Source organism: Cyprinus carpio, chromosome A14, assembly GCF_018340385.1.
Source record: "Cyprinus carpio isolate SPL01 chromosome A14, ASM1834038v1, whole genome shotgun sequence".
Taxonomy (NCBI): domain Eukaryota; kingdom Metazoa; phylum Chordata; class Actinopteri; order Cypriniformes; family Cyprinidae; genus Cyprinus; species Cyprinus carpio.
The window spans coordinates 15,540,904-15,685,082 of NC_056585.1; the positions used below are offsets into that span (position 1 = coordinate 15,540,904).

Sequence of the window (144,179 nt, forward strand, 5' to 3'; positions counted from 1 at the left end):
TCATGTTGTTGGTCCGCCTTTGGTGCCGCATCCCATTGCGATTGCTGCTTGTTCCACAATTGCCAAAAACGAAGCCCGCCCAAAGGGGGACACGAACTGCCTGGTAGATTCAAGCACACACCGACCTAAATGAGGCAGGTGTGAAAGCCACCCATAAAAGTTGTTGGGTCCTTAGAGTCAGAAAGGGCACGATTTGACAGAAACGTCAGTCTGGAAGACAGCAGCACGCCAAGTCAATACAGGATTTCGGAGTAGGCGGGACAATAGACAATACGGATAAAACAGCAAGACAATCATGAAATTGGAGCTTGCTGCCCCCGTAGACGTGGAGTCATACCTGTTGTAATGGACTGAGGAAACGTAGGGGGCCGCACCCCATCCCTCGTGATGCCTTACTACTATACACACACCCTTAAAGGTTTGGTACTATTTTGTGAAGGAGAAGGATCAAAAGTATACACTTTTACAATGGTTAGCTAGCAGTAGAGCAAGCAAGGAAATAGTGAAGTGAACATGTGGGCCAAGTAATGTGACCACATATCCATCGGAAATTGTTGTCGTACTGGCTTACACTCCTCCAGAAAAAGTGCACACACACGAACAGGAGCAGTGGGCAAGCAGATTGCGTCCATAAGTCTGCACCGGGAAAACAGTTGGGGGGTTCGGCTCGCCTTGCTCAAGGGTCTCATCCTACAGATACCATGCGAACGATAGACTTTGAGGGAGGCGGATAGAGAGCCCGACTGGTCATTACTCACCCCACCGACAAATTCCTGCGTGGACCTGAGAGCGGAGAACAATCCTCAACCTTTGGTTACAAGCCTCCCGACTCATCTCAACCAGTTGGCCACGACTGACAGGAACCAAGATTTGGAGACATACTCAATCAACACTAAAAATTGCGTTCTTAATGTGGACAGTCTCTTCTGCATAGTTAAACCGCACCCTGTCACGGTATACGCGCCTGTACAATCCCTCCTGTCACAGTCCATATCCTTCACCTTAAATTCAGGGTAATTTCCTACCATATTACATGGAAAAAAGAAGTAGCACGTTGATCTGCTAAGCAGTGGAGTCTTTATCTGGAGAAATCTGCCCTCCATATTTTTGTCAGGGATGGATGGCTGAAAACACCAGTGACATGCCCAAAACTGGAAGGTTTGCCGTGTTGCAGATAAGAAATATTTACAATAGATAACATTAAACAAAAGAGTCATTTTTACCAGGTTACATGTTGATTATTGAGTAACTTATAAATACCCTTCATAATATAACCATCTCCATATACACCGTTGGTCTGTGGCCCAGCACTTTTTCCACTCCTTCGTTTGTAGTTTTTAACAACTGTTATTATTCGTGTATTTAGTCAAAAATCTTGTTGTGTGCAAAGCGCAATGGATTGGTGGCGAAGGTGTTAGCCCATTAGCATGTGCACGGTATCCGAACATTTTTAAACATGGACGTGAAATTGGTAGACCATCCATCAGGACCTATTTGCGCACGTGACTCCTGTTATAAAAAATACTGATGCTTTGGGTCACACTCTTATCTCATAATGTCCACATCCTATATTTAAGATGGATAGTAGGAACATTGAGATGCAGGGGCTGTTTGCGGAAAGGGCTGGCAACTCGCGCGGTGTATTTAGATCTGATGACAGGCATGCAGAGACGATCTGACGGCATGTGTGAAAGACTGCACAGGACTCACTGGTTTTTGTTATTGTACCTCGGCAGCTGTGTTTACGTGTGTACAACATCACATCTTTTTTGTGACTCAAAGTTTTGTAGCGAATTTGCACCCGTTTTCTTACCGGTGTTCATATTACCATTGCAAAGCTTTACAGACTGTGCGAAAAGGTACAGTACATTTGCTGCGCACTGTGGCACACACGTGCTCTGGTTTTGCCCAAGTTTGAGTGCCAAAATCAGTGGTACCGACATTTTTAGGGACCCGATATGAACCCTTTTAACCCGAAGTGCCCCTGCCAGGATTTCTATATTTGATCTAAAGATGACTCCAAGTTGATGGCCTGTAGAGCACACAGGCTGGTCGCAGATCGATACGTTGATATAGAACAATTACTGTTCACGAGAGCTACAGCGATTAGAGCAGGACGGCTCTATTCAAGGCTTTCAAAAAATCCCTCTTGCGCGCAGACAGGTACGTTTCAGGTACAATGTGCAATCCTCGTGGGCCTCAGCTTACAGAGTTTGAAAGAGATTGTAACAACAGAAAACAGGCTGGCAGTGTATTGTGCTATCCGCTTTGTATCACAATATCAACATTCTAGCACGGTGTCGTCGCGTCCAACGTTGGTCAAATATTATGTTCAAATACCTGCATGCATTATTGGTCGGAACTACTCTTGGGAGTTTTCATCGCAATATAGAACTTATGATCCAAGGATGTAGTCCTGTATAAAACATGTCTACATATGGCCACCGCTACACCATAATTAATATTGAGAGACCTGAAAATCCTAGTGATTAACGATCGATGCAGATGTGCCTGGTTTCTTTTACGTGGGTGATAATGACCAGGTACTTTCGCTCTCAATGTGTGTTTTGCTTCATGGTTCTTGTGCATCCATCTTACACAGGTTATACAGTATGAAAGTCCCCTAGCTAGGTTAAAAGGCGATAAGATGTTCACTCTTCAAATTACAATAATATCCTGATAATTTAGTCCATCACCGCTCATAGTCATCACAAAATGTTTGTGTATTTACTTTATTCATGTCAGTCGTAGAGAAATTAAGGTTTTTTGATGAAACACACATTCTCAGAGCATAAGTTAGACGTTCATGGAAATTCAACGCGGTGCAAGGTCAAAGTTTTAACCAGTTTCAACCGTCTTCAAAGGGCTCGGAATGATACCAGTAACGATGTATAGTGGGGCTTAGCTAGGAAAAACGATTCTGGTCTTTTAAAAAGGGATTTCATAAGTAGGAAAACCGCAGAATGTTTTTGAGAAGGTGATTTCAATCCGTAAGCCGCAAGAGTGATAGACTGGTTTTCCTTTCGCGAATAAGTAAACGGAAAATGTTTGTTTCCTATGTGCGCATGATGCGGACCACATCACGTAGCTACGTCCACTCCGATGGAACAGTTATTCCATGGTTTGAACAAGGTGGCCAGATAGTGAGAGAAAAGTGGTTATAAAGCATTAATATAGTTTTTTTTTAAATGCACCAGTCTTTTCACTAGAATAAGACCCTATCTCTTTGGTGTCGTAATGGTTTACAGCCATTTTTGAAGCCCGCAACTGAAACCTGTAATTTTGCACCTTCAACGTTTGGGTCCATTGAAGTCCACTAGTATTGTAAAAAATCCTGAATGTTTTCATCAGAACCCTAATTCTTTTCAACTGAATGAAAGCAATATTATGAAACATCTTTGATGACCTGGGAGTGAGTAATTGTAGTCAGGAAATTTTAAGTTGAAAGTGACCTGACTCCTTTAAAACGGTTAAATATATTTTAACATTGACTGTTCTCACCTTTTTACCTCTATGTTACACCAGCATGTTATTTGCAAAGACATAAGATCATCTCAACTACAAAAAACAAACAACAAAAAAAACAAAAAACCAAACACATCATGACAATAGCATACTCAAAAAAAGGGCCTGAAGTGCTACTTTTACACGAGTACCACGAAAGTGTACCGGTTAGTAAAGTTATGACTTAGGTTTTATCTTATCAACGGCGCATGCATGGCCTACCTCCAGTCAATATCACATCAACAGCACATGCCTGGTCAGATCCATCAAAGAAGTAGAGTGCCGTGCCCTAAACAATAGGGATCACTGTGACCCTTATAAGCCCCTGCTGTGATAGTATGTGGCAAGTACACGATCTGGATCGCCAAACAGTCATCTTTACTCATTATACTTCTCATGTATAGTCAATACGCACTTTGGTTATATCCAAAAAAGTTTGTGAAACCAAATTGCAAACTCTTTAGTTTAATGTTATTTGTTCATTATTTTTATTAGGCGTCTGCTCGTTTTACATCCACATCGCGGCCCACGGCCATCACCGGGAAAAGGGCAACATCATAGTCACCGTGATGCAAGGTCCTTGGTCATAGTTGTGGGTAGGTTGGACAAATCTATCTATCAACAACTAGAATACTACAGAAATTGCTGTTGATTGTTTGTTACAACACATAGGATCTGTTTAGGATAGCAGTGTCAAAAAGTAAGTAGAAACCAGGTGCATGGAAGAGTGTGTGTGTGGTGTGTGTTTGTGTGAGGGTGGACAGAAATCACCCCATGGATCCTATCGGTGGTTCAGTTTACGTTGGACTCTGTTGATTTATATTACAGTGATTTTGCTCAGCAACATTAACATAGAGCAGAATCGTGCACAAGCACAGCATTTCCCGTATAAATTGCCAGCAGCAACTATCAATGAACGAGTCGCATATTGAAAACTGGAATCCTCTCAGTCCTCTCAGTTCTCTGAAATGAGCCATTTAATTTCAATCAGAGCTTATCGTTTACACATCTTGAACGTTTATGCCTCATTATGAACTAAATGGAAGATGACAGTTATTCTTTACATTTAATTGTTGATGTGGTATCTAAATTCCTCTTAAAAACACACAGCACTGATTAAAAGTGCTGCCTCAGCTTTTTCTGATGTATCCTGGAGAGTGGTGTAAAAAAAAAACGCACCCGTCATAGCCACATACACTATACACAGTGGCACACCTCATTTAGGTGTTTCATAATTGCAAACTTGTGCATTGCATCTTCATACTTACAAAAAATTAACATTTTGATGTCTCAGGAGAACAATGAATAAAATAATAATGATTTATTTTGGATTTGTTGGGGACCTGGTGTGGTGTATTATTAGTGATTTACCCTTATCCGAACTTATCGATCCATAAATGTGATAGTCCACTCAAAAATGAAAATTACCCAATGATTTACTCACCCTCAAGGCAAATACATAGGTGTATATTATTTTCTTCTTTTTAGTACAAAATTAAATTGAGTTATATTATAAAAATGTTCTGCTCTCTTTCAAGCTTGTTAATAATGGCAGTGAATGGGTGTATATTTTTCAGTAGCCCAAAGAAGTCCAATAAACCACATCCATCCATCGTAAAAAGTTGTCCCACGTGGCCTCTTGAAAGCAAATCAGTGTTTTTGCTGTTGAAAAAAATATCCATATTTTTAAAAACTTTATAAACAGTTATCCCCTAGCTTCCGTTAATTGTTGTACGCGCATTGCACAATAGAACGCCATTCTGGCAGATGAATGTCAGCGACATAGGCATAAAGGTAAATTCTATTGTCACAAATTAGAAGTATAAAAATGAGAATTTGTATAGAAAAAATGTTGGAAAATTTTTGATATAAGCCCAGATACGTGTCTTTCCTTTGCTAAAACAATGGAAACTTTGCTTTCCTTTTGCTCTGTAAAACAAAACTTGGTTCCCGCTTTAGACTCAGCATATTTTTACTTGAGCTTACGCTTACGCCTGTGTCCGACACGCCATCCACTGGAACATGACTCTCTCGTGTTAGCGAAGCTAGAGATTACAGTTTATATAAAGTTTTAAATATACACTTTTTTTTGACTTACAAAATGCATCAATTTGCTTCTCAAGAGGCCTTTATTCAACCCCCGGAGTCATGTGGAACACTTCTTTTATGATGGATGGATGCGCTTTTATTAGACTTCTTTTTTTGGACTTCTTTCTTGAAAAAAATAACACCCATTCACTGCTATTATAAACTTGGTTAGAGACAGGGCATTTTTTTTATTATAACTCTGACTGCATTTGTTCCCTGAAAGCAATGAATCATATACAATCCGAGGATGCCTTGAGGGTGAGTAGATGGTGAATCTATCCCTTTAAAGGATGCTTGACAGTGCCTTAATATACTAAATTGCACTCTATATGAGTAGAACAAGGTACATAAGTTCCTTTTAAGTTTGTCACTAGAGCAAAGTTTTTTCTTGTACTTTTTCCCTCACTGTGCAAAAGCACATGAATTTCTATGTTGGTTCTATGTTTAAAGGCCGGTAGTACTAGCTTAATCATGCTTTTCACCAGGTGATAAACTTTGCTGATCAGTATGGTATGTCTTTCTTAACTCTGTTTGGCAAAAAAGTCTTGCTATTTGTTATTTAGAAAATCGGTTAAGAAGCCTTGTGCCGACTTCCCTGAAGGAATAATACTCCCACAAATGAAAATTCAGTCGTTATTTACTCAGCCCCAAATGTGTGAGCTATTTCTTTTTGCTGTGAAACAGAATTTTTGAAGAATATTCACACAGTTATAGTAAATAAAGTGATTTTACCATTCTCATAATGTTCTTAAGATAGAAGTTCATGATGTGCAAAACTGAAAACATTACATTCATTGTTATATAACTGCAATTGTGGCCCAGTGAGTAGGTCTTTGCAAGCAGAGTGATATACCGGTTTGGAAATAACTTTATATTTATTTATCATTATGTAACACCATCTCGTTAACCATTTTCAGTAAGAATTTTATTTTGTGTATAAAAGTATATATATATAGTTATATATTATATATACGTTATATATATATATATAGAATATAAAGATATATAGATAGATATATATATAGATGATATATATATAGTTGATAGTATATATATATAATACAACTATATACAACCATGTCATTGTCTACAGTATATATATATATATTTAGCTTATCATCTGGTTTATATAAAAATCAAATTTGTGCACAATGTGAATGCTTGAACAGTCTGCAGAGTTGATTTATACATTCCATCATTAACTAGAAGCACCCATCATTACTGGACTGTCCTCCAGTTATTTCTTCATTTTAGCCAATTGCATGAGTGGCTGCTGTACATTTTGAGGGCTGTGCGGTCAACCACAGGCATTGGTAGTTTTCAGCCTGATTATAGACAAACACACCCAGATCATGTGACCACATCCCCCCCGTGCCCCTTTCATCTCTGATTAAGCCTGAGGGACGAAGCACGGAATATATTACGGAGGACTAAAGGCGGTGCCTTGCCAACTGTAGGCTCGTGCGTGGGTTCACCACTCTTGGACTTCTTTTCCACCAACATACCAACATTTCGTCTACTTTACCAATTCGATTTGACTGGTATACATAGCTTTATACAGGGTTATATAACACCCACAGCTGCATTTATATGTAACATATATTTAATAGAAGCTGGTATCCGGATATCTAAATACCTGAACAGTTTCTAGGCGTGTAAAGTATACACAACACTGGTTGTCTCTCTTGTTCTCCGTGTTTATTGCTGAAGCAGGGCCCAGTAGCAGCAGGCGAGGGTCGCTACGCAGGGCCTTTGCAATTGACATATCTGTACAACCACTTGTCAGCGATTTATAATGTACAGGCTGTGGCATTCTGGCTGAGGCTTCAGAGTACACAGCGGGTGCAGAGCACAAGCCACAGTCGCTAATCAGAGATCTCGACTTCTCCAAACAACACTAGAAACTGTAACATTCTGTCTCACGCGGTTTGGGTCTTATTTTAGTCATATATGTGTTTTTGAGAATCAACCAAAGCTCTAAATTCAAATTTAAATCTGTCTATTAAGTAGTTCATTGAATAATGATATTAATCCTGATGCGGAAGTGTTCAGGGAGAAGAGTATTTCCAGTTCCTGGTCCTCTCTTGACGCCCCTAGCGCTTGTTCATCTATGCTCTTCCTCCCCGTCTCCTTCTCCGCGTTCTTCTGGCGCAGGTGCGGGGTCAGCGTCTGTCGCTGCCCGGGTGCGGCGCAGTCAGCTCGCGCCGCTGGCGGCACCCGGCATTGGCACGCTAGCGATGGTCCTGCACGGCCATGCCACATTGTACAAAACGCCGGAGCGGAGTTGGCACATAAGCAGACGCGGATTGGGGACGGGAATGAGAGAGCAGGCTGGCAGAGGAGGTTTTAATCCGCGTCCCTGCCACGGCGTATCGGCCTGCTAGATGCCGCTCATGGGTCCGACGGCAGATGCCAGGCCATTGGGCAGACAGGTGCCAGAGGACGGTTATGGATACGGCCCCTGGGGTTGCGAGTTTTGGGGCTGCGTGAAGCTAGCTGTGTCCCGAGTCGCTCGAGCTTGGTTGGGCAGAATAGAATTACTGTTTTATCGGATGGGGAGATTGGGTATAGTACTTTGAACATCAAGGAGGCTGGCAAGCCATCAAGGCGATTTAGTGCAACACGTACAATAGTAACTCTGTCCTAAGATAAACAAATCTGTATGCAGTGTTCATAATGCTTTTTCAGTTATTCGCTGATAACATTACAATCTTGTATGACAATATTTAATTCTGATCTATACACATTTTTGTGAATCTTGGCCAAGAGGTCTTTGTGTACGCACAAAGAGAAGAGAATCACTATTCATCCCTTTCACTTCTTTGCCAAGAGGTCTTTGTGTACGCACAAAGAGAAGAGAACTATCTATCAGATGATCTATCGTCTGTCCCCGGTTCTGTCGTCGTTCTGTCCCCTGTCATGTGTTCTGTCTGTTACTCGTGTCTGATCGGAATATATATGTCTTTTGTTCTTGCGGAATTCTGTTTTTGCAAACACTGGTCGCATTGTACTCACAGGTGTGAGTAATTTTATACCTGTTCCGTCGCTTTCTGAATACCTATTTCTTATAGCATTAAACACCCAGGATCATGTTCTTACCCTAAGGAGGCCGTCATCCATGTTTCATTGTGAAATGTGAAAATGTCTTTGTGACCCGCATAAATAACTATCCATTATCCAAGCGCCAGTCTGCTGTGCCTCGCACATATGCCCATTGTTGGTACACGCATTTTTTGGGGGTGTGTTTCGAGATGTTCCATGAAGATGTCTTTGATGCACGCATGCCTTAGGCTGTACTGTTTACACATGCATATAATTTGGTGGAAAACGGAAGTGCAACTAAGATGGGCTTGTGCGGCGTAGTCAAAATCGTCTGTGCATCCCACACTGGTTGATTTCATTACACCTGTTACTTGTGTTAAACAATGAACACACCGGTCACGTGAATTAAACATGCCTTTTATTTGAAGTTTATAACTCTTATTCTGCACGTACAATCCTTTTACATGTAATGCAGGTGTAATTTCTTGCATTTTCAGCTAGTTTTGCTGTTATTATTTTCACTCATATTCTAGCTAATTTGCTTAGGTTTATGAAATTAATATATATTTTTCAATGCATTTTTTCTTAACACCTTGCAGATAATTTTCACATTCTAATTTGAATATCCAAGCGGCTTTCTAATGTATTTGCAAGGGCCTCAAATAAACGTTTCAAGCAGAGTGGGCCCATAATATAATAAACTAACTAATAATAATATAATAATAATAAACAATAAATCCATCATTTTTCTAAGTATGGGAATGTTCCAATGTGCTTCTTGAATGAAGGAGCGATCTGCAGTCCTGCTTTTTGCTCTACTCTATTTGCCCCAAACATACATCGCGTGTTGATGTCAGAAAATGGCATTCTCCTCTAGCACGGTTTCCTGTTCTTTTTTTTTTCCCTAAGTGTGAGAGATAAAATTCTGTTTCTTAGATTAAATTAGCAAGGGGAAACAACAAGGTGGCAATGGCAACTGCGGGCCTGGATAGAGTATTATGCCCAGAGAATACGAATGTTCCATGTTTTTGCTCAATACACATGTGGAATTGGATTACCAGAAGGATTAGATTAAAAGGAAAAGGCTAACTAGAGTTTTCACTTTGCCTTAAGGGTCCGTCACAGCTTGGGGCGGTAGTGGCAGAGCCCAGGTTATTAAGGAAGAGCCCACCAAATGTCATAATTGTGAATCTCTGTATGACTCAAAAGGCATCGAATGGATATGTCACTGGAGATACCATGCTGGTACAATCACAGTAATAGGAGTCAATGAGGCTTTCCAATAATTTTAGATCTTGCAATGAGCATTTGAGAGAGATACAGCCAAACAAAAAGAAATAGATACAAAGCAGAGATGCCACAGATGATGAAACGGGAACATACCATCAGGGGGATGAACCTGGGTGTGTTAAATCAGCAAGGCTTCCTTATAGTTCAACAGAGCATTGATCCAGGAAAAAAATGCCTCGCTTGATTGAACAAGCATCAAACGCAGCACTGGAATTCCTGATGGTCTTTCAAGCAGTGTATTTTAGTTCTTATCTCCTTGAAAAAATTTACCAATGTCTCTTATTACTTTTAGAAATTGCGGTTTGTGAGTGTTGTCTGATTAAAATAGGGTAGATGTGTATGCAATGAATTGTTAGAGTAAATTAAGTCATGGATTGACTGTGTGTGCATTGGTTGCCACACAATGGAAACGGGTTGTCTCTAACATTGATGGTAAACTCTAAATTACATTAGGTTCAGATGAAACTGAGCTGAAGAACTGAACTGAGTATAGACACAAATAAAATTGCCCATATAAAAAACAAATAGAAACGACATGTCAACGTAAATGCTGAATCTTTAGCTGTTCAATTACTAGGTACAACTCTCCATAAAAAATGCACAAAAGCTGTCACTGGGTTGGTACCCTTTTCAATAAGGTACACTTTTTTTAATTCCTAAAGGGTGCATATAAGCTACCCAGTACCTACATGTACATAGGAGTACTTTTTGAAAGTGGGGTAATTGCACAGGGACCGTTTTTATACATTTTTTTTTGAGTGTTGTAAACAAGAGTTGTCATTAGTGGTACTTGATCAGGCTCTTTTTAAAATATATCACTGAACAAAATTCTAAATTCAACCGTTTTGTTGTTGCCTCCCTTTTTCATGCGCTGACCTCAAAGATCTAAAACTTCTTTCTAACGTACACACAAAGGCCGATTTCTTCTCCAATATTGTTTCACAAATCTGTCTAAATCTCTGTTCAGTGAAGTAGTGAGCACTTCTCCTTTTTGCGAAGATAATCCTTCACACATCACAGGTGTGGCATATCACGAGCTGACGTAGCCAGCATGATTATGGCCAGGTCTCTCGTGCCTTCGGCTGGCCACAATTCACCCGGCCACTCTCAAAACCTGGCAGTTACTGTATTTGGGGGGGGGGGGGGTCTCGGGACGGGAAACACCCGCAGTATCTGGTCGTGACCACCCTTTGCCTCACGCCGGAACACCTCGCTTTCCGCTATAGACGTTGATCCGGTTGTGATGGTGGCCGTGTGGACTGTTGGTCCCCTGTCACATTGGTGTGCGAAGGTTGTGGATCAGTGGGCTAGGCAACTGGGAACCGCTGTCGTATGTACCGCCGAGTCCGGGCATCCCAAACATGATCAGGGCGTGACGCCGCGAGAGTTTATGCGCCGGCCCATGAATAGGAATGGGGGTTGTCAGCTATTCAGGATTTGTGGACAGATCCTGCGCAAACCTGGCGGCCATGCATTACATGCTGCACAATGAGGTGATGGTCGGTGAATGAACAAGGGCACCACCAATGGGCCTCAGGCTCTCGGGGTCATCCCGGTTATTCTCCCTGTTTGCATTCACAATTCCATCAATAAAATTGACCCGTGTTTGTTTGTCCATTAACATACGCAGGCCCTACCCATAACCACACCGCCCCCAGGGGCCCACTCGCTCCACCAACGGTTAGACATCAGCAAACCCGCTTAACCACCCACGAACTACATCTACGCTGTCTTCCATCTGCCTTGTACAGTGAAAACCCGGATTCATCCATGAAGACGAACCACCTCTCCAAGTGATAGGACGCCATCAAATATGAGAATCTAGCCGACTCAAGTTCGGTTTACGACGCCTTCGAACCTGCAGTTTTTTTTTCCCACAGCAGGTTGAGACGCCCGATGAGGACGCTAGGCTGGCAGATGAGTTTGTTTTCCTGAGACGGTTTCTGTCCAGTTTGTGCAGAAATTTTATTTGGCTCTTTTGCAAACCAGATTGTCTGCAAGCAGCGTCAGATGTGGGGTGGTCTCAGACGATACTGGAGGTGAAGATTGCATGGACTCCTGTGGATGTCAACTGGCGCTCCAGTCCTTGTGGTATTAACGAGTGCTTGTGTTATCACCTTTCACTACCGATAAACGCTCTTTCACAGCCCCACCTCTCCCCCCCTCTACCTCCCCCCCCTCGCCACCCCGCCCCCCCCCCTCCCCCCCCCCCCCCCCCCCCCCTATGCAGGCATCGGTGGGCTGTTTACTTGGCCATTCTCTAGAACCGCCTTGCGAGGTCGGCATCCCTCCTATCCCGGCCTAGAGAAATGAACATTCAATTCACCGCCCCGGAAACAGCTCTGGTGGACATCCCCTCTGCAGTCCTAGCATGCCAATTGCATTCTCCCTACCAAAACACGCGAGATCTGTCCCCCCTCCCCGGCATGGTGCTTGTGTGATATTTAACACCCCCCCAGCGCACAATTTGAGAAGTTATGTTTGGCTTTTCTTGTGGCCAGCTCAAGGCACAACCCTGTGCAAAATAATCATTGCTGTCTAATAAGCATTCTTGATTGTAGCCACACCTGGGAGGTGGGTGGATTATGTTGGCAAAGAGAGAAGTTGATCACTACACACCAGATTTTTTAAAAAGATTTGTTGAACAATACTTGGAGAGCAATAGGCCTTCTGATGTACATAGAAAACGTCTGAGAGCTTTTGGAGTTAAGCTAATGGAAAAAGGGGGGCCAAAACCCCATTAAACAACCCCATTCTGTCAGAGTATTGGGACCAACAATACAAGTCAATTAAATAAAACATTATAGTAAATAACCAACCCTAGCATAATGTAACCTTTGCGTGAAGATGTTTTCCCCTTTAAAAGACACAATAAATTCTCCATCCCAACCAAGGCCATTGTATGTTGCCTGTTAAGGTTATTGGAAATAACCCCCCCCCGCCGTTATTTAGTATAAAGTGAAATGGATTAATAATACTTCTATTTTACAAGTTTGACTTACATTGAATTAGCTTGTTTTAATTGAGTAAAATTGAGCAAAGGCAGCAACAAAGTGCCTCTCTTGAGTGTGTAAGAGAAGTGATGTGTTCATGAGTAATGTGAGCTAGAGAGCCCCTTATGACCTGTTGATGCTGAGTTACCAGGGCAACATTGTTTTGTTGGAATCTGAGGAGATGCACACAGTAGACTTGAGACAAACCGTCCTTGCAGTGACAGTCATCACGCACACTCTCAAATAAAGCGCTTTTTTTGAAACACTATATCACTGGAAAATATTTTGCAAACTGCAGACTACAAATTGAAAACAAATAAATAAATTAAAAATATTCTGTATTAATCTGTGCTTTGTATATAAATGTTTTCTCACACATTCTGTAGTATCAAATAAAAAAAAATACTGATTAAGAATTTTTTTTTTTTTTTTTGCTGTGTCAGGACATCATCCATTCATGTTTCGTGAGAGAGGCTAAAGAGCACCTTTATATATTACGATTTTTCCTGTGTGCCCACTGCCAGTTTGTCAATGAAGTTCTTTCATATGAAAAACACCCAGCTCACTAGAAAGTGGCCCTCTTCTATTCAGCAAGGCCTTTGATGCCATTCATGTCAACATAAGGTATAAAAAGCCAAACAAGTACCAAGAAGCACACTTAGCTAACTGCGTGGCTCCTCTCGTTCGCTTTTGCTGAGACACACAGTGTTGGTGGAGCTCTTGAGCTTTTGATGTATCGGGTGCTAAGCTATTCTTGCAGCATGCTGCAGATAGAGGTATCTGGGCTTTTTACCCCCCCAGGTGGAGGGGGTTGAATAGTGTGTGAGAAGACAGCATGGAAGAGAAACAATGGGAAAGGATGAGTCCAATGGTTTATCAGATCATCTTCTACTCTTTTTCAACCATGTCTCCATAATTTTCTTTTTGTGAGTAGTTTTTAGTGCATAAAATAATTAAATAGAATTTTTAATTGCATGATGTGCTTATTAATTAATTAAATTGCTTTCAATGAATCACATATGGTTGAATAGAAAGATCTCCAAGTACGATTCAACACATCAAATAAGGTTATTTTGGCAGATGCATTTTATGAATGAAAATATGTTACAAAAATGCCTTTATAAGTCTATATTATTTATTTCCATACATATTGATTTAATTAAGTTGATAGCCATGGTTTTAGACATTGGTTTTCACACATTGGTTGGTGATTTAGTAAAACAGTTAAAAAGACCATTTCAAAGCATGCAGAGTGACACAAAACAGATACTCACATACTGTAGGTTCATCCACAAAATACACAAGATGGAATAAATAAAAGAACAGACCACAGACAGACAGATGGAGACAGAGAATGATCAGTGGAGAGACTGTTCATAAACCTTCGTCCCTCTCTGTCTGGCCTCTGGAGGAGACAGCAGGTAATTAAAAAAAGCAAAATGGGGGGTTGTGGGATGGGCGCTGGGGGTGTTGGTAAGGCATTAATGGGCTGTGGAGAAACAGTGATGTGAACTGTAAGATCAATTTACAGTACCCAGTCTGGTTTCGATTCTTCCTAACTATTTCTTTACGAAAAAAAAAGATTTTTTTAGTAGCTACTTTTAAACAAAAAGAAATATTTGGGGGGAAAAGAAATGCACTTCTTCTTGTGATGCATTACATTCCCTCATAAGTCTATTGCAAAATTGTGAGATTTAGAATCGAGTAATTGGTCTAGTAAAATAAATAATGAATGACGACAATATAATTCAAAAAGGTGTGTTTTAATTACTTTTCACTGACTTTCTGAAAGTGGCATAAATGCATTCCAATAGCTGCCCTATATATTCAGTTTAGGTATAGTACCATCCAAACAATTGGGGTCGTTCTTATTTATTTATTTTTTTAATAAAATGAGTACTTTTATTCCGCAAGGACGCATTACATTAATCAACATCATCAATCAAAAGTGGTAGTAAAGACATTTCAAATATTATAAAATATTTTGATTTCAAATAAATTCTGTTCTTTTAACTTCTGTTTCATCAAAGAATCCTGAAAAAAAGGCATCACAATTTGTTACCACAATGATAAGCACCAAAAACTTTTTTCAGTATTGATAATGAAATTAACTTGTCCCTTCTTGAGCAACAAAACAAAACCACAAAAAAAACAAAAAACAATTCAGTAGGTATTAGATTGCACCTTGTCTGTAGGATCATGTGACACTTGAAGACATGGAGTAAAAGCTCGCTAAAAAATTCAGCTTTGCCATCACAGGATAAGTTTTAAAAATACCATTAAAATAGATGTTACGTTAGAAGTCCTTTTTTTTTTTTTTTTTGCTTCTGCTATAATTTTATCAAATAAAATGCAGCCTTGGTGTGCATAAGAGTCTTAGGAAATCCTTACCAAATCCAAACATCCTTGAATGGTATATAAAAATACAAAGACAAAGGTAACATTTATTCCATCTTAGTTTTTGATTCAGAAAAGTAAAGATTTTTGGTAGCGCTTTTTGATTCACTAACAAGAAGTAGTTTATTTAGCTAGTACTGTGTACAGCTGTTCAAGCTTTATTGTCCCAATGTTATGCCCATGGAGGTTTTACATCTCACATGTTATACATGTTTTATCTAAAAATTGACTTGCAATTCAACCGTACTTGACATATATAGCCTGGAGAACCACCGCATATCCTCCACCGCCGCACCCCACCCCCATCCCTCATTCTTCTTCATTGGCAGTTACTCAGCTAGTGCAAAGCTCCTAAATGTGTAAACCGTAATTTGAAATCTTTCTTTTTAGAACCAGAAAACTAAATGTGCCATGTGACTAATTTCATGTCATGATAGCCCCATAACTTCATAACCTCGTGGAGAGAAGAAAGAATAGCATATGGGGGAAAACCACCAAATGGTGCTCCTGCAAACAGCCTTGCTTATTGAAAGAAATATGGCCACAGCAGACTGACTCTATTTAAAAAAATAGCAGAGGTCGAGAAGAAAAGCCATTAGCGAAGACTTCAGTGGAGTGTAGAGCTAATCACTATTAGAGGTCCCCTCACTTACAGAAAATGTGTTTGTTTACTCTTCCGCCACTAACAAAAAAACTATGGGCTTGTTTGCTGTCTCTGTGGGCCTTTGGCCCCGTGGCTTTTTATTGTTTGCTCATTTGCATCTGGAAAATCTTCTGGTAGAGGCAATTCTGGTGCTGATCATGAGTATGCCTGTCAGGCCAAACAGCACCTTAATGGCCAGTTATCAAACTATACTTTTAAACTAATGAGGGCGGAACAGACCCCCCTAAGGAAAGTAAGTAACCTAGAAAGTGAGTACATTATACGGTCTAGATCTTAGAGTACGTATAGGAGAATATATATATGTATAAGTATATATCTTCGTTATAGGGAAGGAAGGAAGAAAACCTCTCCGTTCGTTCCTGGTACGTTTGCATAGGTTGGTTAAAAATATGTATATTGAATCCATTGAGTATATGTGCGTCCTACAGGAATAGTTCCCCCCACAAAATCACCATGTCAAGCAACCGGTAAGACTTTTTTTTGTCCTCGGAAAGACAAACGGAAGATTTTTTTTATGGTCCCGTTTAATTACTCGCATAGGGTTTTTAAGTCTGTTTGGGACCCTACGTGATTTCCAGTGCATAGACGTTTAAAACACGGCTTAACCAGACATTTTACTTCTGTTCATTATGCAGTCACCCTCAGTGCTGTTTCAAACCTCTATGCGGTGAAAGTTTTTCTCTAAAAATTACCATTTTTTGACATTTGCAGCTTAACTCATCTTCTCGTCGTGTTGTTTCGATTGGTATAATGTAGCTGTTAGACTATTTGGCTTTATGTATGTATGAAAATTATGGTCCAAATATTTTGCATAGCAATCCGCACTAGCAATAGATTTAGTCGTGAAAAGCAACCTTTATATCTGCGTTAGTATGTTGCAGTATTCGTCGCTGTTTTTCAGATGTCGAAGTGGTCCCTGTGTTCCTAAGGTGAGAGAGGGAGGGCATTGTGGGCTAGTGGCTGGTTAGGCTGCGCAGGTGAAGTGGCCTCCCGCATTTTAAAGATTTTAGGAAGTTTTTTTTCTATTCGTGTCAGGCTGGCCTCGAGAAGGGACTTAGCTTCAAAGGCCACATTTGTGGCCGCAGGAAAAAATTAAGTTCGGGGAGAGCCAAAAGTGGGAATCATGACAAAAAATTCTCGATAAGAAATTTGGGGAGCATAGAACCAAAGATAGAACTAGGACAACGAGGAAAAATCAATGGACTTGAGTTCGCTTAAGAATTTCCCTGGGTATACAATAAAAATGAAGACTTTGACATCAAAAATAAAAAAAATAAAAAGTTTTTTGGGGGATTCGCTTCTACTCTTCGTGTCTTCCGACTGTGTAAAAAAAGTCGCACATAAACTCCATCCCCCTCGAGCTCTCATACGTGTGTCTGCTATATTTATATATATATATATATGGATATCTAACCTTTTAATAATGCACATACATAGAATATACAGATAATATTATATTATAATATGTCCTATTACTATGAATATTTTATATATGTAATCTCTTAGTCTAGTGTGCTTTGTAGTATCCTAGTATCATGCGCTTACAAGTGATACAGCCTACAGCAGCACAACAACAAATGAATAACATAAGGCGACTCTCAGACCGCATACGACCGTCGGATCGTAGATGAATTTCCTAAGCCCAATGTCCATCTGGTCCCCGTCCCCCTCTCGGCTGTCAGGAACAAAGCGCTTCACACGGTCCCTGCCTCGTGCATGACAAACGAATCCAATTTTTGGATGATGCGGCAACTTATTTGTGGTATTGTCTTGCTATGGACAAAGGAATGACATCCAACTTTTAAGCAAACCGGGGCCTCTGCAGTATCTGGGTGGCTCTGTGAACTTGTCTGTGCCAGGGTGTTTGCATCCCCCTTCTGGAGGTTTACAAGTGTCACTGTCAGGTTGCAGAAGAGTCATCCCTCTTCAATTAATATCGAAAACGGGCGTTTCTATGACCCCTCTCACTTGGTGCATGAGCTAAACTGGGGAAAATAGATTTGTCCTCTGTAACTAATATTTGACAAGGTTTGTAGCGAAAGGACCAGGTTGACTCCCCCTTTTTCCCCCCCCCGCCCCTGTTTTTGTTTGTGTGAATGGATTTCGTTTTTGCGTTTGAATAAAAACAAAGAAAAAGGAAAAAAGTTGCTCACAAATAAAAAGAATAACAATGCACAAAGGAACAATAAATTTTTTCATCACGGTTACATTTTAATGTGTGTTGTGGAAAGCTAAAGGCCATGTCATACTACTCTGTTCTCAGCAAAATATTCCGTAATCTGGACAGAACAACAAGGCCTGGACAATCAACAATCTGGATTACATTGGCAGTCATCACAAATCTGTCAGTTCTCATGATGCTAGATCTATCTGCGGCGTTTCGGACCACTGTTAATTCGCAGTCACTTGTCCACCTCTGCATCGCTGGCCTATCGCAGGAACTGCACTCCCACTCTCGGTTTGAGTTTACTTACCTCCACAGGTAGGTTCCGTTCAGGGTGTCTTGGAGAGGAGAGGTATACACATCCCACATCAGTCCTGGTCACTGATTGTTCCTCAGGGATCACGTTCTTGGGGGGCCCCTCCTTTCTCTCACATACATTAAATCACTGGGACCCACATCATTCAGGACACATGGTTTTTCCTACCATTGCTATTGCTTGATGACACACAGTTCTAGCTTCTCATTTCAACCAGATGATCAAAACTTGTACTGCTCAGCTATCAGCAGAATGCATGATGGACATTACTCAGCATGATGACTGAAAAAAAATCATCCTGCAGTGTAAACCTGGCCAAGCCAGAGCTTCTCTCTTTCAAGGTTACCACCATCCGTACAGATCAGAATCTTAGGCAACAGAATATCCCGCACAGGTTCTCATCAAGCGTCCTTTGTCATTTCTAGGCTGGACTATTGCAATGCCCCCCCCCTCCCCCCCCCCCCTTCCCTTTCCGTCCCTCCCCCCCCACTTCTTCTGGCTGACACATTCCAACACCTCCTTGTGCTATCAGACCGTCTGCAAATGATTCAAAATTGCAGCAGAAATCTTGTTTTCCATAAGACAGAGAAAAGCCATGTTCACACAAATTTTCATCTCTGCTTGCACTGGCTTCCAGTCGTGGCTAGCATCAAGTTAAGACATTGGTGCTTGATAAAGAAACAAGCCACCGACTCCGGACCCCCACCTCCTGTACTCCGCCGCTTCTCTATGTGCCTAAATCCCTCCAAAAGTCTGCACGGCGTCCAAGGAGCGGCCCCCGCAATTTCGTGGTCCATTGCAGAGAGGGACAAAATCTTCGGCCAAGCAAAGCATACTTATAAAAAAATACAAAAACGGGCATGAGCTGATTTAATTACACTAACGTACAGATTTAGCTGCCTCCTCTCGCAAAAACCTTGGTGAAAAACTGGAGATCTAACTCTGGTGTTTCCGTTTTTAGCTGCTGTATGCTCTTATACGTTGTGTGTATTCTTGCCCATGCTCTTATGGTGGAGCAAATAGACTAAGTGGCCCCCAGTTCTCATTTTCCTTTCATGCATCATGTAGATCTAGCACGTACAAGCTATGGTAAAATTCAGCGCAGCCGCGGGGGATGCCGTAATGTGTCCACGCGCATCCCCACACCCCATCTCATCCGACCGTACTAACACCTGAACCTTAACCTCCTATTCCCCTCGCCTGTTCTGACTCCTACATCCTTTTCCTGTTCATGCCTTCGTCTCTCCCCCTGCATCCCTTCATCTTCAAGGATCGTTCCCTAAAGTGTTACTTCCATTTCATCGATCCTCCATGGTGTGACCGCACCCCAGTGATGTTTGTCTTATCTATTGGAGACAACTGTGGACCCCTGTTGACTCCGTAGCAAACACATCTACATGTTTACCCTTGTGTGAGCTCGCGATGTTCATTGACCCTCGCTGTCCACCACTGCACGCCTCGGATGAGAGGATCCCCTCCCCCCTCCAGCATCATTCACCCCCCTCTTAATGCCTGTCTTCTCCCACGCGTTGAACAAAGCTACTGTTTACAAATCGCTCTTCTCACTGACGATTGCTCCGATTCCAGTTTTGCACTCGACAGCTCTTCCCACTAGGCCGTTAAGGGACAGGGTCAAAACTCTGTACCAACTGATCCCCTTATCTAATCTCGCTTTGCCTGAGACAGACAGAGAAAAAAAAAGAATCACAGTGAATGAAGGGTGTTGGGTGCGTTGGAGTTTGTAGAGATGGGGCCTCAGTGTGTCAATCGCCCATTACTTTGTAGTACATCCTCTTCACGCTTCACAACCTGTGGCCCTAAGTAGCCCCGCGCTCACGTCCACTCGTGGAGGTCTTTTCAGACTGTTATGTATAGGTCGTGTGCACTTTGTGTTGGCATGCTTCACGCAGCAGTAGGACCAGGTGTAATCTGTTGGGTTGGCACACGGACACGCCGCCCTACCTGTTGGAGGCGGTTGTTCGCGCGTCTTCCTCCTCCCGTCGCGAATCGCGTCGTGTAAGGTAGCCGGACTTTTTTGGGGAGGTTTCTGCACCCTTGATATAGATTCATAACCCTCGAGGTTCAAAAGATTGTTTTGTAATTTTGTAAAAACTAGTCTTCATTTCCAAAATGCAAACGTAAAAAAGACGCGATTGGATAGGGAACGGAACTGTTTCTTTATCTACACATCTAGTATCTCCCTACGCCCTCTGAACACATGTCCGCTAAGAACTGTGAACTGCTTCACCAGTCCGCTTCCCTGTCAACTACATCTGACGTTACTAACCATCTTCACCCTAAATCACCCACATTAGTGTGACCCGTGCACCACATCTGTAATCCTAGTGACCTTGTATTGTCTACTGGACTATGCCTGTGGAGCACACCCATACCTCACATCTCCTGTTGGTTAAGACGCTGCGCATCTTCCATCTCATTCTACGAGTAATTGTTGCATTTCGCACAGGTGTATACAATTGTCGGCTTTTCAACTACAATGTGTTAAAGAATACCATTGTTTTCCCTTGGGTGTCTGCTTTTCTGTTGTTATCACGTGTTGTGGGCTCTTGATTGTACTTTTTTTGGAATTACAGTTAAAACTGTGTCGACACATTTCAAAATATGTCACCAATTAATCGTATGGTCAAAACTTTACAGTGTGTCTGTGGCTTGTTGCCAGTGTGATCTGCAATGTCCAGTTTTGTTTTGTGTTCCTGCAGGCCAGATTCTGCAGACTGCAGCTGTGTTTAAAAATGCAGTCTGTTTAACTACAGCTAATTAAAGCTGCATTATTGATAGATCATTGAATTATTCAGTACTTATAATAAAAGAGATCCCAATGATAAGCATGGTGTTAAAAGTTTAGGGCCTTTATAATGGAAAAAAGTCTCTGCTTTGTGTTGTCACCCTGTTTTAATTGTCTGTCGGTTGTTTTTTCTCTTTTCTTTTAAATCTCTTACCATAACCGTGACACCCACGGACCTGTAGTGAGACAGATGGTATGTAAAAAAATTGTGAATGATCGGGTGTTGTGGTACATTTAGTCCTGTCCGTAATGTGTCGTTAAAAGCAAACCCACATTTGCAGCTTATTTTGGACAAGAACTACCTACTTGTGGTGGGACATGTAAAGTGACCAAAGTCGGAGACCACAAGTTTACAGACAAAGCACAGATCATTTTGTATCGGGAAATAGATTGTTTACAATAATAGACTACGACAATAATAGATTGGGGGAAAATGAATAATTGCGCTGCAGTCTCTGCAAACTGTACAGAAAACGAATATTGCATAACATATGTATAAATGTTCTTTTCAACATGGCAAAACCAAAACATGCAAAAACACAAACCCAAAAAAAAAAAACTAAAAGTTGTTTAAAGCTAGCCAATCAGTATTTACAACACGCAGATTGAGAAAGTGTTTTCCAGTTTTTGAGAAAAATGCATCAGACGGTCAGGAATGGTCTGTGGGCGGTATGTGGGTGTGCCGTCTGAGACTAGGCTATCTGACCTGAATTTAAGGTCATCTTAAGGTTGTTGTATCTAAGACATGCAGGCCTTTAATAACTGTTTCATTACATCTGACTGCAGGATTATTTTTGTCATTAAGTGCTTATCAATACATAAATCGATTGATATCATCACACATTGTCAAGTCTATCTAGGATGAGATTTAAAACACAGCACAGTCTACAAAAGTAAAACCAATACTATCGCTCTTATTGACCACAGGTGTTTCTTAACAGTGCTGCATGTGCTTGAGTGTGTGTGTGGGTGTGTGTGTGTGTGTGTAGTCAGCTATATGCTGTGTCAGTTGACCTTTATTGAACTTGTGTTATAGTGAGTTGGCTCACATAAAGAGCGGTGGGGCAGCAGCAGGCATCTGTTTAGCTGGGTAATGAGGAACCTTCCCTGTCCTGTGGCCCCACGTCTACAGATCAAATCTCCATTAAAGACCCCTTATTCAGCCTCCCACCAAACAGGTTGTCATTGATTCGCTGCGTACTTATTGTGTTAGTTTGCTGAAAGCACAGGTCAGTATGTCTCTCGATACATTTCATCCATCGATCCATCCATCAGTCTATCCATCCATGTGGGCATTTATCCATTCCATCCAGGCCCTTCCGCTTTTTTGAGGACCAATAACTGTAATGTAATTTACCATTTATTAATAACATTGAAAATATTTTTTGCAAAGGAGAAGTCTTTTGAGTATACAAGGCTGCAGTTTTTTGTTTTAAATCAAATATACAGTATAAAACAGTAATATTGCAAAAAATTAAGTACAATTATTACACAACTGTTTTTATCTTTTAATACACTGTTAAAAATGTACTTATTTCTGAATTTCTTCACATATTCAGCAGCCATTACTCCAGTCGTTTTCCAGTCTTCAGTTCCTAAAATGCTGTTTTGGTGCCTAAGAAAAACTTTCTTTATTATCACTTTGATACAGGATATTATTATTAATATATATTATTAGTAGTAAGTTAGTAGGTAGTAGTTTAAGTGCACAATGTAAGTCTTTATTGTCACTTCTTGATTAAAATTTAATGCATCCTCATGTTTTTGTTTTTTTCATGGGAACTCATTCAAGTGAGCCAGAACTTTGATTTTTTTTTCTTCTTTCTCTCTCCATCCATCCATTTTATTCAGACTGATTTCTGTTAATAATTTTTTTTTTTTTAACAATTTTTACAAATCTTTTGTTTTCTGTCTTAATAGCATAATTCAGCATTGTTTTGTGTTTTTTCATATTACAATGCTTTGAATTATCTAAAGTATATATCGACAGTAGATTATTGCTTGTTTGAGGAGAAAACATTGAGGACTGATCTGATTCACCGCACTTCATGTTGAGTTTTGCTGAAAGTACTGTTTTAAAAGCAACTGAGGCAGAGGCTCAAGTAGATTTAGAAAACAAACACTGAAACAGATGTGAAGAGGAATTTTAAAACCATTAAAACCATTTGACACAATTTTAAAATAATTAATAAATGCACTGCTAAAAAAAGTTCTATCCTTTCTAAGCAGGCCTGAATAGGAAGCATTTTCTTAGTTCCATGGGCACTTGACAGAATGGGTTTAGCTCAGTTTTTGACTTGTTTTTTATGGTGTTCTGACGGCTCTATCAGCTCCATGTGTTTGCACACTGCAGTAGCTCAGAAATAGGTTCATCTGGGTATTGTTCACTTTACTTATACAGTGTCATGAATACATTTTTAATTATACTGTGTAAAACAGAGGAAGAACGTTCTTTCTTAAGAAAAAAAAAAAAAAAAACTTTTATACAGGGGAAAGAAGTTATATTGTACCAAGCAAATGGGAAGCATACTACCGTTATGATGGTGGTTTGTCTTTACTAACTGATGTATTCATGTTATTGATTACTAATAATCAGCTGACTCTTGTTGCCCCAAGAACTGTGGCTGTTTTTAACACAAATCAGTTTTTCCACCTTCTTAGTCAGTTCCAAAAATAAACCAGTCTTGTCAGTGCCAGGACATTTGAAAAAAATTACCGTAAAATAAAGTGTTCATTTGTAACCTCCCAGTCCCAATCAGATGTCCCAATCAGCAAAATTTTTCCCATCCATTTCCTCTGGCGTAACACTTATTATTGTTCATTAATGTCAAAATCTCATAGTGACATTCACATACACATTTGTCAATTCATTTACATACTCAAATGTTGTTCCAAACCTGTATGTCTTTTCTTTGTTCTGAGGAATAAAAAATGAAGATATTTTGAAGATGTTTTGGTCCCATGTGATGAAGACATAACACTATTAATATATATATATATATATATATATATATATAATATATATATATATATATATATTTATATATATATATATTTTTTTTTTTTTTTTTTTTTTCACAGAATAAAGAAAATTAATACAAGTTTGGAATGACATGAGGGAGGAATTTCATGTTTGTGAACAATACCTTTAAAAATGTTTTGGTGTATGGTCCAGCCCATCCTATGTCTTCTTACTCAGGGTGGGTCAAAAGGAGGATGGTCACAATGGCTTGATTTCTAGTGCAAAATGCTAATCATATTTATATATGACTGGGTTTCCTGTGCTATGAGTGAGCTTATATTAAAGAGGAAATAGCTTGTCCTACAGCCGGCACTGCACGGGGGTAAGGTTAATCTTGGCTTTGAATGGGGATGGAGGGGAGGAGAGGGATTGCACGATAATGAACCAGCATTAGGAGGCATGACTGACCATAATATCAGGGTGATTCTGGACAATTTGGCGGGGCGAGATATGCCACAATGTGTGTTGTACAATGAAGCTAAATGCCTTGTGCCTTTTGAGTTTAAATGCCTGTTTAAACTGATGGAGAACATAATGGTTTTCATGTCAGGTTCACTTGTTTGGTTCTGGAGGGATTCTTATGGTTCTGTCCTAAAAAGGGTGTTGGTGGTGGATTTGATGTATTTGGCAGTGCAAATCTTCTATGTGAATGACAGGGCGTATATTGTGTATAATTGTATGCCACATAGTGGCTGATCTTGCGTTCATCACTTTGAGTTTTTTTTTTTTCATCTTCCTAGGGTGGGGCGCACCAGTGGTCTGGTCCTTGTGAGGTAGGTATGCATCTCAACAGGTCCTGTAAAAACTCTCTGATTGGTCCGTTGCAGTGCCCTGGGAGATGCAGTCTTTTGTGCCATATGGGCTGACAAGTGAAGCTTGTCACTGTGCGAGAAGGTGGAGGGCGGGACAATGTCTTCCACTGTTGCGTAGGTTACAGGTATACCTAAACAGTCGAGAGAGATTAGAAATAGAGACAGAGATATAGAAAGATAACAGGAAAGAGAAGTGACGAAATGGAGCGATTGGCATTTTTTCTGCAAACTTTCAGCTAGTTAGCATTGATTTTTACGCATCTCAGAACGGCCAAAACAGTTGGCATGTGTAAACTTTTGCTATCATTTTAAAACTCCCTGTGTGCAATTATCTGATGATTAAATGCCATTAGCCATCATTGTAACAAGGTCTGAGTGCAGACAGTATTATTTGTCATTTTGGAACACAGGGCACTTTACAAAATCCCATTGTGACACTTATTACTGGAATATTGGCTGGAGGTTGTTGACCTGAACACAATCTGCTTGTAAAGGAATAAGCGAGTGCTTAAACATTTATCATGGCACTGTATAAATATAGCCACCACCAAGCTTTTTGTTCCTCTATTCTCATAGATTACTGCTCCGAACCAGGTCCGTCTGGCCTAATTGAGGGGTAATCTATCACCATCCCCCACTCTGAAGTTGAAGAGGAAGTGATGAATAGACAATGTACCGCTCTCATGTTTCACTGTTGAAATAACGCGGCCGATGAGTCGGGGGAGCAACATCAGAAGTGTGGGACAGTGCTGTATCAGTTAATCTTGAATCGCTAACAAGAGTCCATTTAGAACTGCCAGGACTGCCAACAAGTTGAGCTCCCCAACACACACCAATCAATACACTCCTGTCAGCCATGGCAAGGGCTCTGCAGGAACATGCTGTTAGTGCTGCCCAAGAAATGCTATACAGTTACGACATGAGAAAGTGGAAGAGAAGGAAAATGAGAATAGTATGGCAGCGGAGAGAAGGGTTTTGATACAGTAATCTATGGATGACAGTGGTTCTCAACTTGCTTCGCAGCACAGGTGGGATGTCATAGTAGCAACCCATCACTGAACCCAGAATGTTTAACACACAAAAAGGTCTTTAAAATGATTGAACATTAAATCAAAATGTATGTATGTACATATTTATAATATAATAATTAATAATATTAACAATAATATTATTTAAATGATAATATAAATTATATTAATATTTTAATTAATATTAAATTGGTAATATCATATTATATAATATAATATAATATAATTTTTTGAACTTTTTACACTTGTTCTGATGCTGCTGAATCTGGATTGTATATTATTTTTCATATATATATTATATATATATATATATATATTATATATATATATATATATATATATATATATATATATATATATAGATATATATATATATATATTATTTGATTTGCATGTGTGGTTTGAGTTTATTCTAAATGAGTTATGAATCTTACATTAAGAAAAAACAGGTTTAACACACATATTTGCATATACAATGTGAATATTTTTGAGTAATTAAATATATGTTACTGATGATTACTATACATTCGCACACACACACACGCACACACACACACACACACACACACACACAAACACACACACACACACAAACACACACACACACACACACACCACACACACACACACACACACAATCAATGTGTATAGTAAATACTATACACACTATATATACTATTACTGTTCATCTGGTGTAAGTGTAAGATGGAAAGAAAAAAAAAATTTTGTCTAGTGAGGTTCTGATCTATTAAAGATTAAAAGATTTTTCCTTTTCATAATAGCTTACTTAATTTTTTTTTGCATCAAAACAGTTGTAGATCAGTCTCTACAAACGTTGGCTGTTCTCTCTTCCCTTCATTCTCCTTTTCCCTCTTTCAGTTTTATGTTCATCTTGCTGTCACTAAGCAGTTATAGCAGTTCCATAGTCATATAATTATAAATATTGTATAGCTAAATAGCCAGGTTGACCTTTAGCAAAGAGATTTATTTTTTTTGTGCACAGAATCTAGCAATTAATCAGCTTGTTTCTTATATGGAAAAAGACCCCTTGAGTATAGCTGTCTTTTAAAGCAGCCTGTTCTAGTTGTGTGACTCTCACTGAACTGGGTTCAATTTAACATAATTAAATTAGAATGGTTTAGAAGCGGAGAGGCCGGATCCCAGGGCAAGCCCCAAGTGCTGAAAATCTGACCATAATTTTGCCTGCTAATAAGCTAGCTTCATTTATGATCTGTGACTGACTGTGAAGATGTTAGCAGTATAATACACCATATCATGTGAATGAATAATTTAAGGCAAGCTGTTTAAAGTCAACATAGAAACTACTTCTGTAATTTGATGTGCTTCTGACTGAAGAAAAAAAAAAGGAACTGAAGAAGGATGTTCAATAAGAAAAAATGTAGAACAAGACACCTGCCATTAACTGGATCGTTAAGTGTTGTTTTTTGTTTGTGTTTTTTTTTTAATGTTTTGTTTGAATTTTTGGTTAACATTATATTATTGTCTGTGTGTCAGCATTAAAGGGATAGTTTTTATTTTGATTACAGAGACTAGAATAACATGCACCGATGAATCATTTGCGTGCAATCAGAAACATGATTTAAGAAGAATAAGTGGTCAGTTTGATTTCATGTGACTTGAAGTACTCAATTGGACTCATAAGTACATACAAAATGACTCATAATTCTTGCTCTGTAGAGTCTGAATGAGCGGAGAGAACCACGGAAGAATCATTACTTTCTTTACTTAAGATCATTTCTTATTTTTGAATACTTTGCCCTCGATTCTCTCAGTTGGAAACGTGACATTTATAGCATTTCTCTGCTCTCTGTTAGGCTGGATCAAAAACCTCCACCCCTCCAGCACCCTTTAAAAACTCTCAAAACATCCACCCCGTTCCCTTCTTCTCTCTTGCTATCATTCTCTCTCTCTCTCTCTCTCTCTCTCTCTTTCTCTCATACCCCCTAGTCATTCACGTTCTTGTCACACCCTCGTTGCAGCTAGGCCCCTGATATGACACCAATCTAATTCATACTGGAGCACACAGCTCAAACCTATTCTTTTTCTGCTAAAAAATGACACTAAACACAATGCACAACACTATGTACCTGTTCCTATAATATTTGTTTTATTCTTATGCAATTTTGTGACTTTTTCTACCACAATTCTAAGCTTACATTCTCAATTGAGGACCGTTTCCCCATAATTAATAAAACAAAATAAATAAATAAACTTAAAAATCAGAATTGTATTTTGTGGCAGCAAACAAACTCCATAGTTCATTAAAATCACAGTTGGACAGTAAGCATGTTAAAAATTAGGTACAATGTGGTTAACGTGTGAAAGTCTCTCTCTTGGGTACAGTATGTCTGTTTTACTTTTAACCCCTGCTGATATGAATACCCACATTACAAATGTTCTACCATTTCTTTTCATTGATTAGTCCTAAACTACAATATTTTTACAGTTTTTTTTTTTTGGCATGTTTTCAATTAAAATTTCTAAAACTCTTAAAAAACATGATGAATTTACTGAGTCAGCTGAAATGGAAATTCGTCTATTACTAAAGGCATGCTCTGGTGAAGTTTGCCATAATTTTTCAATCACTTTGTCTCCATAAACCCCTGCCACTTTTTTTGCAGTCAACGTACTTTTTTGCAAACTGCTAACATCCAGTCGCAACCGATGGTTAGAACCAAGTCCACACCCTACACTTTTTTTCGTTACTTTCAGAGGTTGTCACAATGTGAAAGAAAAGATCTCTTGCTACGGTATCTATGTTACATCACAGCTTTAGTACTAGACACCAACCACCCCACTGCAAATAAGATATTATACTATGAGACACTGGTTTTAGATTGTCGATTAGAAGTTTTTTTTTTTGTTTTGACAATAGCCACTGGCAGATGTTTTTTAAAAACTTGTTTTAAACATGTTATCAACTTTGATCAAGAGAAAAAACTTTCAGTGCAAGAAACAAAATTACTCGGATTGAAGGTGTGGGAAGGTTGAAGGTGTCTTTTTAAAGGATAAATGCGTTTGCTTCCTTAGACCTTGACCTTGACCACAATAAACAAACAGCCTATGTGTCTCGAAAGCACATGTATGCTTTAAAGGTCCCCTGAAGTGCTTTGAAAATATGCAGTATTATTCAATGTGGTGAACGTAATTTCAACTGAAACAGAAAGAGAGAGGGCGGGACAGGAGCCAAAGTCCGAATCAGACAGTGTGGCTGCCGCAGTTCGTGTGAAACAACGTGAAACCAGACCTCATTTGCACCAATCGAAATCAATTGTTCCCTATCACCTACATTGTGCACTACAAGTCATTCACTGTACTGGAAATACTACACTGTGAACAAGACAAGTTACCGATCTCAGCCGGCGCTTCAGCATCTATTTATAGTGCAGGGGGCAGGCAATTCAGATTCTAGAGAGTATTTGATTGGTCAGAAATTTGATAAGAAGATGAAGTACGATGTGATGTCAAAAAATTGCCTTTTTGGCAGAAGTGACAAACTGCAAGCTTTGAAGGCTGCTTGTTTTGGAACAGTACCAATGGTCATATTGTTCTCATCCAGCATAATTTCCATGTGATTATGGTAGATTTGTTCTCAAAACAACATTAATAAGACCAGTAACATTATAAACCCCTAGCTGAGTTGCATGTGTGGTTATGAGGTGTTGTGGTTGACGGAAGGTTTCAGCTCAGCGAGAATCTGTCCCAGAGGAAGCACCATAAGTTCAGTGTGTGTGGAGTCTTAATGGGCTAAAGGGGGGATAGGGAGGTAACGGCTAGGCTAATGATTCAGCTGAAAGGTTTAAACAGAACTACTGTAGCTCATAAGCGTGCACAAACATAGACAAACTTTGATGAAAACACGCATACAGGGGTGCCGGAACAATGAGGGAGCTGGCATTTGACTCAACACTTTGCAAACTGCTGGAGTGATACAATTTATGATTAGCTTTGGGTGGAAGTTTATTTTTTTGGAAATTATTTCTTGAACTCGTTGGAGCTGTAGTCTGGTGTTTAATGTAGTTCTTTGACAATGTTGAGGCGTGGTGCAAATACAAATGATATGAGTTACGATTTCTGCTTCATTGTTTATCTATTTAATATAATTTAATTTAAATTATTTATTTATTTATTTGTTAGTAAATTGCTGAAAATTCAGCTTTTCCAATTATATAAATTACATTTAAAAATGTACGTTTAATTTAAATTGTATTAATATTTCACAATATCACTTTATTATAAAATAAATGCAGCTTTGGGGAGCATAAAAGACTTCTTTCTGAGCCATTAAAAATCTTTTCAACCCCAAACCTCTGAATGGTAACGTATTTCTTTAAATTTGCACACATATCCCTTAGTGACATGGCCTGGACCATTTTTTTCCCCTTCTGAATTCTTGATGACACTTTCGTGAGTGTCTTTTTATGCAGCTCTCATTCTGACTGTCCTTCTCTTACCTTTGTTTTTTTTTCTTTTTGTATTAGTGTCTCACGCATATACATCTCTGTCAGCACCATCTGAGCCTGTCAAAAAGTTCTCCAGCCCTCACAAAACTGTCAGTTGGTTATGCACATACTCTCTTTTGCTTTCTTTTACACTCTCACCTTTCAAAGCCAACTGAACTCATCCGAGGGACATAGTCTCTTGCCGCAATAAGAACTGCCTCTTGTAGCTGAGGTTCCTGTGCGATGCCGATGAATTCTGCCAAGGGACAGAACTGATGTGTGTGTTTGTATGTGTTTAGTCACTTGAATCATTAATCTAAGCAGATAATTCAACTATGTGCATTGGAAGCTTTCAGTGAGAATTTCATTTATGTACACATAGCCAGACATAAAGCAAGGCCTGTCTGGCTTTTAAAGGTAACAGAAGCAGAAACAGCACTTTTAGAGTAACACACATGCATCTACTCTGCAATTGTTTGACATACAGTATGAAGTGGAATGTGTATTCATTTTCATATGTAATTTGGTGTGAGGGCTCAGATCTGAGGACAGTGCATCTCTCCGTGAATACTCAGTGTAATGAGAGGGATGCTGGGCTACGCACGAGGTTGCATCACTAAGTCTCTTATGGTGTAACTTGACCTGACATCTGCCATCCCTTGTGGGAATTTATGAGTTTGTGTGAATAAAAAAAGACTGGATAAGCGTGTGTTTGCGTTGGCAAAACTAGGGCAGACATGTAAAGAGACACACACATTCACTTACTAACCTTAAGACAGATATGGAGCAGACACACTATCACGTTGTTACATCTTCCTGAATTCACGTGATTACACTGCAAATGGAGTTACTTAGGGACAGCAGCTGAAAAGACCAGCTTATACCAGCATGTTCTTTCTGGTAACGCTAGTTGACTTGCTGGTCAAGCTACTTAAAAAGCTTGTTGAAGACACCAGCATCACATTTTTTTGGCACCCAAAACACAACATGTTTGTCCTTAACATAAGTATTATATTAAACTTTGTTGAGAAGCATAACTGTGTAAGCTATTCACTTTTTAATATATATATATATATATATATAGATATATATATATATATATATATATATATATATATATACATATCTACATTTTTAAATCAGATTAATCACACTCTTTTTCTGTGATTAATTGTGATTAATCGCACACTTCATGAAATTAAGCATAGACCGTTTATCTTGTTTCAAATGGTTATTTTGTCATCATTTGCTATATTCAGCAAAGTAAACCAAAAGACTGAAGGGTGATTCTTAAAAATCTGTATTTTCTGCAAGATAAATGTAGATATCTTTCCAAAAAAGGACTCCAAAAGAACTCCGAAACTCCAAAAGGATACTCCAAAAGGAAACCAAAAAAACCAAAAGATATAAGGAGCCCATATAAGCACATATGAAAGAAAATTATATATATATATATATATATATAGATCTATATATATGATATATATACAGTGCCTTGCAAAAGTATTCATACCCCTTCATTTTTTTCCACGTTTTGTTATGTTGCTGCCTTATGTTAAACAGCTTTAAATGAATTTTTTCCCACAATCTACACTCCATACACCATAATGGTAAAGCAAAAAAACATTTTTTAAAAATACAACACTTAAATGATTCCATTGCATAAGTATTTATACCCTTATCTAGGACAGTTGAAATTTAGCTCAGGAGCATTCATACTGCTTATAATTGTTATTACACTTTGAGTGCAGTTAACCTGTGGCAAATTCAATTGGAAGAAGTTTGAAACAACCAACATCATAAAGCTGGCCTCCTAGCCAAACTGAGCAATTTATGGAGAAGGGCTTTGGTTTGAGTGGTGACCAAGAACCTGATGTTCACTCTAGTTGATCTCCATGTGGAGATAGGAGAAATCTACAGAAGGACAAACACCACTGCAGCACTCCACCGATTTGGGCTTTATGGCAGTGTGGCCAAACTCAATCCTCTCTTCAGTGAAGACACATGAAAACACACTTAGAATTTGCAAAAAAGCACCTTAAAGACCCACAGACTGTGAGAAACAAGATTCTCTGGTCTGATTTACCTCAATTCCAAGCATTGTGTTTGAAGGAAAACATCTCTGCTCAACACCTGCAGAGTAACATCCCAAAAGTAAAGTGTGCTGGTAGCAGCCTGTGGGGCTGGTTTTCAGTGGCAGGGACTGAGGGAGACATCAGAGTAGAAGAAACACTCAATGCACCAAAATATTGAGATGTAAAGATGCTGTAAAGGTGCTTCAGCTAAATATTTAGCTAAGGGTATGAATACTTATGCAATGTACTTATTTCAGTTTTTATCATTTTAATACATTTACGAAGTTGTGACAATTCTTTTTCTGCAGAATATATATATATATATATATATATATATATATATACAGTATATATATAAATTGTATAGTATGTGTACAGTGCAAAAGCAAATAGCTTTTTTACATTTTAAAGAAGTCAAATTGCGATACCGAACAGGACCACATGGTGGTGCTAAAAAACCTAAACCAACTGCCTGCTGACTGCATATGTCTACTACAGTACATGGATCCATTCAGAATAACTAACACAAGACACAGCAAAATAAACATGACAAATCAAAACATTATCACGAATCTGTGTGGAAACAATGTGAATGTATGGAAATGTCTGAGTCTGTGCATAAATACAAAGTGCACAGAGCACAGATCAGTGTGTCAAGAACACTCATACACGCATTAATATAACAGACTCACGCGTACTTACTGTACGACTTCTGTACGCCACCGCAATCGCCTTAATCTTGATTGCAGTCTTTATCCATCAAAACTTTAATAGCGAGACTGGTCGAGAAAATGTAGTTTGCGTATCATCTGGCCATATAGCAGTGGAATGTTGACAATCCATACTTCACACAGCGCATGTGACGTGTGAGGGCTAGTGCTCTTCCGAGACAATCACAGAATATGACAGAGCTTGTGTTTAAAAGCAAAACACACTGGAATTAATAATTCATTGAAAACGCAATGCGAGTCTCTGTTCTCTCTGCAATCTCTGAGTCTGATGTAATCAGCCTGGTTTCCTTTATATTAGCGCTGTTTTTGACAGATTGTTTGAATGCATTCTCTTACTGGATCAATGGACTACAGTAAGCAGTAAACAGTAAACAGTTATTTCTCGTTAACTGCATTCACTTAATTTAATATATATATGTCTTAAAAAGTAAAAGTAATAGTAATGTGTATTTATATTATACATTATTAGATTTAGGCAGACATTTAGTTTGATATATTTTTAGAGAATATGTATATACAATGTATAAAAATATATAATATAATAAAACAAACATGTAAAAAAAAATTATATATATATATTCTCTGTTGACACACACACACACACACACAAACACACACACACACACACACACACACACACACACACTTACACAAATATATATAATCTCTAAACACATTCATGTGCTAAATTTTGCTTTTTTTTCTTGTTAAATTTTGTTTCTCAATAAAATTAAAATATTGCAGTTTGATTGCAATTTTACATTTAGCTTAGAAGGAATTTGGTCCGAAAATTCCCTGAAGAACTTAAGGCTGCCCCCCCACCCAAATTGCAGCTCATCTGTTATTTAACCTCATTGTTTTTATTGTGTCTGAAAATCAAGATGCATCAGTCTGCACCTACTGAATTACTTTATTCCCCTGTGTGTGTGTGTGTGTGTGTGTGTGTGTGTGTGTGTGTGTGTGTGTGTGTGTGTGTGTGTGTGTGAGAGAGAGAGAGAGAGAGAGAGAGAGAGAGAGAGAAATAGATATTTATGCCACGCCTTATTCAGTCAGAGAGACAATTTCTCCTCCATTGTTTTCTGAATGCACAAAGCATCATTCTCTGACAGAAGATAATTACTGCAGTCACAACATAACAGTATTCAAGCCTCTAAATTAATTCTTAGTCTTCCATGGTGCTTCCTTCTCTCCCCTTATGCTGTCGCCATAAGGTCAGGGACAGTCTTAAATCAGATTGTCTCTGACAGGCTGAGAGAGATATGATAGAACAGGATTAAACCTTAAAGCTGAACACAACATTTTCCAGTTGATTGCTATTGAATCCCAGGTCACGGTATCTTAACAACATTTAGTATAGAGCCTCTGTAAGCTCTTATAAAAGGCATGAGATGGGATTTAAGGGCTGGAATGATTTGTGGCACATTAGACCACGTTGTAAAGATAAGTTACAGTTAGAAAAGTTAAGGTTAAAATTTCAAAATGTATTATAAAACTTGAAAATCTGAGCAGATAGGTCATGTTCAAAGTGGTCCATCAAGGGTTCAAAGTTTGTCTCTGCACCTTATGAGTACAGTGACTTTCAGAGGGGTTTTTAGGGGTTCACTTTGCAGCTTGCAACCATGGTAAAATCCCTGCAATGCAAAGTCTCATGTGGCTTACTGCTTTATGATTTTTCGTTTTGCCAGTTTTTTGTATTTCTGAGATCGCAGTGTAAAGAGTGCAATATGTATCCCCTTTCATTTCATTTTGATGTGCCACTAACTGGCAGCCTCCCCACTGCTCAAAGTCACGGTTAGTCTTTTTTTAGGTCCTGCTCACCTTGAAATCCATAGGCGGTGCCATGGAAACCATCGTGTTACATCTTTCAAAAAGATTTTACACCTTGTGCAAATGCTAACTGCCTATTTCATTAAGGAGAAACAAGTTTCTAACAAATAAGGCATCAAGTGAGCAGCTGTTGTGCTGTAGACCACAAGATATAAATCTAATAACAGTTTATGTCACAAAGCTAGTTTATGTGCTTACTGCATACTGTACTATATTTGCACATATTGCTCAGGACATTTTTCACAGTCAGTATGCAGCATAAGATTTGGTGAAATAGACATTTTCACTTTGCTTTCTGAGAAATGTCATTGTATGACACAGCTGTAATACAGCTGAATGAATACAGCGGCAAGAGTATAATGCTAACTAAGATGATGCACATACCCCGCATCATCCATTTAATAACAACCAAGGACAGAATATGAACCAGGCCAGTAGGGTAAGTGCCTTAGGGTCATCATGGTCTGAGATCTAGCAAAGAAGATAATTCCATGAACCTTGCCTGACGTAAGTGTCTCTTGTATATATCATACACTGCACTAAATATGCTTATACAAGATTCACCAAAAAATGAAAATTATCCCATGTTTTACTCACCCTCAAGCCATCCTATGTGTATATAACTTTCTTCTTTCAGACAAATGTAATCAGAGTTATATAAAAAAATTGTCCTGGCTCTTCCAAGCTTTATAATGACAATGAATGGTGGTCAAGAATTTGAAGTGCAAAAAAGTGCATCCATCCATCGTAAAAAGTGCTCCACTTGGCTCCGGGGGGTTAATAAAGGCCTTCTGAAGTGGAGTGGTGCATTTGTGTAAGAAAAATATCCATATTTAAAACTTTATAAATTGTAATCTCTAGCTTTCACTAACTGTCATACGCATGTTTACGAGAGAGTGGTATTCCAGTGGATGACACAGGATGTAGGCATATCATAAGCTCTGGTAAGAATATGCTAGTCTTGTTAGAACCAAATTTTGTTTACAGCAAAGGAAAACCAGTCTCCTCTTGGCTTATATTGAAATACTCTAACATTTTTCTTTCCTCGTTTTGTACTTCTAATTCGTGAGCGGTCACTTTTCACTGGAACTTATGCAACGCCTACATCCTACATCATCCGCTGTAACGCGACTGTCTCATAAACGTGTTTATGAAGTTCTAAATATGGATATTTTTCTTACACAAACACATCGATTAAAATGTTACTTTAGCAGCTTTGTCGTCCCAGGAATAAATTATATTTTAATTTATATATTAAAAAAGAAAAAATTTACTTTAAATAGTAATAATATACTTGGCTATAACAATTGCAGCAAGAAGGGGCTGGTGACCATAATCTGTCCCTGAACAACACAGCTGATCATTTGCCTTGCAGGGTGAGCACAAAGTTTTCTCGTATCACAAGTCATGAACCAAGCTAAAAGGCTTGACTTTAGGTTTGACTGTTTTTGGCTTCTAGGGTTTGGCTCTCTATCCATCCTGACAGACCTATTTGGCTCTCTTCTAAATTGCTTTGCCCTCATCCACTGAACTTAAAGAAGTGAGCAAACTGGAAAGACCCAAGACGAGGAGCCATTTTAGCCCTTGCTCTGTTTCTACCTGCCCGCTCTGTCTTCGTCTCCTAAATCCTGTCTTGGAAGTGAACACACTGTTCTTTTGGCTGAAGCAGGCCTCTGATGTATTATTCAGCATCTCCTCTGAGAGTTGAAGGGACAGCACAGACTTGTCCGGTCCCCTCTCCCTTCCTTGCCTCTCCCTTCAACGATCGATACGTCCGTGTCTCAGAGTCCCTCACGTCATCTTTCCTCTCTCACAGTGTGCTCTGCACTTCCTCTGTTTGGTATTCTAGAGCAGGAGCCACAGTGTAGATCCATCAGCAAGGCCTAGAGATGAAGGGATGAACCGAGAGAGACACACAAACAGAGAAAGTAAGCCTTCTCTCAAGAGTTTCTCAGAAATGCAGCTGAATTACAGACTCTGTTTCACAAAACTGGCATTACTTTTGAACTCTTTTTTTTAATAGCCAGTTTGTCTCTCTGAATTTTGACAGTTTCTGTGAGCTGCATCACCTGTGTTTCTAAATAAGCAGATGAAAACTTGATTTATAACATAAATGAAGTAAATCACAGCCAGTCCATCTGTAGGCCTTCATTATACTTTGCACAGAATCTCAGTCATAACTCTGTGATTGTTTGCATATGTTGCCCTAGCCTTGTTTAATTCCTATTTTTTTTCAGGCACATTATTTTTAAGTGTAATATGTACAGTATTAAATATGGCCAGAGAATGTTATTTAAAATGGAGAATTTTTTACTTTTTTTTTTTTCGCACATAAAATATGATTCAGTTTAGGGACCCTCTCCTAAAATATAAAGGTGACAGCTGCATATTTTGATGCACAAATACCAATTTATACAATGTGAGAATATTAAGCATGATATTATAAAGATATTAAAGGAATAAATTAAATTATGATATGTATTAGAATAGAAAACATTTATTTTAAATTATAATACTATTTCACAATACTACTGTTTTTACTGTATTTATGATCAAATAAACGCAATTTTAATGATTCCAAACTTCTGACAAGTAGTGACTTTATGTGTGTGCATATATAATACACATGGTTATCACGTCTAATTTTATTCAGGAGCCACAGAAGTTACTAAAATGATCATGTAATTCTCAGTGCATGCTCATTCACCCATTCCTGTCTAAGACGTCAACGTGAGAGGACAGACAACGACAGTGTGCATGTGGAGCATGTCTGGGGCATGAATTTATGCTTGTGTGTGTGAGATTTCCCTTATGGATGCTGCATAGATGCAGTCAGCAAGACTGGTAATTACCAGTTGTCTAAACAGACAGATGGAATTAAGGAGAGTGAAGGCAATTTTCCGAACGCTTGTTTTGGAGCAAGGACCTAGAGAGCGCAAGAGCGAGCGAGAGAGAGAAAGATTACCTGACACTGCGTGTTAGCACCTCCGCTTGACGTTTTTATCTTTCACTCTCCTGTCACTAGCATCAGGCGATACACTTTCACCCTCCTGAAAGGATACATCTCGCCCTCTGGCCTTTTTTCTTTTACCTTCCACCTTTCCTTCCTCTTCTTTCCTTTTTCTCTCTCTATCTGTTTCTGTGTTCTCTTCTTCCTCTCATTGAAGAGAAGGTCATCCAGAGTAGATGCCCTTCTGAGATAGCTTACATAACTCAGGCTGACATATGGATCTTTTAGCACATTTTTGCTCAGCAAACTCCAGCTGTGCTCAGCTTGGGAGGTGATGGCTCCCTCCTCAGTCTCCTTTCGGTGTAAATCATGTCAAGAAACCATCATTTGCAGTGAACCGTGTAAAAGCTACAGCTGACATGCACTTATCCTAAGCCACTGATGCTTGGGTGGTTTACGCACACTGGCCAATTAGCTATCAAGGGATTACAACTTGTGTTGTGTGGTAGGCAGAATTGTCGCACAGCAGCTTCTTATCGAAATGAGTAGTAGGGTAACTCCAGCCTAGACCAATAAATGAGAACTGGCAAACAATGACTTTTTTATAAGATATTTGCCCACCGGTCTCTAAAGTTGTTGTATTTATGTAAAAAATAATAAGAATTGCAGCATTACACAGTATGTTCAAATGAAAGAAGGCACATTTGTGGGAAAAATCTGGTCTTTAATGGGCTAATATTTTAATGACAGGTGTTTGCAAGCGTCAGCCGAACCCACTGCTACTTACCTGTAGAGTCACACAGTGGTCTACGCATGCATATCTGCAATGGTACTCCAGCCATGAGAAAAGACAGACGATCTGTCTCCTCTGGGAATCATTGTGGCGTATCACTCTCTGGGGTGCTTCTGAAATCCACTTTCTGTCTCATATGTGCCACATCTGATTCAGAGCCACTCCTGTTATAAACGTCCATGTGTTTAAGATGCAACTGGTGTTAAAAGAACTGATCCTAAATCAGGTGTGGAAATAAAATTGAGATTTGACTGACTTAGGGAGGATATCGGTGGGAGTAATGTGTCTCAGAGCAGGTGAAACGGGGCCTAAGGGTACACTAAACCTTTTAGAGTCTGAAAGCTAGAAAGAGGATTTCAGTGCTATGTGTTAAAGTTTGCCCAGAGGAGGGTTCTGCATTGTGCAGGGGCCCTTATTAGGAATAAAAAGGTGCTAAAATGGAAATTGTGGCGTAAAATTATCTAGAATCAAGATTGAACACACCGAAGAACAGAGAGGCCTAATGATTTCATTGGTTCACTAAGTGTAGCTTGTTTCCTTTTAGCCATGATTTTTTCTTGTTTAATTCTTTTAAATGTACAAACATTTTCTGTCATGCATTTCATACGTCTTTGTGAGCAGTGGTGTGATGTTGATTTTAATTAAAATCTTTCATTACGGATTACATTTCCAAACAACCCAAACATATGGATATCCCCATGTTTACCAGCTTGACCGGAAAATATGAACAGTGACCTGTTTTTTCAAGGAAGTAAATTAAATAGTGTAGATGAATTAAGTTGCTTTCTCATGGCCAGGAAGAAGGACTGAAAACGTCTTCCTATCTTCATCAGTAAGGGTTTCAGCCCAGTGAACACCTGGCATTGGTCCTTTATTCTCTGTGTCACTCAGTTTATCACAAGATGTCTGGAGTATATCAGTTATTAGTTTGAAGAACGTCTTTGTTTATCCTGTGGTGTGGCATTGTAACATTTGTATAAGTTTGGCACACTGTATTGATGTCTTTTTTCTTCTTCTCACAGGCAGGGATGATCAGAACTGAGCAGGAGGAGTTTTTCATTGAGCCCGTGGAAACGGGAAATCATGTGACTGAGCAGGAGGAAGAGGATGGTGGCCGTTCTCACATTGTGTACCGTTCTGCTGCCGTGAAGAAGCCTCCTGTTAGCCCACAAGCTGCAGATTTTCACTCCAAAGGTTAGTCCTGTTCAGCAGCTGTTCAGTGTTTATGTTAACCTGCATATTTTTTTTGTATGTACATACTTAATAAAATTTTCTTGTGTTTTTAGAGAAAATTTTATATCTCTTTTGTTTTGTGTTTTTGCAATTTTTTTGCTGTGTATTATATTTCAGCATATCTAAAGCATTTAGATTCTAAAGCACTTCATTTCAAAATAGTTGCACTGACATTTACTGTCAGTGTGGTTATAACTAATGGTTCATGTGGTGGACATGCATTGTTAACCCAAAGAGTCAAAGGAGGCCTCTGGTCAGCTTGGGTTGCACTGTTTGGATCTTCGTCCACTGACTGCCAGTCGAACATCATGCGTTATATTATTTGTAATGAAGTGCCACGTTGAAGAAAGAGAGTGTTGTCAACCTGTAATTGTGAGTCATGTAATTGAACAGAAATTTGGGTTGTGAAATCGGTTATGAGCAGTGTTGGGGAAAGTTACTTTTAAAAGTAATGCCTTACAATATTGCGTTACTCCCTAAAAAAGTAACTAAATACGTTACTTAGTTACTTTTTATGGAAAGTAATGTGTGTTACATTAGCTTTTTGCAAATTAATTTCACGTTACTTTTTAAATATGAAGCAGGGCTTGATTGTTTTTAATATAAGAAGTTCTATTTATAGCAAATGTAAAAAAAGCCCTTTCACACCAAAAAGTGTAATGAATAAACCTCAGGCTGAAGGAAAAGTAAATTCACGTCTGTACAGTAGAACACAGGAGAAGAAGGTTCAACACTCTTCAGCAATAAAAAAAAAAAACAATGAAGCACAATTGTTAGATTATCTAAAGTCATTTTTTGATTATTAGTATGGTTGAACTGGATCATTAAAGGTCAGCAGCAAAGACACTGTTAATAAAATGGGAATAGATACATTTGTGTTATTTAATATATTTAGTTATTGCAGGTTTGCGTCATATTCTGAGTTTGCATTTCACTTGATTAATTTTGATGAATACTAAATCTGTTTTGTTTTTTGTTTTTTTTTGTGAGTGGGATGAATTAACGCACATTCACATTTAGTCTAGAAACTACAGTAACATCATGTTCACAGAGCGCACACAACGCCTCCATACTTCCGATTTCTCCCAATATGGGAACAGGAGGCTTGTCAGTCAAAAAATGGGAATACAAAGTAACTGGCGTTACTTTTTTTAAAAAGTTTCTTTTTTTTTTTTTTAAATAATAAAAAAGTAATGGGTTTGTTTGCTAGTTACTTGAAAAAAGTAATCTGATTACGTAACTCGCGTTACTTGTAATGCATTACCCCCAACACTGGTTATGAGACAGCCACTCAGTAAAATGTACTGTATTGTTTAAACAGTTTTCAGCTTTGTGTAAAAGGTGTTTATTTGACCAAAAATAACTTCCAATATACATGAAACACAACTGGATATGATATGAGATTTTGACCTATTTATGTGATATGTGATAACCCCTAATGATGATAGTGAATAATTTACAGAGAAATAAAATGACTTTTCAGATAAAAGCCTTGATGTACTATGAACACAAACTTTCAGAGCTCAAAATTTCCTCCCTCTTACGTTCTTAATGGCAAATTTTAGTTTTAGGTAGCTTTTGAGCATTTAAACATGCTGTCGATTGAATGCTTACAAGTGACATTTTGTAGCTCTGCCAAGCAGCTGTTGAGATGTTGTTAGCACCATTTGGTCATGTACTTATTCAGGAGGTAGAAAATCAATTCAAAACCATGCGGCATGTCAGTACATCTGTTGTGTAAAGCCCTCTGAAACTGACTATTGGCACTTTAAAAATGTTGTTTTTGTTTTAAGGATATGTTTAATGAAAAAAATAAATAAATGTGCAAGTGGTAATGGTCCAAGTAGTCTAAGCATTCATATGTGTCATATGTTTTTATTTATTGATTTTTTACATTTTGAACTTTCTGTACAGTTTTTATACTCATTCGATTTGTGGGGGGAAAAAACGAAAAAATGAAAAAACAAAACAAAAACAAAAACAACATTTGGTTCCATTTCTTGTCAGAGGAGTGGCAGCCATATGGGAAAAAAATAACTGTTGTACATGCAAATAAACAATTATGCAATTAATAATTGGTTTCGCCTTTCTAACAAACTTACAGTAGCTGTTCACTAAACACATCAAAATTAAAAGGGATGGATAAATAATATTGATTATGAAATGAATACAGAATCAGATAACACATTTTCATTAATTAAAATGAAAATAAATATTTATCTGGTCTTCACTTTCTGGCTATTTATAGGAAACAAATATTTTTACCTTTATTTAAATAAAGCATAGTATGAATTAATTAGTGCTTCAAATAAATAATTGCATTATATTTTGCTCTGTTACAATGTTTTGTGATGTTTTGTGTGTGTGCGTGTGTGTTTTTGTGACATATAAGGACACAATTGGTATAATGACATGGGTATGACACAGGTATTACAAGGAGAGGGTGACTTATGAGGACATAACCCATGTCCCCATTTTTCAAAATGCTTTTTTTTGAGAAAGTAAAAATGCACAAAGTTTCCTGTAAGGGGTAGGGTTAGGTGTAGGTTTGGTGTAGGGCGATAGAATATACAGTTTGTACAGTATAAAAACCATTACGCCTATGGTATGTCCCCACTTTTCACAAAAACAAACATGTGTGTGTGTGTGTGATAAGTAATAAATATTTTATTTTTATGTGTGTGTTTTTTTTTTGAATTTTTTTAAATTGTAATCCTGTTTCAGTTGTTTTTGGAAACAATTTACAGTGATGTTCCATTTGTTAACATGAGTTAACTATATTACATAACATAAACTAACAATGAAAAATACTTCTCAAGCATTTATGTTGATTCCAACACATACTTATAATAAATCAAAAGTTGTTTCTATTAATGTTATTTAATTGACCTGAGCTAAAATGAACTGACAATGAACAGTTGTATTTTATTAACTAACGTGAAAAAAATGAATAAATACTATAACAAATGCATTGCTCATTGTTAATGTAAGTTAATGCATTAAATAAAGTTAACAAATGGAACCTTATTGCAAAGTGCTATTAAGTTTTGTTTTGTTTTGTTTTAACAAAAATGAAAAAAATAAAAGCTTGCCTGTGTTTTTGTCCAATTGATCACCTAAAGGTCAATCAATCATGACCTTTAGCACTAGAGGCGTAGACGCGACGGTGCTCTGGTATGAGGAGCATCATAACTTTCAGTCGTTGCTGCATTGTGTGTAGCTGTGCATTGAACGGGTCCTGGAGTGTTCAGTGAATATGGGGGATTATGAAGGTCTATTCTGAGCGCTCGCGCCTGACACCAGAGCCGCCTATAATAAAGGAATAAAAGCTGTGGAGAGGAAAAATTTGTTTCCATAAGAGTGCATCACAGAAGGATCTGGAAGGAGACAGATCTTAGCAAAGTGTAGACTGGTGTTAATGCTTTGTCATTGACACCTGCTTCTCAGCTGATTCCACTTCTGGAGTGTTATGGTGTGTGTGTGTGTGTGTGTGTTTGCATGCTTTTCTTTCTGTGTAACACCCTGTTATGATAATATTATCCATACTGAGCCACACACCCTGTTGTATATGCATTTAATAAATGCATCTCTGTACACATGTACAAAGTAATCTCTGTGTTGCTTGGTGAGCTGCAGTGTGCGCCTTTGAAGCACTAGGGTGAGTCTGGATGGCGTGGGAAGCGACGCTTGGGAGGTGGTCGTGCTGCACTCTACTGTGAAGAAGTTTTTCATGGCCAGATGGTCATGTGACACAAAGACAACATAACTGAGTTGTGTTCCTGCTATGTTGCATTTCACCTTCCCAGATTTCATACCAGGTGCTATACAATATCAGCTTAATGGTTGTTCTTGAGGTGAACTAAGAGGTCTACCAGTCTGTTACAATTTAATGTCTGCCATAGTAAAATTTGTTGAACATGAGCATTATGTATTGTAAATCATAAATCAAACTGTGAGTTCCTGAAACATTTCTTTCATGGTGAATTATTGCAACAAGAACTGGGTGACTTTAGAGAATTTACTATATGTGCATAATGATTTTGCTGGTTCTATAAAATAATGCAGCATTGTGAATATTAAGATTATTCAATTAGGTTTTAAAAAAGAGCCATTATATTAATTTTGCATGGTACTGCATTTTTTTTTTTAATGATGATAACATTTGATTAGTAGAGAATGGGAGGCCAAGGAGCCCCAATTTCATAGATATAATTAAAATCCTGTGCAACGGATTTAAATAGTGTACATCACTTTTCTATTTTCTAAAAGAATAAAATTGGTTTCCCATAAAACATATTTATTTTTAATTAAATTAAAACCAATTCATTAACTTCATGAAAAACAGTTCATTTGGATTTTACAACAGAAAGCATATTTCGGTTTATTTATTTGATGCACCAATACTGAATTTCACTGCCGATACCGATAGCGATTATTCAGAATGATATCTGCAATACCAATGCCATTACCGATTTTGATTTTCTTAAGGAAAAAAATTCTCCTCCTAACCAATGCTGTTAACCACACCGGTTAGCCCTGTCATTTTGCACATTGCTATCAATATTAAAGGTTAAAATTAACCACAGAGATATTATATTCAACTGTTATTTATTTTCAGATAGTATAATTATACTCAAATAAAAATTTTAAGGGGTCCCATTATGCTTTTATGCTTTTTCACTTTTTGAATTATAGTCTGTGTGTAGTGTGTATGTTTGGGCATAAAAAAATCTACAAATTATAAATCTCAAAGTCCACTCTAAAGGGAGATATTTCATTTAAAAAAAAAAAAAAAAAAAAAAAAAAAAAAAAAAAACCTTTTCAAGAACTACAGCAAATGTCTTGTTTGGACTACAGCATTGTTTTCCGGGTTTTGTGATGTCCAAAGCAGTCCATTAGAATATCATTAAAATAATTCCCTCCTACTGAAAATCAGACAAGACGATGACGAAAAAGAAGTGCTTCATGTTTTGTAATATGTAAAGTAATTCATAAATAACTATTAAAATTAACAGCAATGCATATTTAAAGTACCTTTTGAATTTCTGAATTTTTGAAAATAAACATAATACATATTACCATTGCACTTATCTGTACATAATAAATGCAGTTATTTTTCAGTGGGTGGGGGTGTGCCCGAAGCCTGAATCCATATCCAGAAAGGCATGGAAAACAAATAACGTTTGCTAACAGTTGCCTGTTACATTACAGTACATAAAACGAAAACGGTATTGGATGTGGCGGATTGCGGGGGGTATGGGGGGGGGGGGGTGTCACGATGCTGGCTCAACATTGTGATGTCTATCAGCCATCGGCGAAGGACGATGCCATCGTCTATCAGCCCAACCCTAGTTACCATTCTTATATGTCTTGCAAAGGTTCTGTGTGCAATCCTCTTGTTTAATATTCTTGGGCTCTGAAACCGCTCAATTTGATAATGGCAATATTGATCCCATTCTTAACTGGAGCAGACACAACTTACTGCTTTGGCAAGGGGCGGGGCAGTACTGATACACCGTCTAAGCTGTTCGCCAATCACAACACACTGGGACAGCTAACCAATAACACATTTCATTTTTCGGAAGGCGGGCCTTCATCAAACCTGGAACTAATCAGGCTTTTTTTTTTCTCCAGGCTGGGGAGAAAGGTATTGTAATAATGTAAAAAATTTGAAAAATAATGCGTTTTTTCGTTTTTCGAACCACTAAGTATGAGAGCATGTTGTAGTACACCAAAATAATATAATGAATAATAGAGGATAATAGGACAGCTTTAAATGTCTGTTTACAACTCATTTGCACATAGTCTTCATAAATACATGAAGTCTTCAAGCCAGATTTATTCAAAACATGCATATATAATTATAAGTAAAAAAAAAACTCCACTTTAGTGTTGTTTTATAGCTAACTAATGAAATTGTTGAACATTGGATAACTTTGCTGAGGTACATGCTACGTTAAATGACATACTGTTCACAATCTGTTTTATTGCCATCTTTCCGCGGTTGAAACACTGATTGAGCGATTACATTAGACATGATACATTTTGGTAAGCTGTACTGTATCTTTCAATATACCTTCTGATGTTTTATTTCGTGTTAATTTGTGCTATAACTCATTAAAGTGGAAGAGACTCACGCGCTGCGCTGCTGCTTGAACTGAGGTGCTACAGCGATCTGTCACAACACATTTAAAAGCATCAAAATGGCATTCATTGTTTGTATTTCATGATAGAATGTACAGGATTTGAAAGCCAAGACTTTGTTTCTTATCAGAAGTAAGAAAGCACAGAGCTCTTTGTGATTATTGGATGGGAGGCGCGCTACAAATAATGGTTGGTATAGAGAAAAACTGCAGATCTGGCAACCCTGGCTTGAACTACGGGTGATTCATAGGGTCAGATAGAGCCTGCTTTAATGTCGCTATTTTTAACTGTTAATGTATTATTGTCATGTCAATTTTGACAGCCCAAAATTCAACATATATATTTATCTTAATTCAGATAATACAGATAATAGAATATTCCAGATTTTTAAATAGTGTATTGTTATCTTCTTTTTTTTTAACTTAAGACAATATTCAATATACATACATATATTTTTGCCTAAAGATGAAAATATTGTAACGTTTTTAGCTCTATCACCCAACAATAATAGAGGCACTTTGTTTCCAAAAATCTGAGTCTATGTGGATTTCATGTCCCTTCCCTTCTTCTCTTTATCAAGAGAATATTTTTTGGTCAGTGGACTGAGACATGCACAGACAGATGGACCCCCATGAGGCGTATCCTACAATGCATCACCTGCTTCGACTGCTGCCTCACCCTCAGGATGTTCTTCAACCAAATACAGTTTGTCTGAATAATAGTTGAACTCTGTTTGGGTCACAGATAGATGGTTCATTTGGTAGACCAGAAGTAGACAGCTGTCAAGAGGGTTTAATTTTACACTGATTTTGTCTGGAAAAATAGGGTGAAGCATCCAACAAATTAGTGTAGTAGCACTTTAATTGTCACATTGTTATTCTGTCCATATTGGCAAATCCCCTCTGAGATGATGTGCACCACCCACATGAACAGGATAAAATAGTGACTCACCGAATCTCATGTGTCATATTTGGCGAGTGGTTTTTATTGTTTCTTATGCTGTTTTATTATGTAAAAGCAATTTCCATATCACTATTTCCATTGCAAAAAAGGGGAAGAATAAAGAATGTTTTGAATGTCACACAGGATTTTAATAAATTGCATCCTTAATAACATTATTCCAACATCTATTTGGCTATCTGCCGAATATCATTATCTTATTTTTAAAACAGTAAAGAAAAAAAAAATGCAGTAAAGAACTTAATTCTTCTTTTATTATACATTTGCCAATTGCCCAGGCCCAGCAGAATTTCTTTCCATAAACTTAAGGTGCTGCCACCTTACAAAGGCACCATTAGATCAATACTGGAATGATCCCTCCAGAATAACTTTTGTGTCTTGTAGGAATTGAACCGCAACCTTCCAGTTTATAAGTCCAGAGTCATAACCACTGCACCAAATCTCCTGCTGAATCAATTTAACTGGCCTTTCCCACATTGTGACTGTTTTTCAAGCAAAGCTGCAGGCCAAATAAGCAGCCATTTAATCCCAGTTCTAAAGTGCAGCCTCCTACCACAGTGACTGTCCAGGCCCATTACACTCATGTCTTTGGAGAATCACACACATAATGGACAGAAGTGAGGAAAATAAACTGAAATAAATAAAATCCCGTTTCTTTTTTTTTTTGGTTTGAGTGTTACCCAATGGGTCACTGAGAGGTCAGTTATTGTCCATCATTTTTACTCTATATGCATTGATTGTTTTAAATGTGTTGTGGCAGAATTTGCTGCATTAAGCACTAAAGAGGTCATATGATGTTGCTAAAAAAAAACATATTTTGTGTATTTGGTGTAATAAAATGTGTTTGTGCAGCTTAAGTTTTAAAAAAAAACATTATTTTTCCACATACTGTACATTACTGTTTCTCCTCTATGCCCCCCGCCTTTCTAAAACGCATAATTTTTTTACAAAGCTCATTGGTCTGAAAAGCGAGGTGTGCTCTGATTGGCAAGCTATCCAGTACGTTGTGATTGGCTGAATGCCTCAAGAGCCCCTTACTATACTGTGATGCGTGTCCTGGTCAGAACACCGGCGCGACAAGACAAAAACAATAAAAACCATTATAAATGAGCCATTTGTTGCATCCAGTGGGCACATAATTATGGATTATAATGACTTATACTGTGTTTTTACGCATTGCTTTGCATCACGTCATGTACTGTAAGCAAAAACATGTCTGCATTTGTGATTGGAAGAAACGACAAACAGCAAGTGCTACTCTACAACCAGCTCATAATAATCAGCTCATTAGAAAAAGAGCTTTGTGCATTATCTGTGTTCCCATTGACATGGTCCCTACACAGTGTTCATTGCTCCCTACTCCCTGAGCAGGGGAAATTTGTTGAAGTTTACCTCACTTCGGAACATTCTTTCACAGATTTGTGCTGCACAACGTCTTCAAACACAGACAAGTGTGACATCATATACCTCCGTAAATAAATACAATTTAAATTCACGTCTGGCACACTTCAATGCACTCTGAATGGAACATATACGTTCACTTCGAACTGGAATCATGCCGGAATATCCTGTGATGTCCAGTTCGTAGGGCACTTATGCTTGAAAAGAACAAAACGTCTGAGCGATAAGAGAAACATACAAAATGTGCAGAGCAGAGGGACACGAGAACTGGAATTGAAAACTGCTGCTCTACACTGCTCAGAAACTCGTGTTTGAATCATCAGTGGCAAATCCTTTACATATGTAAATGTACTTACAGACTGTGAGGTCAGAACAGCCGGGCATTGTAGTCTTCTCTCCCCATGGATCAGGAAACAGTCCTCCATAAAATGTGCTGCACACATCTGAATATTTGTGTTGAACTGTTCTGGAACAGTGTTGTAAATACAATTTAACCACTGATTTCTAGTCGTGTCCTCTTTTGGAAGATCAAAAGTATTTTCGGTTTTGCAACGAAACACACAGCATCTTCACAACATGGCGGTGGCGGTGGCAGCAACAATAAAGTTACACCTTCTTTCTTTGCATGAACATTTGGGTGGTGTTAAGCAAATCTTCCCACATTGTGACGTAGACATGTGGGGGGTGTGTTTTAAACAAGCCGTTTAAGAAGGATGTGGACAAGTCTTAACTTTTATAAATAAAAGAATATCTCTTTGGGTTTGAGACTTTTAGTCTTTGCAACTTTAGGGATCTTGATCTATTCACGAACATCTTGTAACACTCATCCAAAGAGAAAGGAAAACTTGAAACTGCATTATATGAGCCCCTTTAATGAAGTGTAGAGGAAATGCTTGGTGAATGGGTCACACATACGCACAATCACACAACCAGTTTAAATGTTTATCTGTCTCACTCAGTTAATAGTTGTAGACTGTCACACACATGCACAGATGGCATCCTGCAAAACTCACTGGAAGTCAGAGAGAAAGCAAGCTCCTCAAATAAGTAGGATGGTACTTCTTGAGGATACACAGTATGTGTGTAAGGCTCTTTTTGGCCAGGCCTGTTCTTTTCCAAAACATTTTCCTATTTGAAAACTAATCACATCGTTTCAAAAAGTGCTTTTATGTCCCATCCTGACAGACTTGGGTTTCTGTAACATTCTTCAGAATTTCTGCTTATGTGCTCTATGTGTAAAATAAAGTCATGCAGGTTCAGAATGTAAATGATGGTAGAAATTGAGTTTCACATCCAGTAGTTTTACCAAGCTGTACCACAGATGTGCAAAAGGTGGTTTTCAACATCAGGTCTCATGCACCTGTTGAATGCATGAGTCTTCATTTTGGGGGTTTGTTCCTGTCTCCCTCCTATCTGTAGCGACTCACAAATGTATAAATTTTCAGTTCAGCAGAGCTGTTGAATTTCATTGGTCACGAACAGGAACTGTGAGGACAACCATATGGCCTTTGAACTGCGTCCATGTAAAACAAAAATGTTTGGGTTGGACAATCGAGAAGAGGCTTTTGAATGTTTTCAATTTCATTAGCTTACACCCAGACTAGAACACGATGAAGTCTTCACCCAGAAAGAATACTGAAACACAAAGGGAGAATTTTTGAAAGAATCATATTATGCATTAAAGTTATTGTAACTGCATGTAACATCACATGTCTCATACACACACAGACACCCAAACAAACTTTATTATTATTGTTAATATTATATTTATTTCCTTATATATTTCATTTTGTGGGATTGGTTTTCTCCCTTCACCACAGGTGGTCAGCCAGTATTCAAGCTACACCTATATAATTATTTCAGTCTTGCCATTTCCATCTGTATGTTCTTTAAGTAGTTCACTGGATTTGTTTGAACTGGACAGATTACAGGGCAGCACCAAAGCCAGTTTTAGTGGTCTTTTTATGGGATCTTGACTCCAGAACATCTGTTCTGAAAGGCCTAATATTACAAAATAATAACACACCCAGTATTCCCAGAGATAGACCTAATAGACTTGAACACTAGAGGAAGCAGCTGGTTGTAGGAACACTTCCTTCACTGAAACTCTATAATTTCCTCACACACTCTCTCTTTGTGGTCTCCTTTTCTGTTTCTCTGTCTCTTGCTACATTTTATGTTTCCGTTCATGTGTAACACCTGGAAAGGGGACATATCGATTATCAAAACAAAAGTGCTTTATTCCTTTTGCAGTATGAGCGCTGAGTTGTTGCAGTGTATAGTGTATACCTGTTTTATTTATGCTGCTAAAATCCTATATAAAAGAACGTTTAAGAAATATAAACATGTATAATATAATGAAATTGCATGCTATCTGAATACCCAAAAGGCATGTTAACGCCAGGTTTTAAAAGGGAGTTTTTGTTTTTAAATACAAGCAGCCAGTATTGTACAATGACTTTTTAAGTTCCCTGTCACAGTTTGATATGCTTGCTTTTTTGTCCAGAAAGTACTTGGCATAACATATGTACGCTGAGTTATTTTGCTTTCTCTTATCTTTATTGCCCTACACAATATTAGCATTTAGTTTTCCCATCCTCACAGTTTAAAGCTACAACAAAGCATATTCTTTGGCAGTTTATCACACCGTATAAACCAGAATACCTCTCCACTGCACTCAAAATAAACTGTTGCTCGGGAGCCATGTGCTGTCAGATGCTTGAGATAATTCTTAAGACTGTTTCATGTGAGAGTGATTCAACCTCAGAGTGCCGTTCTCTGTAGGTCTGTTATTGAGCCAGCACTTCAGTGCCACACCACTATTATTACTGAGAGGGGTTACAGTGAGGGAAATAGCAGGGTGTGTATCCGCTGTGAGCATTTGGGATACACATTACGAAAACTGGTGTGATTCCATCCACCATGTCTGTAAAGCAGTACACATGACTCACTAGTGCTATCAGTTTAGTTAAAATGTAATTTAGTTAACTAATTATATATAAATCATAATATGATAATGTAATTTTTTGATCTGTATGTAAGCTTCATAATAAGGACTCTGTTAGATAAAAAATAGCACAGCCTGCATACATTTAAAATTGTGATAATCTATGGTCTAAAATGTTAGTTCTTTTAAGTGTTATAAGGAATTAGTTTCCCCATGTTGTTGTTTTAAAAAAGGAGGAAATACAAAACATTTGGAAAAGTTTGTATGACATAGCTCATAACAATTTTGTAACCATATTAATATTAATAGTTTTACTGTAAAAATAATGGACTATCTTTCATTGTGTGTTTTTTTTCCCTTGTATAAACAGAAATAAGTATTTGAGAAATTTGAAATTTCCTCATCATTTGGATATTTTCTAAGCAACTATTTCTTATATGTGATTTATTGTGAATTATTTGGTTTATTTATTTAGTTTATCAATAAATTAATTGGTTAAATTTTAGTTTTTTTTTGTAACCCTGACAGCTGTAGTACAGAAGCACACGGTAATACAATATTTGTAACTGTTTTTACCTTTTGATAAATCATTTAGAGAACCTATCCTGCTTTTTATTGCTGCACTTTTTGTAACTAATAAATGGGAAATAAGTGAGCATAACCGTAACAAAATGTCTCAGACTTTTTTTTTTTTGTTGAAAATTGTGAACAAAAGTTACCATGATCATTGCAGGCGAATTGGGTAAATGATTAGCAACTGTTCAGAATTAGCCCACATGGTGACATGTTTTTTGGAAGATTTTTTTCCACCACCGTCTGGTTTAAAACCAGCGCGCTTACATGATTCTCAAATTGTTTTGACAGTTTTTGTTTTGAAGGCCCTTTTTTAGCTGTCCACACTTCTGCGTTTCGTTGTGTGATACATATGTCAGTGTTGTTTCATTAAAGTTCCACTCCAGAGTGGCCGGGAACATGTGCGTATACTTTAATAGATATTCACATGCCCTTAATTAGAGATACTCTGGGGGTAATTGAATGCCCAAATGAACACCTCTGGCCTATTAGAATTCATTAATGTGTTGTGAATTAGGCATTCACAGTGCTCCCCAGAGGCATTTGAGGAGAGATCATTTTGAAGCAGGAGGTCTTGATCACACAACTCAAAGATACTACTGCCAAAGTCTTGATTATAAGTGTCAAAACTGCACACACAGCCTCTTTGAAGGCTATTAACCACTGTGTTTTTAAAGCGGGTATAATGTTTTATAATCTCCTGAACACTGTATAATTATATTTGAGGTCAAGATTTTTTTTTTAGATGATGGTTTGAACTGGTTGGTTGTTGGTTCAGAGTGGTTTCCTCAGTTTCAGATGGTTTACTCTGTGTGAGATGGAGCATGTTAGTTTTGAGCATGAGTGGTTTGTTTATTGGCAGAGGGGGAAGGGTTTTTGATGCGATAGTTGCTCATGAAAAGCATCTAAATGGTTTGAATGTGTAGCTGGCAGCTGAAACACACCAATAATGTTCTAGTGGCTTTGATTCATGGTGGCGTCTGGCGTGTCACTCCTCAATTTGGACAAATTTAGCATATTCATGTGCACCCATTAATCTACATATAAAAATGCCCTGCAACTTACACTCATATGCAAGCATCATTTTTCATTCATGTACAGTGTAGTGGAGTATAATTTATAATCAGAATAGTAATATGCGAACTATCATGTTAAGCAGGTCTGGTTGAACAGGGTACAAATGCAAACACTTAGCAGAGCATAAGGGGGAGAATCAAACACAGTGTATCAGTGGGATAGCGGTTTTCTTATTCACCTATCAGATTAAAGATACTGCCAGCCACTTGGAAGTTTATTTAGCAATAATGACCAACTGGCTCTGTACATTCTACTGCTCATTAAATTTATCAAACATATTAATAAATAGACATGAATACTGATTTGAATGTACTGTTTTATGTGTGAAAAAAGATTGTTTTTGAATGATATGACACATGAATCTGGCATGTAAAAAAGGTTGCCTGGAAAAATGCAATTGTATAATTGTCAATTTATGCTATTCACTGATCATTTTCGCAAATAATATTTCATCACAGAATGCAGTGATCAGCCAATCAGATTCAGGTATTCCACAGAGCTTTGAGCTTTAGAAACTTTAATTTACTATGACTTTCTTTTGCAGAACATACAAAAGAAGATATTTTGAAGAGTTTTGGCAACCAAACAAGTTTTGGTTAACATTGACATTAGAACATTGAGACATTTCTCAAAATATCTTCTTTAATGTTCCACAGATGAAAAAAAGTCATACAGGTTTGGAAGAATATGAAGGTGAGTAAATGATGAAAAATTTTTGGGCAAATTATCCATTTGATATTTGCTGTAAACAGTGTTTTCTCAGGCAATAATATATCTTCCTTTTGATAGTTTTGTCCTTTTGAAATTTTCTCCATTCTTTTAAGTGTTTGGATAAAGAAAAATAGGCTCCTTTCAAGAACAAAACTGATTGATTTCTGCAAAAGAGTATTGATGATGGTCTAATTAGAGTTTTGACACAAACATTTGTGCTCATTAGGGAAAGCGATATAATCACAAAATGATTGCAGCATCCGACATCAAATAGAACTACCAAATTAAGTCAAGTGTGATCTTGCCAGCATTTGTCCGCATTCAGTTTTGAAACTGATTTATATCATTATTTATGCACTCCATGTCATTCCAAGTCCTTTCTTTATTTTCATTATTTTTATTTACTTTCATTGTAAGCATGAAAAAAAGTGACCAAGTACATAATTTCAAAATGTCTCCTTTTTGTTTCACACAAAAGACAAAGTCAAATAGCTTTTTGAAACAAACGTGAGTAAACGATGACAGAATTATTTACTCTAAAGTAAACCATGTGTTTATTGAACATTATCTAATTACACATTGGCTCCCATAGACTTGCTGAACATGCAATCTGAAGTTTCTGCTTGGTGTATTCTCTCAGAGCCTTGGATGCCTACTTTTTCTCTGGGCTGTTGATTATTTTATCAATATCCACAATGACTCAGACAAGTGGTCAAACTACTTTAGCGATTCTGCAGTGTAGACATGAGTGTAAGGAGAGAAATAGTGTCGAAAGTGATGTATGAATACATATACTACTGCTTTTAATCACTGTATATGTGGCCTTCACTTAAAAGAGTGGGCAAATGTGTATACAGTAAGCCTGATTAAAAAGATGATCTCCAGTAATTTATGAGGAGCTGATTTTATCTGTCGCTTGAGGCATGGGGCTTAATTTGAATGAACACTTCTTTTTTCTGGTTTTACCCACAGTCAATAGGCCTGGGTGGGCCCTTCTGACCCTTGGTAAAAACATGCTGATCAAGTAGTGTAAGAAATTTGCATATGGCACTGCATCTATTGGAAAGCAAATTTCCAGGAAAATATGCATGCAATAATCTTCCATTTGCACATGTGCTCAGCCTGCCTCTACTCTCTCCAATAGAAACTATGTCTTTGTACATTAGGTTTATCCAGAGGGATTGAAGCGAAATAAAAGCAGTCCAGGTGGCCACACAGCAAATGGTTAAGGCAAAGAACCGATACCTCCACTGGCTTATGGAGTAATTGTGTGCTGGGAAACCGTAGGACTACCTAATACAGCCACACGCTTTTACTCAAGCGACTATCTTATGCCTGCAGTACCCAAATCAATTTTACCCAACGATGGACATGATTTATTTCCACTAGTCTGAGCACCTTGCTGTATTGACATTCTTTAGGTTTCATTATGTTGCAATTTGTAGGGATTTTTTTAGGAAGGAAATAATGAAATTGCTTGGAATTTTCACTACTTTCATTCTTGATTTAAAGGTAATATTCTATTGATTGATGAATTCAACATCTTCTTCATACACTACCGTTCAAAAATTTTGCGGTCTCTTTTACTCACAAAGGCCTGCATTTATTTGATGACGGAGAAATAAACTATAAAATAGTAATACAGTGAAATATTATTACAAATTAAAACTTAATATTTAGCAGAAGAAAGAAAACCATGCAAAAAAAAAAAAAAAAAAAAAAATCCCACTAAGACCTAAAAAACAGAAAAAATGCTTTGGTGATTGTAAATGTGATTTCCTTACTTTTTTATAATGATCGCAGATTCTACGATCAATTTGATTTCACAAGCTATTTACACCTACTTCAGTAATATTTTGTCAGGTTGTAAGGACATTTTGTGCATTTAAAATTAATAATGCATAAAAGCTGGCAACACTTCAGAAGCCTTCAAAGAAAAAAAAAAACAACACACCCTCACTTTTACTCCATCACTGGTTACTAAGTTCAGAATTTAATTTTACATCTTAAACCTTGTACTTCCTTTTCTTACTAGCATTGTTAGTCAGGGGACGCTTTTTTTTTTTTCCAGCAGAATATGTTTGTTTTGTCAGTTTTGTCTAGGCAGAACAAGGACACAAACTTCACAATTTGTCACCGTTATTATAGTTTGAAGTCCAGTACTGATTGTCACAAAATCAACATTAGCTTAATATCATGTTCCATTCATGTCGTGATTCTGTGGATTTCTATGTCATGCCTGTTTTGTGTGAGTAATTTGTAGCATTTTAAATTTCAGACCTTCAATCACTGCTATCATCTCCCCCCTGAAGAATCTCTGAAATGTCAGTTTTGATCACAATGCATAAGGAAAATTAGTTTCGTTTTGAGTTCTGATGATGAATGTATTAAATGTCCACTTGAAAATGTAATCAAAATCCAGTCATTACACATTTGCTCCAGATCACCTTGCCCCAAACGAAGTAACCCAGTGTTTATATTCCCTTTGGAAGTTTTTATTCTCTGTCGCAGTTTTTGCCCCAAGAAGACAAAGGACGTCCTGAGGGTTGTCAGTTAGGCTGGAAGAGTGTAATGGGGTTATAATAGGGACTCCTCCCCTCAGTATATCCGGTTATGAAGAGAAAAAGAGAGACGGCTGTCTCCTTTAAGTGTTTTTGGCAGCTTAACTGATAGTAATGAAAACATAACAGCCTGCCATAATAACTGTCACTATTACTTAGTGGGCCACTGAAGGGAATAAAAAAGGCTCAGACTGAAACTCCAGTCTGTGCTGTACTCTATACTTGCACATATGACCATAATTCTGTCTAAGGTTGTCTGTGCAAGGGAAAGAAGTCAAAACTTGACATGATGTAATAGCTTAGTAATGCAAAGCCTGTTGTACTATGTCTGTAAGCTAGTGCTTTGGGCAATGGTAGAAAAAATGTTATAGCTGGATGTGATTCTGTCAATGGATGAATATCTTGAACAGGATAACAGACACAGAATGGAGACATACTTGGCAATGCTATCACCTTCACCTTCAGCTTCCTCAGCAAGGCAGTTTTCATCTTGCCGGTGTTTGGGGTCATTATCATGTTGGAAAACTGCCGTTCTGCCCAGTTTCTGAAGGGAAGGCATGATGTTCTGCTTCAGAATGTCACAGTACATGTTGTAATCCATGTTTCCCTCAATGAAGCGCAGCTTCTCAGCACCAACAGCACTCATGCAGGCCCAGATCATGATGCTGCTACCACCACCATGTTTGACAGTAGGCAAGACACAATTGTCTTGGTACTCATCACCAAGGTGTTGCCACACATGCTGGACACCATCTGAGCCAAACAAGTTTATCTTAGTCTCATCAGACCACAGGACATGGTTCCTGTAATTCATGCTCTTGGACAGGTTGTCTTCAGCAAACTGTTTGCAGGCTTTCTTGTGAGCCAGCTTTAGAAGATGCTTCCTTCTCGGGACGACACCGCCGTGGCAAAATTGACAGTTAGTGGCCTATGGTTTGAGCACTGACATCTGACCTCCCAATTCTGCAACCCTAAAGCAATGCCGGCAGCTCTCATGCGTCTGTTTTTTTGAAGCCAGCTTCTGCACCTGATCCACAGCACAAGGACTCAACTTTCTTTGATTGACCTTTGCGTGGCCTGTTCCAATTGGAACCCATCTTTGGAAAACGTCTGTATGACCTTGGCCACTGTACTGTAACTCAGTGCAAAGTTTTCAGGGTGTTACAGATCTTCTTATAGCCTAGGCCATCTTTGTGGAGAACAAACAATTCTAATTTTTAAATCCTCAGAGAGTTCTTTGCCATGAGGTTGCCATACTGAGCATCCAGTGGTCCGTACTGAGAGAATTTTACTCCAAGCACCAAATTTTGCTCTTATACAAGATACACACATTTGTATGGTCCTGTCAAGCAGACAAAATCATGAACATGATGAATAGGACATGCGGCTTTGTTGTCACTTAGGGTGTACTCACTTTTGTTGCCAGCTATTTTGACAAGGATGGCTTTAAGTTAAGTTATTTTCAGAGGATAGTAAATCTACACTGCTATACAAGCTGCACATTGACTACTCTAAAATATATCCAAGTTTCATTTCTATAGGATTGTCCCTTGAGAAGATATACTAAATGTATGCATATTGATTCTGAACCTTTGAATACTGACAAAACGGCTCCTGAAGATGGAGTGTGCATCGCTGATGTCTCTTTCTTGAGCTGACAAAAAATCCCGAATCCCAGATACTGCTTTCAGGCAACAGCACCACTTTCCTGTCCAACTGCTGTTGTTGCTTGTGCCAAAGAGGTCTTGGAATGAATCTAGTCTTTTGGCTGAAGTTGTGTGTGGTAAACAAAGTCCAGTAAGTAAGTGTTATGCTTGAAGCTGAATAAATGCTGTTTTCATAAATACCCTCTACAGCATTTTAAGTCTAGAAGTCTGGTTGATTACACGTTTTGTTTTGAACAACAGGATGACTTTGTAATATCTGATGTAAACTACAGCTTGTACAGATGGCGGTGTTGTTTTCTGGGGTGTCACAATGACTCCTTCAAAAATTGCAGTTTTGGCATCTTTTTTGGCATGTGTCTGCGCTCACTGAAGGAGCCATAAGCCTTGTAGTGCTGCCTCGTGCTCCAAACCCCTTGCTCAGTGACTTTGAGGCCTGCTGGGCAATAGACCACTGTGCTGGCATCAAATATGGCTGAGATGTGACTTCCAGGAATTTGCAACAATAGTTCTGCTCACTGCACAGATAGCTTCTGCTCTATAGCTCATTGGTCCAATATTTTATCTGCATCCATCTTCTATTCTATTGTTCTGTCAATTTGTCATTTATCAACGTTGGTCGGTTGTTCGAGCCCTGTTCGCCTGTATGCCCATCTGTTCAACTTTCTATCCATCTGCCTTTAGGTGTTCATTCCTGAAAAAGCAGCAATGAACAATTCTTTCAATATCAGCTTAGAGAGTTTAAATGGCAAAAAGCATTAGGAGTAGAAAGCCCTTGATTGATACTGTTGTGTGGAGGTTGGTTGCATTTACAATTGTAATGATTATTTTGAGAAAACCATAGACCTGTGAACTAAGTGAAGATGAACCTGCTTTTAAACAAATCCACTCAGGTGACTAGGTTTCTACAATGCTTTTCAATCTGTGCCAAAGTTAATTAATAATGGAGTAATGCCTACCTCAAAGATAAATTAATGACCCGGCAAAGGCCAGCATCTTATTTGCTGATAAAATTATTAAACATATGCAAACTCACACACAAACATTCACACAGCTGTGTATGTTCTGTTTAGTGTCTGCACAGTTTTCCCTGACATTGGCCATAAAACGGATGGTCTTCGTTCATGTTTATGCTGGAAGATTTGTGTCAGATTTGCCGAGCCAAGGGATATAAAAGAACAACTATTTGGCAAATAAAGTTAAAAATCACTCACAGGGTCTCTCTCTCTCTCTCTCTCTCTCTCTCTCTCTCTCTCTCAGCCACGTGTTGTCTTAAACACTGCCAAGTGCAGTTTACCTGATGCTCAGAGAGGAGTTGAAATGAGGACCTCAGCTATGTGTTTTGTGTCTGTTGCTTGTGAACATTATGTGGGGGATGTCAACAGACATTTCCTTTAGGCAATTAGGATGAGGTTTTGATGCCGTATATAGAAGGGCACGGATAAAGAAAACCCTGCAATGCTCACATAGTTTGGTCTGGAACACTGAATAAAATATATAAAATAAACAGTGGTGGAAAGAGTACAGAAAAATATACTGAAGTAAAAGTACCATTACATTCCAAAAAATGTAGTGTGAGTAGAATAAAAAGTGCTTATCCAAAAAACTACTTAAGCAAGAGTAAAAGAGTAGCTTATTTAAAAGTACTCATCGTGAGTAGTGAGTACTGAGCTGTGGATTCTACCCCTTATAATAAACACTGAACACTGCAATTTAAATGTTTAGAAAACATTGTATATACTGTAATTCACATTATCTTTTGTTGTTTGCCAGAAAGAATTAAGAATATCTATCATTCCAGCAGTTTGTAGAAATTTTGACTGCACAATTCTGTTCCCGTTCTCTACATCGAAAACAGCACGGAATACAACTATAAAAGTGATGAAAAGATGAACGTATATTCTCAGTACACTCATCACCATTTAAATCATAAAGTCTGAAAAAAATAGATTTAAAATAGGTGTAAGGCCACTGAGCCAGAGCATGCTATTGTTGTGCACATAATATATTAATATTAAGAACAGCGCAAAGAATACAAAAACCATTATAAACTTCCAGGAGATTTCAGCATCACACACACCATGAGATGGGTTAGAAAGAGACATTAAAAAGAGGCAATTTCTCTCCAAACAATGGTGGCCAGTTTAGGTTAGTGTTTTGTGATGAAAGAAATGAGAATCACTAAAACATGATAATTTATGTTAAAATTAAAAACATAAATAAATCACATTGTTCTAGAAGGGCAAAATCCCCCACCTTTAAACACACATGCTCAAATTGTTATGCTGATAAAAAAATTGTAAGGAAAAAATTGCATTAAATAGTATTTCGCGGGAATTTTTTTTTTTTTTTAAGAAAATACAAAAACACACAAACACAAGTCTCTTTGTGGGCCATGGTGGTCTCTGTGGGATAAGCTGCTCTATCAGCAGCATTCACAACTGAATGGAACAAAAATTTTTGAACTGGAATTTTTTCTTTTTTATTTTTTTTGTGAGTGCACTTGCTAATTAAAGGCAGATTGTATTTGGATCAAACAAAAAACATTGTTTATAAACGGGCTGCAGTTTAAATTACATGCACGCACTGACAGAGATGGCACTAATAATGCCACGGGTCATCAATAAGGTGCATACTGAATCTGGTCCTCCAATTTCAGTACATTATTTCCAAGTATTTTAGCCAGAGTTCCCCAAAACACTTTTTCACAATGCATGATCATGTGCTCAAAGGGACAGTGCAAATTGTGCGTTTACGTACTTAAGTAAATGGGAGTGGGAATTTACCGCATTATGATTGTGGCACTTGCAGGAGTTATTAACCATTGTGTGTGCAATACCCGCAAACCTCACACCAATTAACAGCAGTTTGGTGGTTAAAGTTTTCTATGCAATTTGATTTGACGAGAGTCACAAGACCGATTACTCTCTCTATCCCATCACATCATGTTGATGGATAAAAATAAAATTAAAACAAGCATGTAATGACCACACACGGAGGGAAAATAGCCAGAGTAAATGTACAGATACATCACTTAAAATGTCCTTAAGCAAAAATGAAAGTTACACAATTTTTAAAACTAAAAAAAGTACACTCTTTCTGATATAAACTACGTCGTAATTACAGTAATGTGAGTATTTATAATTCATTGCTTCAGTCACACCCCTGAAAATAAAGTATTGATCATTCCACTTAGGGAGCTTTTTCAGTTTGAAGTACTATTGGCATAACATGTTTAACGTTTCAGTCATATTCGGGTCTGGTATTAATGCTGAATACGTCTAAAACTGAGAGATGCAGGTCAACTTATAAATGAGCTTGTGACTGATCAAGTTGTACAGTCTCATTTGGTCTATTAGTGCAATTAATTTATGTGCAGAATCACATGATCATATCCAGAATCTGCAAAACAGACAAATAAGAGAGAGGTGCCAGTGCATCTGAAAACGGTGACGTGTTGTCACATTTGAATAAATTAAAATTGATGCATCAGTCGATTCAAATTCACCATCGGGGATCTTGGGAACACTTTAGAGCGTTGCTAATAAGATCATTTCCATTAAATATGCCATCACTCAAAAGAACAAGGGCACGGTTTGGTCTCTTGTGATTGGATTTTAGAGCGGGGGTAGGACAGTGGGCAGTTACTGTGCAACCAATTTGAGCATATTCTTCGCAAATAGGGCTATGTTGTTAATGGTGAAACAAGTGGCAGATATGTACGATTTTGGTGATGGTATCGGAATATTTCATCCAGTCTTGACATTGATTCAGGGACATACAAACTTTCAAAATAAACTCACAATCTTGTTTTCTTGAAAAGAGATTATGCCACAAGTCATAACACTTTTTGTGCAATTTCTCTCAGGTCTCACACCAGGGGCATGTCTACGTTGTGCCCCCTATCGCCCCGTCTGGCGATAGGCTTGTTTTTAGTAAATTTCTAACTGCATCTGGCAGTGGCGGATCCTGGCATGTGCAGCTGCCTATAGGGCCACTTTCTTCTCCTCTTTATATTTAATTTTAGGCGCGCATAATATTACGTGATGATACATGTAATGCGCGGGATTACCTTCACTAACACAAAACTGAATGTGTGCTTTAAAATATAACATTGTTCTTTTATGAATGGTCTCTGCTCTCACTCAGATATTGCGTGTACACGCTCAAACGTTGTCTTCGCATCAATGAAGACTAGAAGAGTTTTTTTTTTTAATTCAGGTGAAGAGTAGGCTTATCTCAGGCAATGTAAGCAAGCTGATTATAGTCAGCTTTCTCTAGTTATTTATTTTACTAATAGCCTTATTTAGTTAAGTGCTTAAATTGTAAATATGGCATTTATTCAATTATTTTATTTAGATGCATTTGTATTTTGTTGTTTTTTGTATATAGTTTTGCAAATAAAAGCGTTTATCAGTCAGTTTACAGAAATAATTGAGGGTGCTTCTGAAATTAGCAAGGGTGTCGTTAATGCACATTTTCACACATATTGTTTGACCACGTCTATGCTATGGTTATCACTGTGTCAATAACTGCTACTTTGAGAGCCAATCCCGCATAAAATATGTAGACGTCTTTCACGAAACTTTGCAACGTGTGTGTGGCAAAAAAAAACAAAGTTCTACATTTTAAATGGATTATAGATCTAGAAAGTTTGCTAAGAATGTTCATCGAAACCACTAAAAAGCTGTCACTCTTTGTTTAGTTAGTGTATACACAGTGTATTATAACATAGGCTATCATAGGCTATTATTAACATATAACAAACAAAACCAACTTGCAACACATGTTTAATGTTAAGAACTCTTATGGAGGACAAAGAGACAGTATATGACAGAGGAACAAGAGCATATTTTTATGCAAGGAGCTGAGTGCAAAGTGCACCGTGACCCTGAAACAACATTAAACTGGGCAACTCCATGCTGATTACCTCCCTTCCTCGCTGTCTCAAACACACAAGCAACAATAAATCACCCCCCTCAGCAGCCAAGGCTAGTCAGAGCCACCCAGGCTCTGTCTCTACAGCAATATTAGCCCAATGGTAATTGAAGCACTTCTACTGAATTCACTACATTACTTTCTGGGGTTTTTTTTTTTTTTAGCCACCCATCTGTTTGGCAGTGGTTTTATTGAGTGAAGCCATGGGCTTGTTAGCACTATTAGCAAGAAGGTGATTTCTAGTTAGCCAAGTGAACGTTTTTTGCAGCTTTTCTAATTACTGTGAAAATTACTCAGGCTTTGATGTGAAAGGCAGCAGGACAGGGAAAAATAAAATCCATTTCATGCATTAAGGAGTCCCTCCAGAAAAAAAAAAAGATAATCAGCAAAACATCTACTATAATATAATTAAATATTTTTGATTTATACACTTGCAGAGTTTTTGTTTCTTCTGATTACAAACAATGACGAATGACCATTAATACAGGGCCATCAGTAGAGGTAAAAATCTTTTTGGGGTCCCAAAGGTGTAGTTCAGCCAGCAGCTTTTTACTGGTAACATTGTTTTACTTGGCATACAGGTTAGTTCCCTTTCAGTCGGTCACAATCTCAACGTCACGTCGGATGATCGACGAAATTGGGATCTTGCCAGAGGAGACCCAATCCACTTTGAGTGTAACTAAATGAGCCAATGCACATTGGCATGCGATTATTGCATCCAGCTGCCGCTTGATGACAGTGAATACCCACAGCATGCCTGGATACCAGATACCGGATGCCTGTTTGATCGCCTTAGTCTGCTTCTGTGCCGCCAGAGACACAGTGTGAGTATAAGAGACAGCAGGTGAATTCATCCTTTCGCTTCAGAGCCGAGCAGTAGTGGCATCACTACTTGCTCTCGTACGAACAAAAAAACGAGTGTTGCAAGGAGAGAGCAACGGAGTGCGGGCATTATGGCACGGTAGCAGCGGGGGTTCACGGTATGGAATCCTCCACTGATCCTTCGAGGCTAGATGTAAGGTTTCACGGTGGAGGTTGCTCTGGTTCGCAGTGCCCCCCCTCTGGTGCATTCTTCCGGAGGTGCATGAGGAGATCACAAGAATCATGGAAGGCACCTTTTACCTTTTTGCCCAAAACAAATCTTTGTAAGCTCCTTCGCTCTGTCCACCTCGATTGGTGGAGCCGTTTGGGGGTACACAGGCATTCCCTCGGTGGAGAGGTCGGTCGGCCATGCAACTGTGTCCGACCGTCACTACCACTATGCGGGGAGGTGGCTTCTGCCCTCCCACGCTCACGCCATGGCGTTACTGCAGGTCCACCAGGCCAAAGCCCGAAAAAAGACCTGCATGAGGACCAGGCAGTACAACATGAACTGCGTGCTGGGACAGACCTCATGCTTCGAGAGACGAGGGGACCGCGCACAGTCATGCGATGTTGCACATTGGTGGTCCAGGAATGCCATCTCGGGCTGTGTTGGCCAACATGAAGGACGCACAACAAGGTACAGTTCCTGAATGCTCCCGTGTCCCAGAGCGGCCTTTTCGACAATGTTGTCGAGAGCTCGCCCTTGCAGTTCTCGGCGGCACAGAAGCAGACTAGGCGATCAAACAGGCATCGTATCTGGTATCAAGCATGCTGTGGTATTCACGGATGCCTCTGCCACAGCTGGGGCACCACGTGCCATGGGCACGCAGTGTTGGGGGGTTGGACGGGTCCCCAACTGCATGGCATATCAATTGCCTCGAGTTGCTAGCAGTGCGCCTTACCTGAGCGCCTCAGAATGAAGCCCTTTGGGGGGAGGGACATTATGAGTACACACGGACAAACAACATTGCGACCAATTGCGGTATATCAACCAGCAAGGTGGTTTACTCTCCCATCGCATGTCGCAAACTCGCCCGCTACCTCTCCTGGTGGACGTCAGAAGATCCTGAGGTCCCTTCATGCCATCCACATCCGGGGAGTGTTTAATCGGGCAGCCAACGAGTTGTCTCGAGCAGCCACTACCAGGAGAGTGGAGACTCCACCCTGGTGGTTCAGCTGATCTGGGGATGTTTCGGAGTTGCTCAGGTAGACATGTTTGCATCTCAGAAATCACCCAAGTGCCAGTGGTTCTACTCCCTAACCGAGGCAATGCTCGGCACGGACACATGGCCACACAGCTGGCCCCAGGGCTTGTGCAAAATATGTGTTCCCCAGTGAGCCTGCTCGCACAGACACTGTGTAAGATCATGGAGGACGAGGAGTAGGTCTTGTTAGTGGCTCCATATTGGACCAACAGGACCTGGTTCCCGAAAATAATGATCCTAGCGACCAACAGCCCCTCCCTGGCAGATTCCTCTGAGGAAAGGTCTGCTTATCAGAGATGGAGATTCCCATTGGTACCCACGTCCAGACCTGTGGAACTCCATGTTTGGTCCTGGACTGGGACATGGAGGTTCTAAGTGAACTACCCCAGGAGGTAGCCTCCCACTATCGCTTCAATGCATGATCAGTCCATGAGACAGGCCTATGCGCCTGAAGTGGAACCCTGTTTGTCAAATGGTGTTCCTTCAACCAGGAGGACCCCCCGGAGATGTTCGATCCGAGCAGTGCTTTCCTTCTTGCAGCAAGGGATGGAGGTAGACTGTGCCACTCAACCCTTAAGGTATACGTTGCTGCTATCTTGGCCAACATGACCCCAGAGAGGGGGAGGTCGGTTGGGAAGCACGATCGGTCATCAGGTTTCTTAGACGGGACCAGAAAGAGGTTAAATCTTCCTAGGCCGCCCTCCCTACCCTCATGGGATTTGGCATTGGTGCTAAGAGCCTACAAACTGCCCCTTCGAGCCTTTCCAGTCCGTCGAGTTGAAGTTTCTTCTCCATCAAAAACCTACTCCTGACTGCATTGGTCTCAGTCTGAGAGGGGAGGGGGACCTGCAGGCATTTTCAGTCTGCGAATCGTGCCATTCAGTTTGGGCCGGCTGATTCACGGTTGCAACAATGAGACCCCGGCCCGGCTACATGACCCAAGGTTCCTACCACTACCTTCAGGGGATCAGGTGGTGAACCTGCAAGCACTTCCCCTGGAGGAGGCAGACCCAGCCCTAGCTTTGCTATGTCCTGTAAGCGCACTCCACTCCACTAGGGGGTTGTCGCATCGTCCTGGGCGCTGGCTCGTGGTGGTGCCTCGCTAGCAGACATTTGGTAGAGCTGTGCGACTCCTAACACGGTCGCTAGGTTCTATAGCCTGAGTGTTGAACCGGTTTCCTACGCTGTATTCTCAACTCGAATGAGTAGTGGCACTGAGAGGCTCCCGTTCAGAGTTGGCTTGCGGCGTCCTAGATGCCTAGCTCTCCAGAGAGTCCCCTAACCGGGCAGACCCTGTGAGTCCTCCAGCACTCGGTGGCCAGACGTGGCAGAGCATCCCCCCCCCAGTGCTGCAGGTCCTTTCAGCAATGAATTCCTGAAATCTGGTGGTGAAAGCTAGTTGACATATGAGTGACGCAGGTGGGATCCCAATGACGTATTTCCACAGTTACACCTACATAAGGGCCATGATTTCCCCTGGCAGACCACGTTCTGCTGTCTCGTAAATGATGCAGTCATGAGCACCATATCAGAGACTTCATGTGCAGTAGGGCCCACTCGGGGTTACGTCCACGTCAGTAAATGCCACTTAACACTCCACTGGGAGGAGGTGACTCCGCAGTGTGGTCCTCTTCCAAATGGTACAGGGCAGCTTCCCAGTGTTATCCCAAGTCCTACTATTAGGTTGCGAGTAACAACTGTAGGCAACCTTCTCGGTGTAGAGGCTGGCTCCTATCGTCTGCCTCATAGAAAGGATCAGGTGGCCTACACAGGGCAATAGAAGGGGCAGGCAGCACCTGTGTGTGTGTTAGTAGGGATCCCAATTTCGTTGGTCATCCAACGTGACATCGAGAGTGACCGACTGAAAGGGAAGGTCTCGGTACGTATGTAACCCCTCGTTCCCAGAAAGGATGGAACGGGAGACGTCACGTCTGTTGCCACAGTTGCTGTACCCACCGCTGAGCTGCTTGGGTCACCGGTTTTCATCCCCCCAGCGAAAGATGAATGAATGTGGTGCACCTGCTGTCTCTTATACCTACACTGTGATCAGCAGCAGCTGGATGCAGTAATCGCATGCAGTAATGTGCATTGGCCGTTAAGTTACACTCAAAGTGGACTTGGTCTCTCTGGTGAGATCCCAGTTTCGTCGCTCATCCAACGTTATACATCTCCATTCCTTCTTCAGGGAGCAAGGGGTTACCCTACGTAACCAAGACGATACTGTAATTTAGTGATATTGAATTTATTCTAATGTGCTTAATTGCATATGTGGCCTTTGGGGTTATATGCATTGTCAGAACTGAACAAGAATGTTCAGAATGCTTTTTTTTAAAGAAAAAATCTGAATCAATTCCTGGAGTTTGAATGGTAACATTGAGGTAACAAAGATTAATTTGTTAATTACCCTAAATCGTTACCATTCAAACACTTAATTTCCAGGAATTTTTGTCTGTGTTTAATTTGTTTGAATTGCCAATTCAGTAAATACCTCAGATTCCAGCTCATGAATTGACCTGAAGCCTATTTCTTCAGTTCTGAATTTTTTGTCCTGTGCTGGTGGCCTCTAAAAGTACCTAAAGGTAGTACAATGACTATTTTCATAGTGTGGTATTTGGGGATTTGCTTATTTGTGACATGTTTAGTACATAATAATAATATGTACTAGAAAACCCCTCCCATTTCTGAAATGTAATCGAGGATATCAAGAATCACAACCTGAAGACTTTTGTATTAACAGCGAGGATTGTTAACAATCAGGCATCTATCACATCTGACTGGACCAGTGTTTGCCACTTTAGTGCCTGTGCATTTTAAGTGGATGAACAAATGGCCTTGTGTCTTTCTGTAGTAAATCAGCTCAGGTAAAAGTTTTAAATCCAACCTGGAATTCTGTGTCTATTCAAAATTGAGCATATGGACAGTTGGAATTTATGATTTTACATTAACATGATTTATACGAAGCTAGGTACTTGAAAAGAAAGTGAATATATTCATCTAGACAGCCAAGATACCTGTTTGCGCAAGATGCATTTTTGCTCTTTGAACATCAGATCAGTCGGTCGCACTGTAGCTGTCGGTGTTGCTCATGGTCTTTTTGGTGCACAGGTTATGTTATTCAACATACGAGATTGCCAGCTGTGAACATCAGAGAGCCATCAACACTTAATGTGAGTCACAATGTTATTTTAAGATATCTAGTTTTCATGTCTGTAACCACAGCACAGTTTCACCCACGGCATGGCGTTGAATCCATTAGCGTCAGTTACAACTGCTAGGTGTGGACGTTGACAATGTTGAATGGCTGTTTGTGAGTCTCTGTTTTGGCATTTCACACTGGTGGCAACGGTTCGAGCAACCCTTTCAAACAAAAAACTAGAGTTACAGCCGCTTGTGAATCAATGTAAAAGACTAGCTCATGGTCAAAACAAAACCAGTGTTTTTCTCACTGACGTCTTTGCCATGGTTCTTGCCTGTCTCAGTTAGTGTCACCCTTTTCTTCCCAGTGACCTAACAGCATCAATGTCTTGGCACATAAGTCGTGACTGCATGTATGTCCATTTGGCTCCTACCGATTGGTTTTGCAGACCAATCCAGTAACCCTGTCATAGTATAATGAGAGAAAATGATGGCTAAACTTTTTTAAGCAGTATCACTTGCCAAGATGGCACACAAGGTCCTCTTCTAACTAGTGAGGTCTGGTGTGTTTGTTTGAAAGGTGCATACCCTATTGAAATTCATATAATTTTTTTTAAAATTTAATTTATAACTTTTCTACAACAGTTCTATCTGGTTCTTGTGAATCTGATTGGCTGCTGATAAGAGTGTCGATATTCTAGTGATAACAGAACTCCAACCACTTCACCGTTGTTATCACTCTGCTTGTGGTCATTCAATCAACTCATGAACCGCCAAGAGAGCAGCCTCTACCTCGAACAAGATCTTCTGGGAATTTGCCACGGACTCTGATTTCTCTCTTAGTGGATTTAACGTCAGAATAATTAGTTTTTGGGTACCCCCAGTAGCAATTGGCGGGTTTTGTTTTGTGACAAAACTGGCAACCGGGCTTTCTACAACAGCTATATAAGACGCAGGACAACAAATGACACTGAGCAGCAGCGCTGTTGTAAATTAGCCCTTCAGGGGTCCTATTAGGCTTTTTACCTTTAAATTTTCGTCGTGTTTCGTGTGTTATGTTTGGAGGCATTAAAACAGATATACAAGTTAAAATTCAAAGCCACTCCAAACGGGAGTATTTAATAAAACACCAAAAAAAATCCTTTTCAAGAACTCAACCGAACGGCTCGTTTGGACTACGCAATTGTTTTCCTGTTTTGTGATGTACAAATCAGCATTAGAATATATTAAATAATCTCCGCTATGGAAATTGAAATGATTGTGGGGGGGAGGGCCAAGGTCGTGGTTTTAGGAACGCGTGGTTGAGTGCATCAGCCAAGACGGACAATGAAGAAGACGTGTACTGCAGAGTTAGGCATCAGAAAAACAAAAAAGAAGAAGAGTTGCCGTAGCAAGGTTTTCGCCATAGCAATCAATCATCCAAGCGTTTAACGGTTCTGCGCCAGTCACTCTTGTGTTCAGGAATTCACTCAGGGGTCGCAGAAATCGAAGCTCCAAAGTGATCTGAGCAATATTGGCGCCATCCTTGACCGAACGAGCCGAACTGGCTGCTTTGTGACGTGCTGAGGCCGGTACGCAGGTGAAACACGTAAAGTACGAACACTGGACAATAACACACTGGGCCCAGCTGACAAATTTGCCCATTTTTTTTGTTGGCAGACAGACCTGCCTCAACCAAAAACCATACTGGAATGTCGAGCTGTTTGTGCCGGGCTGGGGGAAGTATTTAATGTGAAGTATGGCGAAAATGTGTTTGAACGGTTCAAGCATGAGGATGAAGTTCCTGAAAGTACGGTGTATTAAAACAAAATCAAGACTTTGTGAACTCAGGATGGACCTGTAGATGAAGGATGGTATGACAAAGATATCGCTTCCTCAGCGGACATGATGTTTTCTTGTGAAATATGAGATTGACGCTGAAGAATGCAACGCAGTATCAGATGCAGGTAATCACATTTGCTCCCAGTCAATCTGTCTCTTATAATAATCTAATAATGACAGTGAGCTTTTTTTAATACAGTGATACAATAAGCTTTCATTGAAGCAACTCAACATTCCTTCTTTACTATTTCTAAAGTTTATGTTTTCAAATTAGTAACAGAGGTCTACTGTTAAGCTGGCATACTGAGATTTTAATCCATCGGGCGGAAGGAAAATAGTTTTCTGCACAAAAAGAGGGTTTTTTAAAAGACACTTCATTGCTGTTTCATTATATATTTACAAACTGTGCAGTCGAACTGTTGTATAAATGCAATATCACACTCTTAGCCGTGTGGGATATGGCTGTTAATGTGATATTGCTCATTTAAATAAGCAAAGTGTTCAGTATCATATTAGTTTTTGCTTTGGTATTTAGACTAATTATTTAAATTATAGTATTTTTGGCATTGGTAGTGTCATGGATTGTGGAATTTGGAAGCCAAAAAGGAAAGGATAAGAATGATGGAATAATTTGTTGCGGTTCATTAATGATTCTTTTTTATCAGAGGGATTAAAGTTCAAATCGCACCTAATTTTTTTATGAAGTAAAGGAGTTGGTGACAAAAAGGTAAAAGGAGTGGACTTTGATGGGGACTTGCAGTATTGGCGTGAATCCTTGTTGCGATTTCGATATCAGGATGGCGTATTGACAACGACAAAACAATAGAGAAACTATAAAAACAAGAAAAACAAATTACGCTCAATTACACCTTATTACTGCTGTATTTTAATCGGATTGACAGCCGCAGGAATAAATGCGGTTTTAGAATCTGACCAGTCTGCAAATGAGGCACTCTCAGGAAAAGACACTCCTCATTGGCAGCAATGTAAATGAATAAAAGAAACCATGGGATGGGACCGGGGACAATCTTATTAACTTATGTATAGTAAGCCCGTTCATAAATAGTCATCAATGATATCCGTTCAATGACGGCAATAATTTGCCAAGCAGTGGGAGTGATCCGGAACGGTTAGGCTTAGTGCACAGACAGTTCTATTAAAAACCAGGCTGACTGATGCTGTTGTAATTAAGCTATCAGACTGCTTACGATAGAGAAAGGTGAACAAACTTTGCTGTTGATCCGGCAAACATGATTGCCGTCGGGCGGGACACGTAAAAAGTGCGAATGGTGTGTTGTAACGCTGCGCTGGCGAATCAGCCGAAATACTTTCGCGGATGGTCCGTGGTTCAGGAATTATCAAAAGAGACACCAAAATGGTTATATGATGGGACCTATATGCTGGTTTTGATTTGGATGATCAAGGCTGTGCATCCAAAGACGCGAGTGAACAGACACAATTCCGGTGCCGTTTCGAGCTGGTAGTTGTCCTCCGCAATTCACCAAAACCTTCAATCTCACGAAAAAGAATATTCCAGACAAGTCCCCGTTCTTGCGGCGTGCCAGCAAACCTTTATCCAAAAATTGCGAGGAGATCAATGGGAATTTGTGATGTAGTGAGAATAACGCGGCTGCAGGTATCGAGTTGTAGCAGGCGGTGGCAGGATGAACAATAACTGCAGTAATGGCGGATAACAGCATTAAACGGAGTAACCGAATCAGTGAAGCACAGATCAAATATCAGGTAAATCCTGATTCTTTGAATCCATTCAAGATCAAATCCAACTTTAATGAAAATGGTTCAACGCTGATTCAATTCAGCTTATGTTGCAGCTTGCTATAAATGGCTTGAGAGAAGCCAGTAGTGTAGCTATTCAGCTCGGTTCCTGTTATAAATGTGAAAATTGTCGCTTTGGGAAGTCAAAATCTATCTTGATTTTTTAAAAACCCCTATTGATGTGACAAATGTAAAAAGAGAATCGCGTACTTTAATACTTTAGGTATTATTATTATGGACCATTATTATTATTTGCAATGAGTGTTCCATTTCCAAGTGATGAGATTAAGTAAATAAATAAGTGCAAAGACTTTTAAACAACTTCAATCTTTTGTTGGGTGGGGTACTGTGAAACGCAGTGCAGTAATTGCATTAATTCCATTATTATATATATTTATTGGTATAAAATACTACAGACAAAATTAAAGGAAATGTTAATATCTTGAACTACACGCTGGTTATGACCAATATGAGGAATTAGGAGATAAGCGAAAGTAAGGTCTTGAAAGACGTTTGGAATAACAAACAGTCTGTTTCATGCTGTTTGCACCGCTGAATAAGGCGGCGACTGCTGTAGTTTTATTTATTGGCCTAATAGTTTGGCGCATTAAAGGACCCTGGTTCCTTTCAATTGGTCACTGACCGCCACGCCGGTGACTGATGAATTGAATATCAATCGTGGGAGACCGATCTACTTTGAGTGTAAACTAAACAAAGGCAATGCGCATTGGTTAGCAATGGTGGCGCTCAGATGCCACTGATCACAGTGTGACCATGACACAGACGGTGAAATGCAGGATGCACGCCTTGCGGCATTGTTTCAGGTGCGACATATTGGAGCCAAAGGCACTGAAGAAGGCGATCCCGCACAAAGAGGCGGTCATGATCTGGAAGTTCTTAAAAGACGAAACCTCAATTCTAAGCGTTGCAAAGTAATAGCAGAGATCTCTTGAGTGGATTCGAACGCTAAACACTGGATATCGCGTATTCCATCCTCCATCCAGCAAAGCGGTGGCAGAGGATCTGTATGATCGGGTATGGAGTCGATTCGGTTAAACAGAAAGCACGCCTCCACAGAGAAAGGACCGTTGGTAAGCCACCGCTGCCAGACCCGCGTGAAAATGTTCTAGGAGCAATTTCGGTTCGACTGAAACTATTCAGAGGCTCTCAGGGGGCATATGGCGTTTGGCTGTTGTCGGCTCTTGTTGAAAACGCGGGGGTCACTGAGGGTGAGGTGGAAGGCGCTCTTTGGGTCCGGTTGCCGGCGTGTGGTTAACCTTCGCCCTGGCCTTTATCTCCGGGCAGGAGTGCCCCAAGAACAGATCTCCAGGCATACTGTGGTTTACACGGATGCCTCCACCACCGGCTGGGGGCCACATACAACGGGCATGCAGTCTCAGTCTCAAGCCTGCAACTGCATTGGCACATCAATTGCCTAGAGTTGTTAACAGTGTGCCTTGCCTTGAACCGTCTCAAAGGACGCTTACGAGGCAAGCACGTTCTGGTCCGAACAGACAACACAACGACCATTGTGAACATCAACCGACAAGGTGGTCTGAGCTCCAGTCGCTTGTCGCAACTCGCCTGCCACCACCTCCTTTGAAGTCGGAAGGTTCTGAGGTCACTTTGTGCTGTTCACATTCTGGGCCTGCTCAACCGTACAGCCAACGACCTGTCTCAAGCAATGCTCCCTGGAGAATGTTGACTCCATCCCCGGAACGGTCCAGCTGATTTGGAGACGTTTCGGAGTCGTTCAGATGGACCTGTTTGCTTCTCTAGAGACCTCTCACTGCCAGTTGTTCTACCTCCTGACCGAGGGAACACTCGTCATGGATGCACTGGCACAAAAGCTGGACACGGGGCATACACAAATATGTGTTTCCCCCAGTGAGGCTACTCGCACAGACACTGTGCAAAGTCTGGGAGGACGAGGAGCAAGTTTTGCCAGTGGTGCCGTATTGGCCCACTCGGACCTGGTTCCCCGAGCTTGTGCTTCTCGCGACAGCTCCTCTTTGGCCGATTCCTCTGAGGAAGGATCTAGTGACTCAGAGAAGCGGCTCCGTTTGGCACCCCGCATCCAGACCTTTGGAAACTCCATGTCTGGTCTCTGGATGGGATGCGGAGGTTCTAGGTGACCTACCCCAGGAGGTAGCGAACACCATCACTTCAGTGAGAGCACCATCTACGAGACACGCTTACGCCTTGAAGTGGAACCTGTTCACTGAGTGGTGTTCTTCTTCTACAAGACACGTTTACGAGATGCCCGATTGCGGTTGTGCTTTCTTTTCTGCAGACAGGGAACTGGGCGAAGGCTATCTCACCCAGCACCCTCAAAAGTCCAGGTTTAACTGCTTGGTTGGGTGCCAGAACCCCATGTGAATGGGAAGCCTGTGGGTTGGCATGATCGTCATCTGGGCAAGGTGCCGTAGAGTGGCCAAGTGGGATATGGTTGCCAGTGTGCCTGGCTACCTCTGCTCTTGGGACCGGACTCGCTGGGTGCTGGAAATCACTACGAAACGGAGGAGACCTTGTTGACGCGTGCGTGAACAGCACGTGGTAAACTGGGTTGGCTGGTGACCGCGTCGCTCCTGCTTGCGCTGGCCGCTCCATCTCCAAAGAGGGTAGGGGAATATTGCAGCATTTTCCTGGTCGAGATCTGGCTAGAGTTTGAGACGGATGAAACTCAAGATGATCATGAGTGCCCTGGCCGAAATTCAGTGCTTTGCGATGCCAAGGTTCGTAATAATACCAAAAGTGGTATGCCTGAAGTGCTGCTCATGGAGATGGCAGACCCTGGCCTGCTTGATCTGTCCCGGCAAAGCATTAAGGTGCTCGACAGACCGGACGCAAAGGTTGGGATATCAGTTCACTCTTTGTCTGTTACAGAGGCAGCAGAGGGCATTTTCATCTATATGCAAAGGATGACTGAAACTGGCGGATGGAAGTGGCTGTACGTTGACAGTGGTGGCAAATCAGTTTACGGGGTGTTGCCCTGTCCGGATAGGTTGCTGAGCTCTCTCAGCTGGAAACATTATATTGTCCTGAGGCTGGCTGGAAGTGAAGAAACGGCTGGCCAGATATGTGAAGAGCCGCGGCCTGGCGGACCCAGCTGCTGGATGGCTAGGTTCTATAGCCAGCTATGCGTGTAGGCGGTATAATCCATTGTTCTCGCCTCGAAAGGGTGATGGCGCTATGGTGAGGCTGACGTTGCCCGAGTGTCGGCCTTCAAAAATTGCCTCCAGAGTGTCCGCCACTGTAGACCTGGTTGTGCGATCCTCCATCCGGCCTGCGACGCGAGGGAGGAAGGAGGGACGGTACGGCGTAGTTCTGTGATGCGTCGCGGAGAGGCTGGGGCGCATGGTGAATCAGGTAGGCCGTGAAGGACTGGGTTCGGCGCGTGGTAGGGGGCGCGCAGCCAGTGAAGATGGTCATTTTGATGAAAAACCAGCGCAGGGCCGATGTTTTCCTGTGAACCTCGCCAGATGGTTGATGTGTTCTCCATAATGCCTGGCGGATGTGTGGTGCGTACCTGCTGAAGGATGGGGCCAGCCAATGGTGGTTGGTTTATGAAGTAGGTTAGTCGTGATATCGAATTCAGTGTTGCGGTCGTGTTAATGTGACGTCGTTCAGAGGCCGAGGTTGCGTATCGTCGGCAGGGTTGCTCAAAGAACAATTAAAGGCGGTGGCTATGCACATTGTTAGTATTGAATTGGTTCAAGGACCAGTGTGCTGTGTCCGGGGTCTTGTGATGCGGAGATGTGTTTGATGTTTTAATGATGATGCCAAGAGCATGGTATGCTCCATACATCGCACGTTATACGCTGAACACGAATATTTACACCACACACTTTTACACACACAGATTGACACACAACACACACACCTCTGTTGGGGACCACGCTCACACATTTAACGATTAAAAGGCCTCAAGGGCTCAGGGCCCACTCTTTACACACACTATGTTCACATGCAGAGACCAAAAGTTCAATTTCACAGCGAATCGTAGTTGAGACCCCCTTCATGTAAAAAGTGGATAGTAGACGTAGTGGCCAGACCCAGCAGATTCAGAACACGATGGGAGGGACGAAGGTGCAGGAAAATAGGCGGAGCTTAGAGGAAAGCGGAATCTGATTTCCCAGCCTCCTCTTTCTTTACCTCCCATGCATCGGCTGCGTTCTGTCCAAGAATAGCTGGGAAAAAAAAAAAGGAAAGCTTATCTCACTAATTGATGTTTCTAGGGTATGCAGCTATTGGTTCTGGGTTGGAAAGCTAGTTCAGAATAAGCTTTGAATTAGCACATGCTCAGCTGCATGGTGGTTTAATTCGATAGCTTTGTGGCAACAGAGGAAACGTGCCGTATTGTCACGAATAAACGGCCGGGCCGTGTGTTTTGCGTTGTCACCGGAGATCTGCACTTGCGTGACATTGATGCATTTTGCTTCGTGCGGTGATACTAGAAGTGAAACTCATTTTGGGCTTGCAGACATGTACCACCTTCACAAACGGCTTGTTAGTTGCTTGACCGGGACTGTGTGCTTTATGTAAAGACAGAGAGGAATTGGCGCATTTTAAAGGTGACGTCTCAGTCTGTGATTGACAGTGGTGGGACGTCGTGAGATTATTCTCTCAAAACGATGAAAGAAGCAACTTTAGTGTTTGAAAGAAGAAAGGCATAATGGGAGCTCTCTTAATACCTGTAGTAGGAAATGTGCCAAGTACAGAGGTTAAGTAATAGTGTTTGTTTTGTTTCTACAAGAAAAATGAGTTCACCCACAAATGGAAAATTCATTATGTACCCAGCCTTTCTGTTCAAAACCATATTGATGTTAGATATATGTATATATTTGTATTGTTTTTGTGATAAAAAAAAGATTCTATATGCCCACCAACGGTTGACATTTATATTTGATCGTTAACAAAATTAAGTATAAAACATTAATGTTTTTGAAATATCATTACAATACAGTTTTCTGTTGTTAAAAGATTTTAAAAATGCAAAGATTCCTCTATGGATGGCTAGTGGTGGAATTTTCAGCACTCATTTACTCTAGGTCTTCAGGTTGATCACATGGAGATCACCTTACATTTAAATTATGGTTTGTTTTGGTGCGTCAAGTAATATTTCATATTAAGTTGTGCCTAATATGTTTGGCTATAAATAAAATGCGTACTAAAAAGAAATAAAAGGAAACCAGCTTTTGAGGTATTGTTTATGCCTCTTTGCTCTTGTATACTTTTTATTTTTTGATTATTTGAAAATTAATAATACTTTAATATTGTTATTTACTGTTATGATATATCAGTGTGTATCGATCATCCTATCTATCTCTCCTAGTCTATCTTATATAGTACGGACCAACACTTCAAAGAGAGATTTAATCCAAAGCAAAACTCAGAGTACCTTTGCTTTATAACATTACGAGGCAACATAATACATGCTTTACAAAGGCAGTGTATGTAGTTGCCGCACACGCACAAGCTTTGTAAGAATGAACCTTCATTGATGGAGTGATGATTCACTCTCACTCACACTACGCTCTATCCTCTGGGAATATTCCAAACTAGGTTACAGAGGCGAGGAGAGGAGAGTCACCACTATCTCAGATATTATAGGTGACTTGGGACAGTCAGGAACCGGCCATGTAGTTTTTCTTGACAGGAAGTGGTTTGATTTGTTTATGTCCTTTCTAATGACAGTGTGCACGGCATTGATTCTCTTTACTTATCTTTCAAGGTTTTAAAGTTAAAAAAATGTTCCTCTCTCCCTTGTTTTCTCGCTGAGTGTACAAGGTGCCACCGTTGGATTTAACGGACATTACCTGTGCAGTGAAGCTGGACAAGAGTCATTAAATCAACAACTCAGTGTTTGGGTTCAGATTGGACACACGGGAATGGAAAGAGGCTGAAAAAAAGAATCCTCTTTGAAAGGTGCGCTGGTTGTGGAATTTCATTCAGAGAAAGATAAAGCACCAAATTTCCTTGTGTAATAGTTCAGTTTCACTTTGTCAATAACTTCAGTGTGGCTTCTGTACAACGAAGTATGTACTGTCCTGTTTGTAAGCATTTTATCTTTTGTTGCTTCGTGCACTTAATGCACAGCACTATTATGGATTCCGAGGGAAATCGTGCATTGCATTATAGGAGTTATCACTTGTTGCTACCCTATGGTACATGTTAAGCATGATGTTTTTATTGATCGGGATATGATTTAGTTTTTATCGATATGTTGTGTCATTGTTTTTATTGAATGAAATCATCTTTAAGATAGAAGTCAATCAGTTAGAGAATCAGGCTGTGTTGATGCCCAAGTTTTGGTTTGAGATTTATTGACGGATTCGCACTTGGACATGTGTAAATCGATGTGTTGTTAACAATTAGCAACCAATTCCTCTATGAAATATGCAGTTCAGCACAATGTCTACTGAGTGAAATCCAAAATTCTAACATAGAAACTAATCATCATGTTTGTGCTGGAATAATGAAACAGCATTTGTAGTGTTCTGCTTAAGAGGAAGCACATTGAATTTCGGGTTTTTAATGAATAAAATAAATCAAACTGTGATTTGTTGCCTTTTGTGTTGTCAATGTTGCATTCATATTGTAGGTGACCAATTGCGCAGTTGCAGCATTGAATTAGCACAGTTATCAGCGAGATGAAGTTAAACATTGTGCCTTGAAAATCAATTCTCTCCAAGGATTCATTGAGGAGAATTGGCAGTTGGTCAGATTTATTTCGAGGATTGGTGTGCATGGGAAATTGACGACACGACTGGACATTCTGCTGTTCTGGTGTGGCAGTCGGCGCCGTTTACAGATAATCCATTAAAATCGCAGTCTTATTACAATGGGGAAAACACAAGAAGGGATACTTTGTTGCTGCTGGCTGGCAAGAAGATATAGTGTTACCAGGAGAGGTATGAGTGTATTGATTAATGCTGAAAGGATGAGGAGTTAGGTTCCAGTAAAGAGAGAGGACGCAGATCCCATGGAAAGGTTTCGAATATGTATTGCACACTGAAATGGTGAGACAAGTGTTTATGCTAAAAAAAATGAGCAAATTTATTAAAAATTGATAAAGAGTGATATTATGCAGTCAAACATGTAATTCCATACCAGTGGAGATTGTTTTTGCTGAATATTGGAGTTTGTGTTGCTAGATTCGTAGACTTGAATTGCGTTACCGTGGGAATGATTTATTATGAGAGAAGGTATGGCTTTATAATTCTTGCTGTAGATGATGGTTTATCGAAAGATTTTTTTCTTTAATTGAAGTGTGGTGGAAAACCAATCTGTGTCATAACTGTGCGAGAGCCAGATTTAAGAAAGACATGTTGAATCGTCTTTATTTAGAAATAATTGCCGTGTAGCAATTTTCTGCTGTATGTTTGCTCAAAATTAAAAGGACTAGAACCTGCGATCCGAATTTCCATAAAATCGTAACTGAATATATATACCCTTCGCCCATGGGGAAACTTTCTGTACCAGGATCTCACATTTACGCCATAAATTATTGTCTCATTTTTTACATTTTGTTTTCTCCATTTTACTCATGCCCTGTACTCAGACCGTTGACGCATTCTACAATCTTTTACAGTGGAGATGGCTGTAACTGACGACAGGCCTTGTGAAATAAGTCTCATCTACTGAATCAGAAACTGCTGAAGTATATCATCGTAAATCGTATATTGCATCAGTCAGTATCTGATGTATTGAAGCTTGCTCTGCGGTTAAGGGAAAAACAAACTAATGCATCTAAATTAAGTTTTAGTGCAGAACGTTTTAGTATGTAACATGTATTTTTTGGTGCTAGTCTCAGAAAGAAACGCTGCTTACTGAAAATAGCCAATTGTATGATTTTTTTGTCTATTTCTTTTCTGTAGTATATGATCTTTTTCCTGTGCTTTGTAAGAAGGCAGAGAGTGCTGTAGTAAAATCCTTATCCACTATAACATGATAGGATATAGTGCCATTTCTCACCTGCTGTTCTTATGGACATTGATCCCTGCTTCCTCTAATGGAAACGAATAGTCTGCTGAAGGAATAACTGGAAAGCTTTGAGAAATAGTTTTTTTACCGTTCGCCTAGAGAGGTGTAAAGGGTCAGGGAAAAAAAGAGCATAACCACATAAATCGATGTAGAAATCAGTTAGAAGGTTCAACAACTGTTAAACACTGCCTAGTAGAAAATCTTGAAAGTTTGTGTAAATGGTGTTGCTAAAATACCATTTTCTGAGGCAAAAGGGTTGCTGACGGTAAGATTTTTTTTAACCCAAAAGTAGTGTTGTTATGGTCATTGACATTTTCTTTCTTTCAAGTGATTGGAAGTCTTTTGAAAGGAACTTGAGTATATTTGAGTGCGTATCTTTGGGTTTGGAAACCTTTAGGAACCAGTGATCAAAATGTTATGCTAATGTGTTTTTCGGATCCGAGAGGAAAACCAAAATTGGAAACAAGTTTGGCTCGTTAGTGTGTAAGACATGGTAATCAGTACCCTGGTACTTTATAATCAAAATATCATGTTGCATGTTATACCTCATATTCATCACTTTAGTTATAATTTAATAAGATTTATTTTTCAGGAGTTTCAAGGGAGGCAAGCCATTGCTGATTGGCCATGTGTTTCTAGCTGATAACAGGAGCAGCCGTCCTTTCAGGATTTTTGCGTGCGCCAGCCGGAATAAGTTTGTAAGAGGCACCTGTTACAGTTCCAGCACTGTCCTATTCTTGCAGAAAATCTCCTGTTGCTAATCTGTGGAGAGAGAGAGTGTAGACAGTTGCCATGTCACAAACACCTTTGGAGGTCAGATGTGGCTTGTCTGTTGCTTTCTACTCATCTGTCAACTGTTCGGGTGTTCATCCACTGACCTCTGTGGCCCACATGCAACGGAGAGTGACATGGCCAGGTCGAGTGTTTTACTATTGAGAGAAAGTAAAGGGATCAGTTCACCAGAGAAATTAACACCCTGTCAAAATTTTCTCACCAGCATTGCCATTCCAAGCCTGTGTGACTCTTTCCAATGTGAAGGTTGAATTAAAAATGGTTCTTCAAAATATATTGTAGATGTTTCCACAGAATAAAGACAAATCATACTGGTTTTGAATGCACACACAAAGGTGAATAAATATGAAGATAGAGAAATTTCAATTTGTATCCTTTTAGAGAAATGGCAATTTTTATTTAGGAGATGGCCACATGTTAGGATCATGATTTAGAGATTTTCAAATTAGACAATTGTAGTATTGTATTAAATTTGAAGTAGTTTAATATTACTGTAAGTAATAGTAATCAGTGTTCTGTATAAGCCATATGATTTTCACTGCCGTATAGCAATACAATCTTGAATACAATGAATGGTGTTTTTTTTTTCATTAGACTTAGTGTACATACCCTAGTAAAAAGAAAATCACATTAAATTTAAATCTCTTTTAATAGAATATCTCAGTTTGTTTCTATATCTCCTAGATCGCAGTGTTATCTGCTGCCAGTGAAATTAGGGGGTGATCAAATGGTTTTCTCTTTGCTTCAAGTCTCCTGCTTTCAAATTAATTATTAATTTATTATTTATTTATTTTATTTAATTTTTTAAGAAATGCATGGACCCTAGTATTCTCATGTATTTTTTTTGAGAGATCTCATTAGCTTAGACTTACCCCTAGCCTTCAATTAGCCTCCAAATGGTTTTTAGATGTGGAGTGTCAGTCATGACCTACAAACATTTCCTCATTAAATTCACGGCTAAGTTAGTTCAGCTATGACCACGACTAATTGAAATATAAAGCACTACTAACGACTTACTGCACTAGCTTAAACAATTGTCTTATTTTATTGAAATGTCTGTTTAAATGTTTCAATGGAATTTTAGGGAGACAGAATTTGAGACAAAATATATACTTGATACAAAATGTGCTACATTAAAAGCCTCCTGAAACTATGAAAGAAACAATAAAAAATCTCTCATTGGGTATGGCGCTAATCAGGCATATAGTTCTTGCTTAGATTTAGACCAAAGAATACTTGTAGACATTGCTACATATATTCATGTAGGTTTTTTTAAGTGTTGCATTTTTTTTTGTTATACCCCCATTTTCTGGAGGGACATCCAATCCCACAGTCACATTTTGGGTTCTGTGTGTGTAAACAAACTATGCCCAAAAGCTCAGTATCCCAGCATTCAGCATATCTAGCCACTGAAAGTAGGCCGGCAGAGGAGAGAGGGTGGGGGAAACTGAAGAATGTAAAGCTGACCTGTGAGAGAGCAGGCGCCTGGTGCAGAGATGCTAAGGAGGAGGTGGAGGAGGCCCACCTCCACATCTTGGCATGAGGGGTGATTTCTCTGTTTAATCTTTCAAGGATCTGGCAGTGACAAAAAGGATGAATACTGTCTTCTTTACTCTTTCTTATATATTTCATAGAGCTCTCTTATTGGCATCTTAGGAAAATTCATCTCTTCATGTAGATATCCAGAGTTTAATGTGTGAACTTGCTGGATGGGGCCTGATATAACCAGTGGAGCATTACTACCATGGTTGCTTTGTGTTGTTACCATGTCTGACTTTGAGGGGACAGACAGCGTATTAAGAGTATGGAACACTTAAAAAAAAAGATTATTGCCAACGTTTGACATGAATCAAAGGACTTCCTGTTTGATTTAAACCTTGCCTAAGTACCGTGGTTATATTTTACCAGTATATATATATATATAAGCTATTATATAATATATATCCATACTATATATTAAATATATGTATTCGGCTGTATATATGTAAAGTTAAAATGTCAGGACAAAGTACAATTTCCAATCAGGCAAATAAATCGACTGAGGATGACGTCGAGGAACACTTGTCCCGTCTGGTTAGGTGAGACAACATCTGGCGGTTAAGACAAGGGGCTGACTCTTGAGAAGGTCAGCATGTGGTTAAGGGGGGGTGGCCCGGGGGCCGAACGCTTATCCATGGTTTCCATTGCGATGTTGTTGTTTCGTATTCTTTTGATATGGATCTATATATATAAGTGAAGAGATGCATAATATATATATATGTTTCTCTTACCCAAGCTGTCTAGATGTTCTCGAGTTCAGCCTAGCCTCCTTATGTGGAGGTGGTTGTCCCTGACAGGTGTAGTTGACACTATACATGACAGTACACGAGTTATATACAGTAATTCCTCATATTTTACTTTCTGAAACACATTCTATTACTGTTTAATTTTACGAGCTTGTTTTAATCAAAAAAGGTCACGAGCTGGGACTCGCTTGTGCACCGAACCGAGTGCCCGCTACCATGATGGTCGGGGTACAATACCATGTATGTTCCAACCCAATATATATACAGTATTAAACCCCCCATGTTTTTCTTTTATTACATGGGGGTAGGTATGAATATGACACTATGTTACATTTATTAGATTATCAAATGGCACAAAGGTGCGTGACCTCTATTCTACAGTAACCATTGCCCAATATTTTCCTTACAATAGTAAAACATTAGTGCATGTTGGCATGAATATAGGAGCTTACTCAAATGGCATACTTTATTACCTCACTTTAGGGGTCTTCTGCTGATGATGATTAAGGTACTGATATTCATTACCGGCTCTCAATGCCGTGGTCCCTAGCATGCCGTAATTTTGAGGCTTTGGCTTTTTAAAAACCCACCCCATTAAAGGATTAAAAGGCACAAAGAGCATTGGTTGAGCACTGGCTGTTAGAAAGTTTGTGTAGCTGGATGGCAGATTTCCCTAAGGGTTGCGAAAAACCCTTCCTCACTGGTACATTTGATGCATTAAAAACACTTTTCCCACACTTAAACTTAAAAAACACTGTCTGACATTACAGGCGCGCCGCCATGCGCAATCTGTTTGTCATGCAGCCTGTCTTACAGAAATTGAATCTACACTGTTCATTTGATGCTTATGGGACGATATTATGTGCTGAAAAAACTTCTAAATGGAACATACACCGATGAATGTACTCACTGGACCCTGTTTCTCTCAATCTCTCATCTGTTCATTTGGTGTTGGGCTTATATTATATCAGAATAAAACTATTTTTGTATATTAATATTTAATATTTCGACCATTTTGATTACACTGGCGTCTCACTATGATTTAAGTTTGAGCGTTTGTATTTATTATTTGTGACTAGATTTTATTATACTATTTTTGAGGATTAGTTTTTGACTATTTTGGGTATTTACGAGATATTTCTTGAATGGTATTTATTATACGCATAATTGAGATATTTTTTGAGTATCTGACAAATTCCAGTAAGCATACCGTGGGGTTTCAATCAATCGAAGGGCTTCATTAAGGAACTGTAAACTACCATACCCTTACACACATCTCTGTTACAGCTAACGCAGCCATATGACTATAATTCACATATTTTATGCCGCACAGCACAGGCTCTCAACGCCAAGGACAGCTGATCAACAATTTCCAAAACAATAGGCTAGATGGGGGTGGGTTAAATTCAGAGTAATTTTTACCTACATGGATCAGTAAAAGTAATCCACTCTAAAATGACGACGCGCCCACAGCAGCAGAACGTTGACATATGCTGGACATTCCACACACCACAGCATTGTATTTCCAACCATCACATACACCACCTCCAGAACAATGTGCATGAATCAATACTCGTCAAAAAGAATATAAAGCAACTCACCTGTCACTTGTCATATAAAGTCTGTGCGTCTGTCATTCCATTTTCCCTTCACTCGATAAAAAAAAAGTAATCAACCATAGCCTAAATAAACTTGTGCTCAGTGCTAGGCTGTTAGCCACTCATAGTGCAATCTTTGTGAAATGACGCACAAAACTTGTGTTATTAGCGAATTCAAAGTTTAAGTAGTTTTATCCTTCGTATCTCCCGTCTTTTGTTTGAAAGAGCGCATTTGAAAAAGTGCAAAAAGTGTGCACCTTGCTCAAGGGTACCCTCAGTCGTGGTATTGCCGGCCTGAGACTCAAACCCCACAACCTTAGGGTTCAGCAGAGTCAAAACTCGTCTAACCACTAGTGCCACGACTTCCCCAGCCAAAAGGCAGATCGGCAACAAGGTCTGATGTAGAGGGCGCCGGCGGGACAACGGCTTGGAAAGTCCCAACTAAACGCTGGGGGGGCAGCGCAGTGTTGCCAAATTGGGGCTACTTTAACAATGTTTGCCGCGGGTTGTTTTTTCATGTCCTCTTGTTTAACGAACGACCTCATTGATGTGATATTTAGCCCCTGGAATGTGAATTTTACCAGAGAAACCCCGCCAAAAAACGTGTATTTAACTCATTGAACGCGGTTTTTAACAGTGGACGACCTCGAAAACACGATTGAGTGGGTTTTGTCAAGAAAACCTTGCAACCCTGGCCTGGGTGGGGAACGGCAACTGGACACGTAGCTGGGACCCAGAGGCGTGCGCTGTCATGGAACGTCAAAATTTGAGATGGCTGATGATTCTGTCACTAATGCTCATTACCAAATCAGATTTATGACGTCTTTTGAACAAAGGGAAGCCACTATCTGTAGTGCTGGCCCTGTGTATTCCAGTCTATGTGGCTGGGTGGCAGACTGTTTTTTTTTTTATGTAGGATATTCCAGTTCACCCTCACACGAAACTAATCATAGGCCACTTCTGGTGTGGACATTACACAAATGGAAAATGAGTACCTAAAAATAATTAATAATAATAAAAAAAAACAATAAAAACGCATGTTTTTTCCACAAGTTTATTTTTTATAGGGCGCAGCAGAGAAGGCCCTACTGGCCTTGACGGGCCACCACTGGACAAAGTCCTGAATTTGATTAAAAATCAGGACTACGTTTATTAATGTTAGTCATTTAAATATTTTTTTAAATAGATTTATTAATACTTTATTGATATGTGTTTTAAACTCTTTGTATTTAATTATTTTGACATAGAGTTTAGTATACTATCTAATCAATTCTTCAAGCTATATTTGGCTCATATTCTTCTGCAACTTTAAGACCAACACGCTGTAAAAAATGTATGTGAAAAATAGGGCACAATGTACGGTTTTTAATAGGTAGGAATTTTTCTGTAGTTGAATGTTTTGTGGGTTGTTTTACTTATCTTCACTGACAAGATTTTCCACTTCATGTGTGGGTTGTTTTTAGGTTAAAACATAAATGTGCATGGATTGTTGTCTGTCGCTGAACTGGACAGTATTAACTATGAAAATTTTTTGCACTTAAACAAAGTTACCAACATCAGGGCATTTTCAGTAATCAGAACCGAATATTTGCAACATTGTAAAAGGTTCTCAGATTCAGAATCTACAAGTTTTTGCAAAAACCACTTTTCCCTCTATGACAAAATCCTTGTTTGTTGGCTGTGTGACAATATTATCGGCATGTTGTGCAGCGTGAAAAACAACATCCGTGATGCACCAATCTCTCAGTTCCGTCTCAGTGCGTTTGTAGGTTTCGGTGGCCCGCATGAACCATAAACTGTAGCCCATTAAGCTGGAGATGAAACATATGTGAAGGTTTGACGTGTGTCGTAAACCAAGTTGACAAATGCGCTACTCAGTAATAAGTACATAACAACTGTTGGTACATGATATCAATCTTTTCAAATGTCCCCCTCCACCCCCTGCGTGAGACTCCCACCCCCCCCCCACCCGGCCCACAACCCTCCTACCAGTCTTAAAAGTGTCACACTAGCCGTCTTTCATTTTCTTCCATCTTTCGCATTCCCAGTGCATAGGCTTCTCTGGGACATTTGCAAAAGGGTTGAAAGACAACAGTAGGCTTTGTGTCCTGGATAAGGCGGGGGGACTCCTTCAGCCAGAATGTGAAGTTTCCTCTCGATTAGATCAGAACGGAGGATGGGTTTTATTTGAGACAAACAGGGAGTGGGGGTGGGCCAGGTTTTGGATAGATCACGAGGATAGCCAATGAACTGAATCGCAGAAAAATGACAGATGTATAATTAGGCGGTTACGTCCTCACCCGTCGGGTCATAAACCGGGGGGAAAAACTTGTTATTTTTCTTTTTCCAAAAATCTTCCCACTCTTACTTTTTTTAACTAAAGGTGTGCAGTTGTGAGTAGATTTTCGTTCAAAAGATTCTTTGCAAATATTTAACTCATTGTTTTTCTTAGCTTCTGAAAACATTGGCATTAACAGGTTCTGAGGTGTACGCTCTAAGATTCATCTTCAGCCATGGAACCGAGTTATGCTATAATATCAGCCTGGTGCAGGTATTGCAGGTACGTTTTGATTAAATTTGGCATAAAATATATATAACATTAAATTTATCCTCAGGAGAAAATGGAATAAATAAATAAATCAAATGGTATGTCTATACAGAAAACTGTGCATAATAAAAAAGACAAGACGCGCCAAAGAGCATGTTAATTGCTTTTGTTGTACTGTAGAAGCTCGGTTCTATCCAAATTTTGTGTGGAAATCTTGCTGACACTGGCTCAAGAGACGTTGATATATTTGAACACCTGCTGGTGAGAGGAAGTTTACAACCCCTTACAAAATGCTTTTACATAATGATAAACAGGGGCCGACACCAATGAAAAAAAAAAAAAAAAAACACTTGACACCTTTTTTTTGGTTTATATGGGAATTTTCTGTGCTTGTTGTCTTGCCTCTGTAGCCCTGTAATAATATGTTACTGACTCTCAGGCATATTTAGATGATGAATATTGTTCTTACTACTCGGATTATCATCCAAAAAAAAAAAAAAAAAAAAAAAAATGACTGGTGAGCTAATATTGTCTGCACGAAGCGTTGGTTTACCCATGAGTAGGTTGCCTAGGAAACGTTACAATAATTGGAGCATAGAAAGATGCCCCCAGCTGATTGGTGTGATAGAGTCAATGTGATAGATCTCCCTCAATGTGTTCTCTCCTCCATGTGTCCATCTATCCGCCTGGAGAGGAAATTACCTCATGACAACCCACGTACAGTGGCTAGTAGTTTGATTGGGTTTCTCATTATACACTATAGTTTCCTTTCATGTCTACACAAACATGTCACTCAAAAAAAAAGAAAGTACTAATTCTGCGAATTGACTGTTAATGGGTTTTAGTAGTTTACGCTAAAAAATAATGAAAATGTTGTTCATGGAAGTTCACACAAACCTTGACCAGTTTCTGTGTTCTCTTTAATAAGGTGCTGATTTTGTGGCAGACTGTTGGACCTTGAGACTCTGTATCATCGGGTGTTGAACGCAGTATTAACCAGAGCCGACGAGCCCGCAGACAGCTGCACCGAACGAAAGCATACTACATTGAGGTACCTTTCTTGCTGGGGGGGTGGATGACCTCCGTGGGTGCAGTTTCAACGGGCAGCCAGAAGACTGTGGAGAAGTGACCTCACTTCACTTCTTATGAACATCGTAAGTGTGCTTGAGCCACCCACGCTGCCCTGTTGTGTGTTGGGTACCCTTGAGAAAAAATCAAAAAGAATGATAGAAACTACTCTGTCAAACAGCGCCAAAGTTTGTATACAGGCGTAAGAACAGCTACTTGTAATTCGCAAAAAAACTGAGATGAAGGTGGGATGGTGGTGTTTGAAGCATTAGAGACATGGTGTTGACACCAGAGGTAGTAAGGTTTATAGCATTTTATTCAATCCTGACGTGTGTGAAAATCTGAAGTGTTGTGAAAACATTTTCAGTACGGCTAGTCTGTCTGTTTTCCTCTGTCTGTCTTGTTCTGTTTGTCTGTTGTCTTTGTCTGTCTGTCTATCTATCTATCTGTCTGTTTATCTGTCTACCTTTCTGTCTGTCCATCTGTCTGTCTGTCTGTCTGTCTCTATCTATCTATCTATCTATCTATCTATCTATCTATCTATCTATCTATCTATCTATCTTATCTATCTATCTATCTATCTGTCTATCTGTCTATCTGTCTATCTATCTAGCTATCTGTCTATCGATCTATCGATCTGTCTACAATGGTCTGTCTGTCTGTCTTCTATCTATCATATTTAGCATTGTCTGTCTTGCATTCTGTTTGTTGTTCTGTTGTGCTATTTAGATAGCCTAATAAACAGGGTGGTCGGCAAACAGGCGGCCCGCGGGCCCAAAATGTTTTATAACTCTTCGTGGTGCCGTTGCAGATAAAAAAACACATCGGCTTTGCAATTCAAAAAACCTAGGTAGGACTGAAACATGTAGTTGTCTCTATCTTTGTATGCCCTATTCTTTTGCAGTGTCAACGTTCCTCTTTAAACTCTTTGATAGTGTAATTTTCTTCTCACCAGCTAGGCTTAAATGTATATATCTCTTTGCACACAATAATTATATATATAAAAAAAAAACTACAATTTAGTTTGTGAGGATGCCAAGGCATAATTCTGAGTGTAAAATGATGCACATGTCCAAATAATTAGTACAATAAGTTAGGCTCCATTGTTGTAACAAGCAAATTATATGATACACATTTATTATTCACAATATGAAAGAGGAGAACTAAAACAGATTCGTTTAAGAGTATGACTGTCAAAAAAAAATTTTCAGTCACTTTGGTGCATTTTCTCAAATCAGAAATGAAATTCTTTTGAACAAGTTCTTGTGATTGCTTTTGTAACACTCATTGCAATTGATTATGCACAATTTATCTGCAGTTTCCTACATTATCAGTTGCTAATGCTATGTTGCTCAAAATGTATTGTATAGTTTTCTGTGCAATAGTCTTACCCCTCAAAACATTCTTAGAGGTTCATCGTAAGTAATTAAATGCAAAAACATGGGTTCCTCTATCTAGTTTGTGTCATAAATTACCGAAGCCCCATTTTTTTGTTACACCATTATGACTCGAACTGTTTGTAAATATTAGCGTGAATTGTGCAAGGGGAATCTTGATTAAATGACGCGAATGAAGATCAACCAATGATAAAAACCATTGTCTCGCTGAAATAGCTGCCTGCAAAGAGTTTCAATAACTCATGACTCTTGCAGTTTGAAAAGAATATTACTGTCTAGACAGAGGACCACAACAAAGAGGTTACAAATAGACGTGGGAACTTTTTTTTTATTTTTTCAACATCTTTGTCCAAAAAGAAATACTTTCCTTTTTTCCTTTTCTCTATCACCATGACATTGTCTACCGGTGGTGTAGCGCGTGTAGTTTTTATTATTTGATTTTCTTTTTTTATGTTGTTTTGTCAGTTGGGTGTCACCTAGGATCAGCCACACTCAGTACAAAATGTGGTAAGCTAGGATTCCGTAGTCCAGTCTCTTTCAAAATCAATTATCACGAGCATACAGTGGAATGTGCAAACCTTGTACTTTTTGACATGGGATATATGGCATTTGCCGATACAGCATATGGCATTACTTGTTCAACTACAGTATCCTGTGAATCCAATACCTGTTGCCCTCTTTTACATTCAGAAACCTCCTCCCGAGGTACGCTGTTTATCTTTGGGCAATGAAGACCCCCATGACTAACGGAGGATTGCCTGGTCTTTGTGAATTCCTTACAACCGACGATCGGCGCGAGCGCAAGGGAATTGTCATTCTGAATGGCACTAATAACAATCGTGTACTTGCACACCTCAGTCTTCTATTGTCTGTGAGAGGTAGTGAAACTAAGGCTTTTGAATCAGAAGATTGCTTTTTTTCATCGGTTTTAATTTCATTCCATGGCTGTTTCTTTTGGTTTGCTAATTTGTAACGTCACCTTCGTTGGGTTTTGAGAAATGCCATCTTACTGCTTTGTCCAAACTGTCCAAAGGATGGGCTCGAGCCTATATTTTCTGTTTTTTACTAGATAGCGTGATTATGAGAGAAAAAAAAACTGGTCATGGGGCGTATTCGAAGTCATCATTAATTTTTGTAGTGTATTTTTAATCACGAAGAATCTCTCCACACATCATGTGTGTTTTGCAAGGCTGTTTTTGTTCACCGTGGTGAAATGGGAGACGATACTTGCCAGGTTTACATGTTCAAGTCACTGTCTGCTTTAAGGTTACACACGGATCGCGTCCTGGACACCCCGCCACCACACAAATGTGGCCGTTTTGTTCACAAATGGACTGTCACTAATTACACTTACTTAATTCTAACTACAGAGTAACACGGCTCACATTTACCAGTTACAAAAATTGACCATGTGTAACAGTCTGTCACAGTTGCAATCTCTAGTATCACTATTATCTCATCAAATTAATTTCTTAACTTATCCTTTGACTATGTTTGTATCTGGCCCGAGCCATCTCGTGGGCAGGCAATTTTTTTTGTCCCTGATTGCTCCAAACTTACGTTGTTTATAAAACCATCAAACATATTGGCTTTATAAACTTTTTTTTCTTAAACGTTTTGATTATTGGCTTTGACAGTCCAACATTAAAATATATGTGTTTTGGGAGCTCGAGTTTTTGCGCACAACTATGTTTTTTTAATTAGTCCAATTAGATAAGTTCGAAGTATCGTAAAATGTGGGTTTATTATTATTATTTTATAATTATGATTTTTTAACATGTGCTTCAGAGGTATCCATTTTTGTGCAGTTTGGAATGAAGTTTGAGAGTAACTAAAGGTATTTGGCAAGCTCTATTGTGCTGTGTGTGGTGTGTGTCCTTTGTGTGTGTGGGTGGGTGTGTGTGGCGCTGTGCTCTGTGTGTGTGGGTTTGTGTGTGTGTCTGTGAGTGTGTGAGACGAGCAAAAAGCACTGTTGTATAAATACACCCGCTGTGTTCAAGTGTCTTTATATGGGACATAGTTTCCAGATGGAATAATTATATTTCTTTTCTTAGAAAAAGGAAGATCAAAACTTGTTAACTCACAATTCAGCTGAATTACTAACCCTAGCTTTAAGTGTTTATAAATTCACTTCAGACTATTTAGGAGTAGTTTATTGATGTTTGAAATATAGAAAATATTAAAATTAAAATCATACAGTCTCTAGAGGGAGCTGTCTGGTGAGTTATGCTGATTTCATTTTGTGCAATTTGTCTGTAATTTTCAGATTGTGTGTGAGTGCTTGTGTGTGTGTGTGTGTGTGTGTTTGTGTGTGGTGTGTGTGTGTGTATGTGTATGTGTGTGTGTGTGTGTTAGGATGTCAAGCTCAGGTAAAGCTGGTTGCCAGTAAATCAGTGGTTTTGCTTCATGTGGTCCAGGGTGATGGTAAGCTGGGTGAAAAATATGCTTCAGAGGACAAAAACAGCTCTCATCTGTCCATGCTATGTGTCCTTTTAATCTCCACAAATTAAAACCTACGCAGTGACAGAGAGAGAGAGGGAGAGAGAGAGAGAGGAGAGAGGAGAGAGAGAGAGAGAGGAGAGAGAGTGAGAGAGCGAGAGAGAGAGAGAGAGGAGAGAGAGAGAGGGAGAGAGACGAGAGAGCAGTTAGCCAGCAGACATAAAAATCACATAAGCTGGCCAGGTATTATGTCATCCAGTTCCAGTAACTAGTCAATGAATGTGAGGGTAAAATCAGAAACATATTAGATCAGTTCTGCAGTCATTTTTCTACATCATGCATCACTCCATCTAAGAATTCTTAAAACGTGTGATGGGATGAAAAAAGGCCAGAGAAAGATGTATTATAACCTCACCATTTGTCTCTATATTGCATAGTTCTTCAGTTATCACAAGTCCCCGAAACAATTTCTGCAGCTGTGCCACTGCCATCTCCTTTTTCTCTCCTCTCGTTTCATTCCTCCTATGGGGTGTTTCAAAGCTGCATTCTGAATAAATGACAGGAAAAACAGATAAACAGAAATATATAAATAACATTGCGTCTCTTTTCTCTCCCACGCGTTGAGGTCTTAACGCTTTCTTCTTGAAAGTTTACTTTGCTCACTTTTGGAAGGCATGTCTCCCTCACTCTCCGGGAGTCAAGGAGAGAAAAGAGAGAGACATAAAGCAGGATTTTGCCCTTTTTTCCTCCAACTATTTTCCCTGAATTCTCCTCTTTAAGTGTTTGTTGCACATAAGGGCTGTGTGTGATGATGTGTTATGCGTGGTGTCTGAGTTTGTTGTTACTTTGCATTAGTTTTGTGTGTGTTGAGCGTGTGTGTGCGTAAATGTCACTGCTCTGTTGCTGTGTTTGCTGAGAGTGATAAAAAATCCTCTGCAGTATCTCTCATTCATGTTCTCCTGGGTCAATGGCTGGTCTTATTCTCAATGATCCAGCAGGAGGAGAGAGTGGGAGCCGTCTGTCTGTCTGCATGAAAAAGGGATCCATCTACGGGACCTGTACGTGGGTGGCAGGGTTGAGTTCCCCAACATCGCCATTCATAACTGAATTGAGAATGCCTTTTTTTTAAAATTCCTGAATGTGAATTGGATTTGAATTGAAGTTCCAGAGTAGTAGTTCCCACAAACGTTAAATGATATTGATAATTGATAATGTTTGAAATGCCACCTACAGTAGGAATGCTAGGTAGTGTAGATCAATATTTACATTTATTAGTTTGATTATATTTAATAAATAAGACCTTTTCAATTCAAATTTCAGCTTACGAATGGAATAGGAGACAATTCTTAAAGGGGACACTCCACCCCAAAATTAAAAATTTTGTTATTCATCACTTACCCCCATGTCGTTCCAAACCCCGTAAAGCTTTGTTCGTCTTCGGACACACAATATAATATACTTTGGATGAAAACCGGGAGGCCTGTGACGGTCCCATAGACTGCCAAGTAAATAACAGTGTCAAGGTCCATAAAAGGTATGAAAGTCATTGTCAGAATACTCTATCTGCCATCAGACATGAAATCTGGGTTATATGAAGTGACGGGAACACTTTTTATAAGCGAAGAAAACACAAATAATGACCTTATTCAACTATTCCTTTTTCAACAGTCTCCTCTGTGAAGGAGAATCTCTATATGCTGCGTATGCTGTTCTGTATCCTCCCGCGCCACAAGGATGCACTGTTTTCTTTTCAAATCAAAGCTAAATCCTTGTGGTGCAGATGATACAGAAGAGCATAGACTGTTGGCAAACACACACACACACACACACACACACACACACACACACACACACACACACAAACACTTCACACACACCACACACACACACACACACACACCAAAACACTTTCTAAAATGCTACACATTCAGTGATACTTGTATACTGAGGCATTTTTAAAATGGATAGCTATTCATTTGTTTTCACATTATGTGGCATTTTTTGTTTTATTCCTTATCTGATTCTGGGCTATTCGATACGTTAATCTCTGTGTGGGAGTTGTTGTATTTGTGAATGAGATATTTGTTTGTTCTGGAGAACTGGTCCAGTGAGTGACTCTGACTTCTGTTTTTAATTTATAGTGAAGAGTTTATTTATTATTTAATATGAAATTGAATTGGATTTGCTTTACTTCATAGGTCCATGGGAAGAGGAATCGATTGCATCAGACAGGGATCAAAAGATCAGGAGGCCTCTTGACTCACGCCCACCCTTCCAATCCACCAATCAGCCGTCCTTCACCTTGTATTCCACCCCTTTAAGACTGGCTCTTTCAGATTTAGTGTTGCAGTCAAGATAATGGACCCTATTTTAATGCAGAAGCTCTTTGTTGGGAGAGTTTGTTGTTGTTGAAACTCCTTTCTAATTTCAAACTTGGAAAGTCTCACAACATGCTGAACTAAGATTGCCTTTAGCTCAGGAACATAAGCTACATGTACATCAGATCCACCACAGCCCCCTCGAAGGTGCCCACGGTAGGCTCTTAATGCTTGTACTCAGACTCATTTCACGTATTTGCACAGCGACCAGGGCAGCCAGTGTAATGGAGCTGAGACCTTTGTGTTCAGCATTAATTGTGTGAATTGAAAGTCGACAATATGAATTGCTTCCCTCTATAGTAGTCGCTACTTAGGAGTAAACAAGAAGTTGCAGGCGGCGGTGGACCATTATGTGATCAGCTCTTCATAGACATGTTGATCTGGCCCTCAAATGTCAGACAGGTAATAATGGTCCAAAATGTCAAGTGAAAATGGCAGAGATTCAGTAATGAGTCTGAGCAAATACTGTCCACCAGTGCGTATCTTCATATCTCTTAGCTTTCCTGTACATTACAGAAGAATGAAACGGAGATTGGGAAGATCACAGCCAAGAGCCTGATGGGCTTTCTGTACTCGTTCACCACTTTCCACTCCCCGACTTAAACAGGATGATGATGATTCAGCATATAATGTATAGGGATGCAAGGTAAAAATCAGCATTGGATATGGAACTAAATGCTTGTTCGGGGATGTTTTGTCAAAAATTAGTTTGGGCTGGCACACTATACCTATTATTGTTGTTTTCATTATTCATATTTTAATTACTTTAATCCCTCTTTCTATGTCGACTTCTTAAAAAAAATAGTTGAAAGAAAGAGTTTACTTCTTAGTTAACAAGTAAAGAAGTAAATTAGTGTTGTATGAGTAACAAATGCGTGCAGACTTGAAAGAGGTCTTTTATATAGTTCATTTTGAAGCATTTAATTATTGCAGCTTACCTCATTTAGTATACACAGATCTAACTAGTCCCCGCCCTGCTCTGCATTCACTCAGTTAACTAAAGTAGTTAACACTACTACAATGGCAAGTGGCAATGTTGGCTAAAAATTGTTACCGAAGAGTGAAGCCGTGAGTGAATTCAAGTTCTGAATGGATTATAGCCTAGAAAGTGCATAAAGAGCGCTCTTCTTATAATTACGATTACTATTAAAAGCTGTCAATCATTATAGTTCATTGCAATTACGTTAAAATCAATGAACTTCTATACTGCACAATGAATCTCTTATTTACATTGCATCAATATGGCATCTGTTATAATGAGAGGATTCACGTAGAACTCAGCTTTGGTGTTTTGAGCAGTGAGGGATTCTGTCTAACTTAAACATCTCTGATTGGCTATTGTGTTCAATGAAATCAACAGATATGTCTGTGATTGGCTACATTGCTCAGCACTGACAAAAACACATTTGTAAATAGAAAGCTATGAAGAGCATAGATAATAATATGAAAAGCCCCGCAATGCAAGTTGATAGGACTGGTTACAGTTTGCAGCAGAAACAAGCAGTTTCAAACCACATTTTTGAGACAGCCTTTGGTACATAGCAGTTTTAAGGAGAAAATGCTCCATCAATGGCATTGGCTGATGAAATATGCACATGGTTTGTCTTGAAGCATATTAAAAACAGCAGACAGACACTGGTATAGTAAAACACCAGACAGACAACATTACAAAAAACTGATTTCACCACAGGGGGTCTTTTACAGGTAAATGTTAAATCCCCCAAATGTCTGTGATTTAAGGAAACACTTTGGCACCTCAATCCCTTCTATCAAAGTTCGTTCTTTACAGTTTGGCAGGGTCAGATGATTAATACCAGGGCTGATAAGATAAATTAGCCTCTTTTAATGGTTTATTTTAAGGTTCTTTCACACATTTTGATTTGGGAATCTGTTTTCAATTTCATGTGCACATTTGTTGATCATTTTTTGTAAATATTTTTTCAAATATCAACCTTGTTTTTTTCTCCTCACTCGGTCAATTGGCCACACATGCACAACATGGGCTTTTTTTCTGTTCCCCCCTTCTCTCTCTTCTAACCCTATCTTCCTATCTGCACCCTCTGCTATTTCCTTGACTCTCCCCTCTTTCTTCCTCCTAAAGCAGTGTGAAGCCACAATGCTGGCCCCTGCTGCATTATTAATGGGATATTAATGATTTTCGACTTTGCTGACCTCTAGGTTTCCATAGTTACCTGTAGGCTGATGAAAACCAGTGCTCCTGAACAAGGCCAGCAACCAGGGCTCGTACTAATGAGAACCTATACTCTCACAGTCATTAACATAGAGCTAGAGGGGGGGGAGGAAGCTATAGGGCTTTTTATTCTGTAGGAGGTTGAGGAAGAAACCCTATTGGTGTTGCGGAAGATTTGTGACTCCAATTAATACTAGAATATCCACCCAATGTGTTGCTTGTGTTAAGCTTTCCAATAAAATGTGCAGTGTGTGTATAGTGGTGTGTGGGTGGTATAACAACAGCATTTTAGTGGCGTGTTAAAATTTTCTAAAACATTTGTGAATCCTTCTCTTAATACATCTTTTATGAGAAAGTAATTTATTAATAGGCTTTAACTTAACGTTAATCAACTAGTTAATAGTGAGAATGGTCCTTAAAATAATGTGTTTACCAAAATTCATAAATTTAAATAACGAATTTATACCTATTTATACCCTTTTACAGTACAATACATACTATAATCCTGTCCAGGCCCAGAGTAATAATATGAGAGAAATAAACTTTTACTACCAGTGTGTTTTTTTTTTTCTTCTTCTTTGAAGTGAAGCCTGAAATCAAAGCAGTAGTCATATCCCATCATGCACTGCTTCTCCTAATGCAGAGTCCTGAGGTGTTGCACAGTGTGTGTTTCGTATGAAAGTCATGCCTCAGTTTAACGATCATTAACATTCGGAACACTGGAGTCATGGTCACCTGGAAGTCATCTCCATTTCTTTACCAGTCATCTGTATTAACGCGGTTACTAAGGCAACCAAGCCGAAGAGCTGCGCTCTTTAGAATTTCTCGAGAAAATCTTGGCGAATGCTACGGAAAAGGCCTATACACTACTTTGAAGGGATAAGCTTTTGGCAGCTGCAGACCACATATACTGATGTAAAAACTGAAAGGGAAGGGATGATGAATTCAGTAAAGTTGTGAACTGTAAAAACAAAGTCTGCAGAAACATAATGAAACATTGACAAATAGACAGACCGCAAAACAAAACATATTCCGACAGTCAAAAGGAATGACAGCAAGCAGAAAGGGAATGTCAGGAATACACACACACACAGAAAGAGAGATAGAAAACAGGGTCCCACCCCCACTCTGAAGTTTGCCGGTTGCTCGGCAACAAGTAGATCGTACATATAAAAAAGAACTCGGTGCAGGACACATCATTTTCAGAAAGCGTGTTGTGTAATATTTTTCAACCATTTTCCTTCTTCCTTGCTGCCCCCTTTTAAGCCCCTTACTTCATGTCTGTCTTCGCCTCTTATTCTTGCTCCCCCTCCCGCAGTCTGTCCATCAGAAATCTCACTTATTGTTGGCTGTGTATACATCTCAGTGTCTCATTAGCAGGTTTCCAGAGCGGCAGAGGACACCATGTCTGAACTTCTGTACCAATTTGTCTGCCTCTGTCTCCCTCTCTGTCTGGGAACACACGCTTTCCCACAGTGCATTAGGCCCATCCTTTCAGCAAACTGAATAAGTAAAGATGGCTGAGGCACGGGTGGGAAGTCAAGCTGCAGAATCATGGGAAATGAAAAAGGCTCTCTCTAAACATAATGGAGTGCAGCTTTGCTGGTTGTCTGTTTGTTGCTTTGTGGGTGTGTTACGCTTTGCTGTCTCTGTGGGGGACAGGATGGCCCCAAAAATTTGGTAAACCCTACTGAAAATAACCTAGCCTTTGATGGTTTGCTGGTCTTAATGCTTAAGATGGTCTAGCTGGAGTTTAACTTGTGTCTCTGTTTGAACTGGTGTTGGGAGACTAGCTGAGATATGTTAAAAAGCAAATGAAAGCCTTATGTGTTGCCCCCCCCCTGCAGCAATCCTTTTAGTCCTCAAATAAAAGCACCAAGTCAAAACAGCTTCAATCAAAGCACCCAAGCCAAAAGCTTCATTAAAACGTCTAAGTATATTTATTTACATGTACAACACCATTCTGAAGAAGTCTGTAATGTTTTAGAAAGAAGTCTCTTATGCTCACCAAGGCTGCACTCATTTGATCAAATCAAAAATACAGGAAAAACAGTACATTTGTGAAATGTTTATAATATTGAAATGTTTATAGTTTATCATATTTGAAATGTTTTATAATATGTGTGTTTTCAGAGCCGTCAACATGCCAGTCTTCAGTGTCACATGATCCTTCAAGAAACTGTTTGTTCTAATATGCTGATTTGCATCTCAGGAAACATTATAAACAATAAATAGTGTTGAAAACAGTTGTGATGCTTATTTCTTTACAGATTTTTTCCCCCAGGATTCTTTGATTAATACAAAGTTCAAAAGCAGCATTTCAGAATCAGAAATAGAATCAGAATCTGAAATAGAAACGATCAGAATCTTCTTCATTGCCACAGGTACTGTGGCTGTACATGTACAAAGGAATTTGTAATTTTGTACAAGAATAAATAATAATAATAAGATAAACATTTGTAAGGTGAAGGTAAATGGAAAGATATTAATAAGAAGCAAAAAATAAGCAGAAAAAAATTATTTGAACATTATGAATGTCTTCACAGTCATATTTGTTTATTTTTTTATGCCTCCTTGCTAAACAGAAGTTTTGTTTTTTTTTTTTTTTAAGAAATGAATAAAAATTCTTACTGACCCCCAAACTTTTTGAACATACAAATAGAAAAAGGATTTGCGCATTTAGGGTTAGTATTTATAATTACTTTATTAGTTATCATTTAAAGTTGCTAGTCATTTTGCACAACAGTTTTTTTTTTTTTTCTAACATCATGCTGAAACATACAGTATCTAAAAGGCAGACTGGAACATTGAATCTGTAGAAGATGTCCCCAGTGTGAAGTCTTGGATATCACTTAGTCATAATTCTCACTCAGAGCACTTTAGTTTGACCTCTGTTACATGAGTTTCAAGAAAGCAAACATAATTTCCGTTAATGGAAAGTATTTTAAAATGAGGCCTTTTGCTCTTACAATATCAGCCTGTCTCAATATGAAGCTCTTAATGTTGAGATCTAACACTGCTTTTTTTTTTCTCTTCACAGGGTGAAACGAGATTTATCTGACCATTCTCTCGGGGGCACTAATAAATGTGGTGCTAGTTCGGATCGTTTTGGTCGATGCCAAAAAAGTAAGAATTATTAATCTATTGACATCATGCATCAAATATCAGTATGACAAGTTTATAATCAGAATGAAATTAAAATGAGCCAATATTTACTATTTTATTACACATTTCTGATCTTACTTCTGTATGATCATTTATGTGTATAATCATCAGTGCATCTTTAAAAAATTTGCTCGGCCTATGAAAGCAACTTTCCTTTTTTCGACTGACATCATAATATCCCTCTTAATTTTTTTGAAGTCCCTGTCCTTCATTGTTTATTGTTTTTTTTTTGTTTTTTTGTGAAATATCTTATATTGCTCAGAATAAGTCCGTTTAAGTCAGCGATTTTGCAAACAGCCTTTCATGTTGACTATAATCTAGTTAAATAATCTAATTATATACAGTATATGTATAGTTTTGTAATGGTTTATGGTAATTTTGAGTCATCCCAATGTGAAGTGTGTTTTCTTCATTGTTAAGTACTTCAAAATATTAAGTAAACGATTTGTAGGCTAACTTCCAAAAAATTGTAACCTGTGTGGTTTTGTAAGTCCCACACATTATGTTGTGGCTCAACCAGTGGTTTAAGGTTTACGGACAGTGGGCTATCTGTTTTTTTTTTGTTCAATGGAAGATGAGAAGTGGTTAGAAAACTTATTTGATGCTGCTAGTCACAAGTGAAAGGTACAGTGTCGGCAACCCATACTCAGAACTCTGCCTATTAACCCATCCAAATGCCACACACAGTAGTGAACACAGTGGTCCCAGAGCAGTGGGCAGCCATGTTGCTGTGGTGCGCGCCCATAGGTGCCATTCTCAAGGGTCGCACCTCGTGGTATTGAGGGTGGAAGAGAGTGCTGGTCAATATCACATCCCCCCACCGACATTCCCTTTTGGACTGAGAGACTCAGAACCCCACAAACCTTCAGGTTTCAAGTCCAATGCTTCTAACCATTAGGCCATGATGCCCCCATAGTAGTGCCAAAATTATACATTTCTGTTCATTTTTTTTTTTTTTTTTTTTGTATTATGACAACTTGCATGAGGGATTGCATCTTGCGGCAAACATGTAGGAAACATACACACTCTGTGTTCTCTCTTTTCCATTCTATCTCACACCTACATAAACACGTAAACACAACCGTTAGGTTAGTTTTACGTGCGCCATCTTTTTCCCACCCCCTTCTGCTGGGTGCTCACCATGGCCTAGGGCCTGTTATCCATCGGACTGAGCAAACGGGAACTAAAAGCATTGAGTTCACCATGGGAGTCTTTGTTTCCAAAGTCGCACGCCTTCACAGTTCAACACCAAAGCACAAACAGAGTGCTGATGTTTGCAACTGGCCTTCCCAATAGCCCCCTCCCCCAACACATAAAACTCGCACACACCAGCACTTCCCCTATGGGACCAAAGCAAGGAATTCTGGGAAGAAGAAGCAATGAATGCCAAGATAAAAACATATCAATGATGACGCACGCTCATTCATAAACACAGCTCTATAAAATGCTGCTCTTCCTGTAACTGGAGATCAGGGAGCGCCTGAATCTCAGATCATGTAAACCAGACTATGATGTGGGGTGACCTGATAGTGCACCACAGTTCTTGTTATCGGAGCATTTTATCTGGCACAGATTACTCATACTAAGAAAATCGCCAACAGCTTTTCAGGCATCTTCGCCTGGACAGAACAGGAGGATACATTAATAGACCGTATGGATAAATTCAATGCATTAGTGGTAAAGAATTTTCCACCTTAAACATTTTGTGGGTTCCTTTAAGGCCAGTAGGGTGGGTTGACAGAGTGGTCCCTTTAGTGAGTGAATAATTGTTTCCAAAAACCACTGATATCAGTAGTCAGTGAATAGGTCAGTGATGTGACTAGTCATTGAATCATTTTTCGTATTTGTTAAAAATAGCCTACTGAGTCATTCATTCATGACCAAACAAATACAGTTTTCTGTTTCATGAGTGAATCTTATCCTGTGACTCAAATGAATCAGTGAGTGAGTGATTCAATAACCTAATTCATGAGTTGAGATCAATTGAACAGCATTCGTTCAGGCAAGTAGTTCATTACAGCAATTCATTCAAGAAGTGACATGTCTATAAATGCATTTAAATTATTGTACTTCAATCAGTTCCAAAATGCATCTCTGTTCTGACCACATTATTAAATCCTGATCACATGAATCACATGATCTATTGTCATCATATTATTCAGATGATTGGTTTTTCAAACCAGTGTTATAATTATCGCATCAATGAAGACGAAGGATGAAATATATTTGTTATAACAAACATTTTTTTTCTGTGACTAAGACGAGACTTTGACGTGCTAAAACCTAATATATGATGATAAAAACCTATGACAAAATTTATGCCGCGTCTTCGTTAACAGGATGAGAGGGGACTATAATGTTATTTTGAGACTACCGGGACATTCAAAATGCATCCTATAGTCTACTGTCTTGTCCTTCAAAATGTGCGTCCCTGTTATAGGATTGCAATCGGATAAGGGGCGTTCGCATAGTCTCAGTATGGCAGCCGCAGTGGATGGATAGACTACCAAAATGTGCCAACTAGCGCACCTACTGAACAACGGCCCGCACCGCACCCGAAAAAGTGTGGGTAGGGATAAGGTGCAACAGACTTCCTGTTTATCCCGGGTTGTCAACATTCATTGTCCGCTTAACTTAAAGTTAGCGAAGACTACCAGCGGTATAGAATCGCGCTGATAGAAGTGCTCTCTCTCGTGTGCACGCGACACATTTCAGTTCTCATATACAGCGCCACGATCAGTTTCAGAGCTCAAATACACACACAGCAGTCCAACATCGTCTTTCGTGTAGAATATCTCATGCAGTTGAATTAAGTGAACGGAAACAGGTGGGTGAAAACTAAACATGTGTGCCGTGTAACATGCATCTTCCATCTTGAAAGGACAGTAGTCCTTTTAAGTACCTATCCGTGTCATTAATGTTAACCAACAAAAGACCTTGTTAGGAATAAATGGACACGTTAAGTAAAACCTACTGTATCTAAAAAAAAAATGTTCCAGTACTTTAGTAAATGTCATTAGTCTGGGCTCTTGTTCGTATCTCTGGTTTTTTTGTACTAAAGTGGTGTCGAACGGCGCCTTAAATCAAAATTGTGCCTGTCAAAATAACCATCTGGTTCAAAAACAGTGTCACTATGACACTTAGCATCAGGGCATATGATACAAATTGTGAATTAAAGCCGTTATGGTGCATAGGTTAAAATTCCTGACTCTTTCAAAATCGTTTGTTGTGAAGAATACTGTTACACAGCAACAATGAATCAACCCAGGGTTTTGTTGTTTTTTTTGTTAGTTTCTATATTTTGGACTATTTGCTAAGCTGGGCAGATTGTTTTTTGGACAGCTGTCGTTTTTTTTAGTGACATTTCTGTTTGGTACCACTAGGGGCTCAGAAATTACATTTACATACAACAATCAGGAGAACAACAATCAACCTTGAAGCTTTGAAAGAGCAATTTTTCCTCTGGGATCATCTGAAAAAAATATGAGTTCTGGAAAAATAGCTCTTATTCAATAGTGAAGTTCAACACCCCACTCAAATTTATCCCAATCAGCATCAGGTTCAGGAAGAAAGATCTTTTCTCAATGAGTTGCTTATCTGGATGCATAAATAAACCCTATATAAAGATATTTTTAAACCCACTTAAACTTGACAAACCATCACCTATCTATATCTCGTGCAATGGCGCATTACTAGTACAACAAATGTCGAAGTTCACTCAGTGTGAGGAGGAATAGCTCATCAACGCTATTGAATGCACCATCAAATTTTTGGGGCCCCCCCCCTTCTTCTTAACTGAGACACTTTTACCAACCAACCTCACCTTAATTATAAATGGTGATTTTTTTTTACTCCATGACAAGATAGTTTGTGGGGCATAAATGGCTGATTATGTGCGGTTTTCAGGTGAGGATGGAGGAGACAGCGTATCCACGGCGGGTCAGGCAGAATGGTGTTTTCTTGCACTGATGTTGGGGTTGGGGATTGTTCCGCGCTGGCCTTGTTCTTTCTAGGATTAAGTTCCTTAAAATGCAAACTGGCCCACATAAACTCATCATGCCGTTGTTACACAGGTCCTCTCTCTATGTTTATCTGTCACAGTTCATCTCGTCATCATCTGTCCTAAGTGTGTGTACATCTTCTTCGTGTTTCCTTTCCATTCTGTCTTTTTTTCCTTCCAGATCTGTATGCTTGTTCATGCTTTTGTCATGCCATCTCACTGTGGCTATAGTTGTTTAAAAAACTCCATTCCAGGTATACGTGGTGGCCTTAGGGGATCACCGTGACATTCCATTGGGGTCCGTTGACCTGATGGGCTGGCTGTCGAAAACCATATTTATGATAAAAAGTGAACGATTGAATTGTCTTTAATAGAAAAAATTTTTCAGCACTCACAGCCGGCTGGCCACGCCCCAGATGGTAGGGAGGTGGTGAAGACAACATAACTGTAGACACCCACAATCAAATGGCTTAATTAACTTGCATGCCCTGATACCAAGTTAAAAATCTATTTTTATTGCTGTAAAAAAAAAAATAAAAACAGGGTTTTGCAACAAGGGTTCCTCTATAGCAGTGTTTTCCATCATTGCTATTTTATAGTAGTTTTTATTATATTAATAAAGTTCAAACTTTTTATTAAATGTATTGAGCATTCTGTTCACTTAACGGGCTTTTATTCATATATATATATATTATATATATATATATATCTATAGTATATATATACACACACCCTACACACAACACACACACACTACAGACACACACACACATCACCCACACATCTACAGTTCTCTATATTTGTTGCTTTTATATTTAACATCTGTTTTTTAAAAACAAAAATAATGAGCACACATGTTAATCCTAGCAAGTTTTTCTCCCGATTTATTCCTGACTCCAGTAAATAAAAGAACAATTTCAATGTCTGACTGACTGAATATGCATATTTCTTTTGTAATAAATATTATTAATTTAAAAAGATAACACATACAGAGAACTCGATTCATGGCTACCACAACTCAACCTCACAACACTTTCAAGTGTGGAAACCCTGTGGGTTTTTTTTTTCTTATTCTCACTCACTCGCATCCTCGATTCACTCTAGATCACCCACCTATTTCAATAGCACTGCTACAGATATATATCTTTCTCCACATGTATCTTTTTTCTCCACCTCTCCCTCCCTCTTTTTCCCTCTCTTACACAAATGCCTGGTTGTTCCACACCCACTCCTCTCCCCTGCACGCCTCAAGCCCAAATCAGCATGTGTCTCACCCGTCTTGCCAGCAGGTTGTCCATCATTCCCAATTACTGTGGCAACCGTCGCTGGCGGCAGCGGAACAACACTGATCAACCGAGTGACCCTGCACACCTCCCAACCTGGTTCCAACATCACAGTGTCTTCCGCCACATCTGTTCCACTCTTTCCCTCACCTAGCGCCAAAAAGATAAAAAGACATGACATGACACACACCAACATCAATCCACAACAGTGCGCGAGTGTGTGTCTTTGTGTGTGTTCGGAACGTGGATCACAGAGGAGATAAAGATGCCGAGACATTCTTTTAATGAGCACGCTTGCCCGTCTGTCATGTATTCCGTTAACAAGAACAATAGGAAGTCTCTTGTGTACAGAATTCTTAGAACGCACCTTCATGACATTATCAAACAAACACCTCTAGTGATGGAATGAAGATAAGTGACAATAAATTGTGTGTTTAGTAACTAGTTTACATTAGAGTCTGCTATCTGCGCACAAACCTATGGCGTAAAAATCATTTTCAGTTACAAATAAATGAAGTGTAATGAGAGTAAATAAAGCGCTGGATGCACTTTTGCTGAGAGTGATGCTGAGGTGAGTTATTCCCACCACCCATTTTTTTTCCCATGGTGCACAGCAATGCATTGGAATGGTGAAGCCTCCCTCTACTGGTTTGTGGTGAAGACATTGCAGCATAGTTCTTCGAGTTCATGACCTTGATGCAAAGTAGTAGTGCGCACAAAGTGAAGCACAGGGAAAGAGAGAGGCAGTTTCAGGACACGAATCTGGAAAGGATCGCCATGGAAGTAGGATATCGTGGACACGTCATCAAAACTCAGCTGCGCATTCCTGTCTGGATGTTTCTTTGCACACATTTATCACCCTGCACTGACTGCAGAAAAAAACCAGCGTAATGTTATGTCTGTGTTCACATGAGTGTGAAATGTAGCCAATAATAACAGCATAACGGCAGCCGTGGTTTAGACGTAAACTTTTTTCTTTTGTTATTATATAAATATTTAATGTCAACGTGTCCAGTTTCACTATACAAATTGTTTGATTGGATTGTTCAGTACTTTCAACATCAAAGGAAGTTAATGATACTAGATGATTACTATATGATTGATCTAACAATAGTGCTAAGCTTTTGACATTTTGAAGTTTGTGGGGATGTAATTGTTTAGGTGTCTGTCCTCTGATTAAAGGAACTGTCTAGGTTCAGCATCTGTGATTTGACCGCAGTTTCAACTCATCCTTCAGACTTAAAACCAACAGCAACTGTTCAGTGTTCAGTAATGTACTTATAATGGAGGTCTTAGGGGCAAGTGTGTGAGAAGCACTTTCATACTAAATTTACCAGCTTTGCTTGCATTAAATTGTAAAAAAGAAAATGATCACGGTTTACACAGAGCACAGCTGTTTTTCTACATTAATGAGAAGAAATAATATTGATTAGTTTGCTGAAAAATAGTTTTACATCACGCAATTAATTATTTTTTTTTAAATTAAATTTTAAAATATATTAATTATAAATATGAATTAAAATATATTAATTAATTATTTAAAATAGTTATTATAAATTGTAATAATATTTCACAATATTATTGTTTTTACTTTATTTTATTGTAATGCAGCCTCAGAAACAGAGAGATTGCTTTTAGAAAAGACTTGCTCTGGCGAAGTCTTGTGACCCCAAACTTTTGAAAGGTTGCATACATACTTAACGTTGGTCTGGCAGTAACAATCATCATTTACTCATAGAGTTTTTTTTAAATGTTACTCCCCTCATATCATTTCAAACCCTTATGGCTTTTTTTTTTTTTTTTTTTAGCGTAACACAAATAAAAAGCATTTTTAAAATGCTAGTTGCTTTTTTACTTATTTCAAGCTCCAAAAAAGATTCCAAAAGCATCATAAAAATCATCCATACCATCCATGTGTTTAATTCCAGGTCTTCTGAAGTCATATAATATATTTTATGGTAGCAACAGAACAAAATTTATAATAGATTCTATCAAAAATTGATAAAATGTTAAATGGTGAACTATTCCTTTAGTAGTTTGTATTTACCTCATAACTTAATTTAGATATTTGGAATTTATTCATACCTTTATCAGATGCCAATAGTGAAATCAAAATGTAGATGTAGAGTGTAATGTCCTTTCATGTATGCTTTCAGTCTATGAGCCTCATTGAGCTGGGCAATCCTTCTCAGAGTCTGGAGAATGTGTGTCGCTGGGCTTTCGAACAGCAGAGGAAGGACACTAACGATAAGGAGATTACCATGATCACGCCATCTTTCTCACTCGGTCAAGAGTTTGGACCCACAGGGATGCAGGGTAAAATCAAACACAACAAGCACACTAAACACAGCATCATAAACCTTCAGAGATTTAAAAAACATGTTGCTACAAGATTAGTTGATCTTTTTTAAACACGAACACGTGCTCAGTTTGAAAAATGGGTATCTGTACGGGACATGCCACAATGAACTTGAAATGGACCTTGACTTCAGGCCTCAGACCAGTGGAAAATAAGTGTTAAAAATAACGTGTATATGTGATGAAGATGTGAGGAGGACAAACTCAATCAGGTGTTCTTATGTGTTGCTAGGTTACGCCCTCCTGTCACAGGCATGTGTCATCCCGTACGGAGCTGCACTCTCAACCATGAGGACGGTTTCTCGTCTGCTTTTGTCGTGGCACATGAAACCGGACACGTTGTGAGTATCTGCTAAAGTATGTGAGAAGATACCTCATATATTTTCATTTGTACAGCAGTTAGTTCTGGTCCTGAGTGGTTGAGCATCAATTGAACAGCTGGTTTCCACTGTTTGTGGCGCTAATTAGTGTATTAGTGGTGGGAAATTTTACAGTGTTTCTCTTTCTGCAAGTTACATTGAAATGTCAGTAGGTGGCAAAAAGTGATTGTCTTGTGATGAGTAAATCAGTGAATCACTGAATTGCTCACACAACTTGATTTATTCAACATGGATTCATTCAGTAAAGAAGTGACTGGCTGGGTCTGAATTTGCATACTTCCCTACTATATAGTAGGTAAAAAGCAGTGTGTGAAAAGAGTAGTATGTTCATATTCACAGTATTGATAATATAGTAGGGCAAAAAATAAATAAATAAATAAATAAATAAAACAGATGACGTACTACTTCCAATGAGATTCTGAAGTGTGCATCTAATGGCACCGCTTTATTATCGCATGAGACCATGGTTGAGAGGTTTTGTGAATGGCAGAGAAGCAATTCATCTGACACTGGTAGGGCACATAGCAATTACAAATGTGTTGCATGTAAATTATATTCATACTACATACTTTCATGCTATAGTACATATTTTTTTAACAGTCGAAAAGTAATTACTTCATTTCATTATTATTACTTATTACTTAAGAGATTATTGCGATTTTGGATGCAGCCACTATGAGTGAATCATGTGAGTCATTTTTCTCAATAGATTGTTCAAAATAAAATTAATTTCGGAACAAAACAAGTGACTGCAAATATGATTGAACCATTGATTCATTCACACAACCAATTCATTCAAAAGTCTCAAATTAACATAATTCCATAAATATGGAATCTTTTCGGACCAAATGTCTTAATTAAAATGCCTAAAAAATGCCAAAATAAGGAGCAAGTTGTCATCAGAAATGTAAAATGTTTGTATATATATGCATATGTGTTATAGGTTGGGGATGGAGCATGATGGGCAGGGGAAATCGTCCTGTGGAGATGAGGTACAGATGGGGAGCATCATGGCCCCACTGGTGCAGGCTGCTTCCACCACGTCTTCCACTGGTCCGCTGCAGTCCAACAGGAACTGGGCCGCTACCTGCAGTGAGTGCTAGACAGACATACACAGACAATTTTGACTAGTACATATGTGGATTATATACCATCTCATTCTGTCTCTAAAGTTCGTATGATTGTCTCCCGTGATGACCCGATCGAGCCCAAATGGGAGGAGCTTCCGCACCTGCCCGGGATGGATTACTCCATGCACGAACAGTGTCGCTTTGAACTTTGGGGCCGGATACATGATGTGCGCACAGCGGTGAGTCTTGAATTTACTGATGCACAGGCTTTTTTCATTCAAGTAATGCATTATTATAATGCGATTGTAAAATCACTACGAGCATGTATAATTCTACAAGACATTCTTCCTTGAAAACCATCAGCTTGCCATAAACAATCACCATTTGTGGTCACTGGGTTCACCGAAGAGCACCGTGACCCAGTATGATGTGTTGTTATACATGCCAATGAATGCATTATGAATGGAACACAGTATTTTTTATGTTAAGTGTGATTGAGTTTTGATATCTGTACATGCCAAAGGTGAAAAGGCTTAATGGAACAGAATAGTGCACCAAAAATGTTCAGTCTCTCACTAATTTTACTCATTCTCAATGTTGTTTTTCAAACCTTGTATGACTTTCTTTCTTCTGTGGAGCAAAAAAGTAGGAGATTTAAAGCTTTTTTTTCAAGCTTTTTTTCATGCACTTTATTCCAAGTCTTCTGAAATAATGCAAGTTATAGAGACTGAAATTTAAGTCAACCGTTCACTGCTGTAGCTCTTTTTGTGCCAAGTTCAGCAGAGCAGCACTGATTCATTAACAAGTACTTCTTTTGTGATCTTTTTTTTTTTTATTAATTTATTGTTATTTATTATTTTTGCAATAATTCTGCAAGTTTAAAGTCTTGTGCATCTGTTCCAAAAAAAAAAAAAAAAAAAAAAAATCATACGGGTAAACATGAGAGAGAGTGAATGATGAAAAACTATTTTTATTTTTGATCCCGTGAACAATTCTTTTAGTGAATAGGAGAGAGAAGAACCAGGTTTTAAAACTACTCCTCATAGCACATTAGCTGGTTTTATTTGATGAGCACCAAATTTCAAATTGATGTTACTTCGTCTATAGGAGAGAAAATGCAGGGCTGTAATTACACTGTTTTGCAGTTCACTTGTTGGGAATAAAACTGATCAGAAAATCAAAACCCAGATGGCATGAGTTTGATATCACTTGATAAACTGGATAAAATGATTTCAAGAATCATTTCTGCTCACAAAATGAGATTCCAGTTGAACAGCACTGCTTGGACTGAGCGTACTTCACTGTCTTGTTTAAAACCATTCCCTTAGCTGCAAAAAGGTGGGGCAATCAGGAGCCCAGGTAAGGTGTTCTCCTCAGTCACAATGTGGCCTCTTTCATTTGAACTTGGTTCAATTCAAATGGTCTTATTGTTAATCATTAAATGTTAGTTGGTTGGTGTTGAACTCATTTGTCATTTTGCAGACACATACGCAGCAGGATACTAAACCCATGGTTTGTTTCTGAATTAATTGACATTCACAAAACATCAAAAGGGATGCTTGAGTTAAAATATATATATATATAATTAAAATCATATTTGGCTTGTACTTCAGTTTCTAAAGATAAATATAAAAAATTTGTGAACAAAAATGCACAAATTGATGTTATATACTGTATGTACAATAATATGCACATGAATACTCAAACAATGAGCAATTTCCACACATGGGAATTGCATTAGGATAAAGCATAACAGGGGGTTCATCCACCCAGAACAGAAGTCCCACCACTAAGTGAACGATTTACTATACAGTAGACAAATTTCCAGTTTAGGTAACACATTTTTTGTATGGAATAACTGATATAAGTGCTTTAGCAAAAACATGAGTGGCATATTTCTGCTTCCTAAACATTTCTGGAATGCCTTACCTCTAGACTTCAGTTGAAAAACACTAGTGTAAAACTATTTTTTTTTGTCTGTTTTTTCAAACTGAAGGATAAAATTATTCTCTGTTGTAATACTGTAGATCTCAAACCTCTTTTGAACATTCATTTAATGTCAAGTTAACCAGGTCATTGCAGTCTGGTGACATTTCAGAGAGTTTTCTACATTTATTAGAAAAGATATCCATGAATAGATTGCTGAATGAGGCAGGTTTTAATCATACAGTTCTCAGAAGCATCTAAAAATCTTTACAGGTGCTAAATAATCGTCTAGCTATTGGCCTAGCAATCTTTTCGCTATTTAGCTTTGGCAAACTCTAAACAATATTCAAACTGAGACAACAGTAGCAGCCAGCTGGCTACTGCTGACTAAACTGCGAGCCATTATTTTTGCACTTGGTGTCTTGAGTGTGTTTAAATGCTTGTTGGGTTTAGGATCCTGCTAAATGTAGTGTCATCATTAGTACCTCAGCCAGAGATTCTGCTCTTGTCTACTACGCCTCTCAGAAGGAAGGAAAACAAAGAGAGGATTTTGCTCAACGTTTGAAACCTTAACTGAGGCCATATCCCATCACTGCCCAGCATTCTGTTGTCTAACTGTACTGCTGGTCACAGGCTGCATCATAAATAAAAGAGTTTTCGTCATTGTTTTGATTTGCCTGCATGAGATTGCTTTGTTACATAAATGCAACCTGCCCATGAATTAAAATATATTATGATGTTTTCTCAACTGTTATAATATTGTTATCTTTTATCTTATATTAAATAAAATTTTTACTATTATTATATATATATATATATATATATATATATATATATATATATAGAGAGAGGAGGAGATGAGAGAGAGAGAGAGAGAGAGAGAGAGAGGAAAGAGAGATTAACTTGTAATGAATGAATTTATTATTATTATTATTATTATTATTATTATTATAGTAACAAATTTATTTGCAATTTATTAAAAAGGTGTCTGTTTAATTGACTTTTTCTCAATTATTAGAAATTTACATTTTAATAGTGGTACTTTGTACATCATTTTTTAATGAACAGTTTGTTCAGCGAGTTTGAGAAAAAAATTTTCTTCCTCTCTGTTCCTCCTGTTTCTCAGTATCGCCCCTTTGACCCTTGTAAGCAGCTTTGGTGTGCTCACCCAGACAACCCCCTTCTTCTGCAAGACCAAAAAGGTCCACCTATTGATGGAACAAAATGCTATGATGGGAAGGTACCACTCAGCCTTTCATGCAGATTCATCCTGAGGTGTTAGACTCATTGCTTCCTCTGTGTTTATGTGGTTGCCCCTGCTCTCTTTCCTCTCTCAGCACTGTTTTTCAAGGCAACTGTATTGCATCTAACTCCAGACATCATAAAACTGGACGGAAATTGGGGGGACGTGGAGTGAGTTGGCGCCTGCTCTCGCCCCTGTGGAAGGGGACTACAGTTTCGCACCCGAGATTGTGACAATCCGCTGTCTGTAATATCTATGTATCTATCTATCTATCTATCCTACTATCTATCTATCTATCTATCTATCTATCTATCTATCTATCTATCTCTATCATCTATCTATCTATCTATCTATCTATCTATCTATCTGTTGGCTAGTTCTAATTTTTTTCATATGTAGCTGTTTTTTCCCCCCACTTCCTTTAACCTCCTCCAGTCCAGCTAACGGTGGACGTACTTGCTCCGGCCCAGGCTATCAGTTCCAGATGTGTAATACACATGAGTGTGCGACCTGTACCATGACTACAGAGCCGAGCAATGTAGCATGATGGACAACAAGTTTGAGTACCAGAATACCTGGCACCACTGGCTGCCTTATGAACACTCCGACCGTAAGTAATACGGCAAATTTCATGGACCACATAGAGTTGAAAACAGCTTTTCTTCAGTAAAAAAAAAAAAAGATGCCTTGAAAACTTATTATGATGTAAATAAATTATGTAAATAATTTGTGGATGGCCCTATTGTAAGTTTTTCAAGTTTGGCTTGCAATGAACTCTGCCCAAAATACTTTTTCACTCCGCACCGTACAGTCTATCAGAAGCAGAGGTCAGCAATTTGGCAAATGCCAAAACATCTTAAATATCAACGCAACAGAACATTTGACTTTGTTTTTATATGTGAAGTTTATTTAATGAATATAATGTAGTTTGATTTAAAAATATTTATTTTAATTACATTATTTTTATTTTATTTAAAGCTTACTTAGATTGTTTCCTACTCCTGTACTGCACAGAGCTCAGATTGTCAGCCAGGCCTGTAACCGGGCTGATGTAATCTGTCTCTTCACACAGCTGTTCTCACTTACACAGTGGGTACACATGAAATTATGATTATATTAAAACCCCCCTCTTTTTTTCCACATGTACTTCTACACCATTCATGACATCACTTAGAGACAATCCCTCCAGAGTTATTAGTGCTGTGGACATCTGCCTTAGTCTTATGATCAACGCAGGCACATTCAAAGTAATTCTCAAATAAAGAGATACTTTTTTAAGCCTCTTTTTTTTTTTGTTTTGTTTGTTTGTTTGGTACTGTCCTGTCAATTACGACTGAACTGCAGATAATTCACAAAAGAATGTTTGTGGTTTATGTCTCATACAGTAAAATGGGCTTGGTACCTTTGATCAGATGAGATAAACATTTTTACTCTTAGGAGAAATGTACTCTGTTGATCTTGAATTTGATTTGTGTGGGTTTGGGTTTTTTGAGAGGAATAAAGTACTTGTTTTACTTGTACTTTTTCCACACAGAGTGAAAATTAAATGCTTTTAAATTACTGGGACATTCAACAGGCGTCACATTGTTCATGGATGTGTGTTGGGCTTTATGAAAAATTTACTTGGAACGTAATTCTGGAACAGAAGTGTCCAGTTTTTGGATTAGCTGGGAAACTGTGTGGGATGATATAATGTACAATGCTCTTGTAAAGACTTTTAAAGAGACCTTTTTTGTTGTATAAACCATGCAATAATGTTATCGAACTATCCTCTTTAGGACAAAAATGTAATAGATGTGGAATTTTTTTCAAAACATTTTGTACATTAAAATGGTATATGATCAACATTTATTTTATTTTACTTCTTATTATTTCTTAATTAAAATTATAACTTTTATATTATTCTTAGAATTCAAGATCTTCTAAAATCCTTATAAATATGCACTAAATCCCAATTCATCACGCAAGGATCTCCCCTTTTCTTGTTTTTCCATAGCTAAGCAACGCTGCAAATTGTACTGTCAATCCAAAGAGACGCGAGCTGTAGTCAACATGCAGACTCAGGTGGAACCTGGAACACGCTGCTCCTACAAAGATCCCTACAGTGTGTGCGTGTACGGAGACTGTGAGGTAAATAGCTGTGTGTACCTCTTGTAAATGTTTGTGTCAAGTGGCCTGTTGCTCACAGTCTCTCTCTCCCTTCAGAAAGTGGGCCTGTGATAATGTGGGTTGGATCAGGTCTACAGGAAGATAAGTGCGGTGTCTGCGGGGGAGACGGAAACCAAGTGCAAGACTCACAAGTTTAACTTCACCTTTGTAGAGAAGAAAGGTACGTCTCTCCACAACAACATATAGGCTCTGTTCCAACACCTGGCATAGGAAGGATTTTAAGGCATCACAGACCCAGTTCAGACATATGGCTCTTCCAAACATAGGCATAATTATACAACCTCCTAAGATACCTTCTTTTGGCCAAATTCTTTGCAAGGCAATCCCCGTAACACACTGCAATTTGCAAGGTCAGTGTAAGATAAAAAAAAACAAGAAACAAAATGTTGGTTTCAAATTCATTAACTTAATGCTGAAAAGTAGTGATGTATGATTCCGAAACACTGCTGTTGTGAAGCTGCCACATGAGTCACGTGATTTCAGTAAACAAAACTGTGTTACATCATAACTGTTTCAATGTTTATATGGTTTTTTTTTTTAACCATTTTTAAAAACACATTTGTATAATAAAAGCAAGAGTTGTAGTTAATAGTCTAATATTGGCCCGATTATTCAAGCCCTGCAATTTAATAAAATAACACATACAGACAGTTCATATTTGATGGTATTAGAAAATTTGGAAAAGCTTTTGTGTCTCTTTCTTCCCACCACATACTGAAAAGTTGTCATGTCTCTGTTCTGTTTTAAATTAAACCATTTTGCATTTACTTTTATTTAATCACATTTTTTTTTGTATTAAAGTATTGGAGTGAAGTAACTAGTGATTTGGAAATGTTTTTTGCATTTGGTTTAGGTTCATTAAAGTGCTTGAAGTTCCCAGAGGGGCAAGACATATCTCTTAATTCAGGAACTTAATGGAACTACTCACATTTTTAGGTAAAGCCTGATCATTTCTTGTAGTTTTTCATACATTTAGCACTATGCTTGTGTTGATTTGCAGCTCTTTTTTCTCCATTTTTTCATTGAATAGCTGTCAGGAATAAAGCGTCAGGTGATTTTCTTTTCTCAACGCACGTGGAGACTACCCAGAGACACGCTCAGTGTATTGAGAAAGGTCTGGAATGGGAGTATGAAAATAAAAACAACAAGGACACCATTCAAAACCAGCGGACCCTTGAAAAACGATGTGGTTGTCATGGTAATCTCCTGTAGGAACTCAAACACACACACATAAGTGGACACACAACAACTTGTCTTAATTGATCGTCTTTAAATTGTGCAATTGTTTTACTAGTTCCGAATGCATGGATCGGCCAAGGTGAAGGTGTCGACAAATTACATCACTGACAGTGACAGACTGAGCGACGGTGCCAATGAGAAATACATGGTCCCTGATAATGCGGTGCCATACTCCTGGGTGGTGAAAGAGATGGACACCTTGTTCCAAGACCTGTGGAGGAGGTAGTTCACTGTAACCACAATATCTTGTTTGGAAAGTAGTTTGATAAAGATACAGACAGTTAAGTTTTCCCCTACATCTCTCGCAGTTTCTGCTATAATTGATCCTTTGCCAAGTCCTGCCTTAAAAACATTAGTGACCAATCCTACCTTAGCAAACTGTTACTGTCCACTATTATATATAAGAGCACTGCAGTGAATGACGTGTTTTGAAAGCCAACCTGTAGGTCAGCATCACTCGGTTTCCCTCAACAAAAACCCATTAGGGTTTTTCTGTTCTGGCTTTTCAATTTATTACAGGAAAATAGGTCCCTATGTGACCAACCAAAAGTTGATGACTGTTACAACGGTTTGTTCTGTCATTATCATCGTATCACAAACTTTTCTGAATTTTGAAAGGCTAAAAAAACACTCCGCAGAAGTAAAAACTAGAATGTTAAACTGACATTAATTTGCATAATTATGGATTAATAGTGTATATGGTTCTGCTTTTTCTCTGTCTTTGCTGTTAAGTAGTATTTCCCCCTCACTACCCTTCTCTATGGGACAAGGTATTCAAGAGGACGGCGTTTTGGCTGTGCCGTAAAAAACGCAGAAGATGAAGGATGGTGTTCATCTCTAGATTTTGTGAGAAACTCAAGCAGCCTCCCGAACCTGTTTAGACGACTGTTACAAGAGAGACGTGTGCCTTCACATGCGGATTGTGGGTGGGAGTTTTTTAATTCACTATTTTCAGTGTTGGGGGCAAGCAAAAATGGATTACTTTTTTTTGAAGCTAACAACAATTGGATTGGATGCTGTAATAACTAGTAACACATATATATATTATAATATATATATATATAATAATTATAAGATATTTGTATATATATATATGCAGAAAAGTGCATGCAAAATACACATAAAATTTCATTTGGTCAAAATAGGTTCCATTTGGATGACATTACGTTTCCTGTGTTATTTAAAATATATAAAACATTGACAGTGATGTTTAAAATAATGTATTTTATAATTTTATAAAAATGTTGTAGTTAATACATTTAATATACATTAATACATAAACAAAAACATTATACTTAATATCTTATTATGAAAAAAATTTAAAAAAAGGAGCATTACTTTTTTATATCATCATTCTCTATGCCCTACATTTGTGGTATGTGGTTTCTTCAACTACAGCACGACGCGCGTAATAGTTTATTGTTCCAGTAGATGTTACTGTGGGACAGCCCCCCCCCCCCCCCCCCCCCCCCCCCCCCCCCCACACACCACACCCCCCCCCCCCCCCCCCCGCCCCACGCCCCCACCCCCAACCCCTCACCCCCCCCCTCACCCACCACCCCCCCCCCCATCCCCCCCCCCCCCCCCACCCCCCCCACCCCCCCCCCCCCCCCCCCCCCCCCCCCCCCCCCCCCCCCCCCCCCCCACCCCCCCCCCCCCCCCCCCCCCCCCCCCCCCCCCCCTAGTTGTTTCGGTGTATCCACACATGACACTTTGACACCTGTGTTTACTCTTGACCTGCACAACATTCTGACTGATTGTCCTGTGTCTAATGGTGTTTAGCTGGGTTGTCTGGAGAGTCGGGGTGAATGCAGTAAGTCCTGTGGGAAAGACTGGCACTCAGACACGCTCGGTACGCTGCATCCAGCCTCCTTGTCGCCGGCAAGATCAAAATCTATCCGCAGCCGTTACTTGCAAGTGATGAGCGCCCCAGAGTCCGCGCAGAGAGTGCAATCGCAACCTGTGGCCCTGCTGAGTGGAGGCTGGGCCCTGGTCACAGGTAAAGACAATCTGACCATACTGTGTTCCCCGATAAGTGTTATCCCTGACGCAGGTGGGTTAGTTTGAAAAAATTATAGCATAAAAAATTAATGGAATGTTTTGCTTGGGTGTGTGTGCTGTTGTAGTTGCTCAGTGACATGTGGTAATGGTACGCAGGAGAGGCAGGTGCGTTTGTCACCACCCGTGGACAACACCATTGGACTGTTGTTGATGGACTCCACAACTCAGCTTGCATTAAGACCCCTGCAGAATGGGATCCCTGCCCAAGTGCGTATTTGGATTATGTTGCTCACACTTTCAGTAACGGTTCATTAGGACTGAAATAACAAACCTGCAAACCTCTACCCGCGAGATCATAATTCGAAAATTAAAGTCAAACATGAAGTGGCTGTTCACAGCCTATTTTAAATTGAATAAAATTTCCTGAGAGCAGAAAAGATTATTAAACTAGAAAAAATATAGGGCAGGGGACTTTGAGAGCATTGCATTGACACAATTGGTTAAATCATTAAAAGTGGTGTGTTACATACCAAAACGGAGTCAGAATGGTTGGTGAGGAGGGAAAGGATTAGCGCAGTATCTAACTTGGTTAGACCTTTACACTAAGGATTTGTAAATCTAACATTAAATCCAGTGAACAATATTGTAAAGCAGGTATGAATTTTTTCGTAAGATTGGGTATTCAGTGTCACAACATACATCAGAAAATCCATTCTAATAATGCTGAGTTGTGCTCAAAGAAACAGTTTTGATTTGTGCTCTGCACGGCTGCCGTCAGATGTTTGATGATCATTGTTGAAAACAGTTTTGTGCTGCTTCATACTTTTTTCAAAGTATTCTTTTGAAATCTTTTGTAGCATCAATAAACGTCTTTAACTGCCAGTTTTGGTTTACTGTTGAATTTGATCTTTACTGTTGAATTTGATACATACAGATCTTTAAAAAAAAATATATAGTAAAAAAAAAAACACTCATTGATCCCAACAATGAAACATCAACAATGAACTACAGTTTATACTGGATTTTACAAATCCTGTAAAATTTCTATCCATCAAAATTTGGGGATAAATGATAATATGCAATGACAGTTTTATATGTCACCTTCCAGTTCTAGTCAGAAGTCGTAGAATATAGATATCGAATATCGAATTTCATTTCATGTTGATGAGACAAAATATATGAAACCAAGTTTAGACAATTGGGATTATTCGAATGTACAACATACTAATGATCTGTCAAGCATGCTTATTAATGTTATTAATGAAAGTTGTTATTATCTGTACTAGTTTTTGCACGAAATAACAGCGCATTATTCAAGAACATGAATGAATACACTAATATAGTTGATGGTTTTTTCTTTCTTTTCTCACACACAGCATTCTGTCTTTGTTTTCCCGGGCTATCTTTTTCATTCACTCCCTCTCCCGCACATACAACAGGGCTGTGCACTTTCCGACTTCAGAATAAAAGCACGGCAACTTTCCTGATACAGTGGTTGTCCGCGCGATCACACGCGACCCACCCAAATACCCTGTGCAGAGGAGGTTCAAGTAAAGCGTCTCTCCTCCAGCCACGTTGTGGCACTAGCTGCGCTGTCTCACCTCTCGTCAGCTGGACCTGTCCCTCTTGTCTATCTGCCTGGCTTTACAAGGCAAACGTCTCCCTGACTGCCTCCCTCTCGCTCTTCCCGAGGCTTGCACCGCTTCTTTTTCCTGGGTGGTGGTCGCTCTTTTATTGGGCGTTTTTCTCGATAGGGGGAGGTTTCTTCTGTTTCTCTCCTTCTCGTCTCTCTCGTCGTCATATCTCTCTCCTTCTCACTCTTTGTGGAGCTCCTGTGTTTTTAACGCTGGCCATTAAGAAATTTTTTGAAAGGTTAACAACAAACATGTAAAAAATTTTGTGGGGGATGTTTTGTTAAAGGAGTGGGCCTTTGTTGATTGGACGGGCAGCTTGCGGAGCTTAATGATTGCGCTGAGTTTTTCTGCAGGGGCGACGCGTTTTGTTTTGAATCACTGCCCTCTGTAAAGCTGTTTTCCCTAGTGGCTCACCTCCCTCCAGGTGGACGGCCGTTTTTACAAAAAAAAAAAAAAAAAAAAAAAGAAAAAAAAGAAAAAAAGAAAAAAAAAAAAAAAAAAAAAAAAAAAAAAAAAAAAAAAAAAAAAAAAAAAAAGAAAAAAAAAAAAAGTAAAATAAAAAAAAAAAAAAAAAAAAAAAAAAAAAAAAAAAAAAAAAAAAAAAAAAAAAAAAAAAAAAAAAAAAAAAAAAAAAAAAAAAAAAAAAAAAAAAAATTACAGAGGCGCCGCCTGAGCGTGCAAGTGTGAAGGGGGAAAAATAAACAGGAAAAGTGGCTTAAAGAGTAAAAAAGAAAAATAAAAGAAAAAAAAACTAAAAGCTTTATTGTGAATGTTGAACGTTTCACCATGAGGAAATCTTTTGCTAAGAGTGCGCATTTTCAGCATCACTAAGTTCATTCTTGAAAACCGATGGGGACAAAAACAAACACTTCACACTAACGAAAATTAGTGTTAAAAATGGTAACGTACTGTTGAACCGCCATCGTACATGTTGGTGGTTGTCTATGGTGAACCATGAGGTGGACCTTGCTAAACAGGGTCGCTTTACTACACACACGTTCGAATGCCATAAGACCACCTCCCTTCCTCCATCCTCTCTTTGACTATGTTAACAAAACTCAATAAATGCAGCTTATTTGGTGCTTTGCAGACTTTTAACAAACTATAATATATTTGTTTTATATGAACATGACTATAAATCTTATATGGGTACCAATAATATTACATATTAATAATTTGTTTTTACCATGAATAATCTTGTAGCTTATTAGCCTAACATTTTGACTGTCGTATTGATTCGCTTTAATAATTCGTTGACTGTTACGGGGTATTTTTTATATTGAATTTTTATAAAAATCCAGAACTATTGCTATTTAATAACAGCGTTTGAGTGTTTTGTGGGGGACGGGTGAAAGACCTATATTATGCCGGACTACTCACATCAGTCACAGTTGCCCTCTCGGTTTTATTTTTTTCTATATTTATGGTGTCAGTTGATCGGATTCATGCACATTTAAATATCTCCCAAGTGTGCTGAGTGGATGTGCTTTTTTCCGTCATGCCCCTTTGGGTTTGTGAGCAGTTCCGCACACATCGTGGTGCGTGCGTGTAAAACGTCTGCCAGCATGTGTTTTTTAATAAACCGATGGTGACCAGTGGCCCTACAAAAGACGACCCCTAAATATAACCTCCTGAACTTTTCATCCACATACACACTGTGGTGGTGGCCAAAGAGAGAGCGTAAGAACATATTCCTTACCACTAAGGTTGAATGTAATCGGCAGTGTATCGTTTGAAGTGATGGCTTTAGCCCGACATAAACCATAGGCAGCTCTCAAGACAAACACCTGAATTCGAACCCACCGCTTAATCAATAATCACACACATCCCCGAAACAGTGGCTAACTCATTGGAATACGGATATCGTTTTTAGTGGAGAACCTACCACTCAGCATCTCTTTATCCCACTTCATGACATGTCATTGTAAATCGGGAAACACATGTCTTTCTGTTGTGACGATGTTACGAGCTATCCGATAAACATTGTGTGTGTTAACTGTATTTTATACATTTAATTACTGTATATTCTCCTTACTTATAAGAAAAAATGCTAATATTTTATACTTTGAGTAACTGTCCATTTACGTTCACTGGCCCACATTGCGTCCTTGTTGCTGTCTTGGTGTGGTGGAAAATGTCTGGGTAACATTCATGATTGGACTTACGTTGCACTGCGTCTATATGCACTTTTGATTGTTATCATGGAACTTTTATTAAGGTTATGGTAAATTGTTTAATAATAATGACACTTGTATGTTGCCAGGCCATGTTTTTGACAAATTGTCCCAAATTCATGGAAAGCCTGTATTTTATTTAACCAATGACCTATTTATTTATTTACTGTTCATCCTTAATTACCAATGGATTAATTGTCTCTCAAAGTAATGATGTGTTTAACCAAAAGTTACTGTGAACGTTGTAACCTTTTCAATTACAGTTTGATGTATTTTTTTCTGAAGAATGACCAACTCTAATCTGGATGTTTTCAGATGGGGTGCGGGAGTGCATTGTCATTGTTTACGTTTTCTTGTCCAATGATCAACTGTCAACATCGTAGGAAATAGAAAAGTGTCCCATGAAAATGGGAAAGAAAAAAAATCTTTCTTGGTTTTCTTGCTTGCCCTTGTGTTTCACTCGATCTGCTTTCTGTGCTGTGTGTTTTCTTGTGCCAATGGGAATTTATTTGTTTTTTTCCAGTTACAACTTTAAGGTGCACTACAGAACATTGGCTCTCGTTCTTTTCACCATCTCTGGTTAGATACGGTTCCAGGTTTCTTTTGCAGAAAAAGAGTGTTTATTCCTCCGTTCATTGTGGCCTTTGTACACTAAGTATAAAGCTACTTTAGTGAATCATGTAAAGAAAAAAAAACACGGATATGTGGTAATGTTATTTCACAGAATAGGTTTTTTTCATCCAGTGCTGAATGACAAGTTTTTTTTTCATCGACACGGTCCATTATTTAAATTTTTGGGCGTTTTTGGCTTTTCATTAATGTGTTTTTTTTCAGACTTATGGGAAGAAACCGTCCCAAAACACAGGTGTTAAGTGTTTTTTTTAGATGCACTTTTATCTATTTTGTTTCCATAGATTTTCAATTACAATACATATTTTTTAATAGGGCGTTTCCCTCCTCAATATGAGTTTTTTTTCGCCCCTCCAACGCTGATGCCATAAATCGCCAGCTCCTGCAGTGGCACTTATCACACCCCAGAAACGTATTACACACATCATTTAGTCCTGTCTAGTATTCCTGAAGGTGTTTGACAGAGGATTTTGTTCATATATAATGTCTTTGATGTATATACAACATTTTTATTTCCCAAACAATTGCTTGTGAAAATATATTGTGTTTTCTAGACTGTTCAACGTTTTTTTTCTGTAATTATGGAGTGACAAACCAGTGATAACCCAGAATTCCTTCTGTAAAAACATTTGACCTTCTAGTATGTCAAAAAAATTCAACAAGAATTTTGAAACTGACACTTCATCCAGTTTTTCCGATTTTTACCCCCCTGTACTAGAATAGTTATGCAAATTAGCGCATGTTTCACTTAAATAATGCCTCATTTGCAATATTTAAATATAACAATTTTAGAACACTTGTAATACAAAATGTGTACAATTAATCAATGTAATCAATCAACTTGGTAAGTAAAGGTGATACCTATTAGTTAATTTTTTACGCACTATTCACCTGCAGTGTCCTCGCCTTACCAAATTTTACCAAATACCCTGCTCTCATCTGTCAGCCAGTGACAAATCCTTTTGACATTCCCAACCCAATTTTTTGAGATCGTTGCCAAAGTTGTTTTTAGCTAACAATTATAAGTAAATAAATTACCAGCCATATTCCCGAACAACGCACATTCATAATCCATAAATAACCACATTCAAAAGGAAAACAAAAGAAAACTGCATGTTTTACCTCACAGGTGTTTGAGTCCTGTTGGTTATGCCATCTATATGCCGGGGTCATCTCTCTGTTTGCAGGCTTGCTTAATGGTCAGCGGTTCATAACTCTGTTTTTTACTTTTGCTCATCTCCTTCTAATGCTTCTCTTATGTTTTTTTTTCTTTTCTTTTTCCTTCTCCTGCGTTATTGCTTACTCAAGCAAACTGGGTAAAAGCAATGAGACGCTTAGAAATGACCGCATATCCCATTTGAGCTTACAATATCGTCCATTAAGCTCCCTCTTTCTCTACATACAAAGCATAGAATTGTAAAAAATAGGAGAGCTTGATATCTGAAACTATTAAATTTTAGTTTTTGATCATTGTAAACAAATGTATTTTAGCTTTGTTGTCGGTGATGTTATCATATATTTGACTGACAGTTTTGGATTTTGTCACGGTACATCCATACTCGATGTCTTAAATCTCGTGGGCCCTCGCTTGTTTTGCATAATCTGTTGTCCCACGGTTGCCCGGTTTCGGCAATCTGTCGCAGGGGAGTTGCGGCAGCAGTATTGTCTTCCATCCCGGTCGTCCATCGCAGGTGCTGCAATCCCTAGCAATGTGTGGCAATTCCACAAAGACCACTGTGACCTCAAAGTAAGTGCCACCATATAAATCAAAAGTCACCAATACCCAAACTCCTCCACAGCACCACGTTGGACCTCCACGGCAGCCTTTTTGTGTCGTCTACAGAAGGGAAAAGGGTCACATCTGTAAAGCACAACCTTGGTTATATACAGACCTTGGCAACGTCACGCACTCATACTCACGGATATACAACAGCGCCCTTTTATCTATATACTACAACTCCTATCCTAAGCACGCTACTTCACCCACAGCAGCACATCCTTTGCCATTACTACACACCATCTAGGATCATATCTGCACGCTGGAAATGACATGACCGAATTACCTGTTTACACTGTTTTCTCTGTTTCTGCTGCAACAAGGATTTCATCTGCCCCAAACAGCACCAAAATTACCTGTTCAGCACTGTTTTTCCCCATCATTTACAGTGATCTGAATGAAGATACTCTCTATCCCAGCACGCACCGTCCCAGTTTTATAGAGTTTGATCAGAGTAGGTGGTGCACCAGATGTGGACAGCAGTGCGGGTATTGCAGTCAACAACAGTGAATGGTGTGAATGAAAGCGTAGTAACAACCTCAGTCAATGTGGGACACCAGCATCCCAGTGACATCTTTTTTACAGCAGCAGGTGTTTAACTAACCACTAAAAGAAACGTTGCACCTCTGGTACCAACCTCTATAACTACAACTTCCAGTACACCACTGTCCAGTACAACAGCATCCGACACAGAGAAGACGAGCGACGACCGAATAAAGTGGAAGAAGCGAGTGAGAGCAATGTATTGATATTTACTGTATCAATAATTCGTGTTAATGCCCATTTGGACAACGATTTTTCCTGTGAATAACATCATCCCCAGGAGAGGTCGAGTGTTTTTGTTTCTGCGTGAGAAAACACGGATCAGCGCATCCAGAACTGCTTGAGGAGAAGCGAAACTTTTTAAGGAGGATGAAAAGAGCACAGGGGATTTGAAAACCCTGTCCAGTGTTTCTCTTATAGAGATACAGCTGCCAAATTCAACTTTTTGAATCCAGATTTCATCTTGGTACTTGGGGTCAAGAACTGGAAAATGGCCAAAATATGGGCAGTGGAACTGATGCTTTTCCCTCTTTAAACAAGGACATGGCATAACTGATCTTGTGGGAAAAAAACCCACTAGCAATTGTTTGCACTAGTTACTATGGGAACCTCAACAATGTCCCTTAGGACGGCTTTCACTGAAGGATCTTCTAAATTCAAAGTGAATTAATCATTTTTCAAAAGGCTTAGTTCAGGCTGAAAATTTTTAATTCTTTCATCATGTATTCAACCTCTCATGTCTTTCTCAAACCTGTAAATGGCTTTCTTCCTGCCATGGAACCATCCAAAAAACGAGATTGTAGCAATTTTTTTACACCCATTTTGTACATTAAATAGGTGAATGGTAGGTGACACGGAGCTGTGGAAACTCCAAAAAAATACAATAAAACGTCAAACAAGTCAATCTTTTTGCAAGAAACTATTCATTTTTCACAGATAGTAATCATAAATAATTACAAATCTTTAAAAATCACTCATATTCCAGGATATTCACAATATGGTTCATCCTACGATTTTATAGTTTCTGAAAACCTTGAAATGCTTCTTGTCCCAAATCCCCTTTCAATTGAATGGAAAAAAGCAGCATGAAGAAGAATGGGGAAGTCAACAAGAGGGGGAGTGAATGATGATATAAAATTTCATGTTTTGGTGATCTAAAAATCATAAAGAAAGAATATATTGGGAAAATTATCATTTGCACAAATCTGTGCTTCTCAAACATGTTTTTGCCCAAATTGGCTCACTGACCAATACAGACGATAGGCACATACTGTATTGTATTGTGTAAATTAGCATTTTTTTTTTTCTTCTGTTTTTTCCATTTGGCACCCAGTCTGCAATGTACATGTTGGCTAGGGTGTGTTTTCAGCTGCACATTTTATCATAAAAATGACTGATAATTTTACCGAGTTAAAAAATATGGAACCTTGGTGGTGGTGAGAAAAAATGAGAGTTTAAAGTGAGAAACATACAGTAACCAAACATGACATGCAGTTAATATTCTTACTTACAGTATATCACAGCCTCATCTTGTTCTTACATATATCTGTGATAAGAAAAAAAATTACCAAGGTTGTCTTCATGATGAGTCATTTGACAAGACACAGTTCCAGGGATGCACCATACATACAGATGTTAATTTTATGGCTTTGTGAATTACTATTTCCTTCACCAGTATTGCAAGCTTATGCTATAACGTTATCAGATACCAGGTCAAGATATGTGATATTATAAGATATATGTTTTTATTTGTGAGATAATGGTTTGTTATAAGGGAGGTATTCGAGAGGACTCACGTCCCGCGGGCCATGGTAACCCGCAAAGACGTCAAAGACTCCTTCATTATGTTAAAAAGCAGAAGAAATGTCAAAAAACGCGGTGAAATAAATTTTTATATATTGCGAAAACGAGAGGTTTCAGAGTTTTACATTCCTCTTATACATTTTCTTGTGCTTTTACAGACCTTTTAGATTTTGATTATTTCAGATTAAGTTTTTATATTTAAATGCTAAATCTATATTACCAATTTATTAGTGTTGCTCCTCCATAGTTTGCTTTTAAAATGCTTGAATATGCAACTCACATGTTGATAATTGTGCTCTTAGACAAGCTTTTACAAGCTGTTTAATGAAGTAAATTGTACAAACTTAAAAAAAAAAAGACGTTGAAAAAGTGCCCATATGACTCATCTCATTATTTTACATCTTTCTCATCAAGAACTGTGCCAATTAGAACAGAATAAATTAAAGCTGTACCTCTTGCTGGAGCACCTCACTTCAATCTCCCCTCGGTTAGCTTTTCACTCCTCACTGCATTGCGAAAGTGTGGTGATGGACCAGTCAACCAAGCCTCACGTCAATTCCTTACAGACTCTAATAACGTCGCGAGCTAATAACAGAGGAACATAACCCCCATATTAAAGAATAGTCACCAATACAAATTAATCAACATCTGGAATTTTGAGTCTGATGAGAAAAATACACCATTAAAGGGATAGCCGGGTAAAATTAGCATCTCAGGGGCTCAATATCGCCTTATTGGTGTTGCTTACCCGCTGACATGAAAACAACCCACAGCAACAATGTTAAAGGGAATTATGATTTTTTAGCTCCAAAACCGTTGCAGTCTCTCAGTCGTATATATGCATGGCAAATGGTAACAAAATCTATGAGAGTAAAAAAAAACATGCACAGAAAAATCCAAATTAAACCCTGCAGCTTATGACGATACATTGATGTGTAAAGACACAAAACCTATCCTCTCCTATCTCTATCTCTCAAGTGGACCATAGACACTCTATCTACAATCTCAATTAGGAGTGTCAATGGGTCCACTTGAGAGATAGGTTGGTGGTAATACAAGTCTGCTATCTGCCATAAAAGCAAGGAGAAGAAGAATGCCTCACCGCCTGCTGCTGTGAAGCGCGTTCACAATAGTTCTAACAGTTCAGACATTATGTAAATCAGAGGTAAAAAAAAAAAACTATATAAATACTGTTCAGTTTCTTGCACAGACCGATCATTTTGTGTCTTTACACATCAGTGTCTCGTACACGAGCCACAGGGTTTAATTTGGATTTGTTTGTGCATGTTTTTTTTTTATTCTCATAGTAGTTTTGTGTTACCATTTGCCATGCATAATATGCGAAATCACTGCATTTTTGTAAAAAAAAAATAAAAATATAAATAAAGACCATATTTATAACTTTTATAAACCTTAAATCTCTAGCTTCCCGCTAACTGTCATACATGTGGTTCACGTGAAGATTCCAGTAGGACGTACACATGTAGGTGTAGCGTAGAGCTCCGAAGAGGAGAGGACCATAACAAAAACACCAGTCCCAAATTTAGAAGTACACACTTTGAAATGCATAAGTTACTAACATCTTATGCACAATCTGCACTTAATTCGCTTGCATTAAGAGGAAATACGTTTGCCCAGAGAGCAGAATTCAGTCAGTGCAGAAGCGCAGGGGAACAAAAACTCTGGTGTTTTAGCAATGACTCATCTGAATGCATCTGATTGGCCATTGCATTCATTACCCCAACAAAATCATGTGCGATTGGTTATAATCAAGTGGCAACCTTCAGGTCTACACAGGAAGAGTGTACGCTGCTGCGTCCAGCAGATATTGACTCCAAAATGGTGCTATGGTGATGCGGAGACACAGAGGAACAAATTTTTGAATGAATTCGTTATTTTAGTTTTCTTCTCGTACAAAAAAGTATTCTCATCGCTTCATAATGTTATGGTTGAAACACTGATGGCAGGTGGACTATTCTGATGATGTCCCTTTCATACTTTTTCTGACCTGGACACTGTAATATACTTGGCAGTCTATGGGACAGTCACACTCTCCTGGTTTTCATCCAAAATATCTGAAATTGTGGTCTGAAGATGATCAAAACTTTTATGGGTTTGGAACGACATGGGGGTATGTTATTAATGACAAATTTTAATTTGGGGTTGGAGTATCCCTTTAACAATTTTGCCGCGGGTTGTTTTTCATGTCTGCGGGTTTAAGGGACCCTAATAATGTGATATTTAGCCCCTAAAATGCGAATTTAACCGGGAAACCCCACAAAAAACGTGTATTTTACCTCACAGCAATGAGATTTTTCCCCAGGGGATCCCCCTCGAAACGTGATTGGGCTAGTTGTTGGGATAGTTTTGAGTAGCAATAGAAAATGGGGCGGGTTTTGTTGTGAAAACCTGGCAACGCCTGAATACCTTCGCAAGGGAGTTCTAAACGCTTATACGAGACAGTGCCCTGAAAGAACACTCACTGTCGCCGCCCCGTCAGAACAATCGGTAAGTTTATTTTTTGGGTTGAATGATCAGACACCCACGCCCCCCAACTTAACACTCAGTTTTCATACGATTTTATACGAATTCGCTATCAATCACCAAACATTATACAGATACGAATTGCCATAATTTGGCCCTTTTTGGCCGCCTGTGAAATCAATGGTCCAGCAGATTGGCGTGATTTTACAATACAGCAAACATCAACAGCCTCTGTCTCTATTAAGGTATTACACGAGCCGGTGTGATGGATAAGCAACAATGATTGCTCTCACACACATCTGTCCTGTGCTCTATTTAAAATCATAGCATGGTTTGTAAAAACCACGAATTAACCCCAAATGTCCTCGCAGTTTTTTTATTCAGTGTTGGAATCGTGCTCAGACTATTATGGGACCCCAATGCTGAGACTTTGGGGTAAGGTACTGGAAAACAAGAAGGGGATTTAGTGAGACTTACTATATAAATTTACTGAATGGCACTGTATGGCAAGCAATGAAGTTTTTGAAAAGGTATAAAGAGTAAGAAGGTGTACGTACTACGTGAGGAGCAGTTTAAACACCCCTGACAATGTCAAAAATTTGATCTGCAGGGAAAATGCTGCTTCTTTTTACCCTATGACATTAATTTCCTGATAAAGTCTTTCAAAAACATTTTTACTGTAGCATTATGTAAGTGAGTTAAAAAGAAAAAATACTCCTTAAAGGGGAAAGGAAAATTGGGGTTAAACTACACAAAGGGAAGGAGTCGGAAACGCATCAAAACAAAATGAAAAAAAAAAAGAAACTAAAAGAAAAGAAAGAATGGGTAACACATTCATGACCTAGTTAGTTGAACCTGAGAAACAAAATGTGTCGTTCTTGGAACAAGTTTTAGAAAAGATGAAGATGTGTTGGGCCTTTTATCATTAAAATATGTTTAGGAATGACGAACACCATCATTTTACAAGCTAAAATTAAAAACAAGCGTCATCCTAGAGGATTAATGGATCTCACACCCGGAAGGCATAAATCCGTGGCTGTTTTTCATACTTTGAAATTTATAATTGACCAGATTAGACATTTGGCTGATGAATATACTGTAGGGATTATAGATGCTCTTGCTGTCCATAGGCCAAAAGAAGCATAACTGTTTGTGAATAATTTTGTTTTGTCATCTAATCGGGCAGCCATCTGTATAACAAACACCCCCGGCCATGAGTGTGTGTATGGTTTAAAAAGGTGGGCCGTTCCTGTGGAAGATTCTATTGCCTTGATATGTGAGGAAAAGCTCCCCACAATCCACGTATTTTGTTTGTATCTTCATTCAGCGCCTGATTTCTGGTTCCACCCAGGGAGCATGGCATGGTAAATTGGGTGCAGGATTCCATTAAAATCGCTGTGTATTCAGTTCTCTCCGAGCATCGCCCCAACGTTCCCATTTAAGGAGGCTTGCTCTGTCATTGCCTTCAAATCTAATATGTTTAAGCCCATGAAAACAGATTGAAAAAGCATATTTTGCTGATGATTTGTAAGACACCATAAGCTGACCTTTAGTCCACGAGCCACAAAGGCACTGTCCCATGTTAAGATTTGTTCAATAACTGTAAATCCCACTCAGAAATTACTACAGTTTTGGCTGCAATACACTTCATGTCTTTAACACAAAGTCTTAATGATAATTGCTGAAATAAATAATATAATTTTTTTAAAATACTTTTGTAATTATATTATGTGTTAACATCAAAAGAAATATACTTGAAAAGTAAATTAAATAAATTTTGTGTGATATGTATTTAAATAGTCGGATTTAATATAGTATCAAAAGATTTCAAATGGGATTTAAAACCCTGGATTTTCAGTGTGTGCTCCGCTGCATAGGAAGACATATTTGAGAAAACCATGAGAATTTATCCACACCTGAAATGTGTGCCTTTGGGCAGCAAACATCCAGTTTCCTGCAATGATAAGTGGGGCCAATCATCATCCCATCTTGATAAAAAGAGATGCTATAGCTGCCAGAATTTATATTTAGATACCTATTAAATCTAATAAAGTGAAACTGAAGGTGAAGACAGATTTTCTCCTCAAGCACAAACTAAAAGTTTCTTATTTTTTGGCCCTGCAGCTGTGCACATCATTCTCATATTAACAAACTTAAGAATTTATACAGATAAACAAATTTATAATATCACATTACCCAGCTTGTTGAGATTTTGCAAGCCCTTCAGCTGTGACAATATTGCTGTACTTTAGTAAAATCCTATTCTGCATGCTCAGAAAGCTCTATATTACCCAAATGTATATAAAGCAGACACACGACACTCTGGTTGGCTTGCCAAAAAAAATCTGAATACCACCTCATAGATCTTGTACTATAAAATATATATATATAGTGTATACGATATATATATAAATATTATATGTGTTGTGTGTGTGTGTGTGTGTGTGTGTGTGTTGTGTGTGTATAAATTCATTTATGTGTACTTTCTCAGTATTGACTACTGATATCATTGATGTTAATAGCAAAAGCAGTTTAATTACCAGATTTTTACAAATGTGTTCACACCCCAGCCCACCAATACTTGCACTAACTACACTATATTTGCACACCTTACATGTTTTCAAAACTGTTCAGTTTATGTTCATAAAGTAATACCTGAATTAGATAGTTTGACTTAAATCATTATTATTTATTGAAATATGTTTAAGATATTCATTTGGTTTAAGCGCATTTTGGCAGAAAGTTGTTAAGCTGTCAACCTGTGTGAATTGTGCAATGCACAAGACCAATTGTAAAATCAATAAAAATAAAAAGATCCCTTTTTTTTGTCAGGAATCTTTGAAATTTTGTGAAGAAAGAGGAGGCTGCAGCTGAGTTTCTGATGTTGAGGCAACACACTTATCTGCTATAAACAGACAGTGTTGAAAAGAATTGGTCCTGAAGGCTGGCCATCATCTGTTCCAAAGAAGGACTGAGAGTTTCTGACTCTCCTCTTCTCAAACACAGACACTGCATTGCTCCAAGAACCTCAAGCCCTTTGTTTCAAAACAGGTACATGCCATGAGACAATGAATGTACATATTCCTGATTAAGCAGCACGTCTTTCTACAGTGGACACATTGGTTTTTCAGAAGCCAATGGAACTGTTTTGCATAGTGTATGATTTGAGACTTGCAGTTAGAGAAATAATGAATAAACAAACAAACAAACCACTACAGATGTTTCGGTGCTGATAGGAGTTGTGGTTTCTTTGAAGCACCAGTAATAATGGCGAACAGAGGTCTTTGATATTAGGGCTGCTCGCTCATGTACCCGCTTGATTAAGAGTGGTGGCAGCTACTTCCTGAGCCTATTTCAGGGCCCTGCTTTTTTTCCTTGCAAGAAATTGTCTGTCATCATGACATGTTATTCCTAGTAGCAGATGCACAGTTAAATATAGTTAGAAAAAAATATCTTTCATTGTCTTTTAAGTGTCCTTCTTCTGCTAAAATATTGACCTGTTCCATCATAATTTTTTGAGAAAATGGCCTCTAAGGATTATATATATATATATATATAATATATATATATATATATATATATAATATATATATATATATATATATATATATATAGTTTCACCCCAAAAATGAATGAAAATTCACTCACGCTTCAGGCTATCCAAATGTAGATGAGTTTCTTCTTCAGAACGGATTTAGAGAAATTTAGCATTCCATCACTTGCTCACCAATGGATCCTTTGAAGTGAATGGGTGCTGTTTTATCAAACAGCTGATAAAAACATCATAATAATCCACAAGTAATCAACATGACTCCAGTCATATTAATTAACATCTTATGAACGCGAGGAGCTGCGTGTTTACATTTTTTTTTTAAAATGAGTTTTTTTTTTTTTTTTTTTTTTTTCATGTGATCCAGACATCTTCACTTGAATAACACTGTTGACAGTATTTTGTGATTTTGGATTTTTTTTTTTTTTTTTTTTTTTTTGGAAAAAAAATGTAATATTTGTGTGTGTTCTCTAATCTAAAGCTAAATAACAATACACATGGTATTTGCATGACATCAAATCTAATACAATGTAAAGAAATCTTATAAGATAAAGCTAAAAATAAAAAAGCCTTATTCTCATTTTAGAATGGGAAACATTCTAACATTGTTTCTTTATAATTGTGATTTTATATTTGAAAAATTTGATTTTATTTCTTATAATATCTTTAAATCTCACAATGTAATTTTCTCTGTCATAATGTGACTTAATATATCTGTTTTTATATCTCACAGTGTGATTTTCTTATTTTAAACATCTTACAGTTGTCAGATCAAGTCAAATTTAAGTGATAAATTCGGACATATGTATTCAACTTTATATAAAAAGCTGGTCGATATAGTTTCAAATTGCCTGTTTTATTTTTGCTCAGAGGCACAAACACGCTTTCATTTTCCACAAAGATAAAAAAAAAAAAAAAAAAAAAGTTGGTGTTCTTATCTTTTAAGCCAAAACAGCTTTTGCATCCTGACATGGCCTCATTGCACATCTTGTATATTTTGTAAAAGTTTTTTAAACCATCTGAGAATGAACCCAATAAGCTGCTGGCATCTGATTTTAACTGGAAAAGATTTACTTAAAGAATTGTATTTTTTCTAACGTCACACTGGCTCAGTAAGTACTGTAACTTACAGTACATGAACATATTTTACTATTGCTGATATGCTCCTGATACTCTTTAAAATCACCTGTGGTGTTGACAGTTTAGGCAATGAAGGATAAACAGGGACCTGGATCACTGTAAACACATTCTATAGTATACTGATTTATTCTGACATCTCCACATGTTCTAATGATTCATAGCAACCTTAGGTATTTTATGTCAGTTTCATTTATTTATTTTATTCATTTATTTATGTACTGGTGGGAAGCAAGGTGTAAGCTGATAGAAATACTTCCAGAGGCATATCAAAAGACATAGTGAGAAGAGGGGGGTTAAAGAGATATTTTATCTCCTTCCACAGAGACCATCTTCTCTTATGCCAAACGCTTTGTAGTGTCAGGAGTGTGTTGTATACTTTAGAGATGTCTCTGTGCCTATCTGCAGTAGATGCCTTATATATATCTGCCTGGAATGTTATAGGCTGGCTTTCTTATATCTAAATGGGTCATTTGAAATTTTAGTAAGGAAATATCACCTTAAGCATCTGTAAAAAAAAAAAAGAAAGCAATCAGAATGATTAGCTGCGATCACAAGAATGTCATGATGATAATCGCAATGGCTAGTGAGCAAAAAAAGTAAACGTCAAGCCTTGTATACAGTACAGTTAATATTTGTATTATTGCAATTAAAAATGTGGTGTTTAACTGGAGTAGCATGGTGGGGACATGTCTCAAACACTATAAAGGGAGGCACACTGCAAAAAGTTTAGGAACCACTGTCTTAGAGGTTATGAAACATTCAAGACACCTTTCTAGTTGTATGCCTTTTTAGTTTTAAAGCTTACATGGTTAGCAATCTTCATTATACATAATTCCTTTTTGCCCATTAGCTGTTCTAACTTTTTTTAATGCTGAAACACATCCACGACTTTAAGTCTGGATGTTATCAAAGTCATCCCACCAGTCATCGTCTCCTGTCCGTACCCCTTGCTGGCCTGCAGCACTGCAACTTGCTGACTTCACTTGTCCCAGCAGCATGACACCGTACCCGCATCTCCGAACCTCGGCTGTGTGACCAATTAATTCATCTATCATTAAAGAACTACTGTGAAATCCCCCGCTGTGTTCAAGGTTGCTATGTCTGCACTGATGAAAACTGAGAGAGCGAAAAACAGGAGAACTGGGCGTCTGGTGAACACTTACATCACCAAACAGGCTCCTGAGGTGGAAGCAGATTCTGATGAGGGAGAGAAAGAGAAAATAGGATTTTTCTCTCTTTTAAACTTCTCCCACTCACAGGCCTTAGAGGCCCCTGTGTGGGCTGTCAGATGATTCCACCCATATGTGCCTTGTCGTCTGCTCAAGTGGAATAAAGAATTGAGGATCTGTCATATGTCTCTGCTGTGGTGAGGCAAGACTTCATCTTCTGTAACGTATAAGCACTGATGTCTTGTCAGTGGCCTTGTTTTCTTAGGACAGGCACCCTGGAGTGCATTAACAACACAGATGATTTCAAACAGATCTTAATCTTGCCTAGTCTGAACCCAGCTGAGGAGGGGACATGTCTGTATAGGTCATGCCAGGTAATAATTGAAGTAGCAATTACACCAGGTGCAGTGGTTGGTTCTGATGTACAGTAATAGAGTGGAACATCTCACACAGCTGTGGCGGTACTGATAAGAGTAAACGCAAAACCATACCAGATATTTCACCTTATAGCTGATTGATATTACCAGAAAGTAAACTCCTTCCACTTACAACTTTTTATCAAAATAAAATAATTAAATACGATAACTTTGTAGGCATGGCCGTGGGAAGTAGGGGTGCTGCATGTGCTGCAGCACCCCCGTTGGGAAAATGCAGACATTACAGCACTCTCTGACAGATGCAAAAAAATAAATACATAAACGTATTAAAACATTTTTTAAATCCTCCTGTTTGTTATTAACCTAAGAAGTTTATGCAGGAGGAGGTTTTGAGCACAACTAAATACTTATTGACCCTTTCGCACGATCACACCGGTGTGATCAGTCTAGGCTGGTCCCAGTGCATGACGTGATCAACTGCTAAATTCAAATGTGCTTTCACGTGTTGGCTGGCGCTGAGCCAGAGAGAGGCGCGTTCAGAGAATAGGTTCAGAGCTGTCATATATCACAACTTTTCAGTGTTTTTAACCACATAATGTTTATTTTAGGTTTCAGACATATAAGTACTAAAAAAAACAATACATTTAGAGTTTGTAAAATACACACTGATGTCAAAGGAAGAGGCAATAATAATCCTTTTTCCATTATAATTAGACACGTTGTTTTTATTCATATCAGATACACGTGTAAGTAACTTTAAAGTTTACTCTATTCTTCTCCCAGTTCACCAGCCACTTACTTTTATGTATTTCGGGAGAAGTGGATGAATTCACGTAAATCCAACAGATCCGATTCTCTGAACTGCGTCTGCGGCACAAACTAAGATGCCGTCGCGCATAGAGCTCAACTAACGCGATCGTTTTAAAGGTGTTTTAAAACACTTCCACTTGCATATATTTGACAATCGGAATATAAGATATTTCATGCCATATCTAACAAATTTGGTGAATATTTTGAATAAAAAGGAAAAATGACATAAAAGAAGATCATCATTCATTCAGCAGTGTTGTTGTTGCGGTGTGTCACGTGACAAGCAATGACGCGTCACCATGGAAACCATAAAGTGACACATTCTAAATAACGGTCGCCTTAAAAAACTCGCCCTGGGAGGTCAGCCAGAATGCATCATTGTCAACTGACCTCACGCTGAACGTCAAGGCGAAGACGTTGCAACAGTGAAGGTATAAAAATAATAATTAAAAAAAACGTGAAGGTATCTAGATATCATAATGGCACAGAAAATAATTTTGGATTGGATTTTGGTACACCAGCTTCTAAAATGAGCACGACGGAAGTCCAGAGAATACAGGAAAGCATCCCGACACCGACCAGCTCTTCGCCAGAGCCTAGTAGGCCTGCTAGTTTTGCCTCAGAGACCGCCAAGACCTGTGTTCTGTGAGTGTGTGTCTGCGCCCTGACAGAGCCATAAGTTTAAATAACGTAGGCTTATATGTGCTGTTAAAAATATATCTTTTGTGGATGTTCTTGTCCGCTGTGCGCGACAACCTTTTGGAGCTGTTTAACTATCTTGGCTATTTGTACGTGTCTGCTATGTGCAACGGAGTCTGGTTACAAGATTGGTATAAATATGTTTAATTCTTATTAGTGTGTGTTTACTTTGTTATTAGACTTAGACATTATTAAGAGGTGTGTACACCTGACACGCAAAAAATGCACCTCCCACTACAGCACCCCCAACTTAAAACCTCTTCCCACGGCCCTGTTTGTAGGCATGCTGTCTTCTCATATTAAGTTATTTTGTACTTCATACTCTCACTGTAGCCTATCTACTACACACAGCCATATATTATGAATGGGAAAAGTTATAAAAGATTTTAGTTACGTCCCCTATTGGAAAAGAACAGTTAACATCCAACCACTTGCCAATTATCTTGCACAGACTGGGTTGTGAGGCCTGAGGCAGCAGAATGTGAGCTAGATATTTTGATTCATTCATCTCAGTGACTCAAAGCTTTTTAAATCCATTCATCCATTGGATTCGTTCAGTGACTCTTTCTGAAGGTTTCGTTGTTACACTTGTAGTTGGAGACAATTGAGCCTTGTTATGTTAGTGAGTCACAGAATCATTCACTTAATCGATACATTAAGATTCATTGAAAACTGAGTTTGCTTGTCTGCAAATCCACTAAGACACACGAGAAAGGCATACGAGGTAAGAGAGCAGTTACACACTCTGAAAGGAAACCTCGTTGAATGAAAAGAATCAGTGGATAACGGTGATCTAGAACTATTCGTTTACTTAAAGATTTGTTTAAAACCATTGATTTGTTTATGACTGAAACACCGCTGAGTATTTATGGTCAGTAAAATCATTGTCTTTTTATATTTTTTTATTTTTCTATATATTATTGAGTTGGACGTTGTGATGTGTTTTAAAGGGGTCATGACATGAGAAAGTCATCATTGAAACTTATGACAAAATGATAAAACATATTTTGTTATGTCGAAATCACGAGATAATAAGTTGTGGTCATGAGAAAACAACTTGTTACATCGAGATTACGAGATAATTAAGTCCTGATAACGAGAAGAAAAAAAAATCTATGGCCTCTTATTCCATATCTTCCTCTGTAATTGTATCTTTTGCTAATAGTACAATGAGTCTATTAACCAACTCTAGCTCAGATTGATTTTTAAAGTTTTAAAATTCCTTACTCCTTTTAATAGTGATATATCTAGCTTTATATTTAAAGAACTCCCATTTCTTCTTACAATCTTTACTCAATTCTCTAAATAATTCTTTTGGCAAGATTTGTAATACTGTCATTAACATACTTTAATAAGGCATTATTAAGCTTCCAATAACCCCTTAATCGTGCGTTATCATTAATGTCACTCAACTTTAATTAATTTGATGGTCTCATAAGGGGGCGAAAATGTGAGAAATATATTTGACATAGTTTAGAATAGAGGATGAAATTAGAAAAAAAAAATAAAAAAATCTATTCTTGACCTAAGAGATATCTTTCTGTTAGACCAAGTAAAATCCTTGGTAGTAGGATTAAAGAATTGCCATGCATCAGTCAGTTCACTTTTGCTATGACAACAGTGGCTGTCCCAAAGTATTGTTAGCCTGTTTAGAACACGTTTTTCCATGCAGTATGCAATATTCTATGCTGTACAGTACAGGGTTTAGAAAATCCACCAATGCAATAGCTGTCTATCAAGCCTGTGATTTTAAAGTTATAATTAAGCATGCTCCTTCCTTTCCAATTAGTGACCTCTAATCTATCTTAAAACATTTCTGGTGAGAATCAATTTTTCTTTTCTTTTTTTTCTTTTCAATTTTCTGCTAAAAGAAGTGCACATTCATGGGTAATGATCTAGCCTGTCAGACACAAAAACCAAAAACATACATCTTCAGCGCTAAAAAGGTTCTTGTGACAATTATTCTGTGGTGTCCACTAAAGCAGGTTCATCAAAACTACAAGAGGACTTTGATGCTCCCGTGCTAATGAACGAGGCAGTCACTCTTCGGCATGCCAGAGTCTGCATATTCAGAGTCAGGACAGACGGCCACACAGTTGTTAGTGATGAGAAAGCACTGAAACCCTTGAGATTTCATTTATAATGCTTTGAGCATAATAGCAGGTGTAGGTGTGCTTCGAAGAACCGATTCTCTGATTGTCACAGCATTATATATATTCTTTCTTGTCAGTTGTTATGAGAAGAAAGCCCCTGCCGATAACATAGATGTGTTTGGAAATCTCATTTACAATTACAAAGAAAAAGAATACTGCATGGAACACAAAAGGCTGCAGAAAACATAAAAGGTGACAAATAATTTATCATAAAAATGCATTCTAATGAGCAGATTATTTAACAAAAATGAACTGCAATTCCAAGAAGCAATTTCAGGAATAAGAACCCCCTAGTGAATTCCATCAAATCACACACAAATAATTTCTCTAAGATGAATTAATATCAACATATTGCTATAGAGATGTGGTAAAGGTTAATAGAATGTTCTGCTAGCAGGTGAAAGGAATCAGATAAGTCAGTGATGTTAGAAATCTCCACGGACTGCCTCAGAGCGAGAACTGCTAATGCGATTGCTAACCAACAGCAGACTGGAGGGTAAAATCCCTCTGTCACAGAAAAACACACTTCTGTTCTAATTTTTGGCTAAGTTGGATTACAGAAAGACATGCTGAGAACCCTCAAGCTTTCTTCTCAGTGCTTAAGAATATAGCTGAAGGAGTCAGATGTCAGTTTTAGTCTTTGCTAAAGTGGACAAGATTCTCCTCAACCGCCCAAGCAAAATGGAAAGGATCTGCCAATTGTAAATCCATGGAAATATATATTATTCTCCAAATATTATCCCCCCTCCAAGATTGCTTTGAAATACTAACGCTGTTTATCTTATTGCAGTATGTAGTCTGTGAATGCAGAGAGGGTTGTTTTATATGGTTGCAACTTAATGCAACTATTGGCCTTACTGTATTTTGCAACATGTAAAGGTGAGCAATAAATGTTGGGGTGGGGGGAGAGATGGGGGTACATTCAATATATGATTTTAATGGATGTAATTGCAAAAAGCTTCAAATATAATTGTCTAGTCTGTTAAGTATTAGTTGAGCATGCAGTTCCAAACATCTTCAAATTATATGCCTCTGTGGATTATGACTCAATGACTACACAAAGTCACATTTTTTTTGCTTTGCACTTTTGGATGAAGTGGGTGGAACACAAAGACCTTGAATTGACACATGGAATGAGGTAGGCCTTTTGTCCTCAGTTACATTATTTTAGGGAAATTACTGCAACAGCTGTCATTAAATATGATGAAACTTTTTGTTTAGTCTTTTTAGCACAAGTATGAATTTCCTTGAAAAGACCATAAGCATGATGCACTTAACCACATCTCAGCTCATTTTAAGATACTTAACTTACTGAACACTAAAGTGCTTTGGAAAATTAATGCTTTTATGGCATTTGTGTCATTTTAAGAATGATTATGTTTCAGTAGATATCTGTGATTGAGTGGTCGACATTAGTAAAGCAGACAAACAAAAGCCTGAAAGAAATGACAAAGTTGTTCACTTTTGCCTGCTAGTAGTTTCTAGGATAGATTTACACTGCTTATTTTTTCAAAAGGAGAGGCTCAAATATAAAGGTTTTATAGAAATGTGTTTGTTTCTGTTGTTGAAGATGTATTTGTATTTGATATATTTCATTGTAATTTTTTTTTTTTTTTCAGACAGGACAATTCTCAGTTTGTCAACATAACTTTGTTTAAATTAAAGGTCTACATTTGTAAGAGTTTCATGACCTACATTTTGTTAAGCATGAGTAAGAATTACTGTCGAAAATGACTAAAACACTAAAACCATCTCCAAAATTTTCAGCTAATAGCTGAAAAAGAAAATGTATCTTAGTTCATTTAGAATATGCAGATTACATACAGGAATTTCCATTAGCTGTAGAGCTTGTTTTAAAGCTGACCTGTCTGACTTCACCTGGTTCATATCGTACAATCTGACAGGCAACAAAAAACAAAGGACAAAATTCTTCATCTTTGGTTCTTCGGGCTTTACACTGCTTGTGTCTGCAAAGATATAACAGATAAACTCACAAATAGGCTTCAGGGAAGAAATCATGAAACTAAGAACAGGAACTGGAAAACTGTGGCTCCTGTTAAAACCTCACTCCGATTGTTTTATGCAGCCCTCAGGCAGTTTTATACATGCAGGGATGTACTCTCTCACGAAGACAAACTGTGACAACTGGGGAACAAAATTGGTGATGACAAGGTATCTGCAGTTATTTTTGTTTCCTTGGTTTCCCTAGTTCTCTAAATGGAAATGCAGCTTGACTGTCTGGCAGACAGTCCCAAACAAATAGAATTATGCAGACATGTCAGCTTATAGAAGTGTACACAGAACAGATTTCAAGTCCAGTCACATTATGTACAGCAGGGGAGAGGCTGGACGAAAGGTGGTTTTTAGGGGTATTGACTCTGTGGTGTGTAGTGGTTTCTAATGGTTCCAGGTTGGTAGAATGGAAGAAGAGTCTTGAGGGGGTGCTCACATCCCCATGTCTGCCACAGGAGGTGAAGTGTGCCATCAAAACATAACACGTTTGCTCGCTGTTGTGCTAATATGTGATGATAGCTCCTTCATAAGGTTAGTTGGGAAGGGCATATCAGTGGCATGTTCTGTAAGATTTTTTGCATATTTGCAGCTGAAAATTGGCTAAAATGGAGATACTCGCCAGTAAGTTTGGTACTTTATTAGGAACTTCAACAAAATACTTTGTTGGTTTAATTGTAAGAATGATCATTTGTTATTGTTTCGAATTAAACTTTCTATAAAGGAATGGCTTTTCTACTTTGAACGTTTACTTTTGTAGAAAACTGAACAGTTTAAGTTTATCTAAGATGATTGTACAATGAGTAAATTCTAGTTTAAATAAGCCACTTGTTTTGTTCCCACTTTGAATTAGCATATTTAAATGAATCGAATGATTGAAGGATTCTACGACCCATTTATAAAGACAGCCACTTGTATACTTTATGAATTATTCAGTGTTTTGGATAAATCATTTTAGTGAATGATCTTATGACTTATCAAGGAGCTGACTTGCTTTGGTCCTGAATGAATCTGCATTGGTAAAGTTGTAAATCGTTCTAAATCGCATGCTGTATGAGTAAGTACTTCTTTTGACTAAGTAATGCTTTGCGACTGCTAAAATATACATTCTAAATAGTATGAATGTGTATTGTATGAATGTTATCTGAACACAATACATTAGTCATGTTGTCATTTTCATGAAGCATTATCATCAGTTGTGTCCTACCCATTAAATACATGCTTCTACCTACATCTCTGCAAAACTCAAAAATGTTGCCTACTGTATATGTACAGTATGAATCGCTGCTTGCAGTTGAAATGAGCACTAGAAGCAGTCAAACTGACAACTTTTATACCTTTTCCCCCAAAAGTATGATTTACAGGGGCAGAGTTTTGATTAAGAAAGCGTGATTTTCAGACAATTCCTTGCACAATATTATGTTAAGACTTAAAAACAATTTTAACAAGCTGTGAGATTTGAAAACTGATACTTTTGAATGTTAGTGTTAGGGTTGCCAATTTCAGAAAAGGAAAATAGAGGACAATTGTGTTTTTTCATAGAAAAATAAGGGACACACACACACCCACACCCACATGTGAGCTAAACCTGTAAAAAATAATTTGACTGTCAACAAAATTTAATTTAATAAAAAATAAAACTGTTCAAAATGCAGTTTAATGGTTAGTAAGAATAACTATGGGTGGTAAATTTTATCCATTGCTCTGGTAGGTGTGAAAAAGGTTTGTGCATGCATGCAGCTCTGTTTAATAGGGTTTGTTTTTTTATTATTAATATCACTATTGCTCTCATCTCCCCATAGACCATACCGCCGTATGAATCCTAATCAGTGGTTTGAACAGAACGACTTGTATCTCAATGTTCTGTGTGCCAACAGAATTCTAAGTATGTACATTATCCAGTTTCATAACTGTGCCTTTAGAGACCCAGCAACCTTAATTTAAAAAATTAGCCTTAAATCAATTCATTATGAATGATGAAAGCATTATTTTCAATGAAGTCAAAGGTGAGTTAAAAGACCCTTTCACACTGGAAGATTAAATTTGAAATGTAGTGTGAAATATCCCTGCTGTGACCAGATGGCAGATTTAGAAATAAATATGATACATTATAAGTTGCATTTTTGAATGGCAGACCTTTTCAAGTGTCAGAAAAGTTTCAGAAAAGTGTTTTTGCATTTTTAATATGTCACATTTTGGTGTGTAAGCAACCAGGGAAAATGTGTGAGATGTGACATAATCATATCTCATTGGTGACAGGTGCCTACAAATAAACATCCACAGTCATGCAAATGATTGGATTATGCCAAACAAATCATCCCTTGTTGATGTTGATGAAAACCAACATACACCAGAAATATACCTTTTTATGAAACATTTGGTTTTCTTCAGGTGAGTATGAAAAGGTCAGAAACAGAAAACCAATGTGTAAAACAGTAACTGTACTTCATTACTGTACTTAAGTATTTTTTTTTTTGGGGGGGGGGGGTTTCGGGTTCGTAATCAACTCAAGTTGAAACTGATTTTTTTTTTGCTCCTTACAGTGTCGCTTTATTCTAATCTTTAATTGAAAACCAAATGTATATTTATAATAACAATAACTGAAAACTTGAGTGTGGGAACAGTAAGATTTTTTAAGGAGTTATTACTTTAATTCAGCAAAGTTGCATTAAATTGATCAAACATCTTTCATATTTTTTAATATATTAATATATTTAATATTAGTTAATATTACATTTATAAGGTTTCAAATATTTCAGTTTGAGGTAAACACTGTTTATTTCAACTTTCTGTTCATCAAAGAATCCTGAGAAAAGGAATCAAGGCTTCCACAAAAATTAGCTCTATAGCACTGTTCATATAACATTTCACCATTGATAATAACAAGAAATGTTCACTGAGCTGCAAATCAGCATATTAGAATGATTTCTGAAGGATCATGTGACACTGAAGTAAGTTGACTGCCTGAAAATTCAGCTTTTGCCATTACAGGAATACATTAAATGTAACAATAAAACAAAAAATGGTTATTTTAAATTGCAATATTATTCCAAAATATTACTATATTTTACTATATTTTTTGATTAAGTTAATATTTAACACTTTACAAGAAGGTTCCATTTGTTAACATTAGTTAACTACATTAGTTATAAACTAACAATGAGAAATACTTCTAAATTATTTGTTAACCTTAGTTAATGTTGATTCTAACATTTATTAATGCGTTATTAAAATGTTATATCAATGTTAGTTAATGGGCCTGATCTAAAATGGACTAACAATGAACAGTTGTGTTTTTATTAACTAACTTAAACAAAGATTAATAACTACAGTAACAAATGTATTGCTCTTTGTTAATGTTAGTTAATGCATTAAATATAGGTAACAAATGAAACCTTATTGTGTGTTAGTTAATGCATTAAATATAGGTTAGTTATTTAGTTTTTTTGTTAGTTGTTAAGAAAATTTATAATATTACCGCATGGTTGATGATAGTTTTTTGAATTAGAAACAATACATAAAAAAAGAACTTTGAACAGCAAAGTAAAATACACATAGTAAAATTCATTTGTTGTTAAATGCCATAGATAAAAAATAAGATTTAAGCTTTGATTTAAACATAGAAAGAGATGATACCGTTTGAATTGACATTGGTAAGCTGTTCCATAGTTTGGGTCCAACCCTTGCAAAGGCTCTGTCCCCTCTATGTTTAAGCTTAGTCCTGCACACAGAGAG

General features: G+C 38.5%; 1 protein-coding gene across 1 annotated transcript; it reads left to right on the forward strand.

Moving 5' to 3' along the window:
- Positions 1-11,336: 11,336 nt before the first annotated feature.
- LOC109081608 (A disintegrin and metalloproteinase with thrombospondin motifs 2) lies at positions 11,337-115,726 on the forward strand. Its single transcript, XM_042770536.1, is given in 34 exon segments — positions 11,337-11,417; positions 39,988-40,159; positions 63,101-63,107; positions 64,869-64,877; positions 88,131-88,155; positions 88,158-88,235; positions 99,709-99,783; positions 107,262-107,360; positions 107,363-107,392; positions 107,394-107,421; positions 107,696-107,703; positions 107,706-107,824; positions 108,787-108,877; positions 108,880-108,935; positions 109,016-109,031; positions 109,033-109,119; positions 109,121-109,149; positions 110,242-110,272; positions 111,966-112,079; positions 112,177-112,182; positions 112,185-112,324; positions 112,518-112,585; positions 112,588-112,692; positions 114,079-114,226; positions 114,292-114,361; positions 114,363-114,415; positions 115,105-115,144; positions 115,147-115,183; positions 115,279-115,310; positions 115,313-115,354; positions 115,356-115,412; positions 115,414-115,449; positions 115,546-115,674; positions 115,676-115,726. Coding segments are annotated over 34 exon segments (2,169 nt in total).
- Positions 115,727-144,179: the final 28,453 nt, after the last annotated feature.